The following is a 144179-nucleotide window of genomic DNA, read 5'->3' on the forward strand; positions in this document are numbered from 1 at the left end:
CTGACCTCTGCCTCCTGCCACCAGCACTCCTTCTCTTCCTCCTGTCCCCAGCACCTCACTTACTCCTGCCCCCTGCTCCCCACCTGCTCTGAATAAAATAAATGATGGAAATACAGGTCAGCTGACAGTGAGGTAAGAACCCTCTCATTTTGTGTCAGATCTGTCTGTTGTCCACCCGATATATAACATGTCTCATATACATAGATATGTATATGAGATGTAGTTAAGTTGCCGACGGACAGAATACTGATTGACAGAATTCCCCACAACCAAATGTCAATAGACAATATACTGACATATACACAACACCGACACCGCGGCCCTGCATTTTGGTCAGAATCGGGCCCCCAGTACACTAATATGCCATGCCGGTATGATATAACAGTGTCAGTCACATGATTGTTGGTGATTCAGTTGCAGGTAAATCATACTGAACCCCAATGTGGGGATTTAGGGGAAACAGAGTTTTTCTCACTGGATATCTCTTTGCTTCTCTTCTCCTCTCTCATGCTTATTACACAGGTGTATATGGGGGTGGTTAATCTAGATAAGGTTACTTTAAGAATGGGCTGCCACATGTCTCCTGGCTAAAATTTGCTAGTCAGCCCCCTGTAAAGCAATACATCTGTTGTGGATACAATTACCAGATAAAATGATTAGGCGCCATCAGGGCTATTTTTCAGCAGGCTCCAGCAGGAACTGAGGCCCTTATTCTAGTTCACTCTTTCTGACAAAATATTTCTTAGATGGACAAAACCATGTGCACTGCAGGTGAGGCAGGTGTTACTTGTGCAGAGATAATTAGATTTGGGTGGGGTTTTACACCTGCCTTACCTGCCTGTCAAAGCTTTCTTCCTGGCAGCAGTTGGCGGCAGCAAGATGTAAAAAAAAAAATGTGTCAGAAATGACAAGGGGGGCAGGACCCCCCCCCCCCCAAATCCCACTGCAGGTGCACACGGTTTTGTCCAACTAAGAAATATTTTGTCAGAAAGAGTGAACTAGAATAAGGGCCTCAGTTCCTGCTGGAGCCTGCTGAAAAAGAGCCCTGGGTGCCATAATATAAAGTGTACTATAAACACAAATATATCAATTTACAAAAATGACACAAGAATAGGATGTACAATATAGGGCTGTACTGTACACACATATTATCATGGGTGTATTTGGGGGGGGGGGTACCTGGGCACCTGCCCCCCTTGTCATTTCTGACACATTTTATTTTTTTTACATCTTGCTGCCGCCAGCTGCCGCCAGGAAGAAAGCTTTGACTGCCGGGCAGCACACAGCTCTCTGCCCGGCTGTCAAAGCTTTCTTTCCGCCGGCGGCCAACGGCAACGAGATTCAAAAATACATCCTTGTCCCTCCTCTGCCCAGCTGCATAAGCTCCATCCCCCCTCCATCCATCACCTCCTGTAGGGTGTAGGGTTACTACACTTAGTACACTTACCATTGAAGGAGTCTCTCGGCGGCTTCCTATATTTTGTCAAAACATTGCCGACGCCCACCCTAAACAGCTAGGACATCGACTGCATTCCGTTGGGCCCACACATCAGTTCTGTGCCACGCCCATGAAACACTGCTGGTGCACCCCGGAATGACCTCTGCCTGCCATTCAAGCTGCAAGCTCCTCGACAAGGAAGAAATTTGCTGAAGGCACTTGCAGCCGGGCCTTGCGCATGTGTATTGGTGGTATGCGCAGTGGCCCACCATCGGTATGAATTTGGACCCGTGCGAGCAGGTCTGAAAAGTCCCCTATGCCGTGGTAAATGAGCATTAACAATTCATAGTTACATAGTAGGTTAGGTTAAAAACAGACATTTATAAAGTTGATTCTTAGATTACCAGATATCTACCTGGATGTTTTTATCAAATATGCACTAAGCACCTCATTTGTATTTTAGTTCTTACATTATATACAGTACTGTAGTTAAGTCTAATTCACAAATGTCCTATTGTGATCACCCTGTTATTGTTATAATTATCCTTTCTTCATCTTTGGCGTGTTTGCCCAATAACGTAACCATGTTCACTGTAACTCTCTCTTCAGCGTGGGGATCTTCCGGATCTGTACTCGATGGCTCCCGCTGATGCACGTGGAGGCTGATGACGACACATCCCCAGTAAAAACATCGGGTCTGAGCCCATAAGCAAAGTAATGATGGCAGCTATTCACTTCCAGCCATTCGCCGGGACAGGGTGTTTATCGGAGGCTCTGTCCCAGTGACCCAACGTTATGCAAGGTGTCAATGTCATTACCACATTGTAATTATGGCTGTATTTACCATGTACCAACCACATTAAAATGCAGTTGATGATAAATATGCTATCTGCGTCGATACTTTATTACAGTCCATGCAGGTCCAGTACACGACAGTTATTTCGCTATTACAATAACTGTAACTATTGCGGTACTTCTGATCAAACATAGATCTAAGCTGAAAACAAAAACCTTACAAGCCTACAGGCTGCGTCTTCCAGAACAGGTGCACTGCAGTGATTCTGAAATATTGTCATCTCAGAAGTTTCTGATCCCATTGTTTACTGCAGCTGATTGTTCCAGCTCTGCCGACATGGCCTCTCCCTCTATTCTGTGCCCTTTCCTGTTCCACATGTACATCTGCAGTTCTGTACTACTGTGCTGCTATAAGGCAGTCATGCACTACTGTGTGGCTACGGCAGTCCTGCACTACTGTGCTGTTATATAGCAAATTCTGCATTACTGTGCTGCTATATGGCAGTTCTGCACTATTGAACTGTTATACCTCAGTGCTGCACTGGTGTGCTGCTCTATGGGGGTTCTGCAACTGTACAGTATATGACAGTTCTGCACTACTGTGCTGCTATACCGCAGTCCTGCACTACTGTGATGCTACAGTATAGGGCAGTCCTGCACTACTGTGCTGCTATAGGGCAGTCCTGCACTACTGTGCTGCTATAGGGCAGTCCTGCAGTGCTGTGCTGCTATAGGGCAGTCCTGCAGTGCTGTGCTGCTACAGTATACTGCAGTTCTGTACTACTGTGCTGCTATAGGGCAGTCTTGCACTACTGTGCTGCTATAGGGAAATCCTGCACTGCTATAGGGCAGTCCTGCACTACTGTGCTGCTACAGTATACTGCAGTTCTGTACTACTGTGCTGCTATACTGTAGTTTTGCACCACTGTGCTGCTATGCCGCAGTTCTACACTACTGTGCTCCTATAGGGCAGTCCTGAACTACTGTGCTGCTACAGTATACTGCAGTTCTGTACTACTGTGCTGCTATAAGGCAGTCATGTACTTCTGTGTGGCTACGACAGTCCTGCACTACTGTGCTATTATTTAACAAATTCTGCATTACTGTGCTGCTATATGGCAGTTATGCACTACTAAACTGTTATACCTCAGTGCTGCACAGGGGTGCTGCTCTATGGGGGTTCTGCAACTGTACAGTATATGACAGTTCTGCACTACTGTACTGCTATACCGCAGTCCTGCACTACTGTGCTGCTACAGTATACTGCAGTTCTGTACTACTGTGCTGCTATAGGGCAGCCCTGCACTGCTGTGCTGCTATAGGGCAATCCTGCACTACTGTGCTGCTATAGGGCAATCCTGCACTACTGTGCTGCTACAATACAGTATACTGCAGTTCTGCACGATTGTGCTGCTATACCGCAGTTCTACACTACTATGCTCCTATAGGGCAGTCCTGCACTACTGTGCTGCTACAGTTTACTGCAGTTCTGTACTACTGTGCTGCTATAGGGCAGTCTTGCACTACTATACCGCCGTTCTACACTACTGTGCTGCTACAATACAGTATACTGCAGTTCTGCACTACTGTGCTACTATACCGCAGTTCTACACTACTGTGCTGCTATAGGGAAGTCCTGCACTACTGTGCTGCTACAATACAGTATACTGCAGTTCTGCACTACTGTGCTGCTATACCGCAGTTCTACACTACTGTGCTGCTATAGGGCAGTCCTGCACTACTGTGCTGCTACAATACAGTATAGTGCAGTTCTGCACTACTGTGCTGCTATACCACCGTTCTACACTACTGTGCTGCTATAGGGCAGTCCTGCACTACTGTGCTGCTACAATACAGTATACTGCAGTTCTACACTACTGTGCTGCTATAGGGCAGTCCTGCACTACTGTGCTGCTATAGGGCAGTCCTGCACTACTGTGCTAATATACACGCTTCTTCAAATTAGCAAAGTGATTCAAAATCACAAAAACCACAAAATTTGTCTAAAGGGTGACAAACAGAATTTCAGTCTTTGCTTTACGCATCCACTCCTCCGTCCTATCTACCATCTTATTTTGTATGTATTTCAGCCAAACTCCATATCATTCCCAATCCTTTCCCTGCATTCCAATGCTTGTATAACATCCCTTACATCAGCTACGTGTTACCTTTAACACTTCACCCGCTGATATCTCTTTTCCACTGAAATTTCCACTCATGTTACAGGTCAAGTTGCACAGTAGTAAAATGTAGATAATGGGCCAAATGTAGTAGGGTGTGAGAATCAGAAAGGGAGAGATTTTGGGAGAGTTTTCCCTTTTTTTTTTTTTATCTCAATCAATTACACGGCAATATCAGCCTGGTTCTGCAGCGTAAATGATTGCCGCTTTAAATAAAATGGGAAAACTCTCCCATAATCTCTCACTTTCTGATTCTCACACCCTATTACACTAAGTTGGCCCAATATGTGTAAACATCCAACAGATAGCATTTCCCAGGAAATATTTTTTTTGTATCAGCTGCCAGCTGGGTCAATAATACAGAGAGGAGAGATGAGTGACATTGGCAGAACAGTTATGTATAATACAGTATCATTTGGCTGCAAAATAATACATGTTATGCAGGTGGAAATTGACCTTAAGTTGTATCCCAAAAACAATATACTGTACAGCTGAATCAATCTACTCAAAAAAGTCAATTAGCGAATACAGTCCATATAGGCAAAATAACTAATCACAGCAACTTCCAACTCCTGAACAACAGCCTAAGGTGTGGTATTCAATGCTGGATGATATTTCCAGCTAGTTTAATATTTGTATCCACTAGAGTTTCACCTATAAAAGATACAATATTCAGGGGCAGATTTATTAAGCTGGGAGAAGAGGTAAACTGGAGATAAAGCGGAGAAAAGGTAAAAGGAGATAAAGCACCAGCCAATCAACTCCCAACTGTCTTTTTCAAACACAGCTGATTGGCTGGTGCTTTATCTCCTTTTACCTTTTCTCCGCTTTATCTCGTGTTTAGCTCTTCTCCAAGCATAATAAATCTGCCCCTTAGTGAATTACATGATAAGTAGATATGAACAGAAATACTACAGGTGAGAGTGTCACAGCGACGTACAGATGCAGCGGGCTTCATCTAGCGGGGGTCTGACGGTCGGAAAGATAGTGAGGAAGGGAGATGAGGTGGGGGTGGGCAGAGGAGGGAGTTAATGGTGGGAAAGAGATGATGGGGGTTTGAAGATTTGGAGGAGATGAGGTTCATGAAGTTCAGTATATACATTGTCTGCTTTAGAGCACGATTTTCTCCAATGGCACTCATTGGTGCGTGAACAGTTTTGAAAATATCTGGTGAATTTGGTGTGCCAGGGTTGAGGTGTTGATCTGCGAGGTTGAGTGGTGGTTGGAGGGGCTACAGAGCTGAGAGCAGAGATAAGAGAGATATTGTATAGGGAAGTGGCTTGTTCAGGACAGGAGACAGAGAGACTGTCAAGCAGAGGGGATAACGAAGCTGTGTCAATGGCCTTAATGTTACAAATAGCACAGCGGTGAGTGAAGACTTCACACTTACATGGGAGGATGAGGAGGTCCGCTGGGAGAGACGATCTGATGATGTGAGGTGAAGGAGTTTAGAGGCAGAGGGTTCTGTGGGGCTGTCCATTGGGATGTTGGAGGAAATGTCTGCTCCCCCATTGCCCCCTGCCTCAGAGCCAGTAAGTGTTTGAACCAGAAATCAAAGTGATTGAGGAATTTGCAGTATAGGGTAATTGAATTGTTAATAATGCCTTAGCTCTGTGTAACGCTTGCTATTACATACAATGTAAACGACACAATCGGATTGTATACACGTCAGACTGGAAGGCTTGGTATATTTATCTTCATACACTCGGGAATGTGTTATTAAATTCTTCACCGAGATGCTCGTGTTCTGCCAAAGTAAACAGGGAAATCCTAGTTCAGCACACGTAGCCAATAAATAAATGTACATACGATGGATCAGGTCAGAGACAAGTGCAGGAAGAATGAACAATACATGATATTAGGATAAGTCATATTTTGCTGCTTTGTCGCCCTGGGGAGATTCAAACCTGCTCTAAGATCCTAGGAACCTGGCACGGGGCCATTCAGTCTGCTGCCGGTGTTACAGAACATTATGGGGGTGATTTAGGTTCCAATGGTGGGGGGTCTGCGCATACACATATTTGTGCGGATTCAGTATGAAATCCGGGCGGTCGGGATCCCTGCGTTCAAAATCCCGATGCCGGAATCCCGACCGCCGAAATCCCAACAAGGGGGGGATGTGGATTGCCCCCCCTTGTGGGCTCGCTGCGCTCGCCACGCAGCGGGCCCGGTGGCTCGCTACGCTCGGCACGCTAATTTATTCTCCCTCCAGGGGTGTCCTGGACACCCACGAAGGGAGAAAGTGTCGGGATTCCGGCATCGGGATTCTGAACGCCGGGATCCCGACCGCCGGGATTTTAACTGCATCCCATTTGTGCTTGTGCAAACACCGGGCGCAAACGGATTTCCAGATCCAGAGGGGGTGGGCGGGGTTGGCAATGGGCCGTAGCATGGCAACGCCCAGCATTTTATGGTCGTCTCGATGAAAATGCAGAGTGTTCCCAAGACATCAGCACCTGTCTTTTTGGCCAACAGCGGCGGAAATAAAAGTCAGTTATTACTGGTGAGAAAAATCATTTGATGGTTGCCACCATCGGATAATTTTTCTTTCTTTCCGCCGCATGTTCTCAGACACATCCCCTCGCATGTTACCGAGGAGAGGCGGGCAGGATTGGCGGGGGAGGGGGGCATTTGGGTGGCTGCTTACCCGCTCGGTAGGCAATGAAAGAACATTGCTTAGTGAGGCCCTATATTCTTGTAAGATGTAACCCTGGAAATATGCTGGTTTGGTCAGTGGTAGAACTTGTGAGTGGTTGGTCCAGGTGCAAAATTATAATTTGGGCCCTCCACCTCCACTCCAACCCAAGCTCACAATAAGCCAGACAGCAGCTGTTCTTAGAGACTGGGTGATACAGATGAAGGGGCTGTCAGCCAGTCTGAAGAATCACGCAGGCTGGCGGACAGGAGCGCCATCTGACAGGCATGCGCGAGTGTCTCACCCCGCTAGTTTGTTCATCCTGCCGCACTATCAATATCGCTAATGATATTGGTGTGCCATGAAGAGTACCATACGTGTATTTCTGTCATACTGTCCCTGTGCATGTAATGAATCTCATACGCCTGGCATGTACTATGGGATCTAATGCTGGTGGTGCGGGATGGAGACTTTAGCTGTAGGCTGCCCGGCTGGCGCTGTAGCACATAAATAATGGTTCCATCAGTAAGGTAACATTGGCACAGCCACCTTAAGAACTGTATTCCCCAGAGTACATCACAACAGGTGATAGCTAGCCATAGACATTATTGTATTCCTTGGCGGTCACCGGCAGGTGGGGTACTTCCTTCTCTGGGCAGCCATTTTCCCAGTGATACTGTGAGAGCTTCTACTCTCTTGTGAACATGTCCATGTCCCTGGATATCACTGGGAATATACAATAGCTCTGTGAAGGAGAAGTGACCCCTTGCTGGCACAAAAGGTAACATGTGTGGCTGAGGAGGAGTACTGGTCCGGGGAGTACCTTATGCCCCTGCTATAGGCAGGGTATCTTAACATAATTGCTGGCCCTGCTGTCTGAGTCCGGGCAGTCGGGATCCCGACGTCGGGCTAATGACTGTCAGGATCCCGACTGTCGGAACCCTATACCACACCCAAGCAATGCAATGGGGAACATAGCCACTCATGCATGGGAATACGTACAAAATCATAACTTCCCCCTCATGCTCTCCTCCAGAACTCTCCACCTGATTCAATACAGTGACTGTATGTCAGCACTGATTGCTGGATCGGCCCAACCATCCACCAATCAACAAGCCAGCAGCCATTACCTGCCTGTCTACCAAGCAGCACCTGCCCCCGATAAGCTCTGAAAGCATCAGCCCAGAGGCAGATGCCCTCTGGCCAAGCCCCACCCTGCTTAAAGGCCCCTAGAATTATGGGGCCATGGGCATCAGCCCCGGATGCATATACAGTAAGTTGGCCCTGGCTGTAGGGCAGAAGCAGACAGCCGCAGGCAATGGGGACTTGTCGCAATCATGGCACATACTGTATGGGTACTTATGTAGTATCTGGGCGCCCGATTTTGTGATTGTATGCCTTACTTTAAGGCATACAATCAGATGTGATTCGACGCAATTTTCGACAAAATCGCATTGAATCGCATGCAATGCGATTTTCCATAGGATTCAATGTTAACAAGGTCCTGTTCATTTCTCCACTATCCAAGTGGGCATAGAGTTGATTTTATATAGCGTGGCAAGCGCAGCGAGCCACCGAGCCCGGAGCGTGGCGAGCGGACGCGGAAAACATTTTAAGTAATCCGCGGCCGCTCGCCACGCTTTATAAAATCAACTCTATGCCCACTTGGATAGTGGGGAAATGAACAGGACTATGTTAACATTGAATCCTATGGAAAATCGCATCGGATCGCATGCGATATCGGATGCGATGCGATTTTTCCGACCCAATTTTAAATTATTTAAATTTTAAAGATACTACATCCCACTGTATGTTTCCCCATGCAGATCTGGAGGAGGTTTGAGATCTGAATTGCTCTGCATAAGTGTGGAAATGCACAAATATTTTGTTTAATAAGCCCCCATTGTGTTACAGACTCTGCTGTTACGCCACGCAGTGATTATACAGCGCAAATATTATTTGGAGATCATTAGACACCTGTGTAATTGTCTCCATCATGCATGAGAGTTGTATAATCTAACTACATGTTTACGACGGCGTTCACTGGGCTCTGCAAATACAATTTGACCATCTGCTTTACTAGCTGGCAAACAATATGAGTAAAGAGCTCAAAAGCAAATTAAGCATTAGTCATTAACGATGTTACCAGTTACATTTGGCAAAACATAATACAATATAAATTATAATCATTCACGAGTCTTCCATGGGACAATGACATTCCGGTAATGTAAACAATTATCTGATAATGACGGCTTTCTGCGTTGGAGACGCGAGCTTGATTTATTGTCCAATCACTGTGGAGACAGCATTGCTCATGAGAAAGGAATTTATTACATAAACTATATAATCTTTACTGAGACACAATAATATAATGTATATCACAATTCATATATTGTTATAAACACAATCTTGTCCAATTTCAAATGAACAAAAGCCACTGGACACTGCCTAGTTATAAATAGGGCTGGATGTACTAAACAATAATTGCAGTAAAAACCCTGTTTTTGGGGTTTTTACCGCATTTTGAAATGCACTAAAGCCCCTCCCGACGGGGCTCTGCTGCAGGGGTTATGTCACCTCTAGTTGGCGTAACCCCATAGAAGTCTATGGGCTTTTCTACGCATCGCTGCTGCGTCCGACAGTTACTGTAGTAATTTACTTCCCTGTTAGAAACGAGGAAGTCCAGGCTGCCACGAGCATCGCAGCTCTTATCGGGAGAGTCTCCATGGTTATTTTTTATTTTTTTTTGCATTAAAGTTTTTATTGAAAGAATTGCATATACAGAAAACAAAACAAAAACCATAGATTACTCATCGACTGACGCAGTCAGGCTTTGCATATGGGAATTCTTAACAGAGACTTTACTAGACATGGCAGTTGTAAATTTGTTAGTTGTAGGTACACTAGCCTGTAAATAATAAAATACATATTCAAATTCTAATCTCAACTGTGAAATAAATGGGTCTAGAGTAAGTCGCCAGACCTGTCAGGATAAGCAACAGAGGGGGAAATATGGGTACGAAGGTATGAGAACAGGGAGCCTGGGGGTGGAGGAGATGGGAGTGGGGGTTGCCCGGGGGAGCGTTTATGTGTTAAAAGTTTAGCTGTTATTATATTGTTAGTTTCTAGTGTAATTTTGGTAGGAAAGGGTGTCTTTGAAAAAGAGCCAGGGGGCCCATATTGTCTGGAATGTTTTAGAGTTAGAGGGGCCAGACAGGGCTATGTCGTCCATGGACATATAAAACTCAAGGCGGTTAAACCATTCCACTATGGTTGGAGGGGAGGTAGACCTCCAGTGTACCGGGATGACAGCCTTAGCTGCACTGTTTAGATGTTTAAGTAGAGACTTTTTATATGCTGGGATGGGGCCATCAATTTTGTTCAGCAGCCAGAAAGTGGGCTCAATACTAATATCTGACCCCATTATTTCTTTAGTGATAGAGATCACCGAATTCCAAAATGGCCTTATGGCGGAACACTCCCACCATATGTGCAGCGGGGAGCCTGGGGCTGCATTGCACCTCCAACATGTTGCCGCGACTCCCGGGAACATTTTCGCTAGTACCGTGGGGCATCTGTACCACCTGGATAAAATTTTATATTGGGTCTCTATCACTGAGTAGCTGGGTGAGCAAGATAGCGTGACCTGGAAGATTTTACTCCAATCTTTTGGTTCTAGAGATACACCTAGATCCTTTTCCCAATCAGAGGTGAACCTTGGCAATGTAGCGAAGGTGTCTTCTATTAGAAGTTTGTACCCTGTCGATAAGAAGTGCTGGGGGGGGGAAACAGCCAGACATAGAGCCTCGAATGAGGTGTGTGGTCTGTATGCCGCTGTCTTGTACGGTTGTCTGGAGAGTAGGTGTTTAATAGGTATGTACCTCCAGATCTCCGCTGGGGGCAAGTTCCAAGTCTTGCTGATTTCTGGGAAAGGCGTCATCTCAGACTGTGACACTAGCCGGCCAATGCGCAGCTCCCCCGCCTGGGACCAATGGCGGTAGGCCAAGGGGTCCATTCCCGGAGGAAAGTCAGGATTGTTCAGTAGCGGGGTCAATGGGGAGATCGGGGAGGAAACGCAGGGTCTTCTCCGAAGCAATCTCCACATCGAAAGCGTTGGCCCTACTGTGGGGTGAGTTGTCGAGGGTGGTGTCTGGAGCCAAGCCGCCAGTCCGAGTCGGGATGGCATCCCATAGCTCTCGAGTATCACCCATTGTTTATCGGGAGCTTGTCTAGTCCATTCCATGACTCTCCCCAGCGTGACCGCCTCGTAGTATGAGGGTATATGGGGTAGCTGCAGACCTCCTAAGTTCCTGCGGCGAAATAATATATCATGTCGAAAGCGGGGGTTACTAGATCCCCATACAAACTCCCGGATCAGTCGCTGAATTTTAAGGAACCATACTTTAGGTATATGGATGGGGATGGTTTGGAATAGGTACAGAATCCTGGGGAGTACATTCATTTTTATGATACTTGTTCTTCCTAGCCAGGAAAATGTGCCTTTACGCCAGTCTCGAAATTCGTTTTTAAGTTTGGTCAAGAGTGGTAAAAAGTTGTCTGAATATAGCTGAGCTAAGTCTCTGTTTATCCAAACACCCAAATATTTAATTTTTGAGGGATGCCATGCGAAGGGGAAGGTGCTTTTCCAGTTTTCTACCATAGTGGTGGGAGCAGTGAGGTTAAGGGCAGTGGATTTGGAAAAATTGATTTTGAAGTGCGACAGGGCCCCGAACGTGTGGAATTCAGAGATGAGATTGGGGATTGAGATGGAGGGATTGGTCAAAGCTATCAACAGGTCATCTGCAAATAGTGATAATTTGTATTCCTGGCCATCAATGACCAGACCTGTAATATCTGGGTTTACTCGGATTGCTTTGGCCAGAGCTTCCATGCACAAGACAAAGATAAGAGGGGATAGGGGGCAGCCTTGGCGGGTTCCGTTAGAGATCCTAACTGTCTCCGTGGTTATTAATAATGCAATGCCCGGCGATACAGGGCAGCGGATGTTAGAACATCCCACCTGATGTCACCACTCACCTCAAATTCATCGGTAGGCGTCCATCTGAAACGTAAGTATAGGGTTACTCTTCTTTACGAACAGAGGATAAATCATTGGATGGTGAGTAACCATGGTGAGTAACCATCCAATGGTGTTGCTGACAGCACAGCCAGCCCTGGGGGGGGGGGGGGGTGGTGGTTATGGGTGTGCGAAACACACTACTCACGGGGGGGGGGGGGGGGGGAGTGGCGGTGCTGACAGCATAGCCCAAAACAAATATGGCCGCCGCATATGTGCATATAATGTATGCATATGTGCGGCTGCCATATTTGTATTGGGCAATGCTGCAGTTTGTGACCAGGCTGGGCTGCAGCCGCTTGGAACCAAGGTAAACGCTCAGAGTGATATCTGGTACGGCCCACCGGGAAACGGCCCGGTTTCCCGGTGGGCCAATCCGCCTCTGGTGGCATCTATAATTTGCATAATATAACATTATACAGAGCAGCTGATTGGTTGCCATGGGCCGCTCCTCCTCTGGCTCACGTCTCCTCCCATATCACTGCTTCATACACTTGCCTCAAAATGGTATACAGTGTTAACTTTGTACAGCTGATAAGATGTAACTAAACCAGCTGTTAAATAAGATCCTATTCTCGTACAGCAGTTCCCACTTCATACATGTGCTCTATATATATAAAAATGCAGCTGGACAAATGTAATTATAATGATAGCGCCTTACGTCAAAACTCAAATGTATAAAATCTGTATTTTAGATAATCAGACATGATATAAAAGTGAAGTAATTTATAACTAATTCTATGTTTTGTGACTAAAATATGCTTACAGGAGTTTTTTTTTCCAGCAAGAAACACATCTGTATTGTGCATATGAAGAAGGACATTCTTGCTAGGCTTGTCAGGAGTTCTGGGGTTTTAAAAGTATTACAGGACTCACCCTTCTGGAATTTAGGGTGGGCTTTCTAGGTTGTGACCTCAAAACTCAAGAAAAACAGAATGGAATTTGGAATTTTAAAAACATGTATTATGCAGATGTGTCCTCATACACTACTGCTACAGTCCACTAAATAGCGCACCAGTTCCCATGGTACCCTGCTAGTCAGCTGATCAATCCAATATGGTGGTGCCCATGCAGCACCGCCATCAGGAGATACACCAACACTCATATACTTACCGAACACAGCATGTTTATATTTACTGTTCTGACGCAAACCAGCCGGTTACATAAAGTAACAGCGTTGAGTGCAGTCTTATACCCCTTTCACACAGGACTAGAATTATTGCTGGGTTGGTGACCTAAGGACCCGGGTCGAGGTGTGGTGCGAATGCACTACAGCTTATAACCTGGGTTATCCAACCCGGCAATTCAAGGGTTAAACTTGGGTCACCCTCTGTATGATGAGCGATCTGGGTTTAGTGTGAAAGTTCCCTAGTGGATTTAATAGATCCACACAGCAGTTCACGAATATTCACGTTTCAAACAAGCCCGATGAATGTTCATTGCCCCTATTCCATAGGGTGAGAAATCCCGCTCTACAATCTGTAGTATCAAGCAGATCCCGCTCAACGCACTTCACACACCTGTGCCCGATGTAGGGTAGTGCTCTAAGGTATCACAAGCACGGTGCAAAGATATATGGGCCCGATACTGGTTCAGTTCACTAGCAAAAGCAAATTCTCTCTCTAATGGACAAAAACCATGCTGCACTGCAGGTGGGGCTGATGTAACATGTGCAGAGAGTTAGATTTGGGTGGGGGGTGTACTTCAGACCGATATCTATATTGCAGTGTAAAACTAAATCAGTAAGTATTTACTAGGGATGTGCGGGCTCGGATTTCCCAGATCCGAGCCCACACGAACGTCATCAATCTCAGCGGCGCTCGGAGCTTCCCGCCTGACTCGGATCTGGGCGCAGGCAAAAAGTAATCGCACCCGAAAAAGGGGGGTATTCAATGTGTAGCTCGATCGCCGTGACCTACAAATTGAATACCCCCCTTTAACTACCAAAATCAACCTATGGGTTGTTTTTTGTATAAAGCCCACAATTCTATGCAGCACATAAACACCACAAATACATTTTACGTCTCCTTGCAAAACAACAAAAAAGTCTGCCAGCATTGTCTAAAGATATACATAACCATTTTATTGCTTAGACCGTTATTATGCAACATGGTTCAAAATTAAACACATGGAAATGTTAAAAATGTGCCGGCTCTGTAGAAACACCGGCATGTCAACCGTGATGGCGATCTCAACTCCAGACGATGTTAAAATTTGCCGTAAAAGTACAAAAAACAAATGTCCAGCGAGGCAGACGAAGGCAATGCAAACCAATCATTCTGTACGTGCTTGTCTGCGCAAAGCTGCATAATATTGCCGATGGAAACAGAGGGGTCCGAGCAAGACTTTAATGTATAGTAGATTCAGCCAGCACTAATAAGTTCACCAATCTCCCCACAACCAGCTCCTTCTGGAAGGAAACATTCACATGAGTGCACGTATCTGGCTCACCAGCTGAACCGCCAGCAAGCTCGGTACACAGTAGGTCCTGCATCACCAATAACGAGCCAACTTCGCTGGTCACATCCCCAATGCACTGTTCTGGGAATGGCCTTGGAATAAAATCCGTCCGCTGATAACTGAATGAAGTTCCGATTGATGTTGGTGCTGCAGTAACATGAAAAATGGCTGCTGGAAGCGGAACCCTGCATTTTATATCCAGAACTAACTCTACACAGAGCAAGAGTGTACCCTGCATTGGCACCACTTGGACATGAAAAGGAAGATGGAAGAGGCCGGAAGAGATCAGTAAGTGTCCCATTCAAAATAAAGATTTATATTTTCATTAGTAACCTTGTGCTGAGGTTTTGGCATATAGAGTTCGGCAGGGGAAAAGGGCGGTCACATTGTGTTCATCCATTCTATTTGGCAGGGGAAAAGGGCGGTCACATTGTGTTTTTCCATTCTACAGTGTCAGCATTTATGCTTCATGGCAAGCTGTAGAGAGAGGTAAAGTATTGCAGGCGTTAGATTAGGACAGACTATAGAACATTACATTAGAAAATACTCCATCAATGGGGAATAAACAAAACCTTTGGCCAAATGTGCAGATGGAGCCGCTCTCGATGTTATCGCCAGAGCGCCAGCCGCTTGTAACTGGCGGGTGGCGCGGCGTCGTTCGAGGACGAGCGATTGCTTCACACGCTCGTGAGTCCATGCCAAGAATGGAGCCCGAGTGTCTCCGATGTGTGCGTGCCCCATTCGTTGGTGCAAGCTGGCGCTCGGCGCGACAGGAGACACTTGGATGACACCAGCTCCATTATTGAGCAATGGCAGTTAGGAGCGGCTTGGCTAGTACTTCATCATTTGTTAAGGCTAAATACATTTGGCCCCTTGTGTCCGATGTAAGAGTTTACAAACCAACCAGAACATGCTAATTATTCCCTCCCCTTTAGAATGTGAGCAGGGCCCTCCTCCCTCATGTGTCCTTCCTTCTCCATACATCTAATCCCTCGGTTTTACCCAATAACATACAATCACTACATTGCCAATATATATGGATACTTAATTAGTGCTTTGTCATTTCATTTACAGCCATTACTAACAGGTGCAATATCCAGTCACACAGCCAAAGTAGAATTGATTTTAACCCCTTCAGTGGTGGGTTTTTTGTTTGGGAGCGCTCCCCACTGGGTGTTTTTTATGGGGAGTGCTCCCTTAAAAAAAACCCACCACTACCTCCCTGGGTCCGGGCAGCGCCGCTGCACTGTCAATCAGCGGCTGCCCGGACCTTCCCCCCCCCCCCCCCCGCGCCGCGTCCCTGTCCCCGGCAGCTGGCTTGTCATAAGCCAGCGCCGGGGACTTCAATAAGAAACCCGGGGGGGGGGGGGGGGGGGGGGAGGAGGTGGCGCCGCAGAGGAGAGGGAGCCGGGCAGCGCGAAGCTGCCTGAGATCAGTGAGTGAACTCAGCAGCGCCAAACAGTGGCCATCCTGAGAATTTTCCGTGCTTGCCAGACTGGGCACTGAGGCAGAGCCAGGAAAATTCTCGGGATTGCCACTGAAGGGGTTAAGGAATAGATTCATCATTTTCAACCATGACACTGGTCTACACACTTGGCGATATTGTCCACAATATCGCTCAGAGGCTCATTATGACTGACATTGTAACAATATCTCCAAGTGTGTATGGGGCTTTACGGACAACGACCTTTCCACCTCTTTCACTTGATGTAATGATACCTTCAGAGTTTATGGCCTCCAACATTAATGTATATTTTCCTACTTTTGTAGTTTCCTCTCGAAGGGCCAGATGTATCCAGATTCAAAAAAGTGATCAAGTGGACAGTGATAGGCAAGCAGCCAATCAGCTCCTACCTGTCATTTTTCAAACCCAGCCTGTAGCACGACAGATAGGAGCTGATTGGCTGGCTGTTTATCACTCTCCATGTTATCACTTTTTAAAGCTCGATACATCTGGACCTTAGGAAGCCAGAAAGGAGATGCAGGTGGCCGGTGATGGGGGCCTCATGGGGAAAAGATGTGAATCGCACATATTACAAAAAAGGGGAGAGGCCAAAGTGATCCAATTACCATAGAATTGCATAACGAGTACCGAGCTGCTCCTCATGGACCAAGGACTCCTAGTATTACCCTCCCTATTTTACACACTTCACTATGAAGTGTGTAAAATGGTCTCCCACACCTTTTACAGGGGTGTGGGAGACTAAATGAATAACTGAGAGTCCCCTGCAGGGTTCAGGAGAGTAGACCAGTACTGTATGTATTAATGTACCGTGGCAGTGTTGTAGACATGGGTCACAATGACACAGCTATGATGTAAGTGACAGAAACACAAACAGAGAATCCATATACTTCTGCTGAAGCTATGAGCCATGGCATGTACTAACTTTCTCACATGTGCTGATTATTTTGATAAATTGACAAAGCACAATATGCTGTGTACTCTATCACATACGATTATATGTATCAAACGTTAAGGCTTGATGAATATATTGTTTGTATAGTATGAAAGAAGATTTGATAGGTTTTCACCTGACTGCAAGCATACACACGCCCGGCATATACTCGTCCTCACCTTGTGAGCGGTGTCTGCAAACTGTTGTGCACTATTCATCATTTCTGCTGTTGATTCCTCAGCGCGACCCAGGCGCTCCCCGCGCTCATTCAGGGCTTGGCTCGCTTTCTGTACGGCGCTAGTGACACTGTCCGCAGCCGTGTGTAATATACTGTTCCCTGTAAAGCAAAAAATACATTGGTTCTTAACATAATGAGTGCAAAGATAATTTGCCAAAATAAGGCCCTTATTCAGATATGATCGCAGTACAAATTTGTTTGGAAAATGGGCAAAACCATGTGCACTGAAGGTGGGGCAGATGTAACATGGGCAGAGAGAGTTAGATTTGGGTGGGGTGTTTTGAAACTGAACTCTTAATTGCAGTGTAAAAATAATGCAGCCAGTATTTACCCTGCACAGAAACAAAATAACTCACACAAATCTAACTCTCTCTGCCCATGTTACATCTGCCCCACCTGCAGTGCACATGGTTTTGCCCATTTTCCAAACAAATTTGTACTGACATTTAATGTTTATCTTATATAGGAAATAGAATCTTTTTTTTTTCACAACATTTTTATTTTTAATTTATATAACAAACGTGAGCAATGCTGGTATTTTCAGTGGATATTTTGCACATGTTGGCTCTCAAAGGGTTAATTGTGGCCAATATGAAGATAGCTTAGAAACTTCCACATACATACAGTATATACAGTATAAGACTTTAAAATACTTGCCCCATAAACTACAGGAGTAAGTGTTCGATTTCTGGGTGAAACCGGACCACCTTACTGCAATAAAAATCATTATAAATATTGGAAACTATCGTACCAGGCAAGTGTGGCGTATCATTAAGCAGCTGGCGCTGCTGCCTGCCTCACAAGCTGGCTCCGTGTGTCTGTGGCACCTTTTGTGGGCTTCTGAGAGTAAAGCAAGACAAGCACAAGGTGTAGTGCCAGGATGCCACCTCCACACAGGACCCAGCAAATATGGAAGGTTAATGCTACCAACCTGTACCTCTCCCCATGCTCCCCAGGACTCTGCCATTCTGCTGCATGCAGACACCTATTGGTGCGGATGACCACATATTTAGTCACCAGACGAGGGAGCCACTAACCTTGCTACCACCATCCAAAGAGCACAGTTTAGCAGCCATCAATGGCTGATATTGATGAAGACTTGGGGCTCTGGGAAACTATATAACTGTGGAGCCAATGGCCAAGTTCCCCTGAACACAATCCCACTTGGCATCTCCTCAGCTGGTTCCAGTCAGACCCCACACCTACAGCCACTTAGTGATATCCAATATTAAAAAATGCAAGTAAAACGAACACAAACGCAATAAAACAAAAGGTTGCAAACAGCAGCCCAGGAGGATGTGACGGGTTCTGTCAGGATGTGTGTGAAAAGTAGCCAATAAGGGTATAGAATGAGAGGAACCGGACTTCAACTGTGCATCTAGAAATGACCATGCTCCTCCCACCACTATATTCCACTCTTCCTAGGATGGGGGAAAACTATTACTATTCAATTTTGATATTTCAAAAGTTTGGCAGCACTATTGCTGCCAGTTGCGGTTCATTGTCAGCCCTCAGAAGTCCAAAATATCCAATGTATATCTAATTACCGTCTACCACTCATGATCATAGTGAAATACAACCACTCCAATTATACTGTATACTTTGTTTTTCATTTTCTTGCAGTACATACAAAAAAATCTAAGCCACCACATTTAACAAAACAGGTCCCCGATTTTACTTTCAAAGGAAAATATGAGTCAGCATGGAACCAGGAACACAGAAAACACACACACACACACACACACACACACACACACACACACACACACACACCACATTGCAAAAATATATTAGGTGTTATAGCATTTAACACTCTCATCATATAAAAATCAATAAATCACCAACTTCCTGATTTCGGCTGTCCCTACTGTCCAATTGGTCTCTGGACTTGGCCGAAGTCACACTCACCTGAGAAGAGTCTGGACTGGCAGTTGATGAATTCAGGCTTCCTGTCCGCGACGTATCTCTGGCAGGCGTGATGCAGGATTTGGAAGAAAGTAAATTTCTCTGAACCAGAACTAGCCGCCCACTGATCAGAGGCATTATCAAACTGAAGGTCAAACTCTGGGGATTCCTGTAAAGCACAATGTACGCAACATAAGTGACAGTGCATGCTGGGAAAAGTAAGGTATTGCAAGAAACATATATTCACTGTAAATCGGAGGCGGAATATATTCTGCCAGTTTGATATTCTGCCTATTCACAATGGTTTCCTGGCGGAAGATCAAACAGGCGGAAGGTAGCCTTTAGCCTGACTGACAGCACCCTGCCCGCCACCCAGCACTCTCACAGGCTGAGCAGCGGCGCTGACAGCAATAGTAATGAGCGAGGACCCAGTGAATATTAATGAGCGGATCCGCGCTCCATCGCTGCCAGGGATATCGGTGCTGACAGCCGCACATGTAATGCCCGCAGTGGTACTGCAACTGCCACACACAATGCCCACAGTAGTGCCGCTTCTGCACATAATGCCAATAGCAATAACTCAGTTTATCTAATGCATACAGTGGTAGCGCCCAGTACACACATAATGCCCACAGTGGTAGCGCCGTGTATACACAATGCACACAGTGGTAGCTCCACTTATAAACCTAATGCCCACAGTGGTAGCTCCGCTTATAAACCTAATGCCCACAGTGGTAGCACTCAGTACAGACATAATGCATGCAGTAGCAGCGCCGCTTATACACATAATGCCCACAGTGGTAGTGCCGCTTCTACACCTAATGCCCACAGTGGTAGCTCCGCTTATAAACCTAAGGCCCACAGTGGTAGCGCCCAGTACACACATAGGGCGAGATGTATTAAAATACATCGCCGCCCTTCGCTCCCCCCCCCCCCCGCCGTGATGCCAGCGCATATGTACTAACATATGCGGCTGGCATCGCGGTGCGGTGACGGAGCCCCCCCCCCGCGATACCTGTACTCTGGTGTGCAGGGGGTCTCCGTCAACTCCCTGCCGCCTGGCTCTCCCTTCACACCAGGGACAGCTAAGCAGGCTGTCCCCGGCGCCTCCTCCTCCCCCCTGCAGCCGGAAGGATGTCCGGCTGCTTCACTAGGGGGAGGAGGGGTTTACCTTCCGGGGTCCAGGAGGACCCTTCAGGAAGGTAAGCCAGAGGGGGGGTCGGCGAAAAGAAGCCCATAGGCTTCTATAGGGTATCGCCACCCAAAGGTGGCGATACCCTTCAATGCGGTTTCATTTTTGATACATTGGAAAATGTAGTAAAACCGGGATTTTACCGCATTTTCCATTTGATACATCTCGCCCATAATGCCTTTAGAAGTAGCTCTGCTTATACACATAATGCCCACAGTGGTAGTACCGCTTGTACACCTAACAACCACAGTATTAGCTCCAGTTATCTACATAATGCCCACAGTAGTAATGACCTGCCACCCGCATCCCATTTATATAGTGCAGTTGGCAGCATAAAATCACTGGCCAAACCTATGGATTAAAGCATTGAATGGATTGTGACACCAGATATGTTGTATATATTGTGGTATGCCCCTGCCACAGGGTATACGTGGGCAAAACTGTCCGTACTCTGAAGGAGAGAATTGCGGCACGCCGCTCCTCCATAAAGAAAGCATTATTCAAAGTGGACAACACCACTCCTCCGGTCCCGAGACACTATGCTAACTGTGGCCACCGGATGAACGAATTTAGGTTCATGCCGATTGACCACATCCCCCCATTGAGAAGAGGGGGGGATCGGCACAAGAGATTGCTCCAACGTGAGAGCCAATGGATCTATAATCTACAGTCGCTTGCCCCCTCGGGCCTCAATGAGGAATTAAATATGTCAGTGTTTATCTAGATGTGTGTGTGGGACTAGATGATGGATTTCGACCTCTGGCCTTAAATATGTAAATATTGCGTCAATGGATCTTTATTGTTACCTTAGAAGTATTTTCTGTAAGTTCCCTTTCAGTTATTATTATTTTTGATAATGCATGCCCAGTGTGTATGTGGTCCTAATAGTAGATAATGGGAGATCTAATTGGATGACACGTATGATTTATTAGTGTAATTCATCCACCCATTGATATCTTACCACTAACACACACTGGGCAATGCTTATCCGTTTTCTTTTGTTATATTTTATTTATTTTCTTGTGTTCGCGATGTATATTATTTGTATTGTATGATACTGAATGGAAATGCCGGGTCTCCATGGTAATGGATGTGTCACGATGACAGCATCCGGTGCTGTGCGGCTGCTTGAACAGCCCCCTGCATCCCGTACACCCGCGTTCATGGTTCCTATCCCTGCAACTTGGTTCCGGGTATTGGTACATGACGCTGGAGCGGAAGTAGGGAGGCGGGGTGATGGCGCCGCAGCGAGAATGGCGTCTGCGACGCAGCTAACATGTGAGTATGGTTTATTCCACATCTATTTAAAGGCTACATTGGGCATATACCCGTTGATACCCTTTGAGAAAGGCGCTGAGCGCCGAAATGGCCCGTCAGGGTACTGGTTTGTCCCACGGCTGCTGCCATATCCCAAGATCCGTGCTGCATTCATGTAGATCTGCTGCTGCCCGTTTTAAGTATTATGGCCTTATACATTGCTTCCAAATAAATGTATGCTTCTTTGATTTTCTCATCACGTGGATGTGCTGGTCCTATCACTGGCTACTTGCTATTGGTATAAGACCCTGTATATATTCATTCAGCAGCACAGTACCTAGAATATTGACATAAATGTCTGTCCTGGATTAAAGGTACAGTTGACAGAGGAATCCGATTGGACTAATATGTAATATACAACACTCATTCATCAAATCCCCTCTCCCTTATGGACTGTGACCTGATGAGCAGGGTCCAACGACCTGTCTGTAATGACCTAGTCTTGTTGTATTACAGTGTCCCATATAGTAACGTATAACAGAATACGCCGGCGCCATACATAGAGAGTAATACATTAAATGATTACTTGGAAGCGCCAACATGCAGATCACGTTAATAGCTCATTTAGGATTATGAATGCCGGTGATGTCATTTACTTGGGTGTTAAAGGTTTAATAGAAATCCCAAAATGAAGCAGTAAAGTACATACAGATCATAGAAATCCTCAGGGAAATATGCAAGCCATTCACCCATTGGCTGAACAGAGATTAAGCAGGGTTAGGGAGATCTATGATTAAAGACTTAACAGTCTGGAAATGTATACGTGACTCAATGTAAAAGCAGAAAATAACCCAACCTTCCCATTTAATATTCATTATTCTAAATACCAGGATAATTGATATTCTAGGTCTATGAATATTTTGCCTCACACCTGTTATATACACATCACTGACCTAAATTCAGTACACCCCATACCAGAATAATAGCTCTTCCAACTCGTATGGTGGGTTTCCAACAATGGATCCTGGAGATTATTTGCCTGAGAACAACCAATAATAACACTGAGTTCTAGGCCCTTATTCAGATCTGATCGCAGTACAAATGTGTTCTCAAAATGGGCAAAACCATGTGCACTGCAGGTTGGGCAGATGTAACATGTGCAGAGAGTTAGATTTGGGTGGGGTGTGTTAAAACTGAAATCTAAATTGCAGTGTAAAAATAATGCAGCCAGTATTTACCCTGCACAGAAACAAAATAACACACACAAATCTAACTCTCTCTGCACATGTTACATCTGCCCCACCTGCAGTGCACATGGTTTTGCCCAATTTAAGAACACATTTGTACTGCAATCAGATCGAAATAAGGGCCCTGGTCAGGTAGATCTGCTTCCTGAGGTCTGTGCTGGATTAATATTCGTAGGTGCCAACAGCTGGGTGTGACCAGGAGAGTACACAGGATGCAGACACAAATACTATAAGGAAAACACTGGCACGTTAAATGTAACTATTTGTTTGCCAGCTATTACTACTTACACTTCTGGTTCCCTTACTTGCTGCTGGTTATTGCAAATAGCTCAGACTAACATTTAGGGTTACAATAGCTATTGGCACATTATGTAGATCAGGTCATACAGCTGGCACAATCATTCCTGCAAGACCTGTTATTTGTGCTCTTGCAGCTTCGGGAGGAGCTTAGAAAACAATGCACAGACACACAACAAAACATAGACATGGGTACACAACAAAACATAGACATGGGCACACAACAAAACATAGACAATGGGCACACAACAAAACATAGACATGGGTACACAACAAAACACAGACATGGGCACACAACAAAACAGACAATGGTACACAACAAAACACAGACATGGGCACACAACAAAACACAGACAATGGTACACAACAAAACATAGACATGGGTACACAACAAAACATAGACATGGGTACACAACAAAACATAGACATGGGTACACAACAAAACATAGACATGGGTACACAACAAAACATAGACATGGGTACACAACAAAACATAGACATGGGTACACAACAAAACATAGACATGGGTACACAACAAAACAGACAATGGTACACAACAAAACATAGACAATGGTACACAACAAAACATAGACATGGGTACACAACAAAACATAGACATGGGTACACAACAAAACATAGACATGGGTACACAACAAAACATAGACATGGGTACACAACAAAACATAGACATTGGTACACAACAAAACATAGACATGGGTACACAACAAAACAGACATTGGTACACAACAAAACATAGACATGGGTACACAACAAAACATAGACATTGGTACACAACAAAACATAGACATTGGTACACAACAAAACATAGACATGGGTACACAACAAAACATAGACATGGGTACACAACAAAACATAGACAATGGTACACAACAAAACATAGACAATGGTACACAACAAAACATAGACAATGGTACACAACAAAACATAGACAATGGTACACAACAAAACATAGACAATGGTACACAACAAAACAGACAATGGTACACAACAAAACAGACAATGGTACACAACAAAACAGACAATGGTACACAACAAAACATAGACATTGGTACACAACAAAACATAGACATGGGTACACAACAAAACATAGACATGGGTACACAACAAAACATAGACATGGGTACACAACAAAACATAGACATTGGTACACAACAAAACATAGACATGGGTACACAACAAAACATAGACATGGGTACACAACAAAACATAGACAATGGTACACAACAAAACATAGACATGGGTACACAACAAAACATAGACAATGGTACACAACAAAACATAGACAATGGTACACAACAAAACATAGACAATGGTACACAACAAAACATAGACATGGGTACACAACAAAACATAGACATGGGTACACAACAAAACAAACATTGGTAAACACCAAAAGGTACTTGTTTCCTAGCACGGCGCCCGTCGGGTCCCATCGCATACCTTAAGGTATGCGATGGGACCCGACTGACTCGATTTTCGGGCTTTAAAGACGTTTTTAATACACTTTAAAAATCGGTCCCATCGCATGCCATTATAATGGCATGCTATGCGATGCGACGTGACGCGACCCGATTTTTCCATTGGACCCAATGTAAAAATGGTCCCCGAGACCCGATTTTAAATTGTAAACCCACCCTCATGGTTAATTATGTGAAATGCCCCCCCATTGTTAACGCAACACCACGATCAATGTCAACCCGAAGCATGGCGAGCGTAGCGAGCCCGCGAGGGGCAGTGGTACGCATCCTGCAACCTTTTCATACCCCCACTATCCACGTCGGCGTGGAGTTGATTTTATATAGTGTGGCGAGCGCAGCGAGCCACCGAGCCCGAAGCGTAAATCTATACAATGTTTTAGTTTACCAAAGGAAAAATATAATAGTTACCACCAGACCTAATTTTATTTGAAATATTAAAAATATCTTCGGTAAGTAAGAAACATAGCAGAATATAAATCCTATTTAGCATACAGATCACACACAGATCACACAGATACACACACAGATACACACACAGAAACCCATACAGATCACACACAGAAACCCATACAGATCACACACAGATCACACAAAGAAACCCACACAGAAACCACACAGATCACATACAGGTCACATACAGAAACCCACACAGATCACATACAGAAACCCATACAGATTCGTACACAGATCACACACACATATGAGGTACCGGTTATCTCTTTAAGCTCTCTACTCACCCGATTGGGGTCAATACCGTTTACTTGTCTGAGTTGATCCAGGGTCCATTGAGACCGTCTCACAAAACACGATGAGCCCTCAAATTGTTTAACCTTGGTGATGTAGACCTGAGGGGGTCTCTTGTTTGTCACTGAATATAGGGAAGAAAAAACAACCAGTAAGTGTCTAAGAAAAACTATTTCGTGCACATATTGTAACCAACATTTATTGCGATTGCAACATTGACATTGCAATTATACAACAATTTCATTTAGGTGAAGTGAAGCAGTATAATCCGACAATGCCCAGTAGATGTTACAATGATCTCTATAAAAGTACAGTACTAGTACACTGACATAATTGTGGACCACCACAATAAAATAGACCACCCACCTCCCTGACACCCACATACCCACCACCTCCCTAACACCACCCCATACACACTCACCACCTCCCTGACACCACCCCATATACACTCACCACCTCCCTGACACCCACATACCCACCACCTCCCCGACACCACCCCATACACACTCACCACCTCCCTGACACCACCCCATACACACTCACCACCTCCCTGACACCACCCCATACACACTCACCACTTCCCTGACACCCACATACCCACCACCTCCCTGATACCACCCCATACACACTCACTACCTCCGACACCCACATACCCACCACCTACTTGACACCACCCCATACACACTCACCACTTACCTGACACCCACATACCCACCACCTCCCTGACACCAACCCATACACACTCACCACTTCCCTGACAACCACATACCCACCACCTCCCTGACACCACCCCATACACACTCACCACTTCCCTGACACCCACATACCCACCACCTCCCTGACACCACCCCATACACACTCACCACCTCCCTGACACCACCCCATACACACTCACCACTTCCCTGACACCCACATACCCACCACCTCCCTGACATCACCCCATACACACTCACCACTTACCTGACAACCACATACCCACCACCTTCCTGACACCACCCCATACACACTCACCACTTCCCTGACACCACCCCATACACACTCACCACTTCCCTGACACCCACATACCCACCACCTCCCTGACACCACCCCATACACACTCACCACTTACCTGACACCACCCCATACACACTCACCACTTCCCTGACACCCACATACCCACCACCTCCCTGACACCACCCCATACACACTCACCACTTACCTGACACCCACATACCCACTACCTCCCTGACACCACCCCATACAGACTCACCACTTCCCTGACACCCACATACCCACCACCTCCCTGACACCACCCCATACACACTCACCACTTCCCTGACACCCACATACCCACCACCTCCCTGACACCACCCCAATTCACACTCACCACTTCCCTGACACCCACATACCCACCACCTCCCTGACACCACCCCATACACACTCACCACTTCCCTGACACCCACATACCCACCACCTCCCTGACACCACCCCATACACACTCACTATACCCACCTCTACTTTCCCGACACCTCCATACCCACCACTACCTCCCTAACAACAGAATAAAAGAGTAATGAGCGCTAAAAGCAGGGATAGGTTAAGAGTAGTGAAAGATTTAAAGTAGGAAAAACACCTGAAAAAATAAAATAATTAATGTAAACAGCTCTTCCCATGGTTTGTGGTCCTCAATGCCCTGGACTGCACAGAGACCAATCCAAATACCGAGGGAGATTCAATTTTTTTTTTTTGCGCACCTGATGGAGCAATTCAATTGGTGTTGTCAACGTGGATGAATGACACATATGACCACATTTTTGCTTGCACACTCCTGAGGTATTGAGCAGAAATCTGCAAAGGGTCCATAGTTTGGGGACCCAATCCACTGCTTTAGATGGGGCTTACCTGCTTTAGATGGGGTTACCTGCTTTACATGGTAAACCTACTTTCAGGCACTGCAAGCACTCTCGCCAGATCGGATCAAATTGAACAGCTCCATCAAGAGCCCATTAAAACACCTTAAAGACCCCAACTGACTACTTGACAAGATACCAAAATGAAATGCAATAGTTTCTTAATTACTTTTCTGCTTCGGAGCACAATATAAGTATGTCATGCATTCTATCTGCCTGTTCTCACAATGGGCGAGATGTATCAAATGGAAAATGCGGTAAAACCTCGGTTTTACCGCATTTTCTAATGTATCAAAAATGATACTGCAGTGTAGGGTATCGCCACCTTTGGGTGGCGATACCCTATAGAAGCCTATGGGCTTCTTTTCGCCGCCCGCCAACGCAAACCCGCCGCCTCGCAGACCCCCCCTCTCGCTTACCTTGCCTGAAGGGTCCTCCTGGACCCTGAAAGGTAAACCCCTCCTCCCCCTAGTGACGCAGCCGGACGTCCTTCCGGCTGCAGGGGGGAGGAGGAGGCGCCGGGGACAGCCTGCTTAGCTGTCCCCGGCGTGAGGGATGCAGGAGCCGGCTGGGAGGTGACGGAGACCAGCCGCACACCACATTCCAGGTATCGCGGGGGGCCTCCGTCACCGCATCGCGATGCCAGCCGCATATGTTAGTACATATGCGGCGGCATCGCGGCACGGGGGCCGCGAAGGGCGGCGATGTATTTTAATACATCCAGCCCAATACCTTTTTGGAAAACTAGAGATATGCGCAGTGTTTTTGTTTTAAATTTGGCAAAAACCGCCCTCAGGAGTTTTGCTTCGGATTTAGATTCAAATAAGTGTAAAAAAAAATAAAAGTGAATAGTTAAATTAATTTCATTATTGCAATCCAAAATCCGGATTTAAAATCCAAATTCCGAACCGCTGGAATATTCGATCCAGGACTTTATTCGGATCAGCTGTCTTTCAGGGATCTGTACCATGCTTTTGTCAGGTTTGTATCCACAAAATTCAGGTGGATTCAAATTTCTGGAGAACCAATCGCACACCTCTGGTCAGAACCCAATGTGTGATTAATATAAACAATGTTCAGTAGAGACATTACTTACAAAACATGCACATCGAAATACACTGGACCAATTGTCCCAAGGTATGTATCTATTTGAACTCATCACAGACCCCTCCATACCCAACAGTAGCTATTAGACTCCTCAATACCACCAGCACCAGCCATTTAGATAAAGGCGGTATCCAATTAGCTTTGGTAACTTACCCCAGCTAATGAATTTGGCCAGAGCAATTCAATTTACTCAGATAAGCAGCAGTTTTTGAGTAATATGAATGGGGTGCCCCAGACACCCTAATCATAATCCGCCATCTACATTGCCCCAGACACCCGAATCATAATCCGCCATCTACATTTCTATACCAGCACTTCTAAGTTCCCACTTTGATCCCTACGTAAATATAAATAGATTCATATATATATATATATACACTCATGGGGCAATCATACTCGTTCATTCTCCTGTAACACAACACAGTGATCAGCACAATATATGGGTTTTGTGTTGTTAGCTACAGAGAATATATAACGAGTGTAAGAATGTCATGGTCATAGAGAAGACAGAAAATCGCAGTCTGCAGGCTTTAGTGCACTGCATCATTGGGCGGGCGATGCAGAACAGACCTGAATACCGTATAATGTATTCATTATTCATACGAACGGAGAGAACAGACAAATAATCAGAGTCCCTTTCATTAGAGGAATCTGTAGCTCGGGTGCTACAATGGCAGTCTGAGGATAGCGGTTACGGTACTTGTGTATTTTGGCGGCGCCCCCGATGTCCGTCGTACGACGAACAGATCGCATCGCATGCCATGCACCCGATGGCATGCGATGCGACGCGATTTTGACCCCCTATACGACCAAAAATCGTATAAGCACCCTAAAGGGTGCTTTTGAGCACCCAAATGGGTGCTTACAATGTTAAATGCACCCCCACGCCACCCCCCCACTATAAACGTGAACCCGAAGCGTTGCGAGCGCAGCGAGCCCGCGAGGGGCGGCGGTACGCGTCCTACGACCTTTTCATACCCCCACTATCCACGTCGGCGTGGAGTTGAGAATAGAATAGTGTGGCGAGCGCAGCAAGCCACCGAGCCCGAAGCGTGGCGAGCGCAGCGAGCCCCGCGAGGGGACGCGGATACCTTCACAGGTAAACGCGTCCCTTCGCGGGCTTCACAGGTATCCGCGTCCGCTCGCCACGCTTCGGGCTCGGTGGCTCGCTGCGCTCGCCACACTATTCTATTCTCAACTCCACGCCGACGTGGATAGTGGGGGTATGAAAAGGTCGTAGGACGCGTACCGCCGCCGCTCGCCACGCTTCGGGTTCACGTTTATAGTGGGGGGGTGGCGTGGGGGTGCATTTAACATTGTAAGCACCCATTTGGGTGCTTAACATTGTATAAGCACCCATTAGGGTGCTTATACAATGTTTAATCGCATCGCATCGCATCGTATGGCATTGTATGCCATGTACAATGGCATACAATTTCAAAATTGTATGCCATCGTGCACTATCGTACGATATCGCGTCGCATCGCATACCATCGTATGCGTTATGGTATGCGATGCGATGGGCGCCGCCAAAATACACAAGTACCGCGGTTACTCTACCAAATCTAGTTGGACTTTGTAATGCTTTGAAATACAGAAGATGAGTGAGAGGTTCCCATTCTGCCCTCATGTTGTTCAGCCCCAAGTCAAACAAAAACCTTTAATATACACTCTTGGTACTTGCACATGGGTGTACTTTTCCTATCACTTACAGATACATAACAGTCACTGTGCAGCCAATAAAAAACTGACGTAGATTCGACAATCCGCGAAACAGATCTGACTCTCTAAAGCCTTCAATGCGGTCGGCAATGGCAGCATTGAATAGGTGCGTGACGATATTTCCTCGGTCAGAAAATATTGCCAAAGATTGACCGGGATATTATCTTGCAATGCAAACAGCTGGAAAGTGCAAAAGCAATAGCTGCAGATGAAGACAGATATACATTTTTTCAAAAGGCATTTACCTTTACCTTTCTTATTTTTATATACCATATATACTCGAGTATAAGCCTACTTTTTCAGAACATTTTTTATGCTGAAAAAGCCCCCCTCGGCTTATACCCGAGTGAGGGTCCCACTTAGGTTTTCCCAGTTTTTTGTTGTAAAATTAGGTGCCTCGGCTTATATTTGGGTTGACTAATACTCGAGTATATATGGTATATGGTTTTGATTAAATATTTTTTTTTCCCGAGGAGATGTATTAACAATGGATTGAGTTTGTATACAAAAGGACCGCATACGATGTATCGTATGCAGTCCAGTCGCCGCCAGGTGAGTTGACGGGGTATTGCATGCAATACTGGTGGATGGGCATCTGTACAATCCAATCCCTTACCCTTAATTAAAACTTGACCCTAATACTCTAACCAAATCCCTAATCCAACTCTAAACCTTAATAACAGCACCCTGAAACGGCAAGCTAGATGTGCCAAGCGATTCTGCACCATCATATTTTATTTTATGGCCAAGTACGCTAGACTACTTCAGGAGTGAAGAAGAGGACAGATCTACACCGGAGGGGCCCCGTGAGTATAATTTCCTTCCAAAGGTCCCCCTATGGAATTCTTCGGACACCCGGACCCCAGTACACCAGCCACCAGGACCAATGGAAGGTGACCTACCTACGGGCTCAAGATAGGTAAGTATCAGTATGTATGGCCTATGCATGTATTAAGTTTTATTTTTCATGTGTGTGTCAGTGTGTTTATTTAACTATTTCTATTACTGTGGAACTACAAGTTCCAGTGGGCCCTTTAATGCCCCGCATGCTGGGACTTGTGGTTCTCCAAGTCCCAGCATGCGGGGTAGGCTTGCTGGGACTCATAGTTCCACAGTATTAGACAATAGATTTTATTTCTATTTTTCCTGGGCAGGGACATTCTGGAAGGGGGGACACCTTCATTGTGAGGGGTGCCCAGGCTGACCAGTCAGGGGGTAATGCTTTGACTGGGGGGACTTGTATAAAAAAGAAGTCTCCCCCTGGCTGTGGCATTACCCTGCTGGCTGGTTGGGCCTGGTGCTGGTTCTTAAATACGGGGGACCCCTAGTCATTTTATCCCTGTATTTTGGGAACCAGGACCGGCCCTTGAGCCTGGTGCTGGTTGTAAAAAATACAGGGAACCCTTACTCGGTTTGGGTTATTGTTTTAACCTTTTTTTTTTTTTTAAGCCTATACGCCAGGAAAATGAAGTCTATTTTCCTGGCATATCTGGCCGGCAATTATCGCATGTTTACCGCTAATTAGCGGCCGTATTTTAGTAAATTAGGAATAGCCATTCTTTTGAATGGTGATTCCTGTCGTATTCCATCGATGATGTATCCATTCGTATTTGTAAATACAAATGTGCCCTTAATACGAATACGAAGGTGTTTTTCTGGATACAAATACACCTATTTTTTTACAAATTTAGTAAATTTACCCATAGTTTATATGTTTAGGGAATAATAATATATTTCATTTATATAGATTTTACCTCCTGTAAGATTCAAAGGGATGGATTCAATTGTTCTTTACATCGGCTGCCACTAGATGGCGCCCAACAGAGCAATCCAGTTTTGCTCCGTTTCGGCAGCTGGGGAGATTTCAGCCCACAGCCTCCTGTACTAAATAGGATTACCCTGGGTGGAAAATGCCGTCCCTACAACACACAACATGCCCATAACATCATGTCCATGTATTATTCCAGGTGTCCATGTTGTATATTACAGGTGTCAGATCAGATTGCCATGGAATCCTTTATAATTCACTAACACAGCATATATGGTGTCCAAACTTATTATAAAGTGAAGGACTGCGACTGTAGCGCTGGGGCTATCTGTAGTAATGATCAGCCATATAAACCTGGATACGCTCAGGGTACGCTCGGGAAATGTAGCGCAGGTTAGCGATGAGCGCATACTTCACAACAGGAACCTCCGGCGTTTCCGGAATTGACTATTCCCTCTTGACATAAAGCTACACGGATTTCCTCATCCTCAAACAAATCATGCAAACAATTACAGAACATACAGTGTTAGGCGAGCCACATGGAAACAGGCACCGCTCCTGCCAGCCCACAATTCCAGAGGTTGAAGAATCCAAACCCTTACAGCAGACCAGTTCATGATACCAATGTAATAAACTCATGGATACATTTAAAATCTGAATTAAATATAGAATTAGTGTATAGCTTTTAATGCCTATAGAGTGTAAGCCTGCGAGCAGGACCCTCCTACCTAGTGTGGCCAATTCCGGGATCGGGATCGGCGGGATCCCGGGATTTGGCCTAAAAAAGTCCGGGATTTCAATCCCGGGATTGGAGAATCCAATCCCGGGATTTCGGGATTAGACTGCGCATGCGCAGTCTAATGCCGGGCAGCGTCTGAGCACTCGCTCAGACGCTGCCCGGCTGTTCCCGTTACCTGACCCGGCGTGCGGCCTGCATAGCGTGACAGTAGAGGTCACGCTGCGCAGGCCACACGTCACCAGTGACCGCCTGCCCGCCTCTTCTCCGCCGCCCGCCAGCACGCCGGCCTGACTCCGCCCGCCTCTTCTCCGCCGCCCGCCTGCCTCCGCCCGCCTGCTGTCTTCTATGGAGGTGCACTTGCCGGGAGGCACTGTGCACCTCCAAACCCACTCCCGCCAGCCCGCCCGCACCCTAATGTAAGTAGATGTGCGGGTCGGCCGGGGTGGGTCCTATGCTAAAAATGTTTTTTTTTTTTTGGTGGGGATCCCGGGATTGAAAAAATGCCCCGGGATTGGCATCCCTACTCCTACCTCTATGGGGGAAATTTACTAAGATGTGTATTCTACTTCACATTTGATGTTGCTATGGGCAACCAATCAGAATCTACTTATTTATTTAGCACTTTCTAGAAGATAAAAGATAGTATCTAATAGTTTGCCCATAGCAACATCACATGTAAATAGAATACACATCTTATACCCCTTTCACACCGCACTTGTTAAACGGTATATTGCCGTTTTTTTTTCCCATTTCAAAACATTTAAGGCTGCAGTGGGAAAGCGCCAGAGTTCATTTACCGGTTAAAGATAACCGGTATTTCAATACGTTTAAAAAGCAGAGTCCTACACGTTTCACAGCCGATTTCTATGCAGTGAGAATGGCTCTGAAACGGTATTTAGTAAAAACAACAGATTACAGACCTGTGATAGGCTGTCCCCTGCAGTCTGCCTTCAAACGTGTTCAGGGGAATAAAGGGGTTGACTGATGTGAATGGTACTTAAATGGTATTTAATATGGTAATCTACTGCAATGTGAAGGCTCAGACCCGTTTTAAATACCATTTAAAAATACTGTTTTTTTAAACGTCTAGGCAGAGTGAAAGTAGTATTAGTAAATTCCCCCTAGTTTGTTTTATACCTGTTGTTTCCCATTGTAAAGTGCAATGGAATATAATATACTGCACTATATAAGAAACTGTAAATACATAATAGTAACTACTTTCTCCATTACAAAATATTTTCCCACAGCAAGACAAATACGAAGACAAACAGTATCTCATTGCATTTGATAAAATGGTGTCTTACGGCAAGAGAAAGTAGACATTACAGGACATGCTTAAAAATAAAATTTTACTTTAATTGTAAATCTAAAAAAACTAGCACAGATCACATAAAAAGAATAAAACCAGTATTAAATAGAATTCAAATTCTATTAGTTTGACAGCATATGGAATAATAAATAATCAACATCTACCAACTAGTGTTCTCGCTGGGCTGTTTTTAACATGTGCTCTGTCTCTTTAGCAGCAACCTGCTAAATCAGCCAGCCCGTCTGTCCTCGCAGCCGCCTGGTTCTAATAGGACTGTAGCAGCTGTCAATAGCACAAGTCGGATGAACTACAAAAGTAACAATGTCGGACAGCAATATACGAGCATTAGGCAAATAGAACAGATAGGGGTTAAGGTGACAATCGGGAACAATGCAGGTGACCTATTGGCACTTGTAAATGGTAATTAGGAGCATTCAATGCATTGAACTGGAACACCTAAATTAGTATTTAATCCTGGCTTACTGGGCCCATGGGAAAGGCAAAGCCAGTCAGAATGATAGATGGATAGTACCGCAGTAGGAATCAGTGTACCAATGCCAGGGCCAAAGCACAAACTGTAGAAAACAAATAGCGGTACTAGCACGGCGCGCATTGCATACCATAAGGCATACGATGGTATGCGATGCGATACGATGTTAGCCAATGTTATACAATTTTAAATTGTATACCATCAAATTGTATGCCATTGTATGGCATATACAATGGTATACAATTTTAAATTGTATAAGCACCCTAATGGGTGTTTTCAATGTTAAATGTAAGATAAATATAAGATAAATAACTGTATAAGCACCGTAATGGGTGCTTACAATATTACAAGCACCCCCCACGCCACCCGTACTATCAACACCTACTCGAAGCCTGGTGAGCGCAGCGAGCCCGCGAGGGGCGGCGGTACGCGTCCTCTGACTTTTTCATACCCCCACTATCCACGTCGGCGTGGAGTTGATTTTATATAGTGTGGCGAGCGCACGCGGAATACATGTGAAGTTATGCGCGTCCGCTCGCCACGCTTCGGGCTCGGTGGCTCGCCACACTATATAAATTCAACTCCACGCCGACGTGGATAGTGGGGGTATGAAAAGGTTGCAGGACGCGTACCGCCGCCCCTTTGCGGGCTCGCTTCAACTTAGTGTTGGCCCCTCTTACACCAGCCTAGTCCCTGCATTTTCTGGTGTGAGGGGGAGAGAAAACCACTCTCCTCCCCCCACCCCCTTTAACCGGCTATATCTTATAAGTGGCTATGTGCCAGATGCACTAAGCTTCAAAGTGATAAAATGGAGAGTGATAAACAACCAATCAGCTCCTGCCTGACATTTTTCAAACACAGTCTGTGACATGACAGGTCGGAGCTGATTGATTATTTCAGAAATAAAAAAAAAAAATCGATTTACCTGCAATATCTCTGGAACTGATTGACCGATATGGACCAACCTGGTATCAGATTGAAGGGCCAGCGTTTTGGGATTGAATTAGATCAACCCCTGGCTTCTGTGCTGCTGGGGTGTGTGTGTGTGTGTGTGTGTGTGTGTGTGTGTGTAACTTCCAGCCATCGGAACCGGATGGGGGTCGGAATTAGCGGTTCCCATGTTATCCTATGGGGAAAACATTCCAGCTTTGCCCAGCGGTATCTCCGTTTCTCGGGGGGGGGGCTAGCAACGTGAGGCCAGGCTCGTTGGAAAGCCCCTGTCCTCAGCTACAAAAAGAGCAAGTCTAAGTGATTGTTCCTAAAATTAAAAAATGTTTTTTTTGTTTTTGTTTTTTTAATCAGACTCCGCTATGGAGGTGCGAGAAAAAAAAAAAGCTGAACAGATTTCTATAGAAAATCACTGGGTCCTTTTTTCTGTCTTCGAATCAACTGGAAACCCCCAGAGCTGCAGAACCCCCCCCCCCCACGCAGCAGTTTTTTTTTTCTTTTTTTTCAATTTAGCACACACTCACAGCCTAACGCCTAACCCGAAGATGGGATCCGGTCATATTGTCTACAGCATTTAGGTCTACAAGCATTAGGTCTACACCACTAGGTCGACCTGCATTAAGGTCGACCTGCATTTAGGTAGACATGACTGAAGGTCGACAGGGTCATTAGGTCGACAGGGTCATTAGGTCGACAGGGTCATTAGGTCGACTTTTATAAGGTCGACAGGGTCATTTGGTTGACATGGGGAAGGTCGACAGGCAAAAGGTCGACATGGGGTCATTTGTTTTATGAGTCGACATGTGCCGACAGGCGGTATTTCATGCCCTACCATCCACTAGGGCGTGGCGGGAGAATAAAATAGTGTGCCGAGCGCAGCGAGGCACCGTGCCCAAAGCATGGCGAACGCAGCGAGTACTATGTTGACTGTGTCAACGCAAAAAAAAAAAAAAAAAAAATGAAAAAAAAACCCATGTCTACTTTTTCACTGTCGACCTAATGACCCTGTCGACCTAACACATGTCGACCTAACCCATGTCCACCTTCAGTCAGGTCGACCTAAATGCAATTCGACCTAATGGTGTAGACCTAATGCTTGTAGACCTAAATGCAGTCTGACGAATGATCCCATTCCCCCTAAGACCCTTACCAATGCCTATATGTAATCCTCCCCCAAAGCCTAGCGCTTACCCGTCACACATATGAGTTCAGGCTGCAAGTGGGGATGCCGGCATCATTATTGTGACTGCTGCCATCCCATACACAGGTGGGCACACCCTGATCGTTTATAACTTCCAGCTACTTTGTAACAGGTGTTTTAGCATATTCCCACTGCATGTCATGGCGTGACAGAAAATCATTCTCTTATTGTAATAAATCATATTCAGTGAATGTGTTCATGTTTAGCTTAAAATGTGAGTGGGTAAAAAAAATGTGAGTGGATAAAAAAAAATGTGAGTGGGTAATAAAAATGTGAGTGGGTAATAAAAATGTGAGTGGGTAATAAAAATGTGAGTGGGTAATAAAAATGTGAGTGGGTAATAAAAATGTGTGTGTGGGTACAGTCAAAAACGCTGCACAGAGAAAAAAGAATAAGCTAAGTCATGATTTGTCCACAATAGATCATTATTTATAATGGATTGGTAAAACCTTGCGTAGTTGTTTCGGGAGATCACATTCGGCAGGGAAACCGGGACCCAATATTCTCAGGCTCAACATTCACTTAAAAGTGAATCTTTTCCAGAAATGCCAGGTCATCTGCTCATACTGCCACACAGCGCTATGTGGTGTGTTATGCTGGGTACACGTTGGCCGATATACAAATGAACGGCAGGTATATCGCTGGTCGGCCATTTTGTACCAGCAATACGTCTGCGAATGACGTAGCTCACAGATATATTTCTGCACACCTGACGGCACATTTAATTAGAGATATATCATGCATTGTGCTGTATGTACGGGCAGATGTGTGATTGGGAGGGTGCAAGTAAATGCCTGTCCAGCTGTGGTGTCAGCCATGACTGATTGTATGTATGCAGACCGCATTGCCTGTACCGTATGCAGATATGTACGTATACTGTATCTGTAGATATAGGATATCAGGTGTGGTCCCAGCTTTAGCTTATACTCTGCGTAAAATGGTTTAATGTGTTGAACGTTTGCTACATCATTTCATACCCTACAACACCTGAAGGGTCAGATTGAACAGTAAACCAGAAGTGAATAGTGACGTGGAGCTGCGCGTCGAGGAGCAGGGAGAAGCTGCTGGTGGGGAGCCGGTGTGAGAGAGCAGGTACAGCGAGCAGGTGTCAGAGTGAGAGTCAGTGGTACAGAGAAAGTGAAGGCGGGTATCAGCGGGACAGCGTGTGAGCGGGTGTGAGTGAGTGTCATGGGTACAGTGTGTAAGTGTGAGCAGGTGAGAGCAGGTATCAGCGAGCAGAGGGGGGGAGGGAGAGTCATAGGGACAGCGTGGAAGCGTGAGCAGGTGAGAGCGGGTATCAGGGATCATGGGGGAGTCAGCAGGACAGCGTGTAAGTGTGAGCAGGTGTGAGAGCAGGTACAGCGAGCGGGTGTCAGAGTGAGTCAGTGGTACAGAGTAAGTGAAAGCGGGTATCAACGGGACATCGTGTGAACGGGTGTGAGAGTGTCATGGGTACAGCGTGAAAGCGTGAGCAAGTGAGAGCGGGTATCAGCGATCAGAGTGGGGGGGGGGGAGAGTCAGCAGGACAGCGTGTAAGTGTGAGCAGGTGTGAGAGAGCAGGCATCAGCAAGTGGGTGGGAGTGAGGGACGGCATATAAGCAAGCGGAGAGGAGGAAGAGAAAAGGCTCAGGGCCAGATGAACTAAGTTTCAAAAGTGATAAAATGGAGAGTGATAAACAGCCAGCCAATCAGCTCCTACCTGCCATATCACAGACTGTGTTTAGTGCCTGTGGCCCTGAGGGTGTTAGGTGTGTGTGATTCGGCCAGGCACCAGGTGTGAGCGCATCAGGGTGAAAGGAGAGGCAGGGGGGCCTGTGTGGGATAGCAGAGAAGGCACCGCGACAACCGAACAGCAAATACATGGAGGCACGGAGAGCAAAACCCAGCAAGAGGAGCTAGCGAGGCCGATGCATCTGAAACTGACCGTGTGAACAATCGAGCTGCGCACACTAACTGCGAAGGAGAGAGCGGCTGGACACTGTGTGGAGCGTCAGATCGACTGCAGAACGCATAAGTATCTCTACATTTGATTACTGTATTACTATTGTATTGACCAAGGTCAGGGAACTAGAGCAACACATTGCAACACTGAGGGCGGGATTCTCTAACATCCTCCGCAACACATCGCCGGCATTCGCTTTGTTAATAATCACATATGCGATTATTACCGCAAAGAACAGATCTTGTGTTATGAGCTGTCCTTTGCGTTGTGGCTGGCGATGTGCAGCGGGTCCTCCCTCCCTTACTGGACCCTTACCCGGCTGATGCTGCTCGGCAAGGGCTCCGCCTTCTCCACCCTGCAATAGGTGCAGGGAGGATGAGGTCACTGGCCTGGGCAGCACAGCAGGAGGCTGCCCTGACACAGGTGAGGGAGGGCGGCGGGGGATGCGAAGGGAAGCCCATAGGCTTCTATGGAGTTGCACCATCTAGAACTGAGTCTTTGCTGCATATGAAAATGTAGTAAAAACCCCCAAAACAGGGTTTTTTATGGCATTTTATGTTTGGTGCATCTCGCCCTGAGGGAGATATCAACCTTGAGCAGAAAATGCAGCTCACCATAACGGCATGCAATGTGATGCGATGCCACTACGTTTGCGTACGTAGTAAATTTGGGTGCCGTGATAATACGCAAGTACCAATATACATCATATATATAAATAAATATATATATATATATATATATATATATATATATATATATATATATATATATATATATATATACATATACATACATACACACATATATATATATATATATATATATATATATATATATACACACACACATACATACATACATACTGTATACACACATACATACACACCCACACACACAAACACACCATACATACATACATACATATATCTATAAACACACACACCGTACATACAGTATATGCACACACTATACATGATATCTGCAATAGACAAAATTATTACAATCCTGGAGTTCATCATCTCATCTGTTTAAAACACTGCACCGCAGGGATGGGATGTGGTCATTAGTTTGACAGTGTCTAGATCGACAGTCAAAAGGTCGACATGGGGTTTTTCACTGTTTTTTGAGCCGACATGCGGTATTTCATGCCCATCCACTAGGGCATGGTGGGAGAATAAAATGGTGATCCAAGCGCAGCGAAGCACCGTGCCCGAAGAATTGCGAGCACAGAGAGGGGATGCGGTGCACTTTAAACTATGTCCATGTCGTCTGTGTTGACATTCGGGTAAAAAAATGTGAAAAACCCCACGTCGACCTTTTGACTGTCGGCCTAAACGCTGTCGAACGACTGACCTGTCGACCTTTTCCCATGTCAACCTAGACTCATGTCAACCTAATGGTGTCGAACTAATGACTGTCCACCATCATGCTGAGACAGACCGTGACCTTTTCTGCTTTTTGCAGAGCCACAGTTTAGAAGAGAAATCCAAATGTCCCCTCTTTATCTATGTAGGGTATTGCTTTCATAGTGATGGCCAAAGTCACGTCTGTAATGTAGCTATATTCTATTCTTCTCAAATTAAATTTCTTCTGGGTCAGATCCCGACACTCTGCCACTGCATAAAAGACAAACACTGCGCAGGCTGCCAAGTCCTGGAGTGCTGGCCAGTGTCCGACGCAGCTGCCAACATCCAGCAGAAGCCGGGCAGGACTCCAGAGAGCAGAGACCGGCACAAGATCTCTACAACGATTCTATAAACTCATTGTATAGCCAGGCCAGCTTGTAACCTATACTATAATCCAATGCACACAGAATATACACAGGGAGTAATGTTCTCTGACAAACATTTACCAGCAGGAGAGTGCCGGGGTAGTGTGCCAGGGTAGTGTGCGAAGGGACAGGAGGCATTTATAGTAGGTTATTTTATGCATAATGCTGTCAATAGGTACACGTAAATATATATATATATATATATACATACACACACACACACACACACACCACACACACATATAGAAATATGATACAGCGCTCGGGTATTACTGAATTTATTACAATGTTAAAATACAAATGATAAACAATACATTGCATATGAGAATTCTCGAAAATGAAAAAATAGTAAAAAATGATGATAAAAATGTTTAAAAAGGGATATTTCCAGCTTGCCATTAATAATGGGGCCAAATGAGTAATTTTTTGTCCAAATCGACACTGGGGTATATAATTACCATAAGTTGTGGATGACCTTGTTTGGAATAGGTTTTCAGAGTTCCGGAAATTTCCCAGTGGTGGATTCCTGAATCTCTCACAATTGATGGAATAATGTGGCAGTCCTTAAGGTACGGCTGGTACCAAGATGTAATGGCTGCAGATTCCAGGAAATCCAAAGCGATGGATACAGCAAAACTGGTCCGGGTATGGTGTCCTCTGCGATTGCAAGGTTTGAAAATAGAGCTGGGTGTGAGCTGGATGGCTCTCCAATAGAGTGCTAGAGCAGGATGTGATGGCTCAACGCGTTTCGGCGTGTTCACACGCCTTCATCAGGAGCTTTTTTTTATTTTTTATTTTTATTTTTTCATTTTTGAGAATACTCATATGCAATGTATTGTTTATCATTTGTATTTTAACATTGTAATAAATTCAGTAATACCCGAGCGCTGTACCATATTTCTATATATCTTATTCATGCACCTTTTGGGATCCTTACACCCTCCCGATACAGCAGCTATAGTTACACTGGTGGTTCCCTCTTTCTTACACACACACATATAGGTCAGATCTCCCTTATCCGTTCATTCCAAAAACCTAAATATTCCGAAAACTGTTGTCTTTCAGAATATTTTAGGGTTTGAGGGGATCCCCCCCTTACTTCAACCCCCGATGTCAACAGCAGCCTTCAGGATCCTGTTCAGCGGCATCTCCAGTCCAAGGGGTGCATTGCGTGAGTGCCCAGGCGCACCGATGACATCACTGGCGCACTCCTACAATGCACCCCCCTGGGACCAGAAATGCCATTGAAGCGGTTCCTGAAGGCCATCACCAGGTGACCAGGTACAGTAAGTATGAAAAAATCCAGAAAAATCTCTTATCCAAAATGCTCGTGGTCTCAAGCATTTTGGATAAGGGATACTCAGCCTGTATATATAATGCCAAATACAGAGTGTCTGTAATCTCTACATAGATTACAAGGAGAACACAAGGCAGGACCTATTGGATAATCCTAATATAACACGTTCTAGTGATGCAGGACTTGTAGAATGCGGTGCTAGAAGAACAGGCTGGGGGAGTATTATACAGGAGCATGATGTCAGGACAGCAGCAGAGATTACATAGAAGCCGGTTACCCCGGTTTTAACATCCGGGTCTAGGCATTCGGAGTAATTATTGCGATGCTGCACTCAGTATTCTGCACTCAGTATGACGCCAAACTCAACATTAATTTGAGGAAAAGAAGGAGGGAAAATAATAAATCAATAAATCTGCGGTATAATACTAACAAGCAATCACAGGGCTGGGAAGAATTGGGGATTATTCTCTGCACCTGCCCTTGTAAGCATCACAGAAGTCTCGGGAACCAGACATTTACTGCACTGAACTGTGTAAGTGATTAAATGTATGTGAAAGAAATGTTATTTTGTTCAGAAGATTTCCTATACGGTGTGAAACAAAGTGAAATCTATTTTATAATCACCAATAAAGTCCTGGGTGCCAGAAGAGCAGATCTCTGGGTTCCTAGTAACAGGATCGGTACCTCCTCTAGCAATGGTTCAACAGGGATGGTAACAAGACCTCTCACTTGTAGAACGATCCCTATTGCACTCTAATTTCCCGCTAGGTGACCGCTGCTTCCCCTCACAGCCATTAGACTGCACCGGATAGGGGTCATACTGTCCAAACATCAGCTGTAAGATGGCGCAGATGGGGGACACATGGTCACAAGGGGACGGGGAAAACATGGTCACAAGGGGACGGGGGACACATGGTCACAAGGGGACGGGGGACACATGGTCACAAGGGGACGGGGGACACATGGTCACAAGGGGACGGGGGACACATGGTCACAAGGGGACGGGGGACACATGGTCACAAGGGGACGGGGGACACATGGTCACAAGGGGACGGGGGACACATGGTCACAAGGGGATGGGGGACACATGGTCACAAGGGGATGGGGTGGGGGACACATGGTCACAAGGGGATGGGGGACACATGGTCACACATAGCGGTGTGTAGCATTATCAGATTTCTGTGGCTAAAGGCCGCCATGCACTGGACAAGGTACCTGCAATTTGGGCTCTTTTCATGTGATTGCAGCAATCAATCACATGAGCGACCTAACCCATGTCGACCTCATGACCCTGTCGACCAAACCTATGTTGACCCAATGGTGTCGACCCAATGACTGTCTACCAACTGATCCACACCCCTCTCTATTTGGTGAATATATGACATATTGCACAACTACCGTTTCCCCGCCAGTCGGCATACACAGATCACACGCTGATCACACGCTGATCACACGCTGATCACACGCTGATCACACACTGATCACACACTGATCACACACTGATCACACACTGATCACACACTGATCACACACTGATCACACACTGATCACACACAGATCACACACAGATCACACACAGATCACACACAGATCAAACACAGATCACACACAGATCCGTTACCTTTAAATAGATTTAAAAAAACATAACAAAAAACATATATTTCACAACATTGTACAATATGGTAACAAACAGTAAAATATAAAACCTTTTGTAGCAAACCGCAGCCGTGGAAAGCGAACAGACAAGAGTTTAAAATAGATTCTTATTAGCAGCCACATAATTTAAGAGCTTAAGTAGGGGGTGTAAAGCATAACCCCCTCAGCATTGACTTGGTGTCAGGGAGAAGACATGCGTTACAATGCAGTGCAGCGCTGGTGCACATACAGAAAGGAACCGATTCATTCTCCAGAGACTTCAGGAACAAGTCTGATGGTTTAATTAGTAGCTGGTAACATGTTACTTCCAAGTAAGGCGGTCTGAGATTACACAGAGCACTTACTGAGGCCACCTTATTAGATGTGCCGTATATTCCGTAGCCTGCATACATATTATCACTAGTACAAGAAATCATTTACCTACTCTGAACTTTGACTATAGGGCCTGATTCAGTGTTTATCGCTGATATACGAACTCGCAGATCGACTGGCTATGGGATTGTCATCGCAACCACCCCGCGTTTTGACCGGCAGGATGACGGCTATTTTTGGGTGTCAGAAAAAGCGCAGTGAGGGTGGGATGTCAGGGTTGGCCATAATTAGCCTGTCTCCGTTGCAGATGACCAGTAGGGTCAGACTTAGGAGGTCATTCTAAAGGTGCATAGATACTGTACAAATTTTGGGAAATTGGTCAAAATATCTTTCAGTACGTTTGTGATGAAGGACGACTGATGATGCGCATACCCGCCAGTTGTTTATCAAGATTGTTCGTCAACTGCGCAGGCAGCTCAATTTGGATATCTTTCAAAAAGAGCCTTTAAACCAGGGCTGGGCAACACCGGCCCTCCAGATGTTAGTGAACTACACATCCCAGGATGCTTTGCATTAGTTTTGCTATGTGGCCATGCTGAAACTGATGCAAGGCATGCTGGGATGTGTAGTTCATCAACATCTGGAGGGCCGGTGTTGCCCAGCCCTGCTTTAAACTGTAGCTAGATCTGTCATCTTTCGTCTAGGACACAGGGTTCAAGGGAAATGTCTTTCAACGAAATTGGGCAAAAAAATTGCACAGTGTGTATGCACCTTTACCGCTATGTTGGGCAACCATGCATGCGCATAAACTTTTATGCATATGTGCAGATGCTTTGTGCGAGCAGGCGCGGTGAACTGACTACTCGCCGGCCCATTCACACATAGCAGTGCAGGCGGAAGGCGGTGGACAAGGGTAGCGGCCCAGCATTTCATGGGTGTTCAACAAGGAAATGCGGCGGTGACAAAGGTGCCGAGGGCGGACAGTTGACGTCACCGGATGTCAGCTGTCTGCCCTCTTCCCAGACAGGGGTGCTACAAATCTAAGACACCAGAGAGTGAGTATCTTAGATCTGCAAGCGCTACAGAATCATCCCATGCTTGGCGACCATCGAACGATTTCTGCCCCGTGCGCAATCTGTGAATGGATGTTTATGCTAAATATTCATTCGCATCTGTGTGTGGAGATTCGTGGGGCATGAGATGGACGGACCACACGGGGGGGGGGGTGTTTAGAGATTCCTTCATAATTCATTCACCGAATTGCATGAGGCGGGTTTTCTGTCTCGGTAGCAGCTATATACTCGCCGTCAATTGCAACTTTGCAGATGAGTGATCAGGTCTGAATCAGGCCCGCAGAGAGGCGATGCGACCAAGCTGCACATACAAGGATGCACTTTCCTGCGCAGTGTGAAACCACACAAATTCCACCAACAAACAGACCTTATTCTGGCTCACTCGCAAAGGCAAAAGTAGTCATTCCCAAATGGACAAAACCATGTGCACTGCTGGAGTCTCCTGTCTTGGGAACCTTGCTGTGCGCATATCTCCAATTGGAACCACTATATGGTTGATTACTGTAAATACGGTCACAAAGTGCCCACTTACCTAATCTAAGTAAATTGAAGGACCTCTTGTACTTTTGAGGAACCAAATCTGGTGGACGTTTTTCAAAACCAACCCATAAATTATCCATTGGATATATATATACACACACACACACACACACACACACACACACACACACACACACACACACATATATTAGATCTACTATATATTCTCATTGTGAGGAAATGCATCACTACCATCCAATCAAACCGCTGTATTTCTACCCCGATAAACTCATGATCAACGAAACGCGTTGGGTTAACAATGTCAATCTGATGATTGTACTGTCCACATTCTAAAGAATTCTATAGTTATGGTTCATTGAATTGTATCAACATATGTACATTTTGAACATGTATATATATGTGTGTGTGTGCGTGTTATTTTTGGGGTGAGGGTTTGTGCTTTTTTTGTGAAATTTTTGCAGCAGGAGGGAGGGAGTTTTTGTATTTTCTGCCTGTGTGTGTGTGTGTGTGTGTACATTTTCATGTATAGGACATGGGAATGAAAAGTCTGGACAATATCTGCAATATTCCCTACATAAAGCTACTGTGATCATCATGTTCACACTGTACGGTATTATCTGCATGTGTGTGGGAAAGTGAATGACTAGGCCTAAGTAATGACACAGGAATATGAATAATAATATGTCGTCTTGACACCTCAAACTTAATATTAAAAAAAACAGAATTAAATATATTTGCGCCAATAAATAGTTGCCAACCTGATATCTCCATTGCTGTTGAGAATATGACAATCACTCCTACCTCTCAAGCTCGCTGCCTAGGTGTTATCCTTGACTCAGAACTTTCCTTTGTACCCCACATTCAATCTGTTTCAAAATCATGCCACATGCACCTAAAAAACATATAAAAAATTCGCCCATATCTTACACAAGACACTGCAAAAACTCTAATCCATGCTCTCATCATCTCACGCAGTGATTATTGCAATGGTCTCCTTATTGGCCTTCCCCAATACAGTCCATCATGAATGCAGCTGCAAGGCTAATCTTCCTAGCCAGATGTTCATCGTCTGCAAAGCTACTCTGTCAGTCACTTAATTGGTTACCTGTATTCTACCGTACTCAATACAAAATTATTTTACTTACACACAAAGCCATAAACCAAACTACACCAACATACATATCCTCTCTTATCTCAAAGTATCTTCCAACCCGACCTCTACGCTCCTCCCAAGATCTGCGTCTCTCACCCACACTCATTACCCGCTCCCATTCCCGACTGCAGGACTTTCTTCAGGCTGCACCCACTCTGTGGAATGCCCTCCCAAGCACAATAAGACTCTCCTCCAGTCTCCAAACCTATAAGCGTTCCCTAAAAACTCATCTCTTCAGGCAAGCTTATCAAATTCCAGAACCAGTCCCGGAACCTTGCATTCTGGTGGAATCGATGCAATAAAGAATACAGTATCTGTCCTTATGTATCAATGCCTATATCCCTATAGATTGTAAGCTTGCGAGCAGGGCCCTCGTACATTTTGACTGTCTGTAAATATCCTGTTTGTTGTATCACTGTCTCCTTTTGTAAAGCGCAATGGAATATGCTGCGCTATATAAGAAACTGTTAATAAATAAATAATAAATAAAAATATAAATACAGTATCCTCGTCTGCAATCAATCAGGGCCACCTCAGGAAGAAATGGGGAACAGGCATCGTTCTGCTTTTGTAAACACTGTAATCGCTTTGAATAAAATGGATTGGCTGCAATGATTGTATCCCTATAGTGTCACACAGTTGGCAATTTTATTAGTCATTTGGAACGAAATTGCCTTGTACAAGAAACACATTATCTAGTCCTATTATAATTCATTTAGATGAACAGTGCATAATCCAAAGCAATTTTTGCACGGATACGTTTAACAAATAGAATGTTTGCTGAATGTGCCCTTCCCCGCAGAAGCGGTACCTGATATGCAGATGTAAGTGCGGTATTCTCCTTGGCCTCCGGTTGCAAGGAACGGGATTTTTTTCTTGCTTCTTCGTTTGACTAACACGGCCCCCAGCATCCGCTCATCCTGCGGAGAGAACACCTCCTTGCTGATGGTGGCTTTGGCAGACATTGTACATACGATTTAGATGAAATTGCACCTAGAGGAGTGAAGCGAGAGGCACAGGATAAGTAAATGGGACACCTAGGGAACAACAGTCATAAAAACAATGTGTGACTATTGGGACGTACACACGGGGCGATTTCGGGACATTTTCTAAGCAATCTGACTAGATGTGTGTGGGCCCCTTAAGCAAACATGTTCAAATGTAAGAGCTGTAGCGGACATTGACCCATAGTCTTATATGTACCAGATGCACTAAGCTTCAAAAGTGATAAAATGGAGAGTGCTAAACAGCCAGCCAATCAGCTCCTACCTCATGTGACAGGCTGCGTTTGAAAAATGTCAGGCAGGAGCTGATTGGTTGGCTGTTTATCATTCTCCATTTTATCACTTTTGAAGCTTAGGGCGGGATGTACTAACGGGAAAATGCGGTAAAACACCCGTTTTACTGCATTTTCCTATGTATCAATACCCGTCCGCCCCGTTTTCGCTAGGCAGGGTATGAATACCCTATAGAAGCCAATGGGCTTCTTTCGCCGCCCGCGCGCCCGCTCTCCTTTGATCTCCCCTGGTGTCACAGCCGGGAGGACATCCGGCTTCAGGGGGGAGGAGGAGACGCAGGGGGACGCTGGCAGCCGCGGGGATGTGACGGAGACCCCCGCAGACCACATCACAGGTATCGCGGGGGTCTCCGTCACCGCAACCCGATGCTAGCCGCATATGTTAGTACATATGCGCAGCATCGCGGCGGCTGCCAGGCGAAGGGCGGCGATGTATATTAATACAACCCGTCCTTAGTACATGTAGCCCAAAAGTTTTTCCAATACAAGGTATGTGGATCACCCAATAACCGGCAGTATGAATGCTACTAGAACTGAAAAATTAAATAAAAAGAAAAGAACAAAAGGCTGGAGGAGTGGGGTGGTATGAAGAACAAAATCAGCCTAAATCACAGAGAGAGTCCCTAATATTATCTCATATATCTATTTGAAAAGTGATGCAATTCCTACTCCTGGAAACACAATATTTGCAGCAACCTCCCAGATTCCAGGAATCTTCCCAATTCTCTTCTGTGCTGGGTCTAATGATGCTGCAGACAGACTAAACTGCTATTCCCACATGGGCTTCGGTAATATCAATTAGGTTCTCAGCTGCTGCCCCAAGGTACAGATTTATGCAGCTGGCTCTTGATTAGGCCGAACAGCATTTAATCCAAGACATATGCCGCTGTTTAATATAAAAGTTACTGGACTAAAACGCACAATAGTAATTAAACTTAAACAGGTCTGTTAGCTGGTATGACATGTCAGCCTGGGGGGGGGGGTAATAACACACACACACAATAACACATTGTGAGAAAAAAAATCCTGTTTTTCGCTATTTTTAATCTTTCATCGTGAAAACACACAGGTGCCGACAGCAAACCAAATTCCCAGATATGCTGCACCCCGCAGCGGCTTATCGTGATCACCAATCATAGTTGGATACCTCCCTAAGGCTGTCAATGTTTTATGTTGTGTACCCACAGATAATTGGATCACCCTTAATTGTACTCAAACCAGGGCTGTAAGCAGGGCGTGGGCAAGTGTTGCCTAGTCTTAGGACCTAGGGGGTGACACGTTCTCTCCCCTGTGACACAATCAAACAAACACAGAATTTGATGGCGTAGAAGAACCACTTGGCCCATCTAGTCTGCACATGTTCACACTTACACTTGACTTTATTTGTGTTGGGAGCCAATTAACCTACTGGTATATTTGTGGAAAGAAACCGGAGGAAACCCACGCAAGCACAATGTATTGTACGCGATTCCAATCACTACCCCAGGACACAATGTATTGTATGCGATTCCAATCACTACCCCAGGATACAATGTATTGTACGCGATTCCAATCACTACTCCAGGATACAATGTATTGTACGCGATTCCATTCACTACCCCCAGGATACAATGTATTGTACGCGATTCCATTCACTACCCCAGGATACAATGTATTGTACGCGATTCCATTCACTACCCCAGGATACAATGTATTGTACGCGATTCCATTCACTACCCCAGGATACAATGTATTGTACGCGATTCCATTCACTACCCCAGGATACAATGTATTGTACGCAATTCCAATCACTACCCCAGGATACAATGTATTGTACGCAATTCCATTCACTACCCCAGGACACAATGTATTGTACGCAATTCCATTCACTACCCCCAGGATACAATGTATTGTACGCGATTCCAATCACTACCCCAGGACACAATGTATTCACTACCCCAGGATACAATGTATTGTACGCGATTCCATTCACTACCCCAGGATACAATGTATTGTACGCGATTCCATTCACTACCCCCAGGATACAATGTATTGTACACGATTCCAATCACTACCCCAGGATACAATGTATTGTACGCGATTCCAATCACTACCCCAGGATACAATGTATTGTACGCGATTCCAATCACTACCCCAGGATACAATGTATTGTACGCGATTCCATTCACTACCCCAGGACACAATGTATTGTACGCAATTCCATTCACTACCCCCAGGATACAATGTATTGTACGCGATTCCATTCACTACCCCAGGACACAATGTATTGTACGCGATTCCATTCACTACCCCAGGATACAATGTATTGTACGCGATTCCATTCACTACCCCAGGATACCATGTATTGTACGCGATTCCAATCACTACCCCAGGATACAATGTATTGTACGCGATTCCAATCACTACCCCAGGATACAATGTATTGTACGCGATTCCATTCACTACCCCAGGATACAATGTATTGTACGCGATTCCATTCACTACCCCAGGATACAATGTATTGTACGCAATTCCAATCACTACCCCAGGATACAATGTATTGTACGCAATTCCATTCACTACCCCAGGACACAATGTATTGTACGCGATTCCATTCACTACCCCCAGGATACAATGTATTGTACGCGATTCCAATCACTACCCCAGGACACAATGTATTCACTACCCCAGGATACAATGTATTGTACGCGATTCCATTCACTACCCCAGGATACAATGTATTGTACGCGATTCCATTCACTACCCCCAGGAAACAATGTATTGTACGCGATTCCAATCACTACCCCAGGATACAATGTATTGTACGCGATTCCAATCACTACCCCAGGATACAATGTATTGTACGCGATTCCAATCACTACCCCAGGATACAATGTATTGTACGCGATTCCATTCACTACCCCAGGACACAATGTATTGTACGCGATTCCATTCACTACCCCCAGGATACAATGTATTGTATGCGATTCCAATCACTACCCCCAGGATACAATGTATTGTACGCGATTCCATTCACTACCCTAGGATACAATGTAATGTACGCGATTCCATTCACTACCCCAGGATACAATGTATTGTACGCGATTCCATTCACTACCCCAGGATACAATGTATTGTACGCGATTCCATTCACTACCCCATGATACAATGTATTGTACGCGATTCCATTCACTACCCCAGGATACAATGTATTGTATGCGATTCCAATCACTACCCCAGGATACAATGTATTGTACGCGATTCCAATCACTACCCCAGGATACAATGTATTGTACGCGATTCCATTCACTACCCCAGGATACAATGTATTGTACGCGATTCCATTCACTACCCCAGGATACAATGTATTGTACGCGATTCCATTCACTACCCCCAGGATACAATGTATTGTACGCGATTCCATTCACTACCCCAGGATACAATGTATTGTACGCGATTCCATTCACTACCCCAGGATACAATGTATTGTACGCGATTCCATTCACTACCCCAGGATACAATGTATTGTACGCGATTCCATTCACTACCCCAGGATACAATGTATTGTACGCGATTCCATTCACTACCCCCAGGATACAATGTATTGTACGCGATTCCATTCACTACCCCAGGATACAATGTATCCTTATAGCAGCAATGACAATCTCTGGATAATTTATCTTAATTGTGTATGGGGGTCTTTACAAGCCGATTGGGTGCTCTGGGTAATGTCTCTACTTTTGCTCTCTTCAAGACGCGATACACTTCTCCTTGGGTAACTTTCCCTACTTTAGCTCTCCCCAAGACTTAATACACTTCATCGGTAACTTCTCTTCTTTCTCTCTCTCAAGCTTGATACATAATCCCAGTCAGAAGCGCTCTCTCATACATCCCTTATAAAGGATAGCCTTGCCTTACTAAAACATTTTTAAATAACATGTCAAAAAGATATAATATTTCAGGAATTTACATTAGGGAAAATTATTTTTCTCAGGACAAGGAGAACGTGTTCTTTCTGGGCTATTAGGAGATTAGAATATGTACACAATACAACAGAATGTTAACTTATTATATAATCTTCGTAAGAGGGCATATTATTCAGATGATCCTAGGATGTATCCTAACCTAACACAAGCCCAAATTCATATTACGGAATCTACATGGTAGGGAGACCTCATCGAACGATTGAGGTCAACCAAGGGCACTAAATGGAGGTAATTCCGAGCGGATAACTGCTGGACGAATTAGCTAGTGATCAGGTAGATGCCACCCTAGTGTCCACTCTAGCACCCTGCATTTTTCCAAATAGCTGCAGTTCATCCTCCCTGCCTGGAGTGTCGCTGTCTGCTCAGTGTCCTCTGTGTTCCAGCAGTGATTTGCAGACCAGCCCTGCGCCAGAAGCACCACAGCAGAGAGTGACACCCCAGGCAGGGAAAAGGAACGGCACCGGTTTGAAAAGTTGCAGGGTGCTAGAATCAACACTACACCCCGCTATAGTGAAATCTCGCCTTGCAAATTGATGTGCACGGCTAGCAAAGAAATTTCCAGCCAAGTGAAAATGTCCAAAGCTCATTGCAAGCCACTTACAGTACCATCATATGAATATTCCATAGGGCAACAGTCATCACAAGCTAGGATTATCAGGGACTTCACTGGTGTCTGTGATAAAAAAACAGCCACATCCGCCCGGGAGCTGGCGTCACACACCCTCCCTTTACATGCTTGGGCACACCTACGTTATCCTAGGCACACCTGCATTTTTGTTATCACTACCACTAAACGGCCGAATACCACCCCCTGCGCCTACTTCCTGGGATTCACCGTGCGAACGGCTAGCGGACGTGAAAAAGTAGCAGGATTCCTTCACAACTGTTCATCCCTGAGATGTTCCTACAGCTTATTGGGAGACTACGACACCCATTAAGCAGTGGCGTAACTAGCTTTTGGGCGCCCCCCCGCCGTTAAAGGGAGGGCGCCCCCCCGCCGTTAGAGGGAGGACGCCCACCCACGCACCCCGCCGCACAACCCACCCACGCACCAACCCCCGCCCGCCCCGCCGCACCAACCCTCGCCCGCCCCGCCGCACCAACCCTCGCCCGCCCCGCCGCCCATGCAATCCCCCCCAGTCTTACCTGGCTACGCTCAGTACGCGCTGGTCCCGGCTCCCTTCTTCTGCTATGAGGACCAGCACAAAATGTCTGCCCCCATGCAGCAGACAGTTTCAGAGAACTTTCTGCTACATGGGGGCGGACATTTTGTTGTGGTCCTCATAGCAGAAGAAGGGAGCCGGGACCAGCGCGTACTAAAGACTGACAGGTAAAGACTGTGGGGGATGGCGGCGGGGCGGCGGGGTGTAACTATAGCACTGCAGCCCCCGGCGCCCGCACAGCGCCCCTTCCCCCCCGGTCGCGGGGGCTGCGGTGCTATAGTTACGCCCCTGCCATTAAGCGATCAGGTCTGAATGGGGCCGAACATCTTTATGACGTTACTTGAGAGGCCAGTGAGAATGTTCTGACTTGGTTGGGCCTAGCATTGAATGGGCAGGACTCCCTAATTACTGTTGTAAGTAAAATCTGGTTTATAGCCTCACTGGGAAAATGATTTATTAATTACAAACTAAAGGAATCCATCTGGAACCCCTAATGCGATTATTTCCTGACCGAGAGGCAATTTCCTTAGAATATTGGAGATGAGTGTAAAGAACTGCACTTTAATACTCGTTAATTATAGACACCGACATATTAACTTGTTCCAATCTACTCAAATCTCAGGCTTTTATCTCTATAGAAATCCTTATTTTATTGTAGACTTTCTGGAAGGCATCGCACAATTTCCTCACTGTATTCCTTTCATTTCATTGTCCCCAGTTGCACAGAATGCAAGGCCAAAAAATCCTGAACACCCAACCGGCGCAGACGTTACAGAGCGCACGCACAAAGCTGCTCGTCATGTAGATACACACAGTAAAAGAAATGTTGTGGAAACTGTCCATTCAGTTGGTGAGCGATAACACAACAGCTGGGGTCTCAGCCACACAACAATATGTTCCGGAGCCACGGTCAGAAAGCAAAACTGCACTTGTCAGGAGGTTGGTGCAGGTTGGTATGGAGGGGTGTAAGGCGGCACCAATCAGCATGCCCAAACATTAATAGTGTCTGGATCTTAGCAAGCCAAGCACTGGAAAACACCATCAGGAATGAAGAAGGCACGTCAAAGTAAATTCAAATCCATGTTAATTATCCACTTTGATGATATCGAGGGTTCTATTTTGGAAAACCAGGTACCAGAAGGTGCAACAGTGACACCGCTTTACCTAGAAACTTTGTGGGAAAGAATCTGAAGAAAGTGGCCCAGAGTTGTGGAAAAATGTTTTCATCCTCCAGCAGGATAATGTACCAGCCCACTCCGCTCTCTGTGAACCAGTTTTTGACCGATACACAGATTGCAGTGCTAATACACCCTATATACACATCGGACCAAGCAACGTGTGACTGAATCTGTACTGAAGGGAACCCGTTCCAACTCACACAGCTATCAGATAATGAGCTGCAAGGCGGCTTTGACCAGTGGAAAATAAGAATGGCACAGGGTGTGGAAGCAGCAGCGCTCACCACTCATCGCCAGGGCATACACACTGGGCGGCTTTGAGCTGAAAGCCGCTCAAACAGGTTGTTTTGAGCGGCTTTCAGCTCAATGTCGCCCAGTGTGTACGGGCCTTTAGGCTTGTTTTTAATAGCCATACCTTGTATAGGGATGCAGTTACAATCCCGGCGGTCGGGATCCCGGCGTTCAGAATCCCGATGCCGGAATTCCGACCGCCGAAATGCCGACATTTTCTCCCTCCGTGGGTGTCCACGACACCCCTGGAGGGAGAATAAATTAGTGTGCCGAGCGTAGCGAGGCACCGGGCCCGCTGCGTTGCGAGTGCAGCGAGCCCGCAAGGGGGGGCGATCCACGTCCCCCCTTGTCGGCATTTCGGCTGTCGGGATTCCGGAGTCGGGATTCTGAACGCCGGGATCCCGACCGCCGGGATTCAAAACTGAATCCTTTGTATAGGTAAATTACACAAACCTTATCTACTCTCCAGACTTATGTTAAGTGAATGCTCAATAACCAGGTGCAGTACGGACGGTGTAATGGTTAGCATTACTGCCTCATAGCGCTGAGGTCATTGGTTCCATTCCCACCATGACCCTAACTGTGTGGAGTTTGTATATTCTCCCCGTACTTGTGTGGGCTACCTCCGGTTTCCTCCCACAGTCAAAATATATACTGGTACGTTATTTGGCTCCTCAAGAATTTAACCCTAGAATGTCTCTATGTGTGCGTGTACATGTGGTAGGGAATATAGTCCACTGGGGCAGGGACTGATGTGAATGTTCAAATATCTCTGTACAGCGCTGTGGAATATGTATGCGCTATATAAATAACTGATAGTAATAATAATAATAATAATAATAATGGAAATTTGTAGACAATACATAGAATATACTTGTAAATAAACCCACCAGCTTTTCTACATGAGTAGCCCCCCCCCCCCCCCCACACACACACACACACACACGCACACACACACACACACACACACACACACACACACACACACAGGTCCTAGACAAGTCCTTTGTATTATTCTCTTCAGGCTGCTGCTCACTGTCCTTGATCTGCCCATTGCTGCCCATTAGCGTTCAGTGTTAGACCCTCCTGAAGTTGCTTCACTGCAATGAGCAGGTAACGATCCAATCTATCCTTTCAGACATGATATTCCCCCAGGCCGGATGCATTCATCAACATCTGTATGAAGGATGCTTCCAGCCCAGAATGGGAGCAGGACATCTGTCCATGACACAGGTAACAGCTAGAAGTGATGCTGCGGATACACAGATCTGACAGGCGCAATACAGCTGTCTATGGTGCAGGATTTATATAAAGGACCCACATATAGGGACAATGTGACGGTGTGCTGTGTGCTGTACCAATGAACATTATAGTATCCTTATGTCAGTGGTTGGTACTAGAATTAGTGAGCTGGAAACACCGCCAACAAAAATGCAATCAGTATATTTGATATGAATAACCAAGCAAATTTCTAATGGGATTACATGCAGTATTGGAAATGTATACCTATTTTAGCAATTAACCCCTCGCATACCTAAATGAATCTGTTACCTGCTACCAACTCCTGGTGGCATCAAACAATTAAGGTGCGTACACAAGGCCGATATATCAACCCTTTGTTTGAACGGGTATGAGCGATATATCTGTAAACGGCGACGTACATAGATATATCGCTGCATTGGGACACGCTGTGATTGACAGCTCAGTGGCTGTGCGCCAGCTCATCTGTGATGTCAGTCCCAAATGATCAGGCAGTGTATGTGGCGAATATACGCGATACTGAATGCGGACAGCGTTATTAAGCAGCTATAGAAATCCCGTATAAAAGGAACTCGGCCCCATTCCCCTGAAGTTTTCTAACGCTGTAATGCAGCAGAATCTCAGTGGTTCGTCCCACAGGTTCCTCTGCACAGACTGGATGCAGTCATCGATTCCTCTTGGATTACACAGCAGGAAGGAATGAAAATTAACTCTCTCTGTCCGGGGTCCAGGACCATATGCTGCTCATAGAGAGACGCGCTGTAACATCAGCGAGAGGTGCGAGAGGGGCTGGAATATACGAATAGCGGTCATCTGGCAGGGATACCCTCATTATAGCAAGGCAAAGGGTACACAGGTCCTACATTGTTTTCTTTAAGAGGGAATACAAGCTAATCCAGCATGGGGGCAGAGGTCAAGTAGAACAATTATTAACATTGTGATGTCACTTCTTTTTTCTTTTTCATTTCTTTTTCATTAATGTTTTAACGAAAGGGGAAAAAAATTCCTTCCAGACTAGAATAGAAAACGGACACTTTCAATTCAGGTATAAAAGCGATTTAACGGCCGACTTTCTTATTTTCAATTTACCACATTTGCATCGCTCAACGATACGGATATCGTGTACGGTATCATTCGTGGCCACAGAAATCATCTTGTGTGTACCCAGCATAAGTCATCAGCAATCGTTCCCACATTGCTTGCGCTGAACTACATGTATATATGGACCTGTATACATCTCTGCACCTAGACTGCCCAGAGACCTGAAGCAGCCATTTTATTCTTCCAGCCAAGTCTGCAGAACCCACAATTTTGTCAACGGCCTTCAATGAACTACACCAATGTACAAACAACCGAGGGCGGATGACTTCCCGACAGTCGGGATTCCAACTGTCAGTAGACCGACATGTTAAAAGCAGTCGGGTCCCTACTTACAGGGGCCTTTCTCACTTGTGGGGGTCCATGAACCACATAGAGGGAGAATAATACCTGTAATTAATGCAGCGTGGCGAGTGTAGCGATCCCGCAGGGGGCTTGTTTGCAATCGCCTTGGCGTCAGTGTAATGACCGTTGGAGTCCCCACTGACGGACCCCCCATACCACACCCCGAACACCAGCTTGCAACCCTGTGAAGCTCCTTCAGCCACACGTAGAGCTGCCAACTTATCATCGGCGGGCACGGGTTATAGCAGGAATTACCTTATTTTTGCCCAAAAGAGAAATATTATACAGATTCTACTGTGATCTTGACCAATGGGTATCTTTGTGGGGATAAAATAACAAATACAACAAAACCCCATGTTTCAGATGTACAAAACCAGCATTTATAGTGAAGTAGAATCTTGGTGTCATTTACAAGCAAAGCCACATAAAGTGGAGAAAGAGCCGCAACAGTCATTTTTCAAAGACAGGTGACAATTTTGAGCGGATTGAAACATCTCTTCAAGCTTTGATACATTTTCCAAAGTTGCACAGAACATCATGAATCGGTCTAGTCCAGCTTGTTACCACTTCTGGACCATAAACGTACTCCTATTATGGTCAATTAACTATATTTTATGTTATTATGGCCCAAAGATTGCCTGACGAGTCCTTGGCAGTAATTTCTAGTAGACATTTAAGTCTGAGATATGTAGGTTTTGTGTCTGTCATCAGATCGTGGTCAGTGAGCTAGGAAAGGAGGGCTCAGAACAGGGCCATTCAGAATTAAAGAAATGGATCCCATACACTCTGAGATTATGGCTACAAGATCTATTGTCAATCTTCATTCTCTAGAACAGGCTTTCCCAACCGCGGTCCTCAAGGCACACCAACAGTGCAGGTTTTGTAGATATCCAGGCTTGAGCACAGGTAACTTAATTAGTATCTGAGGGATTCTGATTAAACCATCTGTGCTGAAGCCTGGATATCACTAAAACCTGCACTGTTGGTGTGCCTTGAGTACTGTGGTTGGGAAAGCCTGCTCTAGAGAGTAAACAGCAACCTGGGAATTGTGTATGGTTGTGTATGGTTGAAGCTTCCTCCAGAAAAGTTTCCGTCAACTGTGCAGACTTACAACTGGCACTGACTATATTATTCCTTAGATCTTTAATTAGCTTAAGGGTAAAGTACATTCTCGCTTAAGAAATACATTTACTATATGTAATAACTGCTGACTAAATGGAGCGTTCAGCAATTCTGCAGGCTGTTCCTTCAATAAATGTAATCATACATACCAGTGATCGCGAAAAAAACACCAAAATGATGGGTCTCTGGGACCCCTCACTTACAAAAATCAGTCCCAATGGAATAAAGCCTCCTCTCCCCTTCCCCAGCATGGCACATACAAAAGCCTCCTCCTCTCCTCCATATGGCATATACCCTGAGCCAAGGGCCAGCCTGAGCCTATTTTTTTTTTTTTGGTAAGCAAACATAGATTTGGGCACCCCAAAACTGTGGCTATTGTGGGTTGGGGGGGGGGGGTTTATCAATTGGCAATTTGCCCACTCACATAAAGCAAGATACACATATACTAGAGAAAGGCATAATGTCGGAATAGGGACACCTGTGCTGCACCAATCAGGATTCTTCCCTTGCCCATTGTTTCTAGGACAAAATTTAAAGTAATGGCAGGAGGGATAGGGTGAGTGAAATCCCAGCAGAGTCTATAGGCTCCTCTCCCACAGGCAGCTCTGCCTGTTAAGAGTTAATTGGTGAGTTGCAGCCTCTCTGCCAGCCGTGCAGTGAGGGGAGGAGGGGACATTAACAGCCAGCACTCAGAGCCTGGAGGAGGTGACAGTGACACACAAGAGCGCAGCACCGCGAGGTAGGAGAGGAGGAGGGAAGTCTGCAGCCCGAGTCCTGCTAGCAATACATCCCCTTACATGACACAGCCAAGCAGCCTGCTAAATGTAGTGTTCCCCCTAGGAATTTTTGGGGGCAGGGCGCGCCGCTGTACGGGATGGGGGCGGACCGGGCCAGCCAACGTCATCGTTGTAGGCCGCCGCGTCACCAAAGGAGGCGTGCCCGGGCCACCGCGTCAGAGGAGGCGTGCCCGGGCCGCCGCGGCACCAGAGGAGGCGTGCCCGGGCCACCACGTCACCAAAGCGGGCGTGCCCGGGCCGCCGCGTCACCAAAGCGGGCGTGCTCGGGCTTCCTCCGTCTGGCCCCGCCGAAGGCCGTGAGCTGCCGGGGAAGCCTAGCGCTGCCGAGATTGCGGTGCCTGGAGCTTCCCCGGGCACAACATTAGTCAGGCAGCAGGCTCTTTTAGCGGGGCGCTGCTGGAGGGGCAGGGCACATTTTTCCCTTTAGAAATCGGGCAGGGCGCAGCTCCCCGCTAAAACAGCCTAGCGGGAACACTAAAATGGACCACGCACCCCTCTTACCTGTACTTCCTGCCTGGGTCTGCTCCGTCCTCACTGTCACACCTCCTTGGTTCTTGGCCCCCAATGCTGGTTTCAGCTCCTCGTGCTCCGTCCTCACACCAGCTGCAGCTCTGTTCCCCTGCTGAGCAGCTGCTTCTGGTGTTGGCTCCAGCCGTCTGTTGTTGAGACGCAGTGCAGGAGCCAGCTTACGCGGCTTACGTGCACTGCTGCCTATGACTCTACGGTGACAGGGACCCTTTCATTTTCTCGCCCAGCAGATGTGTGAAGCGGCCGTAAGTCACGCTGTGTCTTCTCATCGGTCGCATCATAACTGAGGGGGAAACAGATCCCTCCGCCCTTGTCACACATATTAACACGGCGTGCACGCCGAAATGGCCGGAGCGGGTCCCAGGGGACCCAGCCATTCATAAAAAATGAGTCCCTGGTGCTCCAAAGTGGGTAAAATACTCACTATAGCAAGTATTTGCGAACCCTGTATACATCTAGAATAGTCACGCCTACAGTGTACAGGTGGAAGAAAACCTCGCAGGAAACCATCCTATAAGTGTATACACAAACTGATCTAATCGGCAGCAAACAGGATATTCCAGATTGATGAATCGTTTGTGATCCAACTGGATTTGGCATTTGTTTGTTTTAAATAAAATGTGTTAGATAAAATCTGCACGTGGCATCGGCGGCACAGCAAGTGCTACGGTGCTCAGTTTTTAACATTCATGGCATTTCTTATACAGCTGCAGTCACTTTATATACAGTAGGCATGCCGATACTTGTGTAGTTCTACGCTCGCCACAACTATCTAAAATAAACTAACTTTACTCCATGCCAACATGGATAGTTCATACCCCCACTATCCATGTTGGCATGGAGTTGATTTTAGATAGCGTGGCGAGCATAGCGAGCCACCGAGCCTGCAGCGTGGGCGAGCGAAGCGAGCCCCGCAAGGGGACTCAGATGCACGGCGCCATGAAACTACACAAGTACCGGCATGCCATATATGATTTTAATCAACAGAAGCTGCTTGTGTGTCTCCATTTTTTAATAAGATGCATTTTAATGGCCAAAGTCAAAAAAATATGCCCAGCCCCACCGAGTCACAAAGGGCTGGTTAAAGTGAAAGGAGGCTCTATGTATGTGGACACACAAAACTACAGCTCTATACATACAGTGAAATTCTACTAAGAGATTCCCTGTGTTACCCCATTTAGAGAAAAGGAGCAGGGTCCTACAGGATTCGCCATCTGATTGTGTGCTCCCCTGCAAAGCAGCCAATCACCACCTGTAGTCAATGTCTCCCCAGCCAACCACATTTCACCTGTAGAGTTTCCCTCCCTACATGCCCACCAGCGCACTGCTCTGAATCGTCCTCCTCTAGTGGCGCAAGATGGCATTTGTAGCCTCCAATTAGTGACTCCAAATGCAGCAGCCCAAGATCTCTGCTGTCATTCACCTTTGCTGCCCACTTAAAGCTGCCTGGGGGCGGGGCCGCCTGACAGCTGCTGGGGGCGGGGCCGCCTGACAGCTGCTGGGGGCGGGGCCACCTGACAGCTGCTGGGGGCGGGGCCGCCTGACGGCGGATGTCGTACTATTAGCAAGGTGGGATCTGGTTGACTCGCAAGGATGCAAATCCACCAGAATAACCCCCACAAAGCGTATACTATGTTCCAACTTCAAGGTGTTTGAGGTGTTGATAACTTTGCAGTTATCCGATTGAGCTGAATTTTTTGCTCATTGGAACAGGATTAGGGGGTGGGAGCGACAAAATGTTTACTTTTGGAAAATGACCTATTGCTAAGGGCACCCCTGATATACATACTGTATATAAAACCTACAAACGTTTCCAGATAACTAATTCACCAGACAAATATATGAAATTCCTGAACTACTCACAGAACATCCATAGGCTTCTTATCACCTCCTCCGACATTCCTGTGTGACTGGAACCTACAGCCCAACAGTTACCTCTGCAATCTCTTGTGTCTCAGGGCCTGATGAGATGGAACAGCCTTCCCACCTCTATGTCTGTCTGTCTGTCGAGCAGCCTTCCCACCTCTATGTCTGTCTGCCGAGCAGCCTTCTCACCTCTATGTCTGTCTGTCGAGCAGCCTTCCCACCTCTATGTCTGTCTGTCGAGCAGCCTTCCCACCTCTATGTCTGCCTGTCTGCCGAGCAGCCTTCCCACCTCTATGTCTGTCTGTCTGCCGAGCAGCCTTCTCAGCTCTATGTCTGTCTGTCTGTCGAGCAGCCTTCCCACCCCTATGTCTTGTCTGTCTGCTGAGCAGCCTTCTCACCTCTATGTCTGTCTGTCGAGCAGCCTTCCCACCTCTATGTCTGTCTTTCTGTCTGCCGAGCAGCCTTCTCACCTCTATGTCTGTCTGTCGAGCAGCCTTCTCACCTCTATGTCTGTCTGTCTGCCGAGCAGCCTTCCCACCCTTTATGTCTGTCAAGCAGCCTTCCCACAACTATGTCTGTCTGCCGAGCAGCCTTCCCACCTCTATGTCTGTCGAGCAGCCTTCCCACCTCTATGTCTGTCTGTCGACCAGCCTTCTCGCCTCTATGGCAAGTATTCAATGCCGGTGCGAGCGGCCGGCGAGGGGGTTAAACTGCGAGGATCACAGAAAAACAGTGATCCTCGCAGTTTAACCCCCGCGTCGGCCGCTCGCACTATGCAACGTTCCGGGGGAATCCTCGAAGTCACAGAACGGCGAGGATTCCCCTAAACTGCGAGAGCCGAGGCTAGTGCAGCAAACTCGCTGTAATTAGCCTCGATTCTCGCAGTTTTTGGAGGCACATTCGCAAATTCCCCCTCGCTCAAAAAACGGAGCGAGGGGGAATTTGCGAATGAGGGGGGTCAGTTGAATACTGACATGGTGAGCGGTGACTGCGAGCAAAAAGTCCTGCTCGCAGTCACCGCTCGCCCACGGCATTGAATATATGCCTATGTCTTGTCTGTCAGCCGAGCAGCCTTCTCACCTCTATGTCTGTCTGTCGACCAGCCTTCTCACCTCTATGTCTTTCTGCCGAGCAGCCTTCTCGCCTCTATGTCTGTCTGTCTGCCGAGCAGCCTTCTCGCCTCTATGTCTGTCTGTCTGCCGAGCAGCCTTCTCGCCTCTATGTCTGTCTGTCTGCCGAGCAGCCTTCTCGCCTCTATGTCTGTCTGTCTGCCGAGCAGCCTTCTCGCCTCTATGTCTGTCTGTCTGCCGAGCAGCCTTCTCGCCTCTATGTCTGTCTGTCTGCCGAGCAGCCTTCCCGCCTCTATGTCTGTCTGTCTGCCGAGCAGCCTTCTCACCTCTGAGTCTGTCTGTCTGCCGAGCAGCCTTCACGCCTCTATGTCTGTCTGTCTGCCGAGCAGCCTTCTCGCCTCTATGTCTGTCTGTCTGCCGAGCAGCCTTCTCGCCTCTATGTCTGTCTGTCTGCCGAGCAGCCTTCCCGCCTCTATGTCTGTCTGTCGAGCAGCCTTCTCACCTCTGAGTCTGTCTGTCTGCCGAGCAGCCTTCCCACCTCTATGTCTGTCTGCCGAGCAGCCTTCCCACCTCTAGGTCTGTCTGCCGAGCAGCCTTCTCTCCTCTATGTCTGTCTGTCTGCCGAGCAGCCTTCTCACCTCTATGTCTGTCTGTCTGCCGAGCAGCCTTCTCACCTCTATGTCTGTCTGTCTGCCGAGCAGCCTTCTCACCTCTATGTCTGTCTGTCTGCCGAGCAGCCTTCTCACCTCTATGTCTGTCTGCCGAGCAGCCTTCTCACCTCTATGTCTGTCTGCCGAGCAGCCTTCTCACCTCTATGTCTGTCTGCCGAGCAGCCTTCTCACCTCTATGTCTGTCTGTCTGCTGAGCAGCCTTCCCACCTCTATGTCTGTCTGTCTGCCGAGCAGCCTTCCCGCCTCTATGTCTGTCTGTCTGCCGAGCAGCCTTCTCGCCTCTATGTCTGTCTGCCGAGCAGCCTTCTCGCCTCTATGTCTGTCTGTCTGCCGAGCAGCCTTCCCGCCTCTATGTCTGTCTGTCGAGCAGCCTTCTCGCCTCTATGTCTGTCTGCCGAGCAGCCTTCTCGCCTCTATGTCTGTCTGTCTGCCGAGCAGCCTTCTCGCCTCTATGTCTGTCTGTCTGCCGAGCAGCCTTCCCGCCTCTATGTCTGTCTGTCGAGCAGCCTTCTCACCTCTGAGTCTGTCTGTCTGCCGAGCAGCCTTCTCACCTCTAGGTCTGTCTGCCGAGCAGCCTTCCCACCTCTAGGTCTGTCTGCCGAGCAGCCTTCCCACCTCTAGGTCTGTCTGCCGAGCAGCCTTCTCTCCTCTATGTCTGTCTGTCTGCCGAGCAGCCTTCTCACCTCTATGTCTGTCTGTCTGCCGAGCAGCCTTCTCACCTCTATGTCTGTCTGCCGAGCAGCCTTCTCACCTCTATGTCTGTCTGCCGAGCAGCCTTCTCACCTCTATGTCTGTCTGCCGAGCAGCCTTCTCACCTCTATGTCTGTCTGCCGAGCAGCCTTCTCACCTCTATGTCTGTCTGCCGAGCAGCCTTCTCACCTCTATGTCTGTCTGCCGAGCAGTCTTCTCACCTCTATGTCTGTCTGCCGAGCAGCCTTCTCACCTCTATGTCTGTCTGCCGAGCAGCCTTCTCACCTCTATGTCTGTCTGTCTGCTGAGCAGCCTTCCCACCTCTATGTCTGTCTGTCTGCCGAGCAGCCTTCTCACCTCTATGTCTGTCTGTCTGTCTGCCGAGCAGCCTTCCCACCTCTATGTCTGTCTGTCTGTCTGCAGAGCAGCCTTCCCACCTCTATGTCTGTCTGTCTGCCGAGCAGCCTTCTCACCTCTATGTCTGTCTGTCTGCCGAGCAGCCTTCTCACCTCTATGTCTGTCTGTCTGCCGAGCAGCCTTCTCACCTCTATGTCTGTCTGTCTGCCGAGCAGCCTTCTCACCTCTGAGTCTGTCTGTCTGCCGAGCAGCCTTCTCACCTCTATGTCTGTCTGTCTGCCGAGCAGCCTTCTCACCTCTGAGTCTGTCTGTCTGCCGAGCAGCCTTCTCGCCTCTATGTCTGTCTGTCTGCCGAGCAGCCTTCTCACCTCTATGTCTGTCTGTCTGCCGAGCAGCCTTCCCACCTCTATGTCTGTCTGTCTGCCGAGCAGCCTTCCCACCTCTATGTCTGTCTGTCTGCCGAGCAGCCTTCCCACCTCTATGTCTGTCTGTCTGCCGAGCAGCCTTCCTGTCTGTCTGTCTGTCATTACCTAGTCTTGTTTTATTACTGCTGGTCCCAAATTGTAGAGCGCAATAAAATTTGCTGCCAATATACAAGTCATTGTTCATAAATTACAGGTAAGATAAAGCAGAAATACTACAATGCTAATATAAGAGGTTGCTGCCCAGAGTATGGGGCTTATGTGCAATGTGATCCGGGCGTGACATTATCCTGTCCCTACAAAGTGCAGCGTGTGGAACCGGGACTTCCGCACAGGCGTCGCCACCCACGCCACCATGCCCAGCTGCCACTTATGACAGATGGTTCCTAAGGAACCCCGTCAGCGCTACACCCCCAAAGATCTTCTAGAAGGTGCTAAATAAAAAAGAAGTAGAATCTGATTGGTTGCTATGGGCAACATCCCATCTTCAATAGAACTCCCATCTTAGTAAATAAACCCTACTGAATTTGCCGGCGGATTAGGCAGGGCCGTAACTAGGGGGGGCTAGGGGGTCACACGCACCGGGCGCTGGAGGGTGGGGCGCTAGTGTGGTGTCCCGGCAGCGTGGTCCCTGGGATGAGCAGTGGGGGTCCGGGGACTGGTGGGTTAGCCAGGTCCTAGCGGGGGTCCGGGGACTGGAGAAGGTTAACTCCGGCTCCTAGCGCTGCCGGGCGGTGTGCAGGTTTTGAAAAGACTTGCCGGACGCTGATTGGCTGAATTCAGCCAATCAGCGTCCGGCAAGTCTTCTCAAAATCTGCCTCCCGCCCACCTCCCTGGATTAGGAAGGAGCTGAAGGAAGCGTTGTTCTGAGCGTCTGTACAGGGGTGTGGTACAGGGATCCGACTGTCGGAACCCTGTCCGGCACCCTGTACAGAACATCACTGAAGATTGAGACTTCCGTGTACAGTTCAGCTTTAGCACAAAGTTTGCACCTAATTGTAATATAATAATAATAATTGTAATATGATAAATGAGCTGAAGTAATCGGAGAATTAAATAAATCTAAATAAACTCTCCAGGCAGCTGATCATATTCAGGACCCCCACACAACCTCCAGTAGCTTTATTATCTAATTGCACCACACCAGGACTGTCCTGTAATCTGGTGGGACTGCCATGCTATGGAATCCTATCCTTATGTATCCCTCCTATTATATCTATAAATTATAAGCTTGTGAGCAGGGCCCTCCTACCTCCATGTCGGGTTGTTTCTACCGAATTTGTTTAATCACTGTTTTCTATTGTAAAGCGCAATGGAATCTGCTGCGCTATATAAGACACTGTAACGGAATCTGCTGCGTTATATAAGTAACTAACGGAATCTTCTGCGCTATATAAGACGCTGTAATGGAATCTGCTGCGCTATATAAGACGCTGTAACGGAATCTGCTGCGTTATATAAGTAACTAACGGAATCTGCTGCGCTATATAAGACGCTGTAATGGAATCTGCTGCGCTATATAAGACGCTGTAACGGAATCTGCTGCGCTATATAAGACACTAATGGAATCTGCTGCGCTATATAAGACACTGTAACGGAATCTGCTGCGCTATATAAGACGCTGTAACGGAATCTGCTGCGCTATATAAGACACTAATGGAATCTGCTGCGCTATATAAGACGCTGTAACGGAATCTGCTGCTATATAAGACACTGTAACGGAATCTGCTGCGCTATATAAGACACTGTAACGGAATCTGCTGCGCTATATAAGACACTGTAACGGAATCTGCTGCGCTATATAAGACGCTGTAACGGAATCTGCTGCGCTATATAAGACGCTGTAACAGAATCTGCTGCGCTATATAAGACGCTGTAACGGAATCTGCTGCTCTATATAAGACACTGTAACGGAATCTGCTGCGCTATATAAGACACTGTAACGGAATCTGCTGCGCTATATAAGACGCTGTAACGGAATCTGCTGCGCTATATAAGACACTGTAACGGAATCTGCTGCGCTATATAAGACGCTGTAACGGAATCTGCTGCACTATATAAGACGCTGTAACGGAATCTGCTGCGCTATATAACACGCTGTAACGGAATCTGCTGCGCTATATAAGACGCTGTAACGGAATCTGCTGCGCTATATAAGACACTGTAACGGAATCTGCTGCGCTATATAAGACGCTGTAACGGAATCTGCTGCACTATATAAGACGCTGTAACGGAATCTGCTGCGCTATATAAGACACTGTAACGGAATCTGCTGCTCTATATAAGACACTGTAACGGAATCTGCTGCTCTATATAAGACACTGTAACGGAATCTGCTGCGCTATATAAGACACTGTAACGGAATCTGCTGCTCTATATAAGACACTGTAACGGAATCTGCTGCACTATATAAGACACTGTAACGGAATCTGCTGCTCTATATAAGACACTGTAACGGAATCTGCTGCGCTATATAAGACGCTGTAACGGAATCTGCTGCGCTATATAAGACACTGTAACGGAATCTGCTGCTCTATATAAGACACTGTAACGGAATCTGCTGCGCTATATAAGACGCTGTAAAGGAGTCTGCTGCGCTATATAAGACACTGTAACGGAATCTGCTGCTCTATATAAGACACTGTAACGGAATCTGCTGCGCTATATAAGACGCTGTAACGGAATCTGCTGCGCTATATAAGACGCTGTAACGGAATCTGCTGCGCTATATAAGACGCTGTAACGGAATCTGCTGCTCTATATAAGACACTGTAACGGAATCTGCTGCGCTATATAAGACACTGTAACGGAATCTGCTGCGCTATATAAGACTCTGTAACGGAATCTGATGCGCTATATAAGACGCTGTAACGGAATCTGCTGCGCTATATAAGACACTGTAACGGAATCTGCTGCGCTATATAAGACGCTGTAACGGAATCTGCTGCACTATATAAGACGCTGTAACGGAATCTGCTGCGCTATATAAGACGCTGTAACGGAATCTGCTGCGCTATATAAGACGCTGTAACGGAATCTGCTGCGCTATATAAGACGCTGTAACGGAATCTGCTGCGCTATATAAGACGCTGTAACGGAATCTGCTGCGCTATATAAGACGCTGTAACGGAATCTGCTGCGCTATATAAGACGCTGTAACGGAATCTGCTGCGCTATATAAGACACTGTAACGGAATCTGCTGCGCTATATAAGACACTGTAACGGAATCTGCTGCTCTATATAAGACACTGTAACGGAATCTGCTGCTCTATATAAGACACTGTAACGGAATCTGCTGCTCTATATAAGACACTGTAACGGAATCTGCTGCGCTATATAAGACACTGTAACGGAATCTGCTGCTCTATATAAGACACTGTAACGGAATCTGCTGCACTATATAAGACACTGTAACGGAATCTGCTGCTCTATATAAGACACTGTAACGGAATCTGCTGCGCTATATAAGACGCTGTAACGGAATCTGCTGCGCTATATAAGACACTGTAACGGAATCTGCTGCTCTATATAAGACACTGTAACGGAATCTGCTGCGCTATATAAGACGCTGTAACGGAATCTGCTGCTATATAAGACACTGTAACGGAATCTGCTGCGTTATATAAGACGCTGTAACGGAATCTGCTGCACTATATAAGACACTGTAACGGAATCTGCTGCGCTATATAAGACGCTGTAACGGAATCTGCTGCGCTATATAAGACGCTGTAACGGAATCTGCTGCGCTATATAAGACACTGTAACGGAATCTGCTGCTCTATATAAGACACTGTAACGGAATCTGCTGCGCTATATAAGACACTGTAACGGAATCTGCTGCGCTATATAAGACGCTGTAACGGAATCTGCTGCGCTATATAAGACACTGTAACGGAATCTGCTGCGCTATATAAGACGCTGTAACGGAATCTGCTGCACTATATAAGACACTGTAACGGAATCTGCTGCGCTATATAAGACGCTGTAACGGAATCTGCTGCGCTATATAAGACGCTGTAACGGAATCTGCTGCGCTATATAAGACGCTGTAACGGAATCTGCTGCGCTATATAAGACACTGTAACGAAATCTGCTGCGCTATATAAGACGCTGTAACGGAATCTGCTGCGCTATATAAGACACTGTAACGGAATCTGCTGCGCTATATAAGACACTGTAACGGAATCTGCTGCTCTATATAAGACACTGTAACGGAATCTGCTGCTCTATATAAGACACTGTAACGGAATCTGCTGCGCTATATAAGACACTGTAACGGAATCTGCTGCTCTATATAAGACACTGTAACGGAATCTGCTGCACTATATAAGACACTGTAACGGAATCTGCTGCTCTATATAAGACACTGTAACGGAATCTGCTGCGCTATATAAGACGCTGTAACGGAATCTGCTGCGCTATATAAGACACTGTAACGGAATCTGCTGCTCTATATAAGACACTGTAACGGAATCTGCTGCGCTATATAAGACGCTGTAAAGGAGTCTGCTGTGCTATATAAGACACTGTAACGGAATCTGCTGCTCTATATAAGACACTGTAACGGAATCTGCTGCGCTATATAAGACGCTGTAACGGAATCTGCTGCGCTATATAAGACGCTGTAACGGAATCTGCTGCGCTATATAAGACACTGTAACGGAATCTGCTGCTCTATATAAGACACTGTAACGGAATCTGCTGCGCTATATAAGACACTGTAACGGAATCTGCTGCGCTATATAAGACGCTGTAACGGAATCTGCTGCGCTATATAAGACACTGTAACGGAATCTGCTGCGCTATATAAGACGCTGTAACGGAATCTGCTGCACTATATAAGACACTGTAACGGAATCTGCTGCGCTATATAAGACGCTGTAACGGAATCTGCTGCGCTATATAAGACGCTGTAACGGAATCTGCTGCGCTATATAAGACGCTGTAACGGAATCTGCTGCGCTATATAAGACGCTGTAACGGAATCTGCTGCGCTATATAAGACGCTGTAACGGAATCTGCTGCGCTATATAAGACGCTGTAACGGAATCTGCTGCACTATATAAGACACTGTAACGGAATCTGCTGCGCTATATAAGACACTGTAACGGAATCTGCTGCTCTATATAAGACACTGTAACGGAATCTGCTGCGCTATATAAGACGCTGTAACGGAATCTGCTGCGCTATATAAGACACTGTAACGGAATCTGCTGCTCTATATAAGACACTGTAACGGAATCTGCTGCGCTATATAAGACGCTGTAAAGGAGTCTGCTGTGCTATATAAGACACTGTAACGGAATCTGCTGCTCTATATAAGACACTGTAACGGAATCTGCTGCGCTATATAAGACGCTGTAACGGAATCTGCTGCGCTATATAAGACGCTGTAACGGAATCTGCTGCGCTATATAAGACACTGTAACAGAATCTGCTGCGCTATATAAGACACTGTAACGGAATCTGCTGCGCTATATAAGACACTGTAGCAGAATCTGCTGCGCTATATAAGACACTGTAACGGAATATCCTGCGCTATATAAAACACTGTAATGGAATCCTCTGCGCTATATAAGACGCTGTAACGGAATCTGCTGCGCTATATAAGACGCTGTAACGGAATCTGCTGCGCTATATAAGACGCTGTAACGGAATCTGCTGCGCTATATAAGACGCTGTAACGGAATCTGCTGCGCTATATAAGACGCTGTAACGGAATCTGCTGCGCTATATAAGACGCTGTAACGGAATCTGCTGCACTATATAAGACACTGTAACGGAATCTGCTGCGCTATATAAGACACTGTAACGGAATCTGCTGCGCTATATAAGACGCTGTAACGGAATCTGCTGCGCTATATAAGACGCTGTAACGGAATCTGCTGCGCTATATAAGACGCTGTAACGGAATCTGCTGCACTATATAAGACACTGTAACGGAATCTGCTGCGCTATATAAGACACTGTAACGGAATCTGCTGCTCTATATAAGACACTGTAACGGAATCTGCTGCTCTATATAAGACACTGTAACGGAATCTGCTGCGCTATATAAGACACTGTAACGGAATCTGCTGCTCTATATAAGACACTGTAACGGAATCTGCTGCACTATATAAGACACTGTAACGGAATCTGCTGCTCTATATAAGACACTGTAACGGAATCTGCTGCGCTATATAAGACGCTGTAACGGAATCTGCTGCGCTATATAAGACACTGTAACGGAATCTGCTGCTCTATATAAGACACTGTAACGGAATCTGCTGCGCTATATAAGACGCTGTAACGGAATCTGCTGCGCTATATAAGACACTGTAACGGAATCTGCTGCTCTATATAAGACACTGTAACGGAATCTGCTGCGCTATATAAGACGCTGTAAAGGAGTCTGCTGTGCTATATAAGACACTGTAACGGAATCTGCTGCTCTATATAAGACACTGTAACGGAATCTGCTGCGCTATATAAGACGCTGTAACGGAATCTGCTGCGCTATATAAGACGCTGTAACGGAATCTGCTGCGCTATATAAGACACTGTAACGGAATCTGCTGCGCTATATAAGACACTGTAACGGAATCTGCTGCGCTATATAAGACACTGTAGCAGAATCTGCTGCGCTATATAAGACACTGTAACGGAATATCCTGCGCTATATAAAACACTGTAATGGAATCCTCTGCGCTATATAAGACGCTGTAACGGAATCTGCTGCGCTATATAAGACGCTGTAACGGAATCTGCTGCGCTATATAAGACGCTGTAACGGAATCTGCTGCGCTATATAAGACGCTGTAACGGAATCTGCTGCGCTATATAAGACGCTGTAACGGAATCTGCTGCACTATATAAGACACTGTAACGGAATCTGCTGCGCTATATAAGACACTGTAACGGAATCTGCTGCTCTATATAAGACACTGTAACGGAATCTGCTGCTCTATATAAGACACTGTAACGGAATCTGCTGCGCTATATAAGACACTGTAACGGAATCTGCTGCTCTATATAAGACACTGTAACGGAATCTGCTGCACTATATAAGACACTGTAACGGAATCTGCTGCTCTATATAAGACACTGTAACGGAATCTGCTGCGCTATATAAGACGCTGTAACGGAATCTGCTGCGCTATATAAGACACTGTAACGGAATCTGCTGCTCTATATAAGACACTGTAACGGAATCTGCTGCGCTATATAAGACGCTGTAACGGAATCTGCTGCGCTATATAAGACACTGTAACGGAATCTGCTGCTCTATATAAGACACTGTAACGGAATCTGCTGCGCTATATAAGACGCTGTAAAGGAGTCTGCTGTGCTATATAAGACACTGTAACGGAATCTGCTGCTCTATATAAGACACTGTAACGGAATCTGCTGCGCTATATAAGACGCTGTAACGGAATCTGCTGCGCTATATAAGACGCTGTAACGGAATCTGCTGCGCTATATAAGACACTGTAACGGAATCTGCTGCGCTATATAAGACACTGTAACGGAATCTGCTGCGCTATATAAGACACTGTAGCAGAATCTGCTGCGCTATATAAGACACTGTAACGGAATATCCTGCGCTATATAAAACACTGTAATGGAATCCTCTGCGCTATATAAGACGCTGTAACGGAATCTGCTGCGCTATATAAGACGCTGTAACGGAATCTGCTGCGCTATATAAGACACTGTAACGGAATCTGCTGCGCTATATAAGACACTGTAGCAGAATCTGCTGCGCTATATAAGACACTGTAACGGAATATCCTGCGCTATATAAAACACTGTAATGGAATCCTCTGCGCTATATAAGACGCTGTAACGGAATCTGCTGCGCTATATAAGATGCTGTAACGGAATCTGCAGCGCTATATAAGACGCTGTAACGGAATCTGCTGCACTATATAAAACGCTAAGACGCTGTAACGGAATATGCTGCGCTATATAAGACACTGTAGCAGAATCTGCTGCGCTATATAAAACACTGTAATGGAATCCGCTGCGCTATATAAGACACTGTAACGGAATCTGCTGCGCTATATAAGACGCTGTAACGGAATATGCTGCACTATATAAGACGCTGTAACGGAATATGCTGCGCTGTATAAGACGCTGTAACGGAATCTGCTGCGCTATATAAGACACTGTAACGGAATCTGCTGCGCTATATAAGACACTGTAACAGAATCTGCTGCGCTATATAAGACACTGTAGCAGAATCTGCTGCGCTATATAAGACACTGTAACGGAATCTGCTGCGCTATATAAGACACTGTAACGGAATCTGCTGCGCTATATAAGACACTGTAACGGAATCTGCTGCGCTATATAAGACGCTGTAACGGAATCTGCTGCGCTATATAAGACACTGTAACGGAATCTGCTGCGCTATATAAGACACTAACGGAATCTGCTGCGCTATATAAGACGCTGTAACGGAATCTGCTGTGCTATATAAGACACTGTAACGGAATCTGCTGTGCTATATAAGACACTGTAATGGAATCTGCTGCGCTATATAAGACGCTGTAACTGAATCTGCAGCGCTATATAAGACGCTGTCACGGAATCTGCTGCGCTATATTAGACGCTGTAATGGAATCTGCTGCGCTATATAAGACACTGTAACAGAATCTGCTGCGCTATATAAGACACTGTAACGGAATCTGCTGTGCTATATAAGACATTGTAACGGAATCTGCTGCACTATATAAGACACTGTAATGGAATCTGCTGCGCTATATAAGACGCTGTAACGGAATCTGCTGCGCTATATAAGACACTGTAACGGAATCTGCTGCGCTATATAAGACACTGTAACGGAATCTGCTGCGCTATATAAGATGCTGTAACGGAATCTGCTGCGCTATATAAGACACTGTAAATAAATAAATATATATAAATATAGTAGCTAACTATTGCAACTTAAGCAATGGAAAACATAATATTTAGCATTTACCAACAATACATTGGCAAAATGGGTGTCAGCTATAATATATACACTACCATACATCAATCAGATACTAGATTCCTGCAATACATTACATTCAATTTTCTTATACTGCATTCAGTGTGGGACATGGTGCTACAAATCGCTCTCGAAGCATTTGCCTGGAAACATTATTGATTTCTGCAGTCAGGAATCTGAGCCCCACAAGACTAAGGCCCCATACACACCAGAACGACCAGGATCGTCTAACGATCGGCTACCGATTTGGCGTGCACTTTCCTGGTGCGCTCTCCCGCTGCCGGTAAACGACTAGGGAACGATCATGTTCCCTGGTGCACACGATTAGCTAACGATCCGACATCGGTAACGATGGTCGTACGACCGTCGGATGTGCGGATCGTTAGTAAATCTGCGGTGGGAGTGTCTTTATAAACAAGCCGGATTGGAACGACGGTCCGTACGACGGGAGCACACACAATGTGCTTCAGATGTGCATACAATCAGCACCCGACCTGCGGTCGGATTGGAGATTCTGCTGCAGGAGGCAAAATCTCCAATGCGACACACGACGTGACGGGAGCGCGCATCCCGTCGCAAACGATCCTGATTGTGAGTGAAAAACGAACGATTGACCCACAATGCATGCACAACCGTCGTTACAACGGTCGAAATTAGCCCTAATCGTGAGCTAATCTTTCTGGTGTGTATGGGGCCTTACATAAAACAAGCACGTGATTACACACATGTACACCTGCCATATGCAATGCCAAGCCAGATGTGATCTGGTCACACATAAGGAGCGGAACACAGATAAGCCGGACAGTCCAGGCACAACACATTCTAACCTTCCACCTGGGGCAGACCAGCCTGCCAGGTAAAGGGTGCCAAGCACACTGCCAGGGCATGCAAGGAATAAGCGCCCAGCTCGGCAAAAAATCTGGTTTGCTATAAAATCCAATGGTGGTTTATTTTCATTATTTGCATAAAGTTCATCAATGTTAAAGGGTATATGACCAATGAGCCCCCACATTGAGAATCAGACTATGTTAAGGAGTTCATACACAGTATATACAGCTGTCTGCCAGCCTGATGCACAGTATATACAGCCCCCTGCCTGATGCACAGTATATACAGACCCCTGCCTGATGCACAGTATATACAGCCCCCTGCCTTGCCTGATGCACAGTATATACAGCAGCCTGATGCACAGTATATACAGCAGCCTGATGCACAGTATATACAGCAGCCTGATGCACAGTATATACAGCTGTCTGCCTGATGCACAGTATATACAGCTGTCTGCCTGATGCACAGTATATAAAGCTGTCTGCCTGATGCACAGTATATACAGCTGTCTGCCTGATGCACAGTATATACAGCTGTCTGCCTGATGCACAGTATATACAGCTGTCTGCCTGATGCACAGTATATACAGCTGTCTGCCTGATGCACAGTATATACAGCTGTCTGCCTGATGCACAGTATATACAGCTGTCTGCCTGATGCACAGTATATACAGCTGTCTGCCTGATTCACAGTATATACAGCTGTCTGCCTGATGCACAGTATATACAGCTGTCTGCCTGATGCACAGTATATACAGCTGTCTGCCTGATGCACAGTATATACAGCTGTCTGCCTGATGCACAGTATATACAGCTGTCTGCCTGATGCACAGTATATACAGCTGTCTGCCTGATGCACAGTATATACAGCTGTCTGCCTGATGCACAGTATATACAGCTGTCTGCCTGATGCACAGTATATACAGCTGTCTGCCTGATGCACAGTATATACAGCTGCCTGCCTGATGCACAGTATATACAGCTGCCTGCCTGATGCACAGTATATACAGCTGCCTGCCTGATGCACAGTATATACAGCTGTCTGCCTGATGCACAGTATATACAGCTGTCTGCCTGATGCACAGTATATACAGCTGTCTGCTTAATGCACAGTATATACAGCAGTCTGCCTGATGCACAGTATATACAGCTGTCTGCCTGATGCACAGTATATACAGCTGTCTGCCTGATGCACAGTATATACAGCTGTCTGCTTAATGCACAGTATATACAGCTGTCTGCCTGATGCACAGTATATACAGCTGTCTGCCTGATGCACAGTATATACAGCTGTCTGCCTGATGCACAGTATATACAGCTGTCTGATGCACAGTATATACAGCTGCCTGATGCACAGTATATACAGCTGTCTGATGCACAGTATATACAGCTGTCTGCCTGATGCACAGTATATACAGCTGTCTGCCTGATGCACAGTATATACAGCTGTCTGCCTGATGCACAGTATATACAGCTGTCTGCCTGATGCACAGTATATACAGCTGTCTGCCTGATGCACAGTATATACAAGCTCAGACTGCCATAAGAAGCGGCTGGAGTGGCCACATAGAGGTGTGGCGGGGAGAACATAGCACCGGGACGGGCGCTGGGCTGCGGGGCAGCAGGAGGATGGGACACATACCTGCACTCACCGGGGATGTCAGGGCGCGGGTGTCTCCGTCTCCCCCGCGGTGGCTGCGGGTAATCCCGGCACACGGGCTGGCAGCTGTCCCGGGATCTCCCGCTGCTCCCGGGTCCCGTACAGCAGCTCTATAGTCTATGGCAGAGTCCTGCGGAGCTCTCTGTACGGGCACTGCTGCTGCTGCAGCCAGGGTGCTCACACGTGACCGCTACAGCCAATCAGACTCCGGGCAGCGGCCCGCTCCGGGAAAGGGAGAGACAGGGAATGGGTGTGAGGGGGAGGTGCCGCCCGGGAGTCCCAGGGAGAGAAAGAGAGAGTGCAGCAGGAGAGAGAGAGAGAGAGAGAGAGAGAGAGAGAGTGCAGGAGTCAGAGAGAGAGAGAGAGTGCAGCAGGCAGGAGTCTGAGAGAGAGAGAGAGTGCAGCAGGCAGGATTCAGAGAGAGAGAGAGTGCAGCAGGCAGGATTCAGAGAGAGAGAGTGCAGCAGGCAGGAGTCAGAGAGAGAGAGAGTGCAGCAGGCAGGAGTCAGAGAGAGAGAGAGAGTGCAGCAGGCAGGAAAGAGAGAGAGAGTGCAGCAGGCAGGAATCAGAGAGAGTGCAGCAGGCAGGAGTTAGAGAGAGAGAGTGCAGCAGACAGGATTCAGAGAGAGCTGCCAGGAGTGACAGGGGAGGAGGAGGTGTGCCCCTGTGTGTGTGTGCTCTGCTGCTGTGTGTGTACTGTGTGTGTGTATATGCATTCTACTCATATTGTGGCTGTAACTTGATATAATTAGCATCACTAAACTGCTTTGTAACATCATTAAACCATATTTGTCTACTTTCCTAGAATGGCTATAGGGTTCCCAAAAATTGTGTGATCATACCACCGTTACACCCTACGCCAGGCAGTGTTTCCCGTTACACATTATGCCATGCAGAGTCCCCATTACATCAGGCAGAGCTCACGTTACGCCAGGCAAAGCCCCTGTTACACGTTACACCAGACAGAGCTTCCATTACAAGCTAGGCATGGCAGAACTCCCATTACACATTATGCCAGGTAGAGCCCCTGTTACACGCTACACCAGGTGGTGTCCAGTTTACACAATAACCCAGGTAGAGTCCCTGTTACACACTATGTCCAGGTGGAGTCCACTGTACACCAGGTAGAGCCCCCGTTACACCTTATGCCAGGAAGAGCTCATAATATACACATTACTTCAGGTAGAGAAGGGAAGAGGGAGAGGGAAGGGAGACGAGGGAGGAAAAAGTACTACCTGACTCCAGCAGCTTCAGAGCACTCTGAAGTATCCCTACCCCTAAATACCTGGGAATCACGGCACTCATGCAGGAGAAATGGGGATTTTATGTTATCGGCGGCTGTTGCAGTCCACCCCCGTGGCATAGCTCCCATTACACGCTACACCAGGCAGAGCCCCCATTACAAGCTAGGCCAGGTAGAACCCTTATTACACGCTACGCCAGGCACAGTCCACTTAACACTAGGGATGGCCATCGTTGCCATTGCCATCGATGGTTGCCATCGATGGCAATTCTGCAACTGGCCATCGATAGTGCTAAACTATGCTATGGATGACCATCGATATTTTTACATATCGATGGTCATCCATTGTGTTTGTTTGATTGGCCTGTGGGCCAATCAAATCTCTTAAATGTGCCAGTAGGGGTGCTACCTCCTAGATTAAATGGCCACTGTGATGGCGGGTAGAAGAAAAGACTAATATAGTGATAGGAAAAGTCATTGGCTCATTGGTATCAGGCGTGATATGAAAAGTCATTTTCTTGCATTTCGAGCTAAAATGGGGACTCTGGCAGCTGATCGCGGCTGAACGGAACAGCAATTCAATAGCTCTGTTTGGCTCCATCTACTGGCTGCTGGTGGCAAAAGCAATTGAATGCCACCTCATCACATTTATATGAGACATCAACATGGTCATAATGTCTAGGTGTCGGCGGTCTTGTCAGGGGTCACTCGCAGACCAGACCATTATCCTCCCCTATCCCTAATAGACACCTATGCTGTAAGTCTCTCTCTAGTGACTAGCCCCAACTTTCTCCTAATCCCTAACCATGCCAACCTTATCCTATTGTCGGCTGCCTTTGACACTGTTGACCACCCTCTCCTGCTCAACAGCCTCCGCTCCTTTGGCATCACTGGCACGGTCTTCTCCTGGTTCACCTCATACCTCTCCGATCGCTCCTTCTCCGTCTCCACTCCGAGCTCCTCCTCTCCTACTACCCCGCAGCCAGTCGGTGTTTCCCAAGGGTCAGTCCTTGGCCCTCTCCTATTCTCCCTCTACACCACCTCTCTGGGCACCCTCATCAGCTCCTATGGTTTTCATTACCACCTTTATGCTGATGATACCCTAATCTATCTCTCCTCCCCCGACCTATCCCCATCACTCCTGTCCAAGATCTCCGAATGCCTCACGGCCATCTCAGCCTGGATGACCCAACGCTTCCTGAAACTAAACATGGCTAAAACTGAACTTCTAATCTTCCATCCCCCGAACATCCCCTCTTCTCCCACTATCTCCATCAGCATTGGTGAAACCGAGATCACGTCCACCGACCAAACGCGCTGCCTCGGTGTCATCATTGACTCCTCCCTCTCTTTCACCCCCCACATTCGTGCTCTCTCACAGTCTTGCCGCTTTCACCTACGCAACATCTCACGCATCAGCCCATTCCTCTCCACTGACGCGACCAAAATTCTCATTCACTCTCTTGTCATCTCCCGCCTTGACTACTGCAACATCCTTCTCTCTGGGCTACCTCTCACCCACCTCGCACCTCTCCAATCCATTCTTAACGCTGCTGTTAGGCTCATCTTCCTCTCCCGCCGCTCTACCTTCGCCTCCCCCCTCTGTTTATCTCTTAACTGGCTCCCCATTCCTTTCCGAGTTCTCTTTAAACTCCTCACCACCACCTACAAGGCTCTCTCCTCCTCCACCGCTCCTTACCTCTCTTCACTGATCTCTATCCACACTCCCTCCCGTCCTCTTCGCTCCATCGCTGACCGCCGACTGACCTCTCACCTAATCACCTCCTCCCACTCCCGTGTCCAAGATTTCTCTCGCGCTGCCCCCCTGCACTGGAACAACCTCCCGCCACCCATCAGGCTTTCTGATTCCCTTACCTCCTTCAAGCGCTCCCTCAAAACCCACTTTTTTCGACTAGCCTATCCCTCCTCCTAACCTCTTTTGATCCTCCTATCCTGCCTCCGTTCCCCTCCGTTCCTACTTACCCTATTGTATTTCGTTCGTCCACCCACCTATTTTTAGTATGTTAACTCTTATGAGTAGGGTCCTCCTTCCTCACGTACTCACCCTACCTCTTTACCTCACCTGTACTCCTGTCCTGTTCTTCCCTTCCTCTACTTCATCTTCAGTCTCCTTGACAATTTTGACACCTACTTCTGAACTGATGCTGATTTTAGTTCTACCAGCTATACCCCTATTTATACTGTATTTTTCAACACACCCTGTACGTTACCTTGTAATTTGTTTTTTTTGTTTGCTATGTACGGCGCTGCGGACACTTTGCGGCGCCTTATAAATAAACGTACTACTACTACTACTATTGTTAACATTCTGACATTGGCCTAATTCAGCACAGATCGCTAATCACAGAGTTTGCAAACTGAGTGTGGTTATCGCATTTCCTGTGCATGGCTGCATATAGCGACAAACCTTCGAACTCTAGCCGTACCAGGTCTGGCATACTTACATTTAGGATGCTAGTAGTTCTACCAGGGGTTCTGGTGTTGGCATCTCCATCGCTGTCAGGATTCCAGCACTGCTCTTCTAGCCGTGAGTCGTGGTTCTGGCATCGGTATTCTGACTGCCGGGATCCTAACTGCTGGAATGTTAACTTCAACTGAATATACAGTACTTATAGAGTGTGTCACAAAAGTAACAGCTCCCACATGTGCACCTGCACTTCTCTTCCATTTCAGCCAATCAGTGGCCCGGTCCATGAGGCTTCTCCCTGCTGATTGGCTGAGAGTGATCTGTGTCTTAGCCAATCAATGGCAAGCCCATAATAGAAGATAGAAAGTTTAGGAGCACTGTATTTAGATACAGTATATACATTCTGACATTCATTACAAAGAACTAAGTAAAAACCAGAACCGGACCGTACCACGGAATGCCAGACCAGACAGGAGCATTCATCACACTCTGTATTCCATGGCTTGTAGTATCCGGTCTGGGGGGGTGACCCCTCTGGGAGGGTGCCTGTGAGGGTTTTCACCAGGGACATGGGGAATTGGAGATTACATCCTCCCCATATGGTTCCGAATGTTCTTTTTATTTACTACTTCCCCCAGGTATCACAGGCATCCACAATGGATGGGACACCTAATGAATGGAGCTTGTCCAGTCCAGCATTCTGGGGATCTGTCCGGTTCAGGTTTTTACCCATACCCACAATGTTACTACTACTACTACTACTAATATCAAAATAAATCACTGCGCTGGGGATGCTCAATACAAATAGAAATAATGTATAGTGTATAATGGTGGCTCCATAATAGAAACAATGTATAGTGTATAATGGTGGCTCCATAACAGAAACAATGTATAGTGTATAATGGTGGCTCCATAATAGACACAATGTATAGTGTATAATGGTGGCTCTATAATAGACACATTGTATAGTGTATAATGTTTGCTCTGTAACAGAAACAATGAGGGTCACTATATCGATATTTACAGTTTTATTACAGCTTAAATAAAAGCAATGAAATAAATTCTTACAACGCCCAATCACAGCTGGATCCTGTCTTAAATGATAAATAAGCTGCAGTCATTTAAAGACTTCGAAAAAATATATTTATGTTTTGAATAAGGAACTGGGGCCTAATTCATGTTTGCACGCACTTGCCTACGCAGCTGCACGTTTTTAAATGTACAGAAATGAAGTGAAGCTGCTGCCCAGAAAAGAAGACACTGGAGCCATCGCAATCGCTTTGGATGGTACGTTGGATATAATTCAGACCTGATCACAAGGGAGCAAACTCACAGGCCGGGTGATTACCAATAGACTGAGCATGTGCACGTGCCATAGTACACATGCGCACGGGGGGGGGGGCATCCTGTGATACGATCCTACTCCTTTCTTGTCGCTGGCCATATGCAAGTTGATTGACAGGAAGCCGGTGTTTAAAGGTGGCAATTGCCCATTTTGTCGGAGTGTCAGGGATAACGCAGGCGTGGCCAGGTGTGTGAGGAAAGTCATGTGATGTCAGCTCCGCCCCCAATCAGCCTGATTCTATCATAGCCGCTGAGTAAGTCCTGGGCTACACACACACTGCACACTGGAGAATCATTACATGGTGAGGGGCGTGGCCAGGTGTGTGACAGGAAGTTATGTGATGTCAGCTCCGCCCCCGATCAGCCTGTTTCTATTGCAGCCACTGAGTAAGTCCTGGGCTACGCACAGACTGCACTTACTGGGGAATCATCATATGGTGAGCGGCTGTTATCTGGGAGTGTCAGGTAATACGCAGGTGTGGCCAGGTGCGTGAGGGGAAGTCATGTTACATCAGCTCCTCCCCCGATCAGCCTGTTTCTACTGCAGCCACTGAGTACGTCCTGGGCTACACACACACTGCACACACTGGGGAATCATTACATGGTGAGCAGCTGTTATCTGGGAGTGTCAGATAATACACAGGCGTGTCCAGGTGTGTGACAGGAAGTCATGTGACGTCAGCTCCGCCCCCGATCAGCCTGTTTCTATTGCAGCCACTGAGTACGCCCTGGGCTACACACACACACACACACTGCACACACTGGAAACATCATTTGATGGATTTGTAAATGGATTTGCATCTAATCGCCGATACAGCTCATTTTCACAGGGCGGGTTTTCACTCTGGAGGGGCGAGGCATACCTGATTGTAGGGCTCCAAAAATTAGCAGCCCAGTGATCAGGCCTGAATTAGGCCCATTTTCATACATTGTCTGATGTAAAGATCACACTGACCATGGATTTATTTCCGTGTGAATAATCAATGACAATCAATGTGCTGCCACTAAGTGAACTACATTATAGACCAATAGCTAAGGGGTTTATTCTAGTTCATTCTTTCTGACAAAATCCTTCTTAGATGGACAAAACCATGTGCACTGCAGGGGGGCAGATGTAACATGTGCAGAGAGAATTAGATTTGGGTGAGTTATTTTGTTTCTGTGCAGGGAAAATACTGACTGCATGATTTTACACTTCAATATAGATCTCACTTTGAAGAAAAACCCCACCCAAATCTAATTCTCTCTGCACAAGTTACATCTGCCCCACCCGCAGTGCACATGGTTTTGTCCATCTAAGAAGGATTTTGTCAGAAAGAATGGACTAGAATAACCCCCTAAATCTCTACAATAAATCTACAACATGTAAGGATGACGACATGGACGTATTCAGCATTCTCTCACATTGCTGTAACTGTGATATACTACTGCCCGAAACACGATATAAACAATGTCGGTGCATGTGCGCTGATGAGTCCCTGAAGGAAGAGTCAATGCTCGTGAAGAATCCCTGAATATCTCCCAGTGTGTACGGACCTTTCTGGGCAGTCCTGTTTTTATTTAGGTAACTAACCAAAACTATTCTCTGGATATGTACGTTTTACAGATTTGTATGTCATCATGTGAGTGTGCGAGGGTAACCTAACCCACAAGCTCTATGGCAAAGGCCCTATACATTTATATATACTGTATATTTTTAGCCAGGGTTATTATGGGTGAGCGTTTATTGCTGGTACATGCTTTAGCTGGCTGCGTTGACAGTTAAAATAGCATTCTACTTATATCCTTCTCCTTCGTGTTCCGCTGTAGGGGACAGTTAGTGACATCACAGAGGAGAAACAGATGTTGATACCATACTTTGTGGTCTGTCAAAGGCAGCTTGTTGATAAGGTTTATTATATTCCTAGGGGTAAATGTACTAAAGATTCGGAACTTGTGTTTTAGCATGGCGCCCGATTTTACTACGTACGCAAACGTAGTGAAATCGCATCACATTGTATGCCGTTATGGTATGGCATGCGATGCGATGCAATTTTGACACTTATAATGGCATTTTATGTACTATACAGTAGCATTAAATTACATATAATGTCATTTATTAAGCCCCCCCCCCCAGTATCGACGTGATCCCGAAGCGTGGCGAGCGCAGCGGTAAGCCGCCGTGGATAGTGGGGGTATGAAAAGGTCGGTCGGACACGTACCGCTGCACTCGCCACGCTTTGGGATGACGTGGATAGTGGGCGGGGGGGGGCAAAATAAATGACATGATATGTCATTTAATGGTATAGGACATTAAATGGCATTATTCTAGGTTCAATCAGAACCGATATCTCACCGCATCACATGCCATACAACATGGGTCTTCAACCTGTGGCCCTCCAGATGTTGTGAAACTACAAATCCCAGCATGCCTTGCCACAGTTTTAACACTCCCTTATAGCAAAACTGTGGCAAGGCATGCTGGGATTTGTAGTTTCACAACATCTGGAGGGCCACAGTTTGAAGACCCATGCCATACAATAATGGCATGCGATGCGATGCGATTTTTTATCGCACCCTAACTTTTTAATGGACACAGATCAGTGAATACATTATATAGGAAAATCGCATCTCATCGAATCGCATGCCATACAATATGGCACGCGATGCGGTTTCACTACCATGAATAGCCCTCTACGCAAATGGCGTAGTGGACGCCGTGATAATACACAAGTACCAAAGATTCTAACAATGGAATGAGGTGATCAGATTCAGATTTCTAGAATGCAATAGACAGAATCAGATTGGTTGCTATGGGCAACATGAGCTTCCAACATTGTTGAAAGCACATTCAAGACCTTTCACCTGCCTTTGGCACTTGTATCCAAAATGGGGACATATTTTTTCAGAAAAAGGGGACATAACTTTTAGGGTGACTTTTATTAGGATGCATTTTTTTGTGTGTGTGATTTTTAGGCAATAAACGGCCAAATTTGCATGTTTTTCCGAAATCTGCAACTTTATGGGATGCGAAATGTTGTAAAAATCTCACTTTTTGCTACGAATTCGCACATTCTGAAGTTGCGATTTTTCAATTCTCATCCAGATATTTTCCCATTAAAAAGTATACAAATGGCAAATTTAATAGAATGGGAATTCGGGAAAACTTTACATAAAATCGCCACTCAAACAGACCAGGTTGTGATTGACAATTCTGATCAGTGGGATCTGTGCATGGTTTTGTCCCAAAAAATGTGTAAAATAAAGAAAAAAATACGGCGTGGGGTCCCCCCTCCTAAGCATAACCAGCCCTGGGCTCAAAGATCTGATTTGCGGTTTATGAAATCACAGGACAAACCAACTAGGGATCCCCCAGATTTTATAAAACCAGCACAAGGCTCAAGGGCCGGTCCTGGTTCCTAAAATACAAAACGAGTAGGTGTCCCCCGTATTTCAAGAACCAGCACCTGGCAGGGTAATGCCACAGCGGGGGGGGGGGGGGGGGAGACATTTTATACAAGTCCCCCCAACCAAAGCATTCACCCCCTGATCGGTCAGCATGGGCAGGGGTCCTGGGGCAGTGGGGACTCTCAATCTGGATACATGTGCCAAGGGCAGGTAAAAGGTCGCAAATCTACTTACAGCAATGTCGGGAGGTCATGTTGCCCATAGCAACCAATAACATTCTATCTATTGCATCCTAGAAAATAATAGACAGAAACGGATAATTTGCATTGGGTCACATGACCTCAGAACAAACAATAATGGAATCTGCTGCGCTATATATGACTATGGGCAGGATTTTCTAATAACCCCGGCAGCACATCGCCGGCATTCGCATTGTTAATAATCGCATATGCCGTAACATATGCGATTATTAACGCAAAAGCGATGGGCGGTGATGTGTAGCGGATCCCCCTTCCTCCCTGAACCTTTACCCGACTGTGTGAGTGCTCCGCTTCTTCCTCCCTGCACCCGGAAGCGGTGCAGGGAGGAGGAGGTCGCTGGTCCGGGCAGCACAGCAGGAGTCTGTAGGGCTTCCAGTACATACTGTATTATGCAACACAGTGCTCCCAATTCACATTATGCCATACAGTGCACACCGTTCATATTATGCCACATTACAGTGTTGCCCCTAGTTCACATTATGCCACACTTAATAAGTACATTCATAATGTGAAACATCAAATTCCTGTCTCCCAGTTTATATTGTGTAACATTACTTATTGCCCGCCAGTTACTTTTATACCACATTACAATAAGTAGGTCCAGGGGCATAACGAGATATATTGTACGCCCCATGGTAAAGGTCCACTATGTGTCTAACAATGGTGAAAAAGTATATGACTGTATGTAACTATGACAGGGAAGGTGGCCCCTCTAAACTCTAGGCCCACAGCAGCTGCGCCCCCTGCACCTATGGTAGCTACACCCTGTATATAACACATGTAACTGTGACAGGGAAGGTGGCCCCTCTCCGCTCTCGGCCCCATAGCAGCTGCACTCCCTGCACCTATGGTAGCTACACCCTGTATATAACACATGTAACTGTGACAGGGAAGGTGGCTCCTCTCAGCTCTGGGCCCCATAGCAGCTGTACCACCTGCACCTATGATAGCTACACCCCTGTATATAACATGTAACTGTGACAGGGAAGGTGGCCCCTCTCAGCCCTGGGCCCCATAGCAGCTGCAACCCCTGCACCTATGGTAGTTACACCCTGTATATAACCCATGTAACTGTGACAGGGAAGGTGGCCCCTCTCAGCCCTGGGCCCCATAGCAGCTGCAACCCCTGCACCTATGGTAGTTACACCCTGTATATAACACATGTAACTGTGACAGGGAAGGTGGCCCCTCTCAGCTCTGGCCCCATAGCAGCTGTACTCCCTACACCTATGGTAGCTACACCATGTATATAACACATGTAACTGTGACGGGGAAGGTGGCCCCTCTCAGCTCTGGCCCCATAGCAGCTGCACCCCCTGCACCTATGGTAGTTACACCCTGTATATAACACATGTAACTGTGACAGGGAAGGTGGGCCCCTCTCAGCTCGGGGCTCCGTAGCAACTGCACTCCCTACATCTATGGTATTGTGGAATATAATATTAGGGTGAGATATAGCAATGGGTAATTTAGTATGTGGCTTGGAAAGCACCACGTATTGCTTGTGAATTTCCGATCCAGAGAGCAGGATTTAGTATTGATTGTTTGGAGGCAAATGATTCCAGTCCTTTAGCCCCTCCCCTTCCCACGGACTGATGCTGATTGCCAGTGATTAGAACACTATCCAGCACACCTACTCTTCTGGAGCAATGGGGGAACTACCTGAAATACTGGGAGTCTCCCTCAGCTTCCAGAAGAGTAGGCCAGTATGACCGTGACATTTCCCAAGCCTTGCGCTAATGGCCTACTAAAAGTTCAGACTTTAGGGATATGCATAGGTTGGAAGATCAAACTGATGGAAGTAACAATGATATTCCTGTAGGGATAGCTTTAGTACCTGGGCTGTGAGCCGGACATAAGGATTGGGCTTGGAAACACGTATGTTATTACAGGTCGAGTATCCCGTATCCGAATATCCGTTATCCGAATTATTCCGAAATACGGACATTCCAGAAAGTGAAAAAAAAAATTTTTTTTGCTAAAAACTCACTGGGGACATATGTAACAGCATCACTGGGGACATGATATGTAACTGGCACTATATATGTGCAAGACAATGATTGCTTGGCATTCAAATTCAGTGCTGAGATAGTACACACATTTTGTTTCATGTTTTGAAACCTTGTTTTTTGAACAATTAAAATATGTTTGTGTGTATTTTATGTGGTAATAAAATATATTTGTGTGTATATTATGTGTTTATACAGCATAAATGCAAGATACTTCAAAATACATCATTGAAATATTAAAATATTCCGAAATACGGAATAATCCGTTATCCAAAATTCTCCTGGTCCCGAGCATTTTGGATACGGGATACTCAACCTGTATTTGTATGTATGTGCTATGTCAGCCAGTAAGGCCGTGAATGGGAAGGCAGCAGCTTGTGTCAATAGCATTTGTCAGAACTGTAGGACAGTGTGTACCTCACGGTCAGCCCCCTGATTGCGTAATGTGTAAAGGTCCAATGTAACACAAATAGTAAGAGCAGGTTAAACTACCTAGAACAAAAAAATAATGCAGCATTTTAAGGGGTTATATTGGTTTAGAAACTCACAATGTTTTCCTCTCAGTATCATCAGATAATCTTATAGTTACAGGAAATGACGTGATCTTTAGTTGTGCCATAAAAGGCTGTGACACTCACAGCTCAACAACCTGTAAGTGAATGGTGACTGTTATCCTGTTGTCACAATGGGGGAAATTTACTAATATGAAAAACCTAGTTTTTCTTATTAGTATTTCCCCTACGACTGCATACGACTGTTTCAGCCGTATGCAAAGTTGTGTTCCGGAGGGGGATTTACAAAGCAGTCATATACGACTGCTTTGTAACCCTCCGATGTCGTACTAATTCGTATTAGCTGGCCGCTAATACAAATTAGTGGAGGCAGTCTGCACGGATCAGTCAGATCCGTGCAGGCTGCAAAGTGTAAAAAAAAAAAATAGAAAAAATAAATAAATAAATAAAAAAACAGTGTGGGGTCCCCCCCACAGCTGTAACCAGCACCAGGCTGACAGAGCCTGGAACCGGTAATTAAAAATCAGGGAACCCGACAAATAGGGGTTCCCCGATTTTTAACAACCAGCCCCAGGCTCCAGGTCCGGGGCTGGTTCCCAAAATACGGGGGGACAAAATGACTAGGGGTCCCCCGTATTTTAAGAACCAGCCCCAGGCCAAACCAGCCAGCAGGGTAATGCCACAGCCGGGGGGAGACTTTTTATACAAGGCCAAAGCATTAACCCTCTGACCAGTCAGCCTGGCCAGGGGCCCTGGGGGAGTGGGGACCCCCAATAAAGGGGTCCCCCCCTCCAAGACTTACCTGACCAGGCTGAAGCCTGGTGCTGTCCTCGGTGGCCCTGTGCGGTGGCCACTGGGCTGATCTTGGTGTAAAAAAAAAGATAAATAAACTATTGTTTTAAACTGTGGAACTATGAGTCCCAGCAAGCCTACCCCGCAAGCTGGGACTTGGAGAACCACAAGTCCCAGCCTGCGGGGCATTAAAGGGCCCGCTGGGTCTTGTAGTTCCACAGTAAAAAAAATTGTTAAATAAATACACACTGACACCTGAAAAATAAAAGTTTAATACATACATTACACACACACTGATACTTACCTATCTTGATCCCGTAGGTAGGTCCCAGAGTCTTGATCCGGTGCCTTGTCCTGGTTCCGGATCCATGTCGGCATTCTTCTGCATGTCGATCTTCATGTCGGCGTTCGGTCCGGGGTCCGAAGAAATTCATGGTGGACCTGTGGAAGGAAATCCTACTCACCCAGGTCCTCCATGGAAGTTCTTCTGGCTTGATCCGACGTAGTCCAGGGCTTCTTCCTTCTTCAAGCTGCCGGCGACTCCGGCAGCTCCCCGCTGCGGACTGAGAGGCGCAGAGATGTTTCCTCCTCTGCGCCTCTACTCAGAATGATTTCTGGCCAATCAGGAGCTGACTTTCTTGGCTCCTGATTGGCCGCTAGGCGGCCAATAGAAATCATACTGAGAAGAGGCGCCGAACATGAAACATCTCTGCCACCTCTTCTCAGTATGATTTCTATTGGCCGCCTAGCGGCCAATCAGGAGCCAAGAAAGTCTCCCGCCTCCCCCTGCTCACACACACACGGCGGAAATGCAGGAAATGACAGACGCCGCCTGATTAGTGAGGGAATGCCAGCCCTCCCGCTACCGGAGTGCACATGGCTGGGGGGCCGGGGACTGCCGCTGAGCTGAAGTGCTGGGGAAGGTAGGCAGCAGCAGCACAGAACCAGCATGCAGCATGTGTGGGGTGGGGCTGGGTTGTTGTATGTGTTAAACTCCATTTTCTTTAGTGGTGCGGGTCCTCTTGGAAAAAAAATGCAGAGTACACATTCGGAAAGGGGGTGTAGCCATGCCCACTTTAACTGTGACTACGCCTACTTTACACATGGCCACACCCGCTTCCTGAATGTGTACCGATTTCTGCCCTTCAGATGTTGGAGGGAATGCACACCCTGCTAGTGCCTAACCCTAACCCATCACCCACAGCCTAACCCTAACACTCCCTGCTAGTGCCTAACCCTAACCCATCACCCACAGCCTAACCCTAACACTCCCTGCTAGTGCCTAACCTTATCCCGTCCCCCACAGCCTAACACTCCCTGCTAGTGCCTAACCCTAACCCACCCCACAGCCTAAGACTAACACTCCCTGCTAGTGCCTAACCCTAACCCATCACCCACAGCCTAACCCTAACACTCCCTGCTAGTGCCTAACCTTATCCCGTCCCCCACAGCCTAACACTCCCTGCTAGTGCCTAACCCTAACCCACCCTCACAGCCTAACCCTAACCCACTCCCACAGCCTAACCCTAACACTCCATGCTATTGCTTAAGCCTAACACTCCCCGCTAGTGCCCAACCTTATCCCACCCCCACAGCCTAACCCTAACACTCCCTGCTATTTCCTTACCCTAACCCACCCCCACAGCCTAACCCTAACCCACCCCCACAGCCTAACCCTAACACTCCCTGCTATTGCCTAACCCTAACCCACCCCACAGCCTAACCCTAACACTCCCTGCTATTGCCTAACCCTAACCCACCCCCACAGCCTAAACCTAACCCACCCCACAGCCTAACACTAAGGGCGGTATTCAATGTGAATACCTGCGAGGTGCAGCGAATCCTTTTTTGGATTCGCTGCACATTCGCCACGTTCCGGAGCCGGCGGGCTCCGGTATTCAACGAGTCAGGGGCAGCGAGCCCCTGACTGGCGAATATGAGCTCCTGCGGCGATTGCCGCAGGGAGCCTGAGGACGGTGCCAGGCAGAGAGATGGTAGTCTCTCTGCCTAGCCCAGACCTTTGTGGGGGGTTAGGTGGGCTCCCCGGGTGCCAGGCAGCACAGGCTGCCCCCCCGGGGGTGCCAGCAGGGGGGCGTATATTCACTACACACGATCGTAATGATCGTGCAGTGAATATATGAATATGTAATGAGCGGCTCAGCTCCGGCGCCCCCTGCTGGCTGCTGTGTAAAAAGAAATAAAAAAAAAAAATATTATTTTTAAAATTAAATATATATTCATGTGCTTACAACACATGAATAAAAGTAGCATGCCCCTCCTCAGAATAAAATTCCTGATTTTTTGACACCAAATGTAAAAAACAAAACACTTTATTTTAAAAGTTCACATTCCACTTCACCATAAAAAGATAGCGATTGCTACTCGGTGAATCATGGCGAAAAAAACCTTCAAATGTATTCGCCATGTGGTCATTGAATAGGGTGATTCACCGTTTTTGTCAAAACTTCGCCAAACAGCACAAATTCGCCATAAAAACCTGGCGAATCAGGTTCATTGAATACCGCCCTAACACTCCCTGCTATTGCCAAACCCTATCCCACCCCCACAGCCTAACCCTAACACTCCATGCTAGGGCCTAACCCACCCCCCACACCCTAACCCTAACAGTCCCTGCTAGTGCCTAACCCTAACACCCCCCACAGCCTAACCTTAACACACCCACACAGCCTAACCCTAACACTCTCTGCTAGTGCCTAACCCTAACCCACCCCCCAAAGCCTAACCCTAAATCTCCCCGCTAGTGTCTAACCCACCCCGACAGCCTAACCCTAACACTCCCAGCTAGTGCCTAACCCTAACCCACCCCACAGCTTAACCTTCCCCGCTAGTACCTTACCCTAACTTTCCTACCATACAGCCTAAACATAACCCCTCCCACCCCACAGCCTAACCCCTATCCCCATTCTAAGGGTCCCATTTACTAGGATCCTATATGGATCTGGGCAGAATGTATGTCCCTGCAGCCGGGTCATACATGGGGCTGGTGCCACCAATAGGCAGCTTTAGGCATTTGCTTAGGGCGCCGGCCACTGGAGGGCAGCAGTTCGGAGCAGGCCCCCCACTCTGGATGGTGATGAGCGGAGGTGCAGACTGGAGCTGGCAGGAGCGGGCAGGGGGTCTGTGCGGCACGGGAGTCTGCAAGCTGGTCAGAGGGGTCCCTGCGGTGCTGTGTATTGATTTGGCAAGGTCCCTGCAGTGACTTGGAAATAACTAGTGCTATCCGCTGGGCGGGGGGAAGCGCTTCTGGGTTTGAAAACGTTTGCCGCACACTGATTGGCTGAGATTCGGCCAATCAGCGTGCGGACAGTGTTTTCAAAATCAGAAGCGCTTCCCGCCGCCCAGTGGATAGCACTAGTTATTTCCAAGTCACTGCAGGGACCTCACCAAATCAATACACAGCGCCGCAGGGACCCCTCTGACCAGCTTGCAGACAGCGACGCAGGTACCCCTCAGACCCCCGCACCCCCCCACAACCCCCCCCCCTCTTCTTGGCGCTCCGGTGCCTTGCACCGGCCCTGGTCATACATCTGAAATGAGCCCTGCTATCTGCTGTGTTATCTGCACATGCGCAGTGAGTGCTGACCTCCAGCTGACACGCTCTGACCACACTCCCCAGCCAGCAGTGTGACAAGTAGCCCACAGGCTACAATGGGCAACCGCCTTGCCATTACATGTAGCCTAGCGAACAGGCCTGAATCAGGCCCAGAAGAACAGTCAAAGTCACAACCCAGAAGCGGTAGCAGGGTACATTGGAGGACAACTGCAGGAGGACTGGATCAGGACAAGGGGTTAAAGGGCGGGATGTATTAATATACATCGCCGCCCTTCGCCGGCTGTCTGCCGCGATGCCAGCGCATATGTATTAACATACAGATGGAGCCGGCGTTGTCTTTGCAGGGGATGGCGGCAGAATCGCCAGCCGCCATCCTCCGCCAGCCGCCATATGCTCTGCGAAAGGGGACGCGCGCACACGAGATGCGCGTGCGTCCACTTCCGACGGCGCTTCCCCCGGGTCCCCGCTGGCTTGCCGGCGGTCACCCGTTGTCCCCACCACCTCCCCGCACCCCCCCACCGCCTCCCCTAACCCTGTCCGTCTCCCTGAAGCGAAGACGGACAGGGTTCCCATCGCCCCGCCACCCGGAAACTGAGACGCGCGTGCGCGTGAGACGCACGCGCGTCTCAGTCAGATGGACGCCGGGCTGCTGGCGGATCGCCTACGGAGACAGTCTGGAGATTCGCCAGCAAGAGGGAGCCCGGCTCCATCTGTATGCGTCTGGCATCGCGGTGCTGTAACGGAGACCCTCGCGATACCTGTACTGTGGTCTGCGGGGGGTCTCCGTCTCCTCCCTGCTGCCTCCTGCTGCCTACACGCCGGAGACAGCTAAGCAGGCTGTCCCTGGTGCCTCCTCCTCCCCCCTGCAGCCGGAAGGACGTCCGGCTGCGTTGCTAGGGGGAGGAAGGGCTTACCTTCCGGGGTCCAGGAGGACCTGCAAGAAGGTAAGCCCAAGGGAGGGGGAAGGGGGGGGGGGCAGCGAAAAGAAGCCCATAGGATTCTATAGGGTATCGACACCTTTGGGTGGCGATACCCTGCCCGGCGAAATCTGTGTACATAGGAAAATCTGTGTACATAGGAAAACGGGAGTTTTACCGCATTTTCCCCTTGCCAAAGTGAGGGGGAACATTGTGGGAACCACCTGTAGTGTGAGCAGGAACCATTTTAACCTCCATTTTGGTCCTGCTCAGTATTGTAAAATGAATGGGGTGCCAAAATCCCTACCACCGGCCTTGGCTCTGCCTAATGGGGGGGGGTGGGGGGGTGGGAGAGGGATAATTAGGTGACCGCTGTAAATGAGTTCCCCGCCTCTCCAGGGGTTGGGATCGTTTGGTCTACAGCAAGTTGGTCGACAGTCTTTAGGTCGACAACGTTAGGTCAGCATGGGGAAAGGTCGACATGGTTCTAGGTCAACATTGGACAAGGTCGACATTTGTCTAGGTTGACATGGGTTTAGGTCAACAGGTCAATAGGTCGACACAAGCATTAGGTCGACAGTGTCTGGGTCGACAGTCAAAAGGTCGACATGGGGGTTTTCACTGTTTTTTTTATTGAATGTTGACACCGTCGACATGGACACAGTTTCCAGTGCACTGACTTTGCTCGCTGCGCTAGTTTTATTCTCCCACCACACCCTAGATGGTAGGGCATGAAAGAGATGGTGGAACCAGTTCAACCTCCACCTTGGTCCTGCACAGTAATTATAGCAGAAAAGCATTATAGTTTGCAGGTAGATGCCACAAACCCTACCACTGGCCCTGGCTCTTCCAAATAGGGGGAGGGAAAGAATTAGGCGCTGGAGATAAGCTACTGAGACTAGGGGCGAGATGTATCAAATGTAAAATGCGGTAAACCCCCAGTTTTACCGCATTTTCCAATGTATCAAAAATGATACCGCATTGAAGGGTATCGCCACCTCTGGGTGGCGATACCCTATAGAAGCCTATGAGCTTCTTTTCGCTGCCCGCCGCGTCGCCGCAGCCCCGCCGCCTCGCCGACCCCCCTCTCCCCCTCCCTTGGGCTTACCTTCTTGCAGGTCCTCCTGGACCACGGAAGGTAAGCCCTTCCTCCCCCTATCAACGCAGCCGGACGTCCTTCCGGCTGCAGGGGGGAGGAGGAAGCGCCGGGGACAGCTTGCTTAGCTGTCCCCGGCATGAAAGCAGCAGAAGCCGGCTGGGAGGTGACGGAGACCCCCCGCAGACTACAGTACAGGTATCGCGGGGGGCCTCCGTCACCGCATCGCGATGCCAGCCGCATATGTTAGTACATATGCGGCGGCATCGCGGCGGGGGTAACGCGAAGGGCGGCGATGTATTTTAATACATCCCGCCCTAAGGGTAAAATCTCCTGGAGATGGGATGTTGTCCATAGCAACCAATCAGATTCTTTCTATTATCTTCTACAAGGTGCTAAATGATTAAAAAACATAATCTTATTGGTTGCTATGGGAAACATCCCCAATAGAACTCCCACCTTAGTACAGATGGAGCGCCTGTCAGCCAGCCTGAAGAATCGCCAGATCTCCTGAGCTGGCGCAGGCTGGCGGTCAGGTTCTCCAGCTGAAGGGGATGCGTGAGAGTCTCACACATTCGCATGTTCCCATCAGCATGGTGGTGGGGAGCAGATTCTCTGCCCGTCTCCGCTTCAGCAGACAGGCAGGGCGAGTGGGGGGCTGCGGGGGAGCAGCGAGGAGCCGGCAGAGGCGGGCTCCGACAGAACGGGGCACGTGAGCATCTTGAGCGTCGCGCCCTCTTCTCTTTGATTGCGCACAGCGGCGATTGGCGATCCTATCTCCAGGAGCAACTCCATTGACAGCTGCTCCATCTCTATATTTACCCCTTAGTCTCACTCGCTTATATACAGCGACTGTTTCTGTAAAACTCCCAGAGTTCTGTACTGGTGCTGGGCACCGCTGACCTGTTCTCTATGCTGCGAGTACACGTAGTGGACAGGTCTGAATCAGGCCGCAAATGACTGTGTCAGCCATCTGCTCCCCTGTCCCTGCCTGTGTCTCCTACAGATGGGTAGTTTGACAGATTTTCCAAGGACACTTTGCTTTTCGGCAGGTGCATCTAAGCCCTGAACATGATTATACAAACATATTTGTATTTTAATTGTTCCTCTTTATTAATTCATAACTTATTATACCAGGTGTAATGTACTATAGCACAAGAACTGCTATATGGACAAACTAAGAGAAACGTGTAAATTCTGGGGATATCCGTGAAAGCTGGGAATGCCCCTGATTCCTGGGGATATCCGTGAAAGCTGGGAATGGTTCCTGATTCCTGGGGATATCCGTGAAAGCTGGGAATAGCCCCTGATTCCTGGGGATATCCGTGAAAGCTGGGAATGGCCCCTGATTCCTGGGGATATCTGTGAAAGCTGGGAATGGCCCCTGATTCCTGGGGATATCCGTGAAAGCTGGGAATGCCCCTGATTCCTGGGGATATCCGTGAAAACTGGGAATGGCTTGAACACCATTTACATAAATATTTGTGCTAGTTACAAGCAGCGCTCTTATATACTGTAATAACATTTTACATTTACTAGTTCATTAAACAAAGAAAACCCAATGAGTCTGACCAAGACGGGCTCTTATCTCTGTGCTTATTTATCCTCCTTATCACAATTAAATGTATGTGCCAAATGCTAAACTAATTCTACAATGGATTTCTGTTGCTGAGACGTAATACTTATCATTTCCTCAGATTTTGTATCTACTGTAACAGAATTCACCATGTGTTCTTCCTGCGCCATTGCCAAGGGTTTAGTCAATACTGTATGTCTAATGTCTAAGAGACTGTGCTGCCTGAGTGCTGGTGCTGCAGTCTCCAATTCCATCTTTCTGCCAAATATTTACGTATTCAAAAACCTCTAGTAATAATTGTAATAAATGGAATACATGGTGACTTATAGGAGAACATCTTCTTCCTATGTGGAAAATAAGCAGCATGTGGTGAGGATGCCACCTGTTTATGTCCTGTCAGCAGGGCCGGCGCTACAATTAGGCAGCTTTAGGCAGCTGCCTAGGGCATCAGCCACTGGAGGGCGCCTCTTCAGCCCAACAATTCAATATAATGGGTCCTGGCAGGGGAGACACTTGTGCAGCGGGTTGTAGCCGCACTCACCACAGAGTGCATCACAGGAACCAGGCGGCGCCCGCTGCACTGCTCCTGGGGCCGGCCTGTCAGCAGTGCAGCGGGCTGAGGATGGACGGGCGCAGCAAATGGTTGGGCCGGAAGATATCGGTGGCCAAGGGAGTCCTCCTTCTTCCGCTGCGGGGAGGACCTGAGCGAGGAAGTGGAAGAAGCGGAGGAGGAGGCCGGGGACATGAGATCAACGGCGACCTGGGCTACTTGCCCCAACCCTCCCTCAAGCTGCCCAACAGCATAGCAATTCCGGCCTGCGTCTGTCACCTGTAGTGCTGCTCTGCTGTGCGCTCCCATAGGCCGGAGACCCCGGACACATCCCCGGCCACCACTCCCTCGGACAGCTTGTCCAGCTCCGATTCCTCCCTTCCATGGCCGGCATCCTGGATGTTCCCCGCTGCCGCAACACGTTCGAGGTGAGACGGCAGAGTGCTCCCGACCACGGTGGTGGTGGTGGGGGGGACTGGGTGCTGAAGAGGCGCACAGAAGTTTTGCTTAGGGTGCCACAAACACTTGCACCGGCCCTGCCCGTCAGCAAGGCTTAAAGTGGTCCTAGAGAGGTGGTGGAACTCATTTCCTCTGCCACCAATTCCCCCCTCATAAGGTGGAGCCTGGGTCAGTGGCTGAGTTTTTGGCACCCCCTGCAAACTATAAATTTGTGCCCTGCTTCCCATCATCATCTATCTATATATGTCTAGTGTCCGTGTGTCTAGGAAACACTACCATCTGTTGGCAGTGAGTGAAACTACATCTTTCTCTCACACATGCACACAGCGGTAAGTGTATATTAGCTTTCTAGTAGTGGTGTGGTACAGTAAGTATCTCGCAATCTTGTAGGTAGCATTCAGGTGAGTATCGCTCTAACCTTAATTCTTAAGAGCAGAGCAATGTCGACATAAACACAAAACAAAAACGTGAGATACTCATTTCCTCATCAAACTAATGCTTGTGTTGACTTTTTATCAACGTTGACTTACTGATTGTCGAACATTTCATGCGTCTACATTTTTACTGTCCACCATTCATGGTCGAGCTAACGGCTGTTGACCTAGTACTCCGCACCCAATACACCCTGGTCCCTACCTAGCAGTACACGTATATCTCTTCCGTGAAGATCTTTCACCCTTGTAAGCAAGTTACAGTAGTAAAACACATTGCTCATCCTTCATTCTGAAAGCGCTCACACCCCCCGAAACAAAACAATACAGTGGGCGTGACACCAATATCCCACAGCTTCATTTGAAAAAGAAAAATGTTTCTTTGGAATGAAAACACAATTGCACCTTGTTACTCATCTGTGCTATGCACATTCCTAAATGTGACAATTCATCGGGAGAAGGAAGAGTTATTATTCTGAGCGGTACACACACGATCAATGGCTGAGAGGACAGGACAAGGCCTGGACGTGGAGCCTATAAATCACATAGTTACTTCCCTCTTACCATGACTTACAAGGATCGATTTTGTGTAACCCTCACCTGATTGATTAAGCATTTAACCAATCTATGATCACTGTCAGAGGAGAGTCTTTGTCCCAATCTATTGTAGTGTAATCCTTCCATTTACCTGTGCTGGGAAATATAGGAAGGAAGGAAGGGGCAGGAGGATCATCAGCAGGGTATTAGATTAATGTGGTGGCCGATGCACGAAGGGAACGGGTTTCCCTTACCTTGACTCTTCAGTGGTGACTCAGGTTCGTCCGCTCTTCTATTCTCCGGTGGACGGGAGAGGGACACTTCTTGCTCATTGAGAGAGAAGCTTGCATACTAAAGTGAAGCTTGAATATTTAAGTGACTTGTGAGTTGGAAACAGAAGCAGGTGAGTTATCTTGCATTCTGTCTGTCTTGTATTCTTTATCTGTCTATCTATATAGAGACTGTAATTTTGAGGGAGAAATCTGAGTGTGATTTTGGTTGTGCCTGTATCTGTATAGTGTATTGTTACTAGGTGTGAACAGATACTAGGAGGAGGAGCTAAATCTAGGTGTGAAGAGAGATTAGGGGGAGGAGCTGAGTGTAAACAGGTGCCTGACATACTATTTAAGTAGAGACAAGACTCATTAGAGCTTGCTCATTGAGAGAGAAGCTTGCATACTAAAGTGAAGCTTGAATATTTAAGTGACTTGTGAGTTGGAAACAGAAGCAGGTGAGTTAGAATACAAAAAAAGGTGAGTTTGAACACAAAAGCCAAAACACATATTATTATTGTTATTACCATACATCTGATACAATGTTTGGCCTGGTGCAGTGCAGTGGATGTAATGCATTTGTTTTGAGGGAGACATTCTGGAGACTCGGCTGCTGTCCAATCTGCAAACAATTTTCTTTGCTGCAGGAGGAGATAGCTAAATTGCATGCTGAGCTACGTAGGTTGTCTGTGTCCTTGCAACCACCACTGCCTCAGAGAGCCCCCAGAAGACATTCTGCCTGGACTGCTGTGGGCTCTGAAAGGCAGAGACTGACAGAGGGCATCAGACACATTCCCCAAGTGGTCACACTGCAAAACTCATATGCTGCTCTTGCAGGGTTGGAATGTATGACCAACATAGGCAATAAAGAACAGGAAGATATGAGGACTTCTACCTCTTCTAACTGTAGGACCAGGAAAATTTCACCTCCAAAAAGGACTGCACTTCTTTTGGGAGATTCCATAATTAGAGGAGTTAATCTGGGAAATGATACTAAAGTAGAGAAACAAGTAAGGTGCTTACCTGGAGCCACAGCTCCAAGAGATAAAGAACGCATGCTAAGAATTGTAAAGGCAGCAAGAAAAGATGGGGAGGTGGATGTCATCGACCACCTTGGCACAAATGACCTGGTTAATGCTGAAGTCATGGCCGTAAAAGATGAATTTAGAAAGTTAGGAACTGCTCTAAAACAGGTGGCAACCACTGTAACTTTTTCAGAAGTATTGCCAGTACACCAAGGGGAAGATAGAACTCTGAGAATTAGAAACTTCAATGTTTGGCTAAGGAATTGGTGCAACGAGGAGAGATTTGGATATTTAGGTCAAAGTCAAGCTACCTGGCAAGACAGAGCCTTATATAAAAGTGATGGCCTGCACCCATCTTCAAGGGGAACGAGAATATTAAGTGAGAAGTTTGGAAGCTTCATAAGCAACTATTTAAACTAGCAGAGGGGGGCAGTGAACCAAATAAGAATGAAGAAATCTGCTCCCCCAACCTAGAGGTATTGTCTCTGCAGGCAAATGGAACAGAAAGCCTATCCACTGCAACAGAAGATAATGCCGATCAAAACCGAATAGATATAGGCAGAAAGATGAACATAGCTAGCAGCAGGAGAAGCACAAACACAACTTTAAGAGCTATGTGTGCAAATGCTAGGAGCTTAGGAAATAAAATCCCAGAACTAATTGCAATAATGACAAGGGATGAACTGGATATTGTGGCTATTACAGAGACATGGTGCAATGAAAATCATGACTGGGACATAGCTATACCAGGATATACTTTATTTAGGAAGGACAGAATGGGAAAAATTGGAGGAGGGGTTGCAATATATGTGAAAAAATATATAAAGACTACCTTAATACAAAGTATTGAAGAAAAAACGGAGGCCCTTTGGGTGACCATAGAAACAGGGGAGAAGGCGATTCTTCGTATAGGGGTGATCTACAGACCACCAGGTCAGGAAGAGGAACTAGACAAGAGCCTATTGCAGGACATCAATAAAATGGCATTAAAAGGAGAGGTGATAATCATGGGAGACTTTAATCTACCTGATGTAAACTGGGAGCTGCCTGTTGCAAGTTCCACCAGAAGTAGGGACATGCTGAATTCCTTGCAAGGAGCATCCCTCCAGCAATTGGTGAGGGAGCCCACTCGTAAGGACGCAATATTAGACTTAATACTTACAAATGGTGACAGAATATCTGACATAAATGTGGGTGAAAATCTGGGATCCAGTGACCATCAAGCAGTATGGTTCAAAATAAAGACAGAGACTGACTCATCGCACACAAAAACAAAGGTGTTAGATTTTAGGAAGGCTGATTTTGTAGAGATGGGAAACTCTGTAAGGGATTCTTTGGCAGAGTGGAAGAACTTGGAAGGAGTGCAGGATAAGTGGGAAAAATTAAAAAGTGCAATTCTAAAAGCAACAGAACTTTGTGTCAAAAGAGTTAGGAAAAACACAAGAAAAAGAAAGCCATTGTGGTTTGCAAAAGAAGTAGCAAGTATTGTGAAAGCAAAAAAGTTGGCCTTTAAGAAATTTAAGCAGACGCAGAAGAATGAGGACAAAGAGGTGTATCTTGTTAGACAGAAGGAGGCTAAGAAGGTAATCAGATGTGCAAAAGCACAGGCTGAAGAGAAAATGGCCCAGTCAGTGGGTAAAGGGGGGAAAACTTTTTTTAGGTATATAAGTGAAAGGAGAAAAACAAAAAGTGGAATAATTAGACTGAAGACAGAGAGTGGAAGTTTTCTTGAGGGGGACAACGTAATAGCAGATAATATTAATAATTATTTCTGCTCAGTATTCACTGCTGAAAGAGAGGGGAAGGGGCCACAGTTAAGTTGCAAGTATAGTCAGAAAACTGAGGGAGAGACAAGTACATTTACAGAGGAGAAAGTCCTCACAGAACTCTCAAAACTGAAAGTGGATAAATCAATGGGGCCAGATGAGATACATCCAAGGATACTAAAAGAGCTTAAAGGGGAGCTGGTAAAACCAATAAGAGAATTATTCAACCAGTCACTAGCTACTGGAGTAATCCCAGAGGACTGGAAAACAGCGAATGTAGTCCCACTGCACAAAAGTGGAAGCAAGGAAGAGGTAAGTAACTATCGACCAGTGAGCCTTACATCAGTAGTAGGGAAATTGATGGAAACACTCTTAAAACAAAGAGTTGTAGAATATCTCAAAACCAGCAATCTACAGGATCCAAAACAGCATGGGTTTACTGGGGGAAGATCATGTCAAACAAATCTTATTGACTTTTTTGACTGGGTGACTAAAGTAATAGATCAAGGTGGGGCTGTAGATGTAGCTTATCTAGACTTTAGTAAAGCTTTTGACACTGTCCCACATCGCAGACTGTTAAATAAACGTGAAAGCTTGGGATTGGATTCTAAGATAGTTGAATGGATAAGAGCGTGGTTGCAGGACAGAAAACAGAGAGTTGTAGTAGACGGAGTACAGTCAAAGGAGGGAAAGGTTACAAGTGGAGTACCCCAGGGATCTGTACTTGGACCGGTGCTTTTTAATATCTTTATTGGTGATATTGCAAATGGAATTGAGGGTAAAATGTGCCTTTTTGCAGATGACACAAAGGTATGCAACAGGAGGGGTAAAACAAATGATTGAGGATCTAGGCAGATTAGAGAAATGGTCAAGAGAATGGCAACTACAGTTTAATGCCAAAAAATGCAAAATCATGCACTTGGGTCTCAGAAATCCAAAGACTCAATATAGTATAAATGGCACTATAATGGAAACTACTGAGGAAGAGAGGGATCTAGGTGTCACTATTTCAGGGGACTTAAAAGCAGGTAGGCAATGTAACAAAGCAATGAAAAAGGCAAGTCAGATGCTTGGTTGCATAGGGAGAGGTATCAGCAGTAGAAAGAAAGAAGTAATAATGCCACTGTATAGGTCATTGGTACGACCTCACCTAGAGTATTGTGTTCAGTTCTGGAGGCCATATCTTCAGAAGGATATAAATGCATTAGAGACTGTACAAAGAAGAGCAACTAAAATGGTGCATGGCCTACATTACAAAACGTACCAGGAAAGACTAAAAGATCTTAATATGTATACTTTAGAGCAGAGAAGGGAAAGGGGGGACATGATAGAAACTTTCAAATATATCAAGGGCTTTAACAAGGTACAGGTGGGAGACATTCTTCACAGGAAGAGTAGCACCAGAACACGAGGACATGCACTGACACTAGAGGGAGGAAGATTCAGGGGAAATGCGAGGAAGAATTTTTTCACAGAAAGAGTAGTAGATAAGTGGAATAGCCTCCCAACAGAGGTGGTAGACGCAAATACAGTAGTACAATTTAAACATGCTTGGGATAAGCATATTGATATCCTTACAAAAAAATAAGGATCAAATATGGTTTGAGGTAACATGTTTAAAAAAAGGGGCAGACTAGATGGGCCAAGTGGTTCTTATCTGCCGTCAAATTCTATGTTTCTATGTTTCTATGTTTCAATGAAAGAGGACAACGTTCTGCGGTACAACTCAGGTTTATTGTGAAATAAGGCAACATGTGCCTGCTGACCGTTACAGTGTAGCAGTACTTGAGATTTAAGGCACGTTATTGAACAACAACAGTTATGAACATTCACCCTGACAACTGGTATTTATCAAATGAAACAATAAAGCGTAGTAACTTAGCGCTACGGCATTTAATTACCAATTAGACCCGGTAATATCAATAATAGGCAACCCGACCAGACTACGCATGTGCCCACTAGGGCCTACAGGCTCCACGTGTTCAAAGGGGCAGTAAGGATGGTGTAATGGTTAGCATTACTGCCTCACAGTGCTGAGGTCATGGGTTCTATCCCCACCATGTGTTATATATACAGGGCAGTACGGACGGTGTAATGGTTACATTACTGCCTCACAGCGCTGAGGTCATGGGTTCTATTCCCACCATGTTTTATATATACGGGGCAGTACGGATGGTGTAATGGTTAGCATTACTGCCTCATAGCACTGAGGTCATGGGTTCTATTCCCACCATGTTTTATATATACGGGGCAGTACGGATGATGTAATGGTTAGCATTACTGCCTCACAACGCTGAGGTCATGGGTTCTATCCCCACCATGTGTTATATATACGGGCAGTACGGATGGTGTAATGGTTACATTACTGCCTCACAGCACTGAGGTCATGGGTTCTATTCCCACCATGTGTTATATATACAGGGCAGCACGGATGGTATAATGGTTACATTACTGCCTCACAGCGCTGAGGTCATGGGTTCTATCCCCACCATGTGTTATATATAGGGGGCAGTACGGATGGTGTAATGGTTAGCGTTACTGCCTCACAGCGCTGAGGTCATGGGTTCTATCCCCACCATGGTCCTAACTGTGCAGAGTTTGTATATTCTCCCCGTACTTGTGCTCGTTTCGTCCGGGTACTCCGGTTTCCCCCTCAATCCAAATATATATACTGGTAGGCTAATTGGCTCCCAACAAAATTAACCATAGAATGTCTGTGTGTGCGTGTACATGTGGTAGGGAATATAGATTGTAACCTCCACTGGGGCAGGAACTGATGTGAATGTTCAAATATACTCTGTAAAGCGATTCGGAATATGTATGATATGTGCTATATAAGAAACTGTATAATAAAAAAATGGTACTTGTTTCCTAGCACGGCCACAAATCTTGGCCATCGGGGGTAATTTGAGTGGCCTGCGACGCGACCGACGCGATGCCCCCGATTTTTCCATTGAAATGCATTGAAAACAGTGAAAAATCGGGTCGGTCGCGTCGTGTGCACCTAAAAATGCTTAAATGGTCCAGACGCGATGCCCCCGATTTCCCCATAGGGAACAATGTTAAATGCCTCAATTTACCCGCGATGACCACGATTTCCCATAGGAAACAATGTTAAATGGATGAATTTACCCAAATCAGCATAGGAACAATAGTAAATGGCCCAAAAACACCCCTGAACATTGAAATGTCCCCCCAAAAGTAGTTGACGCCACCCCGCCATCAACGTGAACCCGAAGCGTGGCGAGCGCAGCGAGCCCGCGAGGGGCGGCGGTACGCGTCCTCCGACCTTTTCATGCCCTACTATCCACTAGAAACGCGTCCCTTCGCGGGCTTCCCAGGTGTCCGCGTCGCCATGGACACCTGGGAAGCCCGCGAGGGGACGCGTATAACTGTGAAGGTATCCACGTCCCCTCGCGGGGCTCACTGCGCTCGCCACGCTTCGGGCTCGGTGGCTCGCTGCGCTCGCCACACTATTCTATTCTCACTCCACGCCCTAGTGGATAGTAGGACATGAAAAGGTCGGAGGACGCGTACCGCCGCCCCTCACGGGCTCGCTGCGCTCGCCACGCTTCGGGTTCACGTTGATGGCGGGGTGACGTCAACTACTTTTGGGGGGACATTTCAATGTTCAGGGGTGTTTTTGGCCCATTTACTATTGTTCCTATGATAATTTGGCTAAATTGAGCCATTTCACATTGTTTCCTATGGGAAATCGTGGTCATCGCGGGTAAATTGAGGCATTTAACATTGTTCTCTATGGGGAAATCGCGGGCATCGCGTCTGGCCCATCGCACCCGATTTTTTAGCGTCCGCGATGGCCCCGATTTTACCCCCGATGACCGCGATTATGATCGTTGTGGCCGTGCTAGGAAATAAGTACCAAAAAAATAATAGCCTGGGAAGGCACTGGGTGCAAGTATCGTTATACAGGGCAGTTGAGTGCCGGCATCTTCTATATATATCCTGAGGAAGGTTCGAATAAAAAGGACCGAAACGTTGATCAAGACAGTTGTTATTTGTCTTATTTTGTGAAGACACGTGAGTGCCGCATCGAGTGATTACATATATCTGGACCTCATCTCCTGAACGAGATCTGAGGTTTTATGAAGGCACCCGTGCAAGCTTCTACCGCTGGTCGTTTGAGTGCCGGATAATCCACGCTGTTATATATATATATATATATATATATATATATATATATATATATATATATATATATATATATTTATATATATATATATATATATTTATATATATATATATATTTATATATATATATGGATATAGATATAGACAGTGCTATTTTTCAGCAGGAACCAGCAGGAACTCAGTTCCTGAATCTCTTATTGAATATGACAACATCAGGAACTGTCAAATCTACTTATCCATAAGATAAGTTTTATTTTAAAGTCACCTGTGAGTGCCTTTGTTTGTAAATACAATATATACATCTATATCTCTCTCTAATATATATATATTATTTAATTGATCCGCCCCCAGACCTGGACTTTCTGGACCTATTTTTCCAGAAAAATAGTACTGGATATAGATATAGAAATACACACATACTGTACACACAAGTAACCTGCAGAGTAAGCTCTTCGGAGGTAAATAAGTGCTTTTCATTATCCAGATTGTGACATTTCAATGAAGATTTAGCAGGACTCCTGCTTCTGTACGTACACCTTTGTTACTTAATAAGCTGAATCTAAATATACTGTAGTTGATATAGTCTAGCATAAGATATAATATGCCAGTAGATTCCATATGTTTTGTATATATCAGCAGAAGATTAATTGGTTTCAGCTAGTGTAGACATGATGGTTCAGCCTGGCAGCCAAAAAAGTGTCAGAGATAATATAAAACCCTGGACCTTTAGGGACAATTCCCAGGGATGTAACAGGATCTATGCAGTGTCTCTGAGCAGTTAATAGGAGGTTGTTATACTGTATTCTCCATGGCTGCCAGTATCCATCAGCTTATGAGGACAGGAGCTGCAGAACTCTGATGCGGCAGTGGAAGGTGAAACAGCCATAGTACAGTATGTTGCCAATTACAGCACTGGGCTCCTTTAGTGCTGATACATTGACTCCACTGCATTTGTGTTGCCATTACCTAAGATTATATAATGAGCAGCAAACACAGCGTACAGGACACAACACATGCAGGGCAGCCGAGAGGAATGCCGGGCCCGGTAAAATGTTGGGGGAGGGGTGGTCTAAGTGTGGGAGGTGTGACCACCTCCCTCATTTAGGCTACGCCCCCAAAATGTTTACAGGGGTTAAAGAAAGCTCAAAAAACTCAACAGCAGCACACACCTACAGCATGTGCTGTGCTGACAGCAGGCTCAGCATGAGCTATCATGCTGTCACTGAGACGCTCATGCTGAGCCTGTTATCAGCATAGCACATGCTGAAGGTGTGTGCTGCTGCTTCTGCCTGGGAGGGATGGAGGGGGAAGGGAGGGGGTCGGACCAGGGCCCCTGCTGGGCCCCTCCAGCAAGCCTGGGCCCGGGTAATTAGTACCCGCTCCCCCCCCCCTCTCGGCTGCCCTGAAGACATGCAGTGGATGGATGAAGCCTGGGGCGGGACCCCTTTATTGGGGGGTCCCCACACTTCTCCAGGTACCCCGTCCAAGGCTGACCAGCCACGGTGCTCATGTTTCGGCCGGGGGACCTTATGTAAAAAGTGTCCCCCGGCTGTGGCATGACACTGCGGGCTGTTGGAGCCCGGTGCTAGTTTAAAAATACGGGGGACCCCAGATTTTTTGTCCCCCGTATTTTTGGAACCAGGACCGGTCCAAGAGTCCAGGGCTGGTTTCAGAAATACGGGGGACCCCTACGCTTTTTGTCCCCCATATTTTTGGAACCAGGTCCGGCTCAATGAGGCCGGGGCTGGTTATGCTCAGGATGGGGGACCCCTCGCACATTATCATCACTGAAATTCGCACATTATCGCACTTATTCACACTTTTTTACCCGGCATATGCACCTCATTAAACATGCAAATGCGATTTTTGAAAAGTGCGATAATGGGCGAATTTAAAAATGACTTAAAATCTCATACTGCTAAATGTCACACCCATTGTTTTGTGCTTAAAGATTGGAAAATAACTTCTGCAAGCTCTCCTGTATGATATAAACCCAGGGTTGTAGCATAATACTGCATGGTACAAGTCCAGCCACTCCAACTTGTAATGCCCTGATGTAACAATGAGGGTGCAGCACCACTGGGACCAGTAAGGAGAACAAATGGGTAACCCGTTATCACCATTTTATCTAGAGGTAAGTTATTTGTATGTGATGCATAAGGAGCCTCCGTGGCGTAAGAGTTGCGGGACGATTGTTATTGCGATAGGCGGCTCGTAGTGCTACAAATATTTCATGGTAAATAGGGGCGTGGATCAGTTGGTAAACAGGTAAACATGGGGTCGACATGGACACAGGTTAAAGTGCACCACGTCCCCTCGCCATGCTCGCTGTGCTCGCCATGCTCCGTGCTTGGTGCCCCGCTACCCTCGGCACACTATTTTATTCTCCCACCCCTCCCTAGTGGATGGTAGGGCATGAAATACCGCCTGTCGGCACATGTCGGCTCAAAAAACAGGGAACAACCCCATGTCGACCTTTTGACTGTCGACCTAACCCATATTGACCTGATGACCCTGTCGACCCAACCCATGTCAACCTAGACTCATGTCGACCTTCCTGCATGTCGACCTAGACTCATGTCAACCTAATGGCGTCATACAACTTGCTGGTGACCCAATGACCGTATCCTGTAAATAGGCCCCAAAATCATTGATACGTCAAACAACACAATATACTTTATTTATCCTGTTAGCAGCACATTTCCCATCATGAACGTTCTCTACATTCTTCTATGCTGGAATGAAGGAGACAGAGCATGGACAGTATAAGATAGGATTTCAAGTGCAACACTTCAGACGGCGAGGTTCCAGCACGGAATGTCAAATATATTATAATCCTATTGCAGCAGATGAAAGCTCACGTGTCAGATATGTCATGTATTATTTATACTAGGTATTACAAAAGTGGGCCTAATTCAAACTTGATTGCAGGGCAAATTTGTTGTAAAAATTGGCAAAAAATGCTGCACTGCAGGTGAGGCAGATGTTACATGTGCAGAGAGAGAAAGGGTGGGGTATATTCAAACTGAAATCTAAATTACGGTGTAAAAATAAAGCAGCCAGTATTTACCCTGCACAGAAATAAAATAACTCCCCCAAATCTAACTCTCTGTACATGTTACTTCTGCCCCACCTGTGGTGCACATTGTTTTGCCCATTTTGATAACAAATTTTTCTTGCTATCAAGTCTGAATTTATTTTATTTATAGCAAAATACTTCTTGTTTAATTCCTCCATTTATATTCATTTACTTGAACATGGAATCTCTCCATGTGTTATTTCTTAACAACTGACAACCTGGTCACATCTGGGAGACAGAGGAAGGTACGTGACTGGTCAGCATGGTCACATCTGGTGCCTGATCTTCTGCCAACCTGTATATATAATTCTGCACAATGACATTCACATTACCCTTGTACCTAACGTTGTGACCATAGGCGAATCTAGAAACATGCTAATGGGTGGGCCTAGATTACAAACAAAGAAAAAAAAAAAAAGAAAAAAAAAAGGGTGTGGCCTCATTTGAGGGGCGTGGCTTAACAGGGGCAAGTCAATCCCCAAAATATATGGACTGATATTAGAGTATAAGCTACTGACAAAACTGGCCCCAGTATTAAAAGGGAATGTTAGGGCCACACACTGAGGGGGTAGTGTGGTATGACAGCCTGTGCCACTTAGTGCAATATAGATGAGTTCAGAAAGGAGCCAGGGAAGGGAGCCCCCTGCACAGCAGGGTGCCAGCAACTGCAGCACTCTGAGTCCAATATGGCCGCCCCTGGGTCAGCAGATAGGGAAGGGAGCCTCTGCATGGAGGACGCACCGGCCACCCAGCAGAGCAGCCATGGAGAGTCGGATGGAGGGATCAGGCCACCGCCAGGTCAAAGGCACCTAACAGGAGGCTTCACCCGCAGGAGGGGGCTGCAGAAGCACCCAAACGCCTCCCCGCCGCCGGATCGTCACTGTGAGCGGCGCCGCAGGCAGAGGTAGAAATCCAGGCCCCGGCTTCAACCCCGTGAGTAGGCTGTAACCTTCATGGACTCCCGGAGCATCCCCCGGCTCCGCAGCCCAGTCACAGCAGGAAACAGGCACATGTCTAGGTAGGCAGGGGCCCCCGGAGCGCAGTGTATAGGCAAGGGAGCTGAGAAAAAAGCTCTTAGCGATCGGAGCCCAAGTTACCTGTGTCCTCCCAGCTCAGCATTCAAGCAACGCCCCCGTGAGTACATATTTAAAGCTACAGAATGCCTGGCAGTCTAATGGGTGGTCCAGTGCACCCCCGGAACACCCCTTAGATTCGCCTATGGTTGTGACAGCATGCTGTATCTTGTATAACATTTGTGAGATACAGAAAGAGCACTATTTGTCAGAGTGGGATGTGCAGGATGAGCATGTTGGCTCTGATACTGCTCCCCTAATCCCCCCCTGAGGCCCCAATGGTGTTAATGCTGCAGAAGTAATATGTGCCCCAATTACAGAAAATCTGGGTGCCATGTTGCAGTACATAATAAAACTGGTACTTTATCCAACAATTTTTATTGCAAATGCATTTTTTTCATTCATTGGAAATGTTTTATAGTTTACCTAACATTGACATCATAAGGAAGGAATTGATTTGGAAAAATCTTGTACATTTGGAAAACAGGTCACAAAATGTATAATGTCAACTGTATATAGAAAATGTCCGTCAAACAATTCTCCAAAAAAAGTAGATACAAAAGTATAAGGTGAAATGTCCAAATGTGTGTTTGGTAGAAGCTGCTAGTGCTCACTTATGTGTTTCGTTGCTACAGACAACATCCCCAGCTCCAGAAAACATTACATACTTTTGTATATATAATATTATATTCTGTAGGTCCAGGTTCTGTGGCATACAGTATATATGGTGGATGAGGCATACTGTAGGTCCAGGTTCCGTGACATACAGTGTATGGTGGATGAGGCATACTGTAGGTCCAGGTTCTGTGACATACACTATATGATGGATGAAGCCATACTGTAGGTCCAGGTTCCATGACATACAGTATATGGTGGATGAGGCCATACTGTAGGTCCAGGTTCCATGACATACACTATATGGTGGATGAGGCCATACTGTAGGTCCAGGTTCCATGACATACAGTAAATGGTGGATGAGTCATAATGTAGGTCCAGGTTCCGTCACATACAGTATATGGTGGATGAGGCATACTGTAGGTCCAGGTTCCATGACGTACAGTATATGGTGGATGAGGCCATACTGTAGGTCCAGGTTCCATGACATACAGTATATGGTGGATAAGGCATACTGTAGGTCCAGGTTCTGGACAGGAAACTGACCCAGTCATTTTGCAGTTTGGAAACAAAGACCCTCAAATACTGTTTGAGAGACTGATTGAGACGCTCTGTTTGCCCATTGGCCTGTGGATGAAACGCAGAAGTAAGACTGGTCTTCACTTTTAAGGCTGCACAGAAGAGTCTCCAAAACTGTGCCACAAACTGTGGACCACGGTCGGACACAATATCACTGGGCAAACCATGCAATCGAAAAATATGTTGTAGGAATAGAGTGGCCAGTTCCTTAGCCGAGGGTAACTGTCTGTCACGGCTAAAGGGCTGGATGGAGTCGTGTGGTGCACAGAAGCCGGAGACGGACCAGGAGGAGTAGGATTGAAACGTGCAGGTTTAATAACAGATTTCATAAATGATAAACTTCACTCAAATACTTCTTTAAGTGACAGTTGGGATAAATTAAATAGAGTCCAGCACAATACTAATAACGGGCAGGTAAATCTGGAAACGTATACTTGGTGAGCCAGAGTACATAGAGGAAGAACCGGAAAGAGGTTGATTTGATGACAGAAGAAATGGATCCGGATGACTGAAAGATGATGGAATGAATGAGTTGTATGAAGGAGGGCAGCGGAATGCTGTGCAGGGTAATTCTGGGACACAAGCAGGGACAAGCACTAGGTAGGACTTGCAGCATTGGTGTCAGGAGAAAAACTTCCTTGTATAAGATGCAGGGAGCAAGGCACCAGAGTCATGAGAGAAAGAGCCAGGATCTGGAAATCAGCTAGGAGTTGTGAATGACTCCAAAGACTCATTGCACTGACACTGAACAGCCTAGGCAGATCCCCTATATCCCCAGGGGGCGGCTGCCATTGGCTGTCAGCGCAGGATGAGGAGGGAACCTCCACTCTGGGCCAATCCGCCTCCTGCCCTCAACCAAGATGGCGACGCTGGCCTCCCAGCGCCGCTAACTGCAAGGACGCCGCTACCCGACGCTCCCCTGCTGCCATCCCTACCCAGAGCTGCCGCCATCTGCAAACCGCAGACCGGAGCCTGCACACGCTAGCCGGCGGCGGGCACGGACCGGTGAGTACTGTACCCGCCGCGCTCCGTCGCGGCTACGTGTGACAGTACCCCCCCTTTTCAGGGTGACCCCAGGGCGCCTATGGGCCTTGTGAGGATTTCTCTGGAGAAATTGCTTTATCAGTTTTGGAGCGTGCAAATCAATAGAATCCACCCAAGAGTTCTCTTCGGGACCAAACCAAACCCACTCCACCAGATACTGGGTACGAGAATTGCGGCAACAAGAGTCTATAATGCGTCTTACCTCGAATTCAGCCCCACTTTCGGAGTTAATCTTGGGCGCTTTGGGAATCTTCTTTTGATAGGAGTTCAACCTTAAAGGCTTGAGGAGGGACACATGGAAGGAATTCGAAATCCTTAGGGAAGGAGGAAGTTGAAGTCTATAAGTGACCGGATTAATGACTTGGGTGATAGGGTATGGCCCAATGAACCGGGGAGCCAGCTTCATAGAGGGCAGACGGAGGCGTATATGGCGGGTAGACAGCCATACCCGGTCCCCGACTTTCAATCTGGGCGCTGCCCTTCTTTTCCTGTCTGCCATCCTCTTGTATCGGGCGGAAGATTTAAGAAGAGCGGTGTGGACATCCGACCAGATTTTAGCAAAGCGTTGTAATGAAGTGGTTGCTGCAGGAACTTCGGAAGAGGATAATTCTGAGAAATCCGGAGATCGTGGATGTTTGCCGAATACTGTAAAGAAGGGGGTGGTTCCGGAGGAAGAGTGATAGGAGTTGTTATGCATATATTCTGCCCACGGGAGAAGATCCACCCAGTCATCTTGGGAAGACGAGACAAACAGTTGGATAAAGGCCTCCAAGTCTTGATTCACCCGTTCTGTCTGGCCGTTGGTCTGGGGATGAAAGGCAGTGGAAAACTCGAGTTTGACCTGTACCGCGGCACAGAGAGCTCTCCAGAACATTGCAACGAACTGTACTCCGCGGTCGGATACAATCTCTTTGGGCAGTCCGTGAAGTTTAAAAATGGTTGAGATAAATAGCTGAGCCAGTACTGAAGCAGAGGGGAGACCTTTTACTGGGACAAAATGGACCATTTTTGAGAATCGGTCAACCACTTCCCAGATTGCGGTATGACCTTTTGAGGGAGGTAGTTCGCAAATGAAGTCCATTGACAGATGGGTCCATGGTTCTGTGGGAATGGTTAGAGGGCGGAGAGGACCAGCGGGAGTTGTTCTGGGCACCTTATGCTGAGCACACCTTACACAAGAGGCGACGAAGTTGGTTACGTCGTGGCGGATGGTTGGCCACCAATAAGAACGTGACAGGAACATCAAGGTCTTTTGTGCTCCTGCGTGCCCTGCGAAGCGGGAAGAATGTGCCCATGACAATATTTTCTTGCGGAGTTCAAGAGGAACGAACGTTTTACCTGGAGGAGGAGATGGCTGTACGGTTACTTGGGCGAAGACCACCGGATCGAGGATTGGACGAGGAGGTGTCTCTAGGTCAGAGGTCGTCTCAAAGGAGCGGGATAGAGCGGCCGCCTTCGTATTCGTGGTTCCAGGTCGGAATTTAATTTGAAAATCAAAGCGTTCAAAAAACATGACCCAACGGGCTTGGTGGGCAGTAAGGCACTGAGCCTGTTTAAGAAATGACAGATTTTTGTGGTCTGAATACACGGTGATCTTATGCCGTGCCCCCTCCAGAAGGTATCGCCACTCCTCTAACGCAGTTTTGACTGCAAGCAACTCCTGTTCCCCGATGGGGTAATTCTTCTCTGCCGGAAGGAATTTTTTGGAGAGGAAGGCACAAGGGTGTAATTCTTGATCCTCACCTTTTTGTGACAAGATGGCCCCGATTCCTTCCGAGGATGCGTCCACCTCGAGAATGAAGGGCCTGTCGAGGTCTGGTTGGAGGAGGATTGCTGCCGTCATGAATGCTCTTTTTAACTGCTGGAAGGCAGAGGATGCTTCTGGCGACCATCGGCTTGGATCAGCTCCTTTGCAAGTGAGAGCAGTGAGGGGAGCAGCGATAGTAGAGAAGTTCCGGATAAATCGCCGGTAATAGTTTGAGAACCCTAGGCATCTCTGAATTCCCTTGAGTGTTGTGGGGGCTGCCCAGTCTTGGATGGCTCTCACCTTCTCTGGGTCCATCTCTATCCCAGTGGCGGAGAGAATGTGACCCAAGAATGGAATGGACGTGACTTCAAAAACACACTTCTCCAACTTGCAGAACAGTTGATTTTGGCGAAGACGTCGCAGGACTTCGGACACTGTCTGTCTGTGAAGTTGAAGATTTGGAGAGAAGATGAGTATATCGTCTAGATAGACTACGATGGAGTGGTACAGCAAGTCCCGAAAGATATCATTTACAAACTGTTGGAAGACGGCGGGGGCGTTACAAAGGCCGAAGGGCATCATCAGGTATTCATAGTGACCGTCGCGCGTATTAAAAGCCGTCTTCCACTCGTCACCTGGACGGATCCGGATCAAATTGTAGGCCCCTCGCAGGTCCAATTTAGTAAAGATTGCCGCCCCTCTGATCTTGTCGAATAGTTCTGCGATGAGGGGTAAGGGATAGCGGCTTTTAATGGTGATGTCGTTCAGGCCCCTATAGTCGATACATGGCCGAAGACCGCCATCCTTCTTTTTCACAAAGAAAAACCCGGCCCCGGCCGGAGAAGTAGATGGTTGAATGAAACCTTTGTTTAAGTTTTCTTGAATGTACGAGGACATGGCCTCAGTCTCGGGTAGCGACAGGGGATAGATGCGGCCACGAGGAGGGAATTTCCCGGCCACCAGTTCTATCGGGCAGTCCCAAGGGCGGTGAGGAGGCAGGGTGTCGGCACCTCCTTTACTGAAGACATCTGTAAATGAACGATATGGTGCGGGCATAGACAAGGGTGGAGCTGAAGAGGATGAAGGACAGTTACCCTCATGTTGTGGATGGGTCTGGTAGACCGGAAGGATGTGAGGAATGCAAGTAGACTGGCAATCTGTTCCCCAGGCCTTGACCTCCATATTGGTCCAATCGATGTGTGGGTTATGTTTGGAGAGCCAGGGAAGGCCCAGGACCATTTGGTGTGAGGACTGTGGAAGAATGAAGAATTCGAGGGTCTCTTGATGTAGAGCTCCTATGAGCAGTGTCACCGGGGTGGTCTGATTGGTGTTTTGTCCACTACGAATTCGACTCCCATCCACTGCAGTGAGAACCAGCGAGTGATCCAGGGGTTGCACGGGCAGGGCATGTTGGGTGACAAAAGAAGAAGAAAGGAAGTTTCCCGCTGCTCCAGAGTCCAATAGGGCCTGAACTCTTTTTCTCCCTTGGGGACACACAAGGGTAACCGGAATGGGGGAATCATAAGAAGAGGGAGATGGAAGCAAGACTCCTAATCGAACCTCCCTCGGGGAGATTAGGAGCGGTCGTTTCCCGGCCGCAGCGGGCAGGAAGCCAATAAGTGAGCTGAGGAACCACAGTACATGCACAGATTCTCTCGCCGTCTTCGGAACTTCTCTTCGAGAGAAAGGCGGGAGCAGTTGATTTGCATGGGCTCATCTGTTGACACCGCAGGAGGCGGGGTTGGTTTGGAAGCTGGTGCGACATTGGAAGGGAATCGAGGGCGAAGGCGATCAGAGCGATTCCTCTCAAGTAGGCGTTCTTGGAGTCGCAGATCGACCTTGTTACATAATGAAATGAGTTCAGCCAGGGTGGAAGGAGAATCGCGAGTTGCTAACTCGTCCTTAATGCGCCCGGCTAGGCCGTTCCAGAAGGCAGAAATGAGAGCCTCTTCGATCCATCTGAGTTCGGAAGCCAGGGTTTGGAATTGTACGACATATTGTCCCACTGGGCGACTGCCCTGACGAATCCTTAGGATCTCCGTGGCTGCGAAGGACACTCTGCCAGGCTCGTCGAAGATGCGACGGAAGGAGGCCACAAACTCTTCATAGTTGTTGAGGACGGGATCCGCACGCTCCCAAAGGGGGGACACCCACTCCAGGGCTGGGCCCGCCAGTAGGGACACGATGTAAGCCACCCGAGTTTTGGGCGAGGGGAAATTGGAAGGCTGGAGGGTAAAATGAACATCACATTGATTCAGGAATCCTTGACACCCCCTCGGGGACCCGTCATATTTACTGGGGGTTGACAGCTGTAGATGGTGAGGAGCAGCTGGCCCAGGGGGAGCAGCAGAGGCCAAAGCTCCGGAGGTTGGTGCTGCCGAAACTGAGGGAGCCGCCTGAGGTGGTGACAAGGTCTGGAGAAATTGAGCCACTTGACGCTGGGTAGCCTCTACTTGTTCCAAGCGAGCCATGATGCCTTGAAGAACATCCGTCATGGAGGCCTGTGCTTCACCCGATTCCGTCGGGTCAGTGCAAACTGTCATGGCTAAAGGGCTGGATGGAGTCGTGTGGTGCACAGAAGCCGGAGACGGACCAGGAGGAGTAGGATTGAAACGTGCAGGTTTAATAACAGATTTCATAAATGATAAACTTCACTCAAATACTTCTTTAAGTGACAGTTGGGATAAAGGATGGTAAATCTGGAAACGTATACTTGGTGAGCCAGAGTACATAGAGGAAGATCCGGAAAGAGGTTGATTTGATGACAGAAGAAATGGATCCGGATGACTGAAAGATGATGGAATGAATGAGTTGTATGAAGGAGGGCAGCGGAATGCTGTGCAGGGTAATTCTGGGACACAAGCAGGGACAAGCACTAGGTAGGACTTGCAGCATTGGTGTCAGGAGAAAAACTTCCTTGTATAAGATGCAGGGAGCAAGGCACCAGAGTCAGGAGAGAAAGAGCCAGGATCCGGGAATCAGCTAGGAGTTGTGAATGACTCCAAAGACTCATTGCACTGACACTGAACAGCCTAGGCAGATCCCCTATATCCCCAGGGGGCGGCTGCCATTGGCTGTCAGCGCAGGATGAGGAGGGAACCTCCACTCTGGGCCAATCCGCCTCCTGCCCTCAACCAAGATGGCGACGCCGGCCTCCCGGCGCCGCTAACTGCAAGGACGCCGCTACCCGACGCTCCCCTGCTGCCATCCCTACCCAGAGCTGCCGCTATCTGCAAACCGCAGAACGGAGCCTGCACACGCTAGCCGGCGGCGGGCGCGGACGGGTGAGTACTGTACCCGCCGCGCTCCGTCGCGGCTAAGTGTGACACTGTCTTAAGGCCACAAAGTGTGCCATCTTAGAAAATCTATCGATGACGACCCAGATGACTTGACAATGGGAAGAGATCGGGAGACCAACAATAAAATCCATGGCCAAGTGAGACCAAGGCCTGCCGGGAACGGACAGAGGCAACAATTCTCCTAATGGTCGAGAACGTGGAACCTTATGTCGGGCACAGTCCGGACAAGATAACACAAAGTCTTTGTTGTCCCTGGCCATCCCTGGCCACCAGACCACACGAGACAAAAGAGTAAGTTACTTATATATTCCTGGATGACCAGCAATCTTAGAGTCATGACACTCCGCCAGAACTCTGCGTCTTAAAGAAGGAGGAACAAACAACCTGTTCTCAGGTGTTTGGGCTGGATCTTGTCCCTGGGCTTGACGAAGAAGACCCTCTAAGACATGTAGGCACAAGGGTGGAACTCTAATGACTCAGGATCTCTTTGAGAAAGAACTGCCCCAGCCCCTTCTTCAGAGGCATCAACCTCCACAATAAAAGGCAGATCAGGGTTAGGATGCTTCAGGACCAGAGCCGAAATGAAGGCTTGCTTCAAGGTCCTAAAAGCCTGTTCTACTTGAGGATTCCATACAGATGGATCCGCCCCTTTTTTGGTCAAGGCCACCAATGGCGCCACGATGGATGAAAAGGCATGGATAAAACGCCTATCATAATTGGCGAAGCCAAGGAACCGCTGGACTGCCTTTAAATTAGTGGGGTCCATTTGGAACCCTCGGGAAGAGATTATGTATCCCAAAAATGATACCTGAGTCACCTCAAATTCGCATTTTTCAAGCTTCGCGAATAACTGATTTTCCCGCAGTTTCTGCAGAACCTGCCGTACTTGTACTCTATGCGACTCTAAGTCCCGGGAAAAAATTAAAATATCGTCTAAATAGACAACTACACACTTGCCCAAGAACTCCCGAAGGACGTCGTTGATAAAGTCCTGAAAGACGGCTGGGGCATTGGAAAGGCCAAACGGCATTACCAGATACTCGTAGTGCCCGGTCTGAGTACTGAACGCCGTCTTCCATTCATCCCCTTCCTTGATTCTTATGAGGTTATAAGCACCCCTCAGATCAATTTTGTAAAATATGGTGGCGGATCGTAGTTGGTCAAACAGAACCGTAATCAAAGGAAGGGGGTAGGTGTTCTTTACCGTAATCTTGTTGAGGGCACGGAAATCAATGCAAGGTCTTAACGAACCATCCTTCTTAGCCACGAAAAAGAAACCGGCACTGAGAGGAGACTTAGATGGCCGAATAAAGCCTTTAGCAAGACTCCTTGAATGTAATCATCCATTGTTTTAGTCTCTGGAATGGACAGGGCGTATAACCTGCTCTTGGGTAATGGAGCATTGGGGACTAATCCTTAGGATCTCCGTGGCTGCGGAGGACACTCTGCCAGGCTCGTCGAAGATGCGACGGAAGGAGGCCACAAACTCTTCATAGTTGTTGAGGATGGGATCCGCACGCTCCCAAAGGGGGGACACCCACTCCAGGGCTGGGCCCGCCAGTAGGGACACGATGTAAGCCACCCGAGTTTTGGGCGAGGGGAAATTTGAAGGCTGGAGGGTAAAATGAACATCACATTGATTCAGGAATCCTCAACACCCCCTCGGGGACCCGTCATATTTACTGGGGGTTGACAGCTGTAGATGGTGAGGAGCAGCTGGCCCAGGGGGAGCAGCAGAGGCCAAAGCTCCGGAGGTTGGTGCTGCCAAAACTGAGGGAGCCGCCTGAGGTGGTGACAAGGTCTGGAGAAATTGAGCCACTTGACGCTGGGTAGCCTCTACTTGTTCCAAGCGAGCCATGATGCCTTGAAGAACATCCGTCATGGAGGCCTGTGCTTCACCCGATTCCATCGGGTCAGTGCAAACTGTCACGGCTAAAGGGCTGGATGGAGTCGTGTGGTGCACAGAAGCCGGAGACGGACCAGGAGGAGTAGGATTGGAATGGACAGGGCGTATAACCTGCTCTTGGGTAACGGAGCATTGGGGACTAATTGGATGGCACAATCGTACGGGTGATGCGGAGGCAAGCTATCGGCCTTGCCTTTTGAAAAAACATCTAAAAAATCGCGGTAAGGCGAGAGAACCCCCACAACAGAGATGGAGGTTAACGGGAGAGACCTTTGGAAACAATGATTCTGACAGTTGGAGCTCCAATGAGCAATCTCTCCCAGGCTCCAATCAATGACGGGATTGTGTTTCTTCAACCAGGGAAAGCCCAATACAATGGGCACGGAAGGGCATGAAGTTAAGAGGAAGATAATCTCCTCCTGGTGAAAAAGACCAATGGTCATTAGCACGGGAGAAGTCTGGAAGGAGACGGCTCCATTGGAGAGCACACCCCCATCTGAACCCCGAAACGTAATGGGTATGGGAAGCTTGAGTTGGGGAATACCCAAACTCTGGGCAACGGCAAGGTCCAAAAAGTTACCTGCCGCGCCGCTGTCAACAAACACGGACCCAGAAAACGTATCTTCCAGAAAGGAACCACACCCCGGTACTAACAATGAATCTAGAGAGGAAAAAAGCTGAAGGCCAAAGTGAACCCTCTCTCCGTTCACTTGGCCCGACTTTTACTTGCCTATTGGGGCAGTTTCTCAGGATATGTCCTTTACACCCACAATATAGGCAAAGGCCTGAGCTAAGTCGGCGGGCCCTCTCCTCCGGGGAAATGCGAGCTGCACCTAATTGCATAGGTTCCTCGCTCTCCTCAGGAGCCACAGGAACATAGGGAACCACCCGAGCAAGCGACCCTCGTTCAGACCTCCGCTCACGGAGACGATGGTCAATCTTAATGGACAATTCCATTAATTTATCCAGAGATTTTGGTGCCGGATATTGAATAAGGCAATCTTTAATTTCGTCAGCCAGACCACAGCGGAACTGACTGCGTAAAGCAGGATCGTTCCATCCGCAATCATTAGCCCATCGGCGGAACTCAGTACAGTAAGCTTCAGCTGGATCCCTCCCTTGCTTAAGGGCTCTCAGATGAGTCTCAGCTGAGGCTTCACGATCGGGATCATCATACAATAACCCTAGGGAGCTGAAGAAATTGTCCAGCGAGGCCAAGGCTGGGCTGTCTGAAGGCAGTCCGAAGGCCCAGGTCTGGGGGTCACCCTGAAGTAACGATATTACAAGACCAATACGCTGGGTCTCGGAGGTGAAGGAGTGTGGCTTAATCCGAAAATACAGCCTACAGCTTTCTCGGAAATTAAAAAAAGTTTTGCGATCCCCAGAGAACCGATCTGGTAGGTTCATCTTTGGATCTGAACCCCCTGACTCTGGGGGCCGCATCCTTTGCTCCTGGGATGCTACTTTTAAAGACAATTCCCGCACCACCTGAGTAAGCCCCTGGAGCTGATCAGAGAAGGTCTGGGGAGTAGTACTCATAATACAGAAACACCAATCAATTCACCAAAACAGATATAAGACCCTTTTTTCAGGCCGGTTATAATGTTATGATGCCCACTGGGGCTCGGGGAGTGACTGCTGGCTGATGAAGGCAGGTGGTCAGGCATGAGCCCATAGCCGGGACCGCCGGTTAGGACGGCCACAGCGGATGCTACACTAACTCTGTTGAGTCCCTGAGGCAGATGGTAAACCCCTGCAGAGCTATGCTTCACCTGTGGCCGCCGCGTCCGAAGGAGCGAGTTAGGCCCGCTCCGACCCCGATGCAGCCAGGTCTTAGGAATAGACAAAGGGTACCCAAGAGGATCACTAACTACCGGGCCTAGCTAAGAGTTGACCCCTGACTGCTGGCACCTGGCCAAACCGGGATGCGACCAAGTCGCAGACACAAGTGGACCAGAAGAGGAGTCCCCAGCAGGCTACGCCCTAGGGACGGCGACTCCTCAAAACAAGGATAGCAGTAGAGGACACTCCCTGCCTTAAAGATACTAATAAGGACAAAAAGAGAAAGAACCAGAGGACAAGAAGGATACAATAAGAGATGATAAAGAATGGACCCACGGAAGGGCACGGCCACGGCGGGCCACTGGAGATGGATGAAAAGAGAATAATGAGTCCACGGAGGGGCACAGCCACGGCGGGCCACCGGAGATGGAAGGAAAGAGAAAAGAATGAACCCACGGAGGGGCACGGCCACGGCGGGCCACTGGAGGTATAAAGAAAAGACAGAGGCTCCACTGGAGCACTTACGTGACCCACGGAAAGATGGAAGCTGTGGGCCAAACGCAGGCTCAGGCGGAAGCAGGACCCAGGCAGAGAACTCCACGGAAGGCTGGGAAAGGAGGGATGACTGGCAGCAGGTCTGCAGGACCTAGGACCGAAGGGCTGGATGCCAAGGGGACCGGAATGCACAGGCTAGATGCACACAGTTTTAAACAAAAAACCACATCGGGCGCAAACACTATGATAATTCACCCTTGGAATTAGGGAATATATAACGATTTTCACATATGGCTGCTCCCAATTAGCAAATTGGAGGATTTGCAATAGGTAGACACAATAGGGGAAATAGGGAGTGTGTATGACTGATCACACACACCCAGAGAGCGCCAGACAATTGGATAATTATAAATGTAATAAATTTATTTAAATAAACAGCAATAAAAATGTATCACATCAAATGCAACATATAATAAAATGAATAAAAAAAAGGTACATTACACTCCCATGGGATATATAGCAACAGGTGGTAGTCCCGATATTTAGAAATCACCTTTTAGGTGTAAAATATACGTCAGATCCAGCTCAATTATCACAGATGTTGAATTTTTTGTGTAGATAACACATCACATGAAGAATGTAGTAGCTGATATTTAAGGATATGCTCAGTCTATTGAGCAGACTGCTCTAGCTTAACCGCCGGCTATCGCCGCCTGTTGACGACCAGCCAATTTGTGTGTCGGCGGAGAGCGAGCTGTCTGCCTCCGGCAATCAGCTAAGTTGTTGCACGCTGAATTGCCGGGAGGTTGGAGCGGTCCAATGAATGCTGCAGGTAACTCACCCAGGACTTGTGCCGATGTCCGGCTAGCGTGTTCAGTGCTGGCGGCGCTGGGGAGACCTTAATTTTGCAGGTAATCAGCTGGAAGAACGATCGTTTTCAGGAGCTGGAATCAATGACGCTGGAGCTGCAGTCACATTGGGAGTGCACCTTATCTCTGTAGCTTGGCTTGACGCGTTTCTCCGCTGTCACAGTATGTAGCGGTTTCTTCAGAAGGGTATAGACAGAGATCCTTGTTGGGGGTTTTTATGAGAATCAGTATCCAATCGTGTCTGGTCACTAATTAGTGACTACAGATGGTTAATTGACCCTTCATGATTTGGGTTACTGGAGGCGTATGTTCAGTTTTCCAAGGGTGATTTAAATATCAGCTCATACAATGCAATGATTATGTATATAGACACAATATATATACATACTCCTAAATTATAAAACGAAAAAAGAATAGGCAATTATAGAGGGAAAGATAAAAGAAAGAAAGAAGAGGGAATGGCATCATAATCAAATACATGGATAATAGTATAGACATCATGTTGCTAATCATTTTGATGGACAAGTGCTAGAAAAACAACCGCATTTAATATGGAGCACAGTGGCTCCACTCATAGCACTCCCGCCTAGCAGCGTATGCCCTTACAGGTCACAGGTTCTAATCCAGCACTTTCCCAGCAAGATGGGGTAAAGCTATATATTCATTTTTATTTTTATTTTTATTCTTACACATAGATATATACAAAAAACCAACTAGTGCATTTTCAACAACAAATAATAATTACTCTAGATGTATTATATTTTTAAAAAAAATATGATCCATTGTCTAACATTTTCATGTTCATATATGATAAACTAATCTGTACCATTTTCCTGTTTATACATGAACTAATGATGTTTTGCACCTATCTTATGATGTTTAAAGTTTATCTAGTTCAGATCTACAGATAAACACATAGAGACATATGCTATTTCATTTTGAGATTCGAATATAACCCTTATCGAAAATAAAAATTTGCATAATGATAATTTCATTTATACAGGTCTAAGTTTGGAGAATTTCTAGATATAGATCAAAAATAGCTATACATGGAGAGTTTGTCTATATATGCATAAAGGGCAAGATGTTGTGTTTAAATATTGTTCAGCTCTATATTCTCATTTAAACCTGCCGGATGGAGGCTGTTCAGTGCAAAAATCCAATAAGCTTCCTTTCTGCATAATTGGTTAAATCTGTCTCCTCCCCTTGGTGTAACCGCGATGGTTTCAATCCCTTGAATTGTCAAACCATCGATGTTACCTTGATGTTTAAATTTTATATGCCGTGAGAGGCTGTGTGAAGTGACACACTTGAGGATGTTTCTTCTGTGCTCTAGAAATCTTACGTTCAATGAACGGGTCGTGCGGCCTACATACTGAACTCCGCACGAGCAAGTAATCAAATAAATAACATATGTGGAGGCACAGTTAATATAACTCTCAATTGTGTGTACAGTACCAATGTTAGGAGAAGAAAAATGTGTACTATTGTTAACAAATTTGCAGGTTATACATTTTAATCGTTGACACTTAAAACAACCCTTGCGGCCGTTTGCGGATGTATTTATATCCCTCTGATCTGGGAGAAAATGGCTTGGAGCCAGGAAATTCTTTATAGTGGTGTTTCTTTTAAACACCACCCTTGGGGAGTCCTCTAGTGAGTCTGCCAAAAATTTATCACTTTTTAAAATTTTATGATTTTTCTGTATGATCTGTTTCAACTGTTTTGAGTGAGTGTTAAATTTAGAGACAAAGATAGGTGTCGGATTCTCTAAAAAATCAGAATTTTTGTGTTTAATCCTATTTACTAGTAGAGAGTTACGGTCAACTTCTAATATGTTGTTCTTACTCCTAGATAAAAGGTCCTCAGGGTATCCAGCTTCCCTAAAAGCTATAGTTAATTCTTCTATTTGTCTCTCGAATTCAAAATTATCGGAACAATTCCGTCGAATTCTCAAGAATTGGCTTTTAGGGATATTTTCGACCCATGGTCGGTGGTGGCTACTTTGAAAATTCAAATAATTGTGGCAATCCACTTCTTTACAATAAGTTGAGGTATGAATGACTCCATCTCTAGCCGAGAGAGCAATATCCAAAAAGTTAATTTCTGAAGTGTGTACAGTGCTAGTGAATTTTAAACCATATGTGTTGGAATTAAGAAAAGTGACAAAATTGTGCGCCGAAGTAATATCCCCTTTCCAAACAAAAAATAAATCATCTATGTACCGTCCATAGAACACCAGACTCGCCCCGAATGGGCCACCCCAGATGTACTCTTCTTCTAGGCGGCCCATATAAAGATTGGCAAAGCTCGGGGCGAATCTGGTGCCCATGGCGGTACCAAGAATCTGTAAGTCTATTTCCTTTGTGGCAAACTCAGAACCGTTACAGCCTATTAAATGTAGAATCCCCCAAAAGAAAAAATTTAGATTTAGGGGAAGAAGAGGAGGAGCTAAAAAATCAATCCAAAGCAATAAGAAAAGAATAAGAAATAAAGGGTTGTTCAACCTTTCCACAAAAATTTTGACAGAAAGTGAGAAAGCTGTAATAGCGAAAGGATTGAAATTTGTACCCGCAAAACCCCCCAAACTATTCGACTTGTATGTCGAACTTAATCGTTATACTAGAGACCTTTGTAGGCAGAGACATTTTGTCTCTAAAAAACTTAGAGAGAGCGACATAGAGGGTATCCCTATTTTTTTGGATGAGGGCGATCAACAAATTGTAAATATATTGGAGGACTTGCAGAGCGAGAGTAGCTCTACTCCCCCTGTTCAAATTTATGATATGACTTCTAAAAATATTAATAAACTCAAAAAAAGATCTGAGTTTTATCCTATACAACAAAAGGAGGGATGTATTGAGGCGTTCTACTCTCTGACTCTGCAGGAGTTTAAATCTTTATGTGATAAAGCTAATAACAAAAGGATAGATAACCTCCATCCAAATGAAAGGGCTGCCCTCAGAGATTTGAGGAGGGATGGCTCCATTATTATAAAGTCAGCGGATAAGGGGGGGGGAACAGTTATCCAAGACAAAGTGGACTATGTTAAAGAAGCCCTTCGTCAATTGAAAAATCCTAAATTCTATGAAATTTTACAACAAGATCCCACCCCCCCCCTATTCAAAAAAACTGAAGAATCTGCTAGACAAAGCTTTGGCCGAGGGAGCAATATCCAAGAAGGAGCACAATTTTTTACACAACCCATTTCCGGTCACACCCACGTATTATCATTTACCTAAAATACATAAATCCATCACTTCACCCCCTGGGCGTCCAATTATTTCTGGTGTAGGGTCCCTCACTTCTAATTTATCAGCTTTTGTGGATGCACACCTTCAGGGACGAGTGGTGTCGCTGAGGTCCTACATTAAAGACACATCACAATTTCTTAACAGCTTTAAAAATATTGGATGGAGATCTGAGTATCTCTTCCTAACATGCGATGTAGAGTCTCTATACAGCAACATACCCCATCAGGGAGGTATAGAGGCACTCAAACACTATTTGAATCAAGATGAGGGCCTCAGTGACATCAAACGGAATTTTTTGTTAAATGCAGTACACTTCATTCTCTCACATAATTATTTCACGTTTAATGGTGTTTTTTATTTACAGATTCTTGGTACCGCCATGGGCACCAGATTCGCCCCGAGCTTTGCCAATCTTTATATGGGCCGCCTAGAAGAAGAGTACATCTGGGGTGGCCCATTCGGGGCGAGTCTGGTGTTCTATGGACGGTACATAGATGATTTATTTTTTGTTTGGAAAGGGGATATTACTTCGGCGCACAATTTTGTCACTTTTCTTAATTCCAACACATATGGTTTAAAATTCACTAGCACTGTACACACTTCAGAAATTAACTTTTTGGATATTGCTCTCTCGGCTAGAGATGGAGTCATCCATACCTCAACTTATTGTAAAGAAGTGGATTGCCACAATTATTTGAATTTTCAAAGTAGCCACCACCGACCATGGGTCGAAAATATCCCTAAAAGCCAATTCTTGAGAATTCGACGGAATTGTTCCGATAATTTTGAATTCGAGAGACAAATAGAAGAATTAACTATAGCTTTTAGGGAAGCTGGATACCCTGAGGACCTTTTATCTAGGAGTAAGAACAACATATTAGAAGTTGACCGTAACTCTCTACTAGTAAATAGGATTAAACACAAAAATTCTGATTTTTTAGAGAATCCAACACCTATCTTTGTCTCTAAATTTAACACTCACTCAAAACAGTTGAAACAGATCATACAGAAAAATCATAAAATTTTAAAAAGTGATAAATTTTTGGCAGACTCACTAGAGGACTCCCCAAGGGTGGTGTTTAAAAGAAACACCACTATAAAGAATTTCCTGGCTCCAAGCCATTTTCTCCCAGATCAGAGGGATATAAATACATCCGCAAACGGCCGCAAGGGTTGTTTTAAGTGTCAACGATTAAAATGTATAACCTGCAAATTTGTTAACAATAGTACACATTTTTCTTCTCCTAACATTGGTACTGTACACACAATTGAGAGTTATATTAACTGTGCCTCCACATGTTATTTATTTGATTACTTGCTCGTGCGGAGTTCAGTATGTAGGCCGCACGACCCGTTCATTGAACGTAAGATTTCTAGAGCACAGAAGAAACATCCTCAAGTGTGTCACTTCACACAGCCTCTCACGGCATATAAAATTTAAACATCAAGGTAACATCGATGGTTTGACAATTCAAGGGATTGAAACCATCGCGGTTACACCAAGGGGAGGAGACAGATTTAACCAATTATGCAGAAAGGAAGCTTATTGGATTTTTGCACTGAACAGCCTCCATCCGGCAGGTTTGAATGAGAATATAGAGCTGAACAATATTTAAACACAACATCTTGCCCTTTATGCATATATAGACAAACTCTCCATGTATAGCTATTTTTGATCTATATCTAGAAATTCTCCAAACTTAGACCTGTATAAATGAAATTATCATTATGCAAATTTTTATTTTCGATAAGGGTTATATTCGAATCTCAAAATGAAATAGCATATGTCTCTATGTGTTTATCTGTAGATCTGAACTAGATAAACTTTAAACATCATAAGATAGGTGCAAAACATCATTAGTTCATGTATAAACAGGAAAATGGTACAGATTAGTTTATCATATATGAACATGAAAATGTTAGACAATGGATCATATTTTTTTTAAAAATATAATACATCTAGAGTAATTATTATTTGTTGTTGAAAATGCACTAGTTGGTTTTTTGTATATATCTATGTGTAAGAATAAAAATAAAAATAAAAATGAATATATAGCTTTACCCCATCTTGCTGGGAAAGTGCTGGATTAGAACCTGTGACCTGTAAGGGCATACGCTGCTAGGCGGGAGTGCTATGAGTGGAGCCACTGTGCTCCATATTAAATGCGGTTGTTTTTCTAGCACTTGTACATCAAAATGATTAGCAACATGATGTCTATACTATTATCCATGTATTTGATTATGATGCCATTCCCTCTTCTTTCTTTCTTTTATCTTTCCCTCTATAATTGCCTATTCTTTTTTCGTTTTATAATTTAGGAGTATGTATATATATTGTGTCTATATACATAATCATTGCATTGTATGAGCTGATATTTAAATCACCCTTGGAAAACTGAACATACGCCTCCCGTAACCCAAATCATGAAGGGTCAATTAACCATCTGTAGTCACTAATTAGTGACCAGACACGATTGGATACTGATTCTCATAAAAACCCCCAACAAGGATCTCTGTCTATACCCTTCTGAAGAAACCGCTACATACTGTGACAGCGGAGAAACGCGTCAAGCCAAGCTACAGAGATAAGGTGCACTCCCAATGTGACTGCAGCTCCAGCGTCATTGATTCCAGCTCCTGAAAACGATCGTTCTTCCAGCTGATTACCTGCAAAATTAAGGTCTCCCCAGCGCCGCCAGCACTGAACACGCTAGCCGGACATCGGCACAAGTCCTGGGTGAGTTACCTGCAGCATTCATTGGACCGCTCCAACCTCCCGGCAATTCAGCGTGCAACAACTTAGCTGATTGCCGGAGGCAGACAGCTCGCTCTCCGCCGACACACAAATTGGCTGGTCGTCAACAGGCGGCGACAGCCGGCGGTTAAGCTAGAGCAGTCTGCTCAATAGACTGAGCATATCCTTAAATATCAGCTACTACATTCTTCATGTGATGTGTTATCTACACAAAAAATTCAACATCTGTGATAATTGAGCTGGATCTGACGTATATTTTACACCTAAAAGGTGATTTCTAAATATCGGGACTACCACCTGTTGCTATATATCCCATGGGAGTGTAATGTACCTTTTTTTTATTCATTTTATTATATGTTGCATTTGATGTGATACATTTTTATTGCTGTTTATTTAAATAAATTTATTACATTTATAATTATCCAATTGTCTGGCGCTCTCTGGGTGTGTGTGATCAGTCATACACACTCCCTATTTCCCCTATAGATGCACACAGGGCAAAAAGCTATAACCGGCGTCTGTGCCCAGCAGACTACCGGCCGCTGGGCGGAAGTTCGGGGACATTGCCTAGCAACGCCCCGACGCCTAGCTTCAGAATGAGGCTTGGGACGCTGCCCGGCAACGTCCCCCGCCGCGTCACAGGCTGCCGCATCCGCCGTCCGTCCGGGTGCAGGGACTCCCGGACGGCGGCGTGCAACATATGGTGGATGAGGCATACTGTAGGTCCAGGTTCCATGACATACAGTATATGGTGGATGAGGCCATACTGTAGGTACAAGTTCCATGACATACAGTATATGGTGGATGAGACATGCTGTAGGTCCAGGTTCCGTGACATACAGTATATGGTGGATGAGGCCATACTGTAGGTCCAGGTTCCGTGACATACAGTATATGGTGGATGAGGCCATACTGTAGGTCCAGGTTCTGTGACATACAGTATATGGTGGATGAGGCATACTGTAGGTCCAGGTTCCGTGACATACAGTATATGGTGGATGAGGCATACTGTAGGTCCAGGTTCTGTGACATACAGTGTATGGTGGATGAGCCATACTGTAGGTCCAGGTTCCATGACATACAGTAAATGGTGGATGAGGCATAATGTAGGTCCAGGTTCCGTCACATACAGTATATGGTGGATGAGGCATACTGTAGTTCCAGGTTCCATGTCGTACAGTATATGGTGGATGAGGCATACTGTAGGTCCAGGTTCTGTGACATACAGTGTATGGTGGATGAGGCCATACTGTAGGTCCAGGTTCTGTGACATACAGTATATGGTGGATGAGGCATACTGTAGGTCCAGGTTCCGTGACATACAGTATATGATGGATGAGCCATACTGTAGGTCCAGGTTCCATGACATACAGTATATGCTGGATGAGGCCATACTGTAGGTCCAGGTTCCATGACATACAGTAAATGGTGGATGAGGCATACTGTAGGTCCAGGTTCCGTCACATACAGTATATGGTGGATGAGGCATATTGTAGGTCCAGGTTCCATGACGTACAGTATATGGTGGATGGGGCCATATTGAAGTTCCAGGTTCCATGACATCCAATATATGGTGGATGAGATATACTGTAGGTCCAGGTTCCGTGACATACAGTATATGCTGGATGAGGTATTCTGTAGGTCCAGGTTCCATCACATACAGTATATGGTGGATGGGGTATACTGTAGGTCCAGGTTCCGTGACTTACAGTATATTATGGATGAGGCATACTGTAGGTCCAGGTTCCGTGACATACAGTATATGGTGGATGAAATTGGCATGTTACACGCTTGTTTCCATAGCCACTACATTCTGACTCCATCCGAGGGGTTGACACCAAAATGGCAAAGTAGCTGCGCTCTCATATGTTGTCACCCTGTGCGATTTACACCCTCATAGTATCACAACTACTGTATATATAATGTACTGTTCAAGCCAATCTCAGCCACTTGCCCCCCCCCACATACACCTCATTTTCTATAGCTGAATTATAACTAGGCTCAGAAATATTTTACTCCAGATACACACTTTACTTTCTACATATACTGTATATTCTTCTTCCTAGTGTACATGATTAAGATATCAGTAAATGTGTTCCTTTGTCCTATCTCTACCCTGACTTCCTGCCTCAGTTTGCATTATCGGAAATGGAACCTGTGCCAAACTTGACTTCAGACCATTTGCTGCAGCACAAACAGTATAGCTATTTTTTAGAGATTTTTTTTTTCATATAGATGATAAAATCCATTGCTTACATTTAGGAGATCACTCTAGTTAGCGAACCTACCCGTGTATTCACCCAGGGGTTTGATATTGAGGCTCTGCGCATGTGCATGTTCGTGCATGTGCAGGGCTTCTATGCGGGCACCTTCGGAGACTTGCATAGTGTCCGTGGTGCTCGCAAAGGGAAGTGTGGAGTGGCAGCAGCGGCCAGGGGGCGCTCTCATGCAAACGCCGAACGTTTCCTGTGCGCACCCAAGAAAGCGCTGGGTGCACCCAGGAAAACACTGGACGTCCCCATGTGAATGCAGGTACCTGCCCACCCAGTTCTCTTAGCAGGACGCTGCAGAGCTTGAGTTTTGCATATCTGTTCAATGGGTCTGATTCAGAGTCGTTTGACGTGCAGCAAATTCGTAGCCCTGCCACACACTTCTAAGTTCACATGTGCACGGCCATCCTGCGATATAAATGGCCATTCACAGGGAGTGTGGAGGAAACTGCTGGCGGATCCCAGTGTTGGAAGGGAGGACCGAGGATGATTAGAAGTCTAATAAAGATTAGCAATCGAAAAACAAAATAATAAACTGCAAAATCTATATGTAATCTATGTATCTTGGGTGATGGATCTGATCTGTTTGAGATGAGTTTTGGGGTGCTTCCTCTGCTGTACCTAATGTGTCCTTTGTAGTAATCTGGGGCCATCTGAGAGAGAATCGGACTGGGCACTGGCGGATTCAGGGGGGGGGGCACCCGGGCACGTGCCCCCCTGTCATTTCATTTTGTAGCTGAGGACCAGGGCTTTCCAATGAGCCCAGCCCCATGTCTCTAGCACCCCGGGAACCAGAGATATTGCCTGGCAAAGCCGTGTCGTTTTCCCCATAGGATAATATGGGACCCATTAATTCCGACCCCCACCCGGTTCCGATGGCTGCCAGTTCTCCCCCTGGCATTGGAGAAGCTTGTGGTTGATCTCATTCAATTCCAAATCGCTTGGCCTTCAATGTGATACTAGCATACCTCAGGATGCGGGACGATGGTTCTGCGCGCCGGAGACGTGGCCTAATTTGGGGGCGTGGCCTATACTCGCGGCTCACCCGCGAGGCCACGCCCCCATTTTGCCGCTATGGGGGCATGACCCAGAGGCTCTGTGAGCCTCTAGCCATGCCCCCAGTCCCCTGGCTGCGGGAATAGACGCTGTGCGCATGCGCACAGCGTTTATTCCCCGCTGCTTAGCAGCTGACAGGGGGGACTCCCAACAGCCCCCCCACACCGCGGGACACTGCCGCCCGCGGGTGGGACATCGGGACAGGCCCTGACAATCGGGACTGTCCCGATAAAATCGGGACTGTTGGGAGGTATGTACTAGGCTGGTCCATATCGGTCAATCAGTTCCAGAGATATTGCGGATGAACCATTTTTTTTTAATTTTTGAAATGTCATTTCATGGCTGTTCATGTTTTTTGAGGGCAGATTACTCTGGAACCACATGTTCCAGTCCCACCCAAATGCCCACTCAAAAGTTCTTCAATATGTTGGTTCAGAAGATATAGCCGGTTAAATTAGATAACTGGTTAAAGGGGGGAGTGGTGAATTTCTCTCCCCATCACACCAGAAAATGCATGGACAAGGCTGGTGTAAAAGGGACCAACCCGGGAATGCATTTTCTGGTGTGAAAGGGGTATTATTTCAAATAGCCGGAATCTGCAGTGCTCTGAATACAGCCAAGCTCTGCCACTGTCAGTGGCTGTCACTTCTGCCTGGCGGCGGCTGTCCCCCATTTGCCGCAAGCATGTATTTCCCCTTGGCAATGAGGATGTAATCCCACATGGCAACGAGCATGGAACCCTTGGCAATGAGCATCTAGATAAGCAGCACTTATGTAGCATAATTTTTAATAGGCATTATGGTGTTTGGCATAATACGTAATGGACATAATGGCGTGTAACTTAACGTGTAATGGACATTATGGTGTAAATGTTTAATGCGCGGCTTTGGTGCACAGTGTTCCTGTTTATGAAGCGTATTGTGAATTTTGGCTTAATCTGTGTGGCATTATATGAATTCTGGCTCAATCCGTGCACCATTATGTGAATTTTGGCTCAATCCGTGAAGCATTATGTGAATTTTGGATCAATCCCTGTGGCATTATGTGAATTTTGGCTCAATCCATGTGGCATTATGTGAATTTTGGCTCAATCCGTATGGCATTTTATGTAATTGGCTTGATCCGTATGGCATTATATGAATTTTGGCCCAATCCATGTGACATTATGTGAATTTTGACACAATCCATGTGGCATTTTGTGAATTTTGGCTCAATCCATTTGGCATTATGTGAATTTTGGCTCAATCCGTGTGGCATTATGTGAATTTTGACACAATCCATGTGGCTTATTTGAATTTTGGCTCATTCCATTTGGCATCATGATTAAGGGGCAAGTATTTTGTTGCATAATGTGTAGGAGTTAAATATGGTGTGGTACACTACACTCATGGACATGCCCCCTGTTGAGTGGCCACAGCCCATTTTCCGGAACGCGCCTTCGACGCGCGCACAACTACATCCTTTACTTTTGTCGCCATGGTAGGCCTGCATACTTTGAATGCCAGGACCTATTTTTAATCCCATTCCCACCCTCTCTCTCCCGCTCTCTTAGCATGTACACTGGCACCCCTAACACCGCCCCTCCTTCACCCAAACCATCTTTTATCATGGTGCCCCCCCTGTCATTTTATCCTGGATCCGCCCCTGGGACTGGGTACAAATGACCCAGGCCAGGTCCTAGGTAGAGACCTGAACTGTAATGCCAGTATGATGGTGTATACATCCCTATGGTGCAATAGGGGGCGTAATAGTACTAACATCATGCCTCCCATTGTCCCATAGGGATGTACACCAAGACATGGCATACAGTAGTTTGGCACTGGTCAGTGGCCGCACCACCCAGTACTTGGGCCTGTCTGATGTGTCCGAAGTCATGGAAGTAACATGAGAGCCTTCGCTGTTGGTGACCAGGCAAAAGCAAGATGCTGAACACTCTTAGGCATCACTGTGATTGCAGGAACACTGTAGAAACAATGCGGGCAGTCTGCACAGGGTACATCCAAAATATGTGCATACAGGAGATGCCTCAGCATGCAAGAGACAGGTAGATGTATGTGTTGGGATCACAGTCTTATGTGTAGCTCCACTGCTTACCATAGTCTAGCTGGTCGGCCTAAAGCAACTATGGATCAATGGGCCTGATCCATAGTTGCAACAAGTTCTTTGAGTACTTTAAGGGACTAGTAAAAGCCATACCTGGACCAGGCCCCAGAACAGGGGTGTGCCTCTCCAAGGGAGGGGGGGGGGGGGGGGGCTATGACAGAAGTAACGGGTTTGCCATTCAGACAGGACACAGCAGGCAGATTCTGATATTTGGGCATATATTTGATGGCATACATGCCACAACTCCACTTTACAACAACGTAAGGATTTTACAAACAAACAACAGTATTTGTCCCACCAGTGCTCCTTGCGCACGCTGCCCCGGTGCCTCCAGACGCTGGCAGTCCAAGTGCCTGGCACTATACCACTTGTCCCTGCTCACTGGCTCCTATCGAGCATCAGCGTCATGTGCACCAAACTGAACAGGGTTTAAATCCCTTTCCCTTCTCCTGCAATCAGCCCAGTTCCCACCTGTGTCTGTGCAGGTCTGAACACCTGGACTGGAGCCGTATGTTTGGGAGCCCACCCATCTATCCCCCAAACACACCTCAGAGACCCATTCCTGGCTTTGCAGTGAACCAGGTTCTGTTACCTGACCGCAAAGCATCTCTCCGAGGCTGGACGGCTCCTTATCCCTATACAGGGCAGCTGTGACCAGAGAGATACAGCACTCTCTGTTGGAACTAACCCTGTTTCACCACAATATATAATGTCTTTTATTCCTAAGTAAGCTTCGCGACCAAGTGCCGACGAAGCGACAACAAGCTTGGTCTGGAAACCTCTTAAGAAACAAAGGACATCTTTATTCTCTGTACAAGTTTGATGAGTGCAATCTGAAGTGTTAGATCTCGGTATTATCGGAGTTTACCACAGCAAGTATTTAGGTAAATCACTTAGGGCCTTATTCTGGTTCACACTTTCTGACAAAATCCTTCTTAGATGGACAAAACCATGTGCACTGCAGGTGGGGCAGATGTAACATGTGCTGAGATAATTAGATTTGGGTGATTTATTTTGTTTCTGTGCAGGGTAAATACTGGCTGCTTTATTTTTACACTGCAATATACTGTAGATCTCACTTTGAAGTAAAACCCCACCAAAATCTAATTCTCTCTGCACAAGTTACATCTGCCCCACCTGCAGTGCACATGGTTTTGTCCATCTAAGAAGGATTTTATCAGAAAGAGTGAACTAGAATAAGGCCCTTAGTGATTAGTGCCGGGCTCAAAAATAAATACATTCAAGGAAGATTTTTATCGATTCCAGTCGATGTTGGGGGCTAATACACACATTCACTAACAGATGATTTTTCATATTGATTTAATAAATGTGTATTTAGGCCATTTAAACCAAAAATCGCTTTAGATCTATTTCCAATTATTTGAAATCAACAAAAATTGATGATGATCAATCTTTAGTAGGTCTATGGGGGTACAAGCAGGGCCGGCGCCACCACTAGGCAGGTTTAGGCATTTGCCTAGGGCACCGGCCACTGGAGGGCGGTAGTGAGCCGCAGGAGTAGCAGCTGCAGCAGCAGCAAGAAAGTTCCCGCGGAGGAGAGCAAAAGGAAGAAAGCTGGTCCCTGCCAAGCATTCGGTGACACTGATGGTGAGAGCCCCTTGCGCCGGAGCCCGACCTCTCTCCCCGTGCTGGAGCCCAACCTCCCCCCTGCGCCCGAGCCAGACCTCCCCCCTGCGCTGGAGCCCACCGATATTAAACTCGCTCCCCCTATCCCTGGCTGGTCATCAGCTTCCAGCAGAGATCTTCGGCGGTGGGCGGCAGCCGCCCCCCTCCCTGCCGGTCAGCCTCAATCAGGGAACTCTGTGCACGGGACTGATGGAGCGCAGTACAGCGGTGTCCGGGAGAGCAAGGGATGTCTGTGCCTCTGCTCTGCCTGCGCACGGGAGAGACGGGGCTGGCAAAGTTGAAAAGGTGCTGCTGAAAGGGGACACCCGCTGATGGCTGGTGAGAGGGGAGCATCTGGGAAATATGTCTCTCAGGCTGTCACAATGCTTTCAAGCCCCTAGTTGCCATCCTTTCCACATTCACCCGGCCCCGTCTCCCCCTTCTCACTCACCCCCTCTACCCCCACCCCTCACTCCCCTTCTTCCCTCTTTCCCACCACCCTGTACCCCAACCTCCTCTATCCCCTGTACTTTCCACCATTCTCTCCCTCTCTCCTGCTCTCTCCAAGGCAGGCTGATGTTAAATATTGGTCTTATGTTGCAAAGTCATGTGACATACAGTATATGATTTATTTTGTTTTATAATATTTTATAATACATGTTTTCTTGTGTATGTGTAAATGGGTTCTGCACTTTAAAAGAAAACATTGACTTTGTTCACATTAACTAGTGAGGAGAGCAGGATACTTTGATAATTGGCATCCTTTCCACATTCCCCCAGCCTCTCCTCCACCTTACTCACTCACCCCCTCTACCCCCACCCCTCACTCCCCTTTCTCCCTCTCTCTCTCTCTCTCTCTCTCTCTCTCTCTCTCTCCCCCTCCCTGCTCTTATCTTTCTCTCCACACGCCCCCTCTCTTACTTTCTTTCTCCCCTGCGTCTCTATTTCTCTCACTTTCTAACTCCCCCTAGATCTCCCCTCTCTTCTTAAATCTCTCTCTGCCCTAGACAGTCTCTCTATTTCTCCTCCCAAACTCTTGTACATATTTCTGACTGAAGGATGTGCACTTGATTGTGATATACTGTACAATTCCATTTTTGCAATGACCCTGTCTCATTTCTTCAAGGTAAATGATGTTTAACACTATTGTCTGGACCAAATACTGGGGAACATTTTTTTTTACCAATGTATGTTAATAAAAGCGTACAAAAAACGCCCCCCACCCGCCAGTCAGCCGCAACCCGCTGCCACCCCCCCCCCCCAATGCTGGGCACCATGGCACAGCAGCAATCTGCGTTAATCTCCGCTGGGTGGCGGCTGGAACCACTGACTGTACCCTATTTATACTCACCGGCCCTGGGTACAAGTACCAAGTTGCTCTGCCAGAGAAATGCATCTGTGCCTGTTGTTTGGGACCAAGGCGCTGAGACAATATTTTATTTTAGAAATGTTCTCACCGTATTCTATGGAAATTCTCCTCTTGCCCAAACATTCAAATATTTAAAATGATTTTCAGTATAATAAGATGTACTGGTTCTAATTGAATTAGTGTCTACATGTTCAGGTTTGACATACAGTAAGTGTTACCTTGGATATCTTGACCCGTCGCCCGGTCTTTGTTAATTAAATAGTTGGCACAGTTTGCAAAAGACTTAATTGCAACTGAAGCTATTTCACCTGAGAGCTCAAGCAAGTAACTCGCTCATTGGAATCTGTTTTCTGATGGTACCACGGGAAAAAACGACCTGAAATAACCCGTATCCGGCTGTTTGTCACTTCTACAGTATGTCACCTATTTATATAGTAAATGATGCCGAATGTAAGAATCAGTATGACATTTCTATAAAGAAGAGTACGATGAGTCTCAGTATTGCATGCAGGTGTCCTGCCATCTAGTGGTCATTTATGGCTATAGTCAAGGTTCTGCTAATACGATGAGAAATAAATCTCTTCTTCGTTTAATGGGAGTGCTAAGAAAATCGCCAGCCGTGCCAAGAAAAGAGCTGGGAGTGTCAGGATATGCCTGTCCTGCAATCATCGCTGCCACCGTGCATAAACACTGCACAATTTTTTTTGACCAATTTTGTTGAAAGGCATTTCCATTGAACCCAATGTCCTAGACGAAAGATGTTGACAAAAGATGTTGACGACAGACGAAAGACGACAGATCTAGCTACAGTTTATAGGCTCTTTTTGAAAGATTTCCAAATTGAGCTGCCTGCACAGTTGAAGAACAACATGGCAGCTATGCGCTTCATCATTCCTCGTTCGTCGTAAATGTAGTGAATCATATTTTTACCAATTTCAGAATCAGAATGGCCGAACAAAAATGGTCAAAAAAATTGTACAGTGTGTGTGCACCTTTAGTCCATGACTACGCTACGCATGCGATATGTGGTGACCAATGTAAAAACCATCCGATGGTGAGCAGCTTGTGACAGGATGTGGACATTGTCACTCGGCTATGAAGTCTTCATAGTCGGGTGGCACCTACCTGACCGCAGATTTGCACAGCAGCAAACAGGTCTGAATCAGGCCCGTTGTACACACTGCAGCTATTTTACTTACTACAAACGTCTACATTTGTGAGTTCTACCCTGTTCTACTTTATCGGGGCGGATAGGGGCGGTGGCGGCACTGGGCCATGGGAATGTTCCCATGGGTATGCTGCGGGCCGATGCCTTTTATTTGCGACGGCAGGAGAAATAATTTCTGCATCAGAGGCAAGCGAGGGGGTTGTGTCTTTGTTACACATCTCTTTGCCTGGTTGCGATGGAAATTAGCGTTGTGGGGGGGGGGGGGGTTAGGAATTCGACTAGTGTGCCCGAAGCATGGTGAGAATAGCGAGCCATGTGAGGGGACGCGGTGCTACGTTTCAGTGTCCAGCTGTCCATGTCCACACGACATGTGCTGACAGGCGGAATTTCATGTCCTACCATCCACTAGGGCTTGGAGGGAGAATAAAATAGTGTGCCGAGTGCATCGAGGTACCGTGACGAAGCACAGTGAGCAAAGGGACGTGGTGCTATGTTTCAGTGTCCACATTTGGCTGGAAAAAAAACCCACTGAAAACACCATGTTGACTTTTTCACTGTCAACTTTGCCCATGTTGACCTAATGCATGTGTCCACCTTATGACCTGTCGACCTAAACCCATGTTGACCTAATGACCTGTCGACCTAGACCCATGTCGACCTTTCAGCATGTCGACCTAATGGTGTCGACCAACATGTTGTAGCCCAAATGATCCACACCCCTTGTTTTAAGGTTGTGACTGCAGGAAACAGTGGAAAACATTGGTATGAGCTTATTTCAGATTAATGAGAGGATGAGTCATTTGTACTTGCTCTTATGATGTGTAGTCAGCAGGAAACCATGGCTGCATTTTGCTGTGTTAGGTATTTGTATTATTATATACTGCCATGGTATGTTCTCTATTCCAATAAACCTGCCAGCCAAGCTGTAAAATATAGGGGGTTGTGCCTTAGCCAAGCCTGATATACATACAGCTCCCAGACAACCTTGTTATATACCCCATGCACTATATACTACTATGCCAGCATCAGCCCTTTAGCCACATGACTCTCTTACAGAACTCAATGTGCAATAGTTACTGTATCAAGGCAATATCACAGTACTGAAATATGTACATAGTCTAATGTTACACATCATTAATAACATAATCTTACACAATGAATACACATAAGGGGGTTATTTTGGTTCACTCTTTCTGAGAAATTCCTTCTTAGAAGGACAAAACCATGTGCACTGCAGGGGGGCAGATGTAACATGTGCAGACAGAATTAGATTTGGGTGAGTTATTTTGTTTCTGTGCAAGGTAAATAATGGCTGCTTTATTTTTACACTGCAATGAAGATCTCACTTTGAAGGAAAAACCCCACCCAAATCTAATTCTCTCTGCACAAGTAACATCTGCCCCACCTGCAGTGCACATGATTTTGTCCATCTAAGAAGGAATTTGTCAGGAGTGAACCAAAATAACCCCCATGATACCATATGTGTGCAGATACAGTAATCAGTTGTATGAGAGAGAGAGAGAGGGCGGGATGTATTAATATACATCGCCGCCCTTCGCATGGCAAGCGCCGCGATGCTGCCGCATATGTACTAACATATGCGGCTAGCATCGGGTTGCGGTGACGGAGACCCCCGCGATACCTGTGATGTGGTCTGCGGGGGTCTCCGTCACATCCCGGCGGCTGCCAGTGTCCCCCTGCGTCTCCTCCTCCCCCCTGCAGTCGGATGTCCTGCCGGCTGTGACACCTGCTGGGGGAGGAGGAGATCAGGATCAGGAGGACGGGAGGGGGCGTGCGGACGGCGGACGGCGGGCGGCGATAGAAGCCCAAAGGCTTCTATAGGGTATCGCCACCCTCTGTGTGGCGATACCCTGCCAAGCGAAAACGGGGCGGACGGGTGATGGTAAATAGGAAAATGCGGTAAAACCCCCGTTTTACCGCATTTTCCCTTTAGTGCATTCCGCCCAGAGAGAGAGAGAGCGAGAGAACGAGAGAGAGAGAGAGAGAAAGGAGGTAGTTGGGCAGCACAGACGTTCTTAAAATAATTAGTCCATACAAGGGAAATACATCAACGTTTTAGTGTATTACATCCTTTGTCAGGAATAACAAAACCTGCTCACCAACGCATGAAAGAAAGACGCTCCACAGTCTTCAGATCATAGATCCATTTTGCATCTCTGCGGGGTAGCGCACACAAGAGGCAGAACAACCGGCGGTGCACCCGGTGCATTGCACTGGGGTCCCGGCAATGATATATATCTATCATCTAGAAATAGTACCAGAGCAAGGCAGCACTGCTCAGCAAAAATGGCTTGATCGGTGCCTTCCTAGGTGCTCCTTGAATGGAGCCCAACAATACAGCTTGAGGTGGCATGTGAAATAAAATAGCCAAGGCACGGTAGTTCAATTTCAACGTTCAAAGTGACCTTTAATATGCAGGTTTAGGTAGAGAAGGGGGAATTTGAAGATATCATGGACGCAGTGGAACATGGGGAAAGAGCTGCACATGCGTAGGAATCTCAGTATGCACAGTGGTGTATTTATAATGGGTGCAGTGTGCCCTTATGCACACAGGCCCCTGAGTCCCAGGGGAACCCACACCATAAAAGCTGCACCCATTTTTTAATACTTACCCTCCGAAGTCCAACGTCAGAGGCAGCAATGCTGCAGAAATCGTCTAATAATTGGCCGCCATACCATTTTTGCAGGCGATTTGCACAATGGAGTCTAAGGGCACTAGTGCTCAGATTCTACACAGCTGCTGTTGCTGTATTGACGGAAAAATGCCTGAGATCCGCACATGCGTAGTAGGGTTGGAGAGCGCTAATGTTCAGACCCTGCTACTCCCGGCAGGGGGCCAGGCCGGGGAACAGGCTCTACATGGGACTCCCCCTCTCTTAAAATGCCCTGGAGTATGCTTATGCAAGGCCAGATATGGACAAAAAACCTACGAAGAATAATCACAATCCTCTCACAACTTGACTGACAGAAGCCAGTGTTTATGGGCAACAACCTAACGTTTTCTGGGTGTGAGAAAAAAACACATGCGTGCCCAGGCGGTTTCGAGGAGGATCTGTGATGTCAACTCCGGCCTCAATCAGCCTGTCATCAGCTACTCTGCACAGGCGCAGCTGGACTTCCCCATTAGAATGGGGGAAGTATGGGTGTTGTAGAGTATTGTGGGATGTATGGGTGTTGTAGTGTATTGGGGGGTAGCCGGGTGTTGTAGTGTATTGGGGGGTAGCCGGGTGTTGTAGAGTATTGTGGGATGTATGGGTGTTGTAGTGTATTGGGGGCTAGCTGGGTGTTGTAGTGTATTGGGGGTGATAGGGTGTTGTAGTGTATTGGGGAATGTATGGGTGTTGTATATTGAGAGCTGTGGGCATTGTAGTGTATTGGGGGTGTCTGGGTGTTGTAGAGTATTGTGGGTGTATGGGTGTTGTAGTGTATTGGGGGTAACTGGGTGTTGTAGTGTATTGGGGGTAACTGGGTGTTGTAGTGTATTGGGGGGTGTTGTAGTGTATTGGGGGGTAGCCGGGTATTGTAGTGTATTGGGGGGTAGCCGGGTGTTGTAGTGTATTGGGGTTAGCCGGGTGTTGTAGTGTATTGGGGAATGTATGGGTGTTGTATATTGAGAGCTCTGGGCATTGTAGTGTATTGGGGTGTTGTATTGTATTGGGGCGTGTACAGGTGTTGTAGTATGTTGGTGGGGTCTTGATGTTGTAGTGTATTGGGGGAGTCTGGTTGTTTTAGTGTATGAGGAGAGATATCTCGGTTTTCTAATGTATTGGGAGGTGTATGGGTGTTGTTGTATACTGGGAGTGTTGTGCATTGTAGTATATTGGGGGTGTATGGGTGTTTTAGTGTATGAGGAGAGATACAGTATCTCTGTGTTGTAGTGTATTGGGAGGTGTATGGATGTTGTTGTATATTGGGAGTGTTGTACATTGTAGTATATTGGGGGTGTATGGGTGTTTCAGTGTATGAGGAGCGATACAGTATCTCTGTGTTGTAGTGTATTGGGAGGTGTATGGGTGTTTTTGTATATTGGGAGTGTTGTGCATTGTAGTATATTGGGGGTGTATGGGTGTTTTAGTGTATGAGGAGAGATACAGTATCTCTGTGTTGTAGTGTATTGGGAGGTGTATGGGTGTTGTAGAGTATTGCGGGATGTATGGGTGTTGTAGTGTATTGGGGTGTATGAGTGTTGTAGTGTATTGGGGGTGTATGGGTGTTGTATTGTATTGGGAGGTGTATGGGTGTTGTTGTATATTGGGAGTGTTGTACATTGTAGTATATTGGGGGTGTGTGGGTGTTTTAGTGTATGATGAGAGATACAGTATCTCTGTGTTGTAGTGTATTGGGAGGTGTATGGGTGTTGTTGTATATTGGGAGTGTTGTACATTGTAGTATATTGGGGGTGTGTGGGTGTTTTAGTGTATGATGAGAGATACAGTATCTCTGTGTTGTAGTGTATTGGGAGGTGTATGGGTGTTGTATATGAGCGGAGGTGTCTTTATATTATATAACACATTTTATGATGGGATGTGTCTGGCTGTTGTAGCATAACAGGTGGTTCCTGGGTGTTGTAGTATGTGGGAGGGCTCCTGGGTGTTGTAGTGTATTGGGGGTGTATGTGTGGCATCCCAGAATTGGGGTACCCTTTTTAATGCCACAGAAACATTGGTGGCCAGTGCTGCCCTCACCAAATATGGCGGCCGGCAACCCAGTCTCAGGGGGTTGGCAGGCAACCAGCCCCATTGCAGCAGTCTCCACTCAAGGGACTTTAGGACCCAGGACTTACCCAGGTGCTGGGAGAAGCAGGAAAAGAGAGCCCTGCCTGTTGCTGGGCAGAAGAAGTTGTATCAAGTGCCTCAGGAGAGAGGAGGGGCTGGTGTGCTGGGCGCGAAGCGGTGTGCCCAGAGAGGGTAAGGAGTTAGGAGGAAGCAGTTGGCTCAGGGCGTCTGTGAGGAGAGTAGCGGTGCCCGTCGTGAGAGACAGCGTCTGACAGGAGAGCTGTGCCTAGTGAAAGGGAGCAGAGCGGGGCGCGCTGAGCAGAAGTGCGGCCCCTTCAGTAGTGTCCGGCGGTGACTGAGCGGAGAAGGCTGGACGGGAGAAAGAGACGCAGCCGAGCAGCAGTGTGCCCGGCGGTGATTGACAGCCGGTGCGCAACGCAGAAGAGAGGCACCCGGCATTCTACAGACCCAGCGCGGCACTGGGACGGTGCCGAGGAGAAGGAGAGAGGAGATGCCACGGCGGTGACCCGAGAGGCTGCAGTAAGACAGGGCAGCTGGGGTCCCTTGCCCACTAACCCTGGAAGCCCAGCAGTGATCCCCGGCAGCCATCTGGAGAAGGAGGTGTGCGACATCCCCAGCACCCAGACCCGCAGCAGCAGTGATCGATGACCAGTCGGAGCTGGCAACCTGTAGGAGAGTCCAGGTATTTGGTGCCCGCACAGTAACCCTCAGCCCCGAGCCGTGCCCCGCTGGCCTCCCCTCCATCTTACCCCAGCAAGGGCCGACACATTAGGAAAAGGACTGCCTCACCGTCCAGTTCTGCTCGGCCCCATCTGTTACCCATTCCAGGAGAGATCTATAAAGGAGACGGTACCCCTTTCCCTGTTAATTGCAGGCCAATTGGGCCATTTATGAGGAGCAGGGTCTTTGCTGCAAGTTCATTCCCCAACGGCAGTTGTGCCAGTACGCAGGACACTCTTTTGCCTTGGATTACAAATCCCGCTTTTACAGTAGTTATTACCTCAATTTACGGTGCTCCTAGGCCCAAAAGGTACCTAGGACTCATAATAGAACTGCGCAGTTCAGGGACTCATTCTCTTTAAACCTGGACACTTATAGTCATTTTTGTAAGGTATACAGTAGGAGCAAGTTTCATCTTTGCTCCTTTGGCCATGGCTAGCCATGGCTAGCCATGGCTATTCTATTGTTCTCAGCTGCAATACAATACGTATTGCAGCTGAGAACAATAGAATAGCCATGGCTAGCCATGGGCAAAGGAGCAAAGATGAAACTTGCTCCTACTGTAATTGTTGCATTCTTCATTCATGTGAAAGTTATTGCATGTCTTGCTTAATGACCTGAACAGCTTGTATGGTGGGTTAACTACCTGGTGACCCTGGTAACGCGGTATACCGTGCGAATTGCGGCCCACTGGTGTGACGGGCGGCCCCATCGCGCACGGTAACCTCCTTAGAGAACAGTATTACTGTATTGCATTTCCTGCATTGATTGGTTGAACAGTGTATAGTATTTACAGCAGCGTATTGTGCGGGGTGTGGCCTATGGTGTTACAGTGACCCCATCGCGCACAATATTAAGAAGAGAGGATTGTCTTTATTTATAAACTGTGGTTTGCCATTCTTGATACTGTATTGGTTAATAATTTTCATAGTGGTGGTCCACCATCCTTGTTACTGCCAAATAAAACCTTTGATCACCGTCCTAACGTGTGGTGACCATTCTGTGGGGTTGTTTGGGGTATTGTTTCCCTGGGGTGCCTTTGTCCCTCCGCCCTCTGAATTGCAGGCGAGTGAAGCAGGCAGGTCGCAGCCAAGCAGTGCCGAAAGGAGAAGAGGAACACCAGGCAACGGGCACACACCTGCACGCAGTCTGACAACATCACATATGGGTGTTCTAGTGTATTGGGGGTGTATGGGTGTGGTAGTGTATTGGGGGTGTATGGGTGTGGTAGTGTATTGGGGGTGTATGGGTGTGGTAGTGTATTGGGAGTGTATGGGTGTGGTAGTGTATTGGGGGTGTATGGGTGTAGTAGTGTATTGGGGGTGTATGGGTGTGGTAGTGTACAGAAACAGTAAATGGTATAGAATGAGACCCCTATTTGGCGCTTTGCTGCCCCCAATCCGTACTAACTCGTGGTCATCACCCAACAACCAAACAAAATACAATAGAATACAAAATTGAGATTTCCAAACTGTCTGAGGCGCAAAAGATCCTGATGGTGTTCGGACCGACAAGATTTTCAACCAGTTTCTCCGTATGTGTGAATCCCCTCCGTGTGTATTTTGAAAACATAAACCGGAGAAACCAACAATTAGGCTAAGTTCAAACACATAGGCAAATTTCACAGGTGGAGCGAACAGAAAGAACTGAGGGTGAGCGTACCCCTACTCACTCTGTGAGTGGCACTATACGTGCACGTAGCGTGTACTTTCTCCTGTTGGAATCAGTCTTCTCTATTCTCTCTCCTCGCTCCAAATGATGTGTATATCATGAAAAAAAAAATAATATTGTGTAAACCCGTTTCCTTCTGGGTGTGTATAGAGCTTTCAATACAAAAGTGATTCTAGGGCGCACCTCACTCACCCGATCTCAGGGGGAGGCACACATATAAAGGTATCTTTAAATACGGTGAACTTGTGATACAATTCAATGATGAAAAATGGGCGTACCCCACTCACGGTAGATGTAGATGGTGTATATGCCCGTAGCAGGTTCTTTTAAGTTTTTTTCTCTCTCTTATCCGACGAGATACTTCTAAATTTTCTCCAAAGTGTGGACATGAAACATAAATAGGAAAAACACAATGTGTAGTTTCGTCCTGACTGATCAGTATTTAACCAGGGAACCACAAGGTGGTGTGTACTGAATCGTACCAGGACTCACTCGTTAGAGGTTTTTATAAAGTGTATAAAGGTTTCTTTGTGGGGTGTGGGATTTATAGAAGATTCCTCCACCAAGACCAAAGTGTAAAAAGAATGATGGCGTACCAGACTTACGGATTAGTAAGGCTTTATACTCTCATAGCGTTTTCTTTGTTGGGCTTATATTTTTTTAAACCACACTGAGCGATGCTTCATCCAACCATGTACACCTATTGGTGCAGGATAAGACAAAACAAAGAAGATATTTTTGTCTCAGTGTTTTATGTTCAAAAACAGGGAAGGGGTCATCTGTTCATTTCTT

General features: G+C 46.8%; 1 protein-coding gene across 2 annotated transcripts; it reads right to left on the reverse strand.

Annotated features, from left to right (window-relative positions):
* Positions 1-14180: 14180 nt before the first annotated feature.
* STXBP6 (syntaxin binding protein 6) lies at positions 14181-76311 on the reverse strand. Of its 2 annotated transcripts, none has more exons than XM_083165952.1 (6): positions 75813-76311; positions 47050-47231; positions 25354-25484; positions 19128-19293; positions 17161-17318; positions 14181-15062 (listed from the first exon to the last, which is right to left on the reverse strand). In XM_083165952.1, exons 2-6 carry the CDS (start codon positions 47201-47203, stop codon positions 15039-15041), a joined length of 633 nt encoding a protein of 210 aa, XP_083022078.1. In that variant the 5' UTR covers positions 47204-47231; positions 75813-76311; the 3' UTR covers positions 14181-15038. The 2 variants fall into 2 exon arrangements, with proteins under 2 accessions (XP_083022078.1, XP_083022077.1); XM_083165951.1 differs by having other exon boundaries at positions 75803-76302.
* Positions 76312-144179: the final 67868 nt, after the last annotated feature.

The sequence above is a fragment of the Crinia signifera genome, chromosome 12, assembly GCF_055691185.1.
Source record: "Crinia signifera chromosome 12, ASM5569118v1, whole genome shotgun sequence".
Classification (NCBI taxonomy): domain Eukaryota; kingdom Metazoa; phylum Chordata; class Amphibia; order Anura; family Myobatrachidae; genus Crinia; species Crinia signifera.

What these genes read in the sequence shown, in the direction of transcription:
- STXBP6 (XM_083165952.1), bottom strand. Translation starts at nt 47,203, where the DNA reads ATGTCTGCCAAAGCCACCATCAGCAAGGAGGTGTTCTCTCCGCAGGAT. An exon ending in CACTTACATCTGCATATCAG is followed by an intron (nt 25,485 to 47,049) that starts GTACCGCTTCTG and finishes CCCTATATTCAG; the next exon opens with TGACAAACAAGAGACCCCCT. An exon ending in CCAGTCCAGACTCTTCTCAG is followed by an intron (nt 17,319 to 19,127) that starts GTGAGTGTGACT and finishes TTTGCTTTACAG; the next exon opens with GGAACAGTATATTACACACG.